At 44.6% G+C, this 144,179-nt stretch overlaps 6 protein-coding genes across 14 annotated transcripts; 4 read left to right on the top strand and 2 right to left on the bottom strand.

The window, feature by feature from the left end:
• Window positions 1–19,766: 19,766 nt before the first annotated feature.
• On the top strand, window positions 19,767–30,560 carry LOC136466918 (serine/threonine protein phosphatase 2A 55 kDa regulatory subunit B beta isoform-like). Its single transcript, XM_066465439.1, is given in 15 exon segments — window positions 19,767–20,244; window positions 23,399–23,502; window positions 23,580–23,675; window positions 24,884–25,003; window positions 25,393–25,596; window positions 25,775–25,866; window positions 27,243–27,361; window positions 28,111–28,234; window positions 28,382–28,505; window positions 29,021–29,089; window positions 29,179–29,212; window positions 29,215–29,269; window positions 29,373–29,450; window positions 29,887–29,954; window positions 30,077–30,560. Coding segments are annotated over 15 exon segments (1,569 nt in total). The 5' UTR covers window positions 19,767–20,099; the 3' UTR covers window positions 30,214–30,560.
• Window positions 30,561–42,033: 11,473 nt separating this feature from the next.
• Window positions 42,034–53,018, top strand: LOC136466919 (serine/threonine protein phosphatase 2A 55 kDa regulatory subunit B beta isoform-like). Its single transcript, XM_066465440.1, has 14 exons — window positions 42,034–42,318; window positions 45,508–45,611; window positions 45,680–45,775; window positions 46,969–47,088; window positions 47,487–47,690; window positions 47,872–47,963; window positions 49,318–49,436; window positions 50,210–50,333; window positions 50,481–50,604; window positions 51,115–51,183; window positions 51,273–51,364; window positions 51,469–51,546; window positions 51,983–52,050; window positions 52,176–53,018. The coding sequence occupies exons 1-14, from the start codon at window positions 42,177–42,179 to the stop codon at window positions 52,310–52,312; spliced, it is 1,569 nt and encodes a 522-aa protein (XP_066321537.1). The 5' UTR covers window positions 42,034–42,176; the 3' UTR covers window positions 52,313–53,018.
• Window positions 53,019–57,118: 4,100 nt separating this feature from the next.
• LOC136465413 (uncharacterized) lies at window positions 57,119–60,160 on the top strand. Its single transcript, XM_066464157.1, has 3 exons — window positions 57,119–57,241; window positions 58,483–59,159; window positions 60,040–60,160. Exons 1-3 carry the CDS (start codon window positions 57,119–57,121, stop codon window positions 60,158–60,160), a joined length of 921 nt encoding a protein of 306 aa, XP_066320254.1.
• Window positions 60,161–71,800: 11,640 nt separating this feature from the next.
• LOC136466917 (probable protein phosphatase 2C 12) lies at window positions 71,801–125,694 on the bottom strand. 4 transcript variants are annotated; one of them, XM_066465436.1, is made up of 5 exons: window positions 125,220–125,694; window positions 125,064–125,135; window positions 75,266–75,587; window positions 72,741–73,212; window positions 71,801–72,619 (listed from the first exon to the last, which is right to left on the bottom strand). In XM_066465436.1, the coding sequence occupies exons 4-5, from the start codon at window positions 73,201–73,203 to the stop codon at window positions 72,216–72,218; spliced, it is 867 nt and encodes a 288-aa protein (XP_066321533.1). In that variant the 5' UTR covers window positions 73,204–73,212; window positions 75,266–75,587; window positions 125,064–125,135; window positions 125,220–125,694; the 3' UTR covers window positions 71,801–72,215. The 4 variants fall into 4 exon arrangements, with proteins under 4 accessions (XP_066321533.1, XP_066321532.1, XP_066321531.1 ...); XM_066465435.1 differs by having other exon boundaries at window positions 125,064–125,127; XM_066465434.1 differs by lacking the exons at window positions 75,266–75,587; window positions 125,064–125,135; window positions 125,220–125,694 and adding an exon at window positions 74,255–74,440.
• On the top strand, window positions 80,496–85,298 carry LOC136465412 (uncharacterized). Its single transcript, XM_066464156.1, has 6 exons — window positions 80,496–82,814; window positions 83,077–83,214; window positions 83,323–83,385; window positions 83,653–83,887; window positions 84,386–85,241; window positions 85,295–85,298. Exons 1-6 carry the CDS (start codon window positions 80,496–80,498, stop codon window positions 85,296–85,298), a joined length of 3,615 nt encoding a protein of 1,204 aa, XP_066320253.1.
• On the bottom strand, window positions 99,995–122,044 carry LOC136466915 (uncharacterized). 6 transcript variants are annotated; one of them, XM_066465431.1, is made up of 12 exons: window positions 117,844–122,044; window positions 117,652–117,745; window positions 117,439–117,570; window positions 117,295–117,364; window positions 117,073–117,222; window positions 116,788–116,983; window positions 113,592–113,744; window positions 102,772–102,924; window positions 101,083–101,273; window positions 100,755–100,998; window positions 100,593–100,678; window positions 99,995–100,517 (listed from the first exon to the last, which is right to left on the bottom strand). In XM_066465431.1, exons 1-7 carry the CDS (start codon window positions 117,910–117,912, stop codon window positions 113,727–113,729), a joined length of 729 nt encoding a protein of 242 aa, XP_066321528.1. In that variant the 5' UTR covers window positions 117,913–122,044; the 3' UTR covers window positions 99,995–100,517; window positions 100,593–100,678; window positions 100,755–100,998; window positions 101,083–101,273; window positions 102,772–102,924; window positions 113,592–113,726. The 6 variants fall into 6 exon arrangements, with proteins under 6 accessions (XP_066321528.1, XP_066321529.1, XP_066321530.1 ...); XM_066465432.1 differs by having other exon boundaries at window positions 117,454–117,570; window positions 117,844–118,048; XM_066465433.1 differs by having other exon boundaries at window positions 99,998–100,517; window positions 117,469–117,570; window positions 117,844–118,048.
• Window positions 125,695–144,179: the final 18,485 nt, after the last annotated feature.

The raw sequence follows: 144,179 nt of genomic DNA, 5'->3' as shown, positions 1-144,179 counted from the left end.
ACGACTCCAGTAGTACAGCCCAGTGGGCTCCAGAGTCTGGGACAGCCTCCAGCTCAGTTTGCTTCACCTCTTGTATAGGTGTCCCAATGGTTAGTGTTAACACTGGATTTTGGTCAATTCTGGAAGATGACAGGTAGGTCCACATGCGGGAAGAAGGGTGTTCGGCAAACAACGCAAGCGGTCGGCTAAATGCTTGTGCGGTCGGTTATTCTGGAAGGCGGTAACTCTATTCGGGAAAAATAGAAGATGGCAGGCAAGACCGATCGGAAAGATGAGAGTTGTGTCAATAAAGGAATCTATAAGTTTAGGGTAAGGAATCGTAAGTTTCCAAGTTTGTTTAGAAGTTCCTTTGTAAATCATAGTCCTCTGGGACTCACATTTTGTCTAGGGTATAAATATTGACCCTCGACCATTGTAATAAGGGTTCACAACCAAATCAATACAACCGGCCCCGTGCCAACTTTCAAGTCCTTTTGTCGTGTCGTCGAGTTCTTCGAGAGGAGTCATCGATCCGTCGACCTCCGTAAGTTCCGACAACCTTGTTATCATGTTTAGTATCATGCGGTGGATTTAGACGTGATGCAAGTAGTCTTGTTTGTTTTCAATGGTCGTGCGGCGGATCTTTGTTTGACAATCAAGAAGTCTTTGCTTATGCTTTGTTTATGAGTAGATACCGTGCGGCAGGCGTTTGCTCAATATGCTTAGTGAAAGCAAGATAGTTATCGGCTCTTTTAGATATGGCAAATCTAAATAGATTCATTAAGTTATCTAGTGTTGCATGTTACGGAATATTTTATATATATATTTGTAACACACTTTTGCCCAATCTAGATTGATATTATTCGGCCTTCTATCTCTTGTGGTTTCATTCACGTTTCAACGATCATGGCTTCCCATAATACCTTTGCAACTAGATAGCGTGCATACAATGGCTGAATTATTTTAATCTAGATTGTCACGTGTCGCGGGTTCATGCATGTTAATCACGTTTAAGCTTTAACAAAACCAGGTGTCGTGTGGCAGATGCAGGTTTTAGATTAGTTTAATCGTTCTTTATTTGCACGTTCCTTCTTCATGGACCCCAATTCGGCTGAGCTGCCGAGCTTGGTTATGCGTTAATTCATAATTACTTTCACTTGTTCAAACGTGTCTTCCCATGCACGTGTATTCGGCAATCAGGTCTCCACGTGTATTTATCTTACTATTAGCTGAATGGTTTACGAACTCATTGGCAGACAGTTCTCTATAGCTGTATGTCATCGTAAGTGGCTTCTGGGCCGTATATGTGGAACTGTCTGGTATTACCCGACATGTTCCGGTTTGACATTTAATTGCTTTATCCCTTGTTAGTTTTCAGGTCAAACTGACTGGCACGCTTCCGGATAACGAAGCACCCGGGAACCCGATTGAAGCTAAGCTTTTCGGCTTGCTGTGTGTGAGGCACAGTGCGTCACATTTTGTGTCAACACACTTTTTGGCACGCCCGGTGGGACAATCTGCTAGTTCAAGATGGCATCTGAGATCAACAATGATCATGTTCTGGATGTAAGCATGGCAGAATTGCCAGATAATTACAAGGAGTTAGTACTACAAGCATGTGAGCAATACCAACGGAAGTGCTTGATGTCTTTTTCCAAAAACAAGAGCAATAAAGTATTTCAAAAGCAGTCAATGCTAAGAGTTCTTCTTCCGCATCAAACTGATTATACTGAAGAGGAGGATGCTCAGAAGATGGCCGCCCTGGTTTATAAAGCTATGGGAGAAACCATGACAAATCATCACACAGCTTTTCTGAATACCTTTCGGGCAATCATGATCAGTACTTTTGGCCCAATGGTTGATAAATACTTCGAGGAAAATGTTGGACCACTCAGTGGGCCGACGCTTTTCAATGTTCCAAAGCATCAAGAGAAGCCTGTTGGAAAAGAAGTAGCGTCGCCTTCAAATATAGGTGGATTGACTCACACTGAAAAACAATCACATCCCACCTATGGCCAGGTGACATTTGGTACTACAGGAGAAGTGCCACTTTCAGCTTATAGAGTTTCTCCAGCATCAAACAGATTGCAGAAGAATATGTATGGAGATGGATATCAAGAATTTACTGATTACAGTGCTATCAATGCTGTGCCAAATCCAGGGTATAGAAGTGTTTCAGGATTGCCTTCTGGAGTGCAAGTACAAGGAAATCAGGATCCAGGCATTGATGTTTTGATGCACAGGATGGCTGATATGATGCAAAATCAGTTCGGTTTGAAGCCAAAGAATCAATCCTATTCATACAAATCTCCTTATCCAGAATGGTACAACAGAGTGGCATTGCCTCTAAGGGTGAAGCCTCCAACAGATTTGACCAAGTTTTCTGGTCAAGATGATACTAGTACCATAGAGCATGTCAGTCGGTACTTAATGCAGCTTGGAGAAGCTGCTTCAGATGAAGCATGGAGGATTCGATATTTTCCTTTGTCTCTTACAGGACCGGCTTTCACGTGGTTCACGTCTCTACCAGCTCATTCCATTGGTACGTGGGCAGAACTAGAGCAGAAGTTTCATTCATATTTCTATACGGGTACTAATGAGAAGAAATTGGTTGATCTAATGAGTCTGAGGATGAGAACAAATGAAACACCATTGGAGTATCTTCGCAGATTTAGAGAGACCAAGAATATGTGTTATTCTCTAAATTTACCAGATGATCAACTACCTGGAATTGCTATAGCAGGAATGTTGCCGAATATCAGAGAGAAGTTGTTCGGTTTGGAGTTTGATGATCTCGGTCAACTTGCACAGCGTTTAGCAGCTATGAGTAATCAAGCCCAAGGGTTCAGAAGAGATAATCGCTTTCAGAAGAACAATGCCACTAATGAGGTGTATCAAGGCTTTCTGGATGAAGCGACTGAGTATATTGATGAAGATGAGATAGCTGCAGCTGAGTTAAATTGGGCAAAAGAACCCACTCAAGTTAGTCAACGCTAGTTGAAACAACAAAAGGGAACCTATGATTTTGATGTTACTAAGGCAGATAGACTTTTTGCATTGTTGATAAAGGAAGGACGCATCAAGCTACCAGAAGGACATCCTATGTTACGTCCTGAAGGAGTGAAAGACAAAAAATATTGTGGCTTTCATAACACTAATTCTCATTCTATCAATGATTGCCGAGTGTTCAGAATGCGAATCCAGAAAGCTATCCAAGAGGGACATTTGAGGTTTGATGGCAAGATGAAAATTGATGATCAGCCTTTTCCACAAAATATGATTTCTTTCTCTGTGAATATGGTATCTGCCAATGATCTCAAAGGTAAAGGCAAGGTAAAAGTGCTGACTTCCGATAGAGCAAAGGAGAGTGGTGCTGTTGACCCGGATCGGCAAATCACCAGTAGAGAGCTGCAGCATCGAGTTCGGTTTCAGAATAGTCGAACCGAGAAAGGTCAAACTTCCAAACCCAGAGTTACATCACGTATTTTACTAAACAAGTGGCAGAGGGAACAAGAGAAGGAATACTGTAAGAAACAATGGTTTATGGAAGAATGCCGAAGGTATGAGGAAGAAGTATACCGAAGGGAGCAAGAAGAATACATGACAGAACAGGAGCAGTCTCATTGGGGTTGTTCGTTCTTTAGGCATTGTTGGAATGAAGGTTTGAGGTTGCCTGCAAGAAATAATTGTCCGGAGTGTAGTGCTCAGTACTCCGAGTATAGGCAATCTCAAGTCAACCGCCGTCCCGTCTATGAAAGACTTGGAACGAAGGTTCCTGAAGATGATCGACACTTAAAAATAGGTGGCTTTGAGGGTCAGCAAAGGAAAAGAGTTGCAGGTTCAGGTTGGATTCATGATAGAGTGCATGATGAAGAAGCTGACTTCTGTAAATACGTATGGCAAAAAGGACAGTGGTGTCCTCCAGGCCTGAGGAAAAGCCAGAAAAGAAGAGTACAACGATTGAGGAATAGGGAGTTGGAACAAGAAGTTGCCGAAACAAAGCAAATTTGGCGTCCTAAAAAGAAGCCTGATGGATGTGGTCCTTCGGCTAATGCTTGCATGGCTTTCTTCCTCCCATCAGAGTTTATAGCTCCCGAAAGCCAAGATGTCCAAGAAGAGGTGTACTCCGATTTTGATGAAAGTGAATGTCAGGATTTGATGGCTCAGCTTGTATTAACACAGCAGGCTGTTTTTGATAAACCAATCAAGAATCGTCACTTGAGGCCACTCTATTTAAAGGGATATGTCAATGGCAAGCCTTTAACTAAGATGTTTGTCGATGGAGGGGCTGCTATCAATATCATGCCTTATACTACCTTCAGGAAACTTGGGATGGCTAATGAAGAATTATTGAAAACTGACATGGTGCTTAGGGACTTTGCTGGCAATCCTTCCGATACCCGAGGTGCTATCCATGTCGAGCTGACTATTGGGTCAAAAACTCTGATTACTACCTTTTTTGTCATTGATGGCAAGGGGGCATATAGTCTACTCTTGGGCAGAGATTGGATCCATGCTAATTGTTGCATTCCTTCAACTATGCATCAAATTCTCATTCAATGGATTGGAGATGATGTTGAAGTTGTACAGGCTGATAATTCGGTAAGTGTTGCTGCCACAGAATCTACCTATTGGGAATATGAGGGCGTCGATTGTTTCTCTGGAAAAGTGTGGAAAGAAGGTCCTGTAAATGTTTTCAGCGAAGGCCAACAGCCGATCCAAGCAGTCGGCTCTCATAGCAATTTTTAATGGGAAATCCCGTCGATGGCAACAAAGGAAAGTTGGGGCGTGGTTTTATGTCGGCTGATAAGTTGGAAGAAATCAATGTTGGTGATGGTTCTAAGCCAAGGCCGATGTATATTAGTGCAAAGTTAGACCTAGAATATAAGTCAAAGTTGATAGATTTGTTGAAAGAGTTTAAAGACTGTTTTGCTTGGGATTACACGGAAATGCCTGGATTGGATCGTTCCATTGTTGAGCATCGATTACCCATTAAACCTGGATTTCGTCCTTACAAACAACCTCCACGGAAGATATACAAAGAGGAGGTATTGGCCGATGTAAAGAAGGAAGTTGAAAGATTAATAGAAGCAAACTTTATTCGGCCATGCAAATATGCAGAATGGATTTCAAATATAGTACCGGTATACAAGAAAAATGGAAAAATGAGAGTTTGTATAGATTTCAGAAATCTTAATAAGGCAACTCCCATGGATGGTTACCCAATGCCAGTTGCCGATTTACTAGTAGATGCATCGGCAGGATATGAAGTCATTAGTTTTATGGATGGTAATGCTGGCTATAATCAAATTTTTATGGCAATAGAGGATATTTCTAAAACAGCTTTCAGATGTCCTGGTCATATTGGTTTGTTTGAATGGATAGTCATGACGTTTGGATTAAAGAATGCCGGTGCAACTTATCAAAGAGCTATGAATTATATTTTTCATGAGCTGATCGGCAAGATTGTAGAAATATACATCGATGATGTAGTAATCAAATCTAGAGATCATGAAAGACATTTAGCCGATTTAAGAAAAACTCTGGAGTGCACAAGAAAGCATGGTTTGAAGATGAATCCAAACAAATGTGCCTTTGGAGTTTCGGCTGGTGAGTTTTTGGGATTTTTAGTTCATAAAGGGGGAATTGAAGTTGGAAAAAAGAGCATGGACGCAATAGACAAAGTTGTGCCGCCAACTAATCTCACAGAATTACAATCATTGTTAGGCAAAATCAACTTTGTAAGAAGATTCATATCCAATCTATCAGAGAGAGTTTTACCCTTTTCTCCGCTGTTAAAGCTCAAGAAAGATCAAAAATTTGTATGGGGCGACGTGCAACAAAAGGCTTTTGATGAGATCAAGCAATATATGAAAGCACCACCTGTGCTGGTACCTCCACAACTTAACAAGCCTTTTAAGTTGTATGTGGCGGCCGACAGCCTAACAATAGGATCGGCCCTTATGCAAGAGTTTGAAGGAAAAGAAAGAGTCATAGCTTATCTTAGCCGAAAACTGCTAGACCCGGAAACCAGGTATTCGGCTATAGAAAAACTTTGCTTGTGCGTGTATTATTCGTGTATCAAATCTCGGCACTATTTGTTGAATGCCGAATGCGTGGTAGTTTCTGGTTTTGATGTGATCAAACATATGCTATCAATGCCAATTTTGAATGGAAGAATTGGCAAATGGATTTTAGCACTGTCAGAATTCAATTTGAGATACGAATCGGCTAAGGCGGTAAAGGGTCAAATTATTGCCGATTTTATTACCCAACATCGGGATCTTTCTGTTGAGGCGATAAGCATTGTGCCTTGGGCCTTGTTCTTCGATGGATCATCTTGTAACAAAGGTGGTGGTGCTGGTATTCTCTTGATTTCCCCACAAGGAAAGACTTTTGAGTATGCGGTTCCTATTGACTTTCATGTTACTAATAATCAGGCAGAGTATGAAGCGTTGCTTAGAGGGCTTCGGCTTCTTATAGAAGTAAAGGCCGATGCTATTGAAATCTTTGGAGATTCTGAGTTGGTGATTAATCAACTGAATGGTCAGTATGAATGCAAGAACAATGTATTAAGAGAATATTATGAGGAGTGTAGAGAACTTTTGAAGAATTTTCTGGTAGTGACCTTGCATCATATCCCTAGAGAGTGCAATGAAGAAGCAAATAAGTTAGCTCAAGCTGCTTCTGGATATCGAGAGAGTCGGGAAATTTTTGCTATAGAAGAAGGTGTTTTAAGTACTGATCAAGTAGATAGTGATTGGAGATACGAAGTTACCAATTATCTGAAAGATCCATCTCAAAAGGTTTCCCGAAAACTCAGGTATAAAGCTCTCAAATTTGTGTTTCTTGATGATCAGTTATATTACAAGTCCATCGATGGAGTGTTGCTCAAATGTTTAAGTCAAGAAGAGGCCAAGAAAGTGATGTATGAGATTCATGAAGGATTGTGTGGTGCACATTAGTCGGCTTATCGGATAAAGTGGATAATTAGGAGAACTGGTTATTTTTGGCCAACTATGCTGGAAGATTGTTTTGAATATTACAAAGGGTGTCACAATTGTCAAAAATTCGGCAATATTCAAAAAGTTCCAACGTCTGCTATGAATCCTATAATCAAGCCTTGGCCGTTCAGAGGATGGGGTATGGATTTAATTGGTCAGATCAATCCTCCTTCTAGTAAGGGACACAAATTTGTACTCTTGGCCACGGATTATTTCACCAAGTGGGTTGAAGCTATCCCTTTGAAGAAGGTAACGTCAGAGAATATGATCAGTTTTGTTAAGGAACATATAGTTCATAGATTCGGGATTCCTCAGACTATAACAACTGATCAAGGAACTCAATTTACTTCTTCAGAATTTTGTGACTTTGCCAAAAGTTTGGGGATTAAGTTATATAATTCTTCTCCTTATTATGCACAAGCTAATGGTCAGGCAGAGGCATCAAATAAGATTATGATTAAAATTATCCAGAAGAAGATTGATGAAAAACCAAGGAAATGGCACTTGGTTCTTAATGAAGCACTGTGGGCTTACCGAATGGCTTGTCATGGGTCCACTCAAACATCTCCCTATGAACTGGTTTATGGACATCATGCTGTGTTACCATGGGAATTACGGTCAGGATCAAGGCGAGTTATTTTACAGAAAGAATTGGCAGAAGAAGACTATAAGAATCTGATGATGGATGAATTGGAAGATTTACATTTGATTCGTCTTAAGGCATTAGAAAATATTGAGAAAAATAAATTACGCGTCGCCAAGTATTATAACAAAAGAGTTAGGCTGAAGCAATTCGCAGAAGGAGATTTGGTTTGGAAAACTGTATTGCCGGTTGGAACAAAGGATAGAGCGTTCGGCAAATGGTCTCCAAATTGGGAAGGTCCTTTCCGAATAGTAGAATGTGTACCTGGCAATGCATATATATTGAAGACTTTATTTGGGGAGGAGTTTACCAGAGCTATTAATGGAAGATTTCTTAAGAAATACTACCCCAGTGTTGAGGTTGGTTCGTGAGTGTAGATCAGAAAAACCGACAGAAAGAAAATCGCCTTTGACCTAAAAGATCGGATACAAGACTGAAAAATAGCCGATATTGTTCATATCGCCTTTAGCCTAAAAATAAGATACGAGATTGGAAATAGCCGATATCGTTTATATCGCCTTTAGCACAAAATAGCCGATGCAGTTTGCATCGCCTCTAGCACAACAATGTTTATCTGAAACTGGGTTGTTTTCAGCATTTTTTCTGACAGTCGCAAGTGGAATTTTACCGAAAAGAATCAAAGAAGTAAATATTATTCCAAAGGACGAGATTATTTGTAAAAGTTCATCCTAATACAAACTACTCCTCAAACAACTTGTTGAGGACGGATTGGGGGTTTGTGATTTCGGCAAGGGCAGCAGCATGATCGTCGTAGGCCTCCAGACGCTCATCGATGTCGTCGACTTCATCCGGGCATCCTCCGACGAAGCCAACTGGCTGGGAGGAGTAGTCCTCGTTGGTTTGGGAGGTCATTGCCGCCAGCCCGAGAGAAGCGCCGAGGTGCACACCTTGGATGACGGCCTGATCAATGCGGCCGTCCACAGCATCAAGGCGTGCCTCGGATGTCTCCCCCTGAGCATTCACCTTGTCGGCAATCTTGTTCGCCGCCATCTTCAAGCGGTCATTCTCCGCGGAAAGAGCTGAGCAGAAAAGAAGAAATGGGTCGGCAGGCAAAGGAAGTCAGGATGACAAAACTAAATGAAGATATCAAACCGGTGATGGCGTCGCAGAATTGTTTCCGCTGGTCCTCCCATTCGGCTTGATCAATGCCGAACTTCTTGGAGACGTCGCCTAGCTCCTCCCGGGCTTCATCCCTCTCCTGGCGAAACTTGAGCGCCTCCTCATGAGAGTATGGATGGTGTGCGTCTGCTGGCTCTGCCGAACCCCAAGGATTGGAGTGGTAAGAGCTTGAAGAGCTGGAAGACCCGGAGGAGCTGGATGATGGAGTTCCCGGTTGAGCTGCCGTTATTGGAGGAAGGAGATGGTATTGGCTGGAGCTGATGACCCTTATCCTGATGAATGAGGAAGAGGAAATCGAAATTAAGAAATGAACAAGGAAGTTGCAAAGGGGGCAAAAAGCCAAATCATACCCACGACGCCGGCAGCGCGATGCCCTGCTTCCTTCAGCTTCTCCGTCGGCAGGACGCTTGCCACGGTTGCCACTGTTCGTCATTTGCTTTGATGGAGGTTAGGGTTTCCTTCTGGGGTGAATCGGATGAAAGAAGTGGAAGAGGCGGATGTGAGAACGCTGAGGCAAAGATAGTGATGAAGGCCAGTGGAAAGGTCTATTTATAAGCCGAAGCGAAAGATCATGGCGAATTCCACGGGGTTGTGGGGCGAGAATCCCGAACGGTGGGGTAGGTTTTCTCCCTTTCGGCTGGACCGTTACTGGACTGGGCCAGGCCTGAGTTAAGTCGAACGTCGCTTGAATATCTCCATGATTTATTGGAGCCAACATTGTTCGGCTATACCCTCACAGTATTTGGATTGGATTCGTTCGGCTATCGGAAGAGTGGAGACAATCGGCTACATTCTAATCGAGTAATTTAAGGGAAAATGGCCGATTGCTTTTTTCCGAACGAATGAAAATAAGTGAACATAAAATTGTTTAAATCAAGGAAAAAAGGGTATCACACTTAAAGTTTATTACAAGCCTAATGTCTACTGGTTCAGAAGATGATTGATTGCTTCTATGGCCTCAGTCCTGATTCGGCTAACATTATCTAGCACTTTTTGATCTTCATCTTCAGAACTCTGGATGCTGAACAACTTATTTTTGATCTGCTGGTCTTCTTTGATGGTCGAAGCTATCTTTAGTGAAGTTGCTTCTATGTTCTTCGGCAGATTGGCTATATGGGCCCTGTGAGACTGAATTTTGGCATTCAGTTCGGCTAGTTGAGCTTCTAGTCTGATTTTTTCATCCTCCATGGATCTCAGTTCAGGCTCCAAGGTTGCCAAAGAATTTCTCGTGGTCTGGATATGAGAGTGAAGATCTTTAATCTCTAGCTTTTTCAAAGATCTATCCTTCTGCAGAGCGGCCCTCGAAGATATGTTCTTGGTTGCCCTTCTCACCATAGCAAAGTGATCATCAAGATGGGCTGCAGATTCTAGGGGAGCCTTGAGAGCAGAAGGGATATCTTGATCAATGAGTTCAAGGAGGTCTTTTATCTGGTCTGCATCCTGAACCAGACTAATGGTATCCTTATTCAGCAGAATAATCACTTCTTTTAGCCGAGCCTGATTCTCCAGTGACAAGGTTTGATGAGAAGTGATCTCTTCACCTTTCTCAGTAATGTAGTCCTCAATAGAGAAGGAGTAACTGGTGGTCGGTTTAGTGATGTTCTTCTAGACAAAGAGGAAGAAAGAAGGTGTTAGCCGATTGGGTAATTTTGCTAAAATATAGTGTGAGACAAGGCATTACCTGTTGGGCTGATTGGTCATCAGGATGGGTTATACCCTGGCTTGCTGGAGGACTTGATTGAAGGTTCAGAGGAGACGGATCTGGAGATTGATCAGGAGAAGTTTCCCTTGCCAGTTCATCTAAGATCTCATCTATTCTCAGTAAAGTAAATGATAATGAGCATAAGAGATAGATGTTGTTAAAGAGAAAGGAGAAGAGAATTGGTTGAACAATGTTACCTATAGTCTCATCAGGTTTATGAGCCTTTGAACCTTCAGCTTCATGGGTCTCTGAAATTTCGCTATCATGGATTTCTTCATCTTCAGTAGAGACTTCAGGGGTTGGTTCTGCAGGTGCTGAGGTATTGCCCAGTGTGGGAATTTCAACTTGTGGCTGCAATGGAAGTAATGGATATAAAGGTAGTCAGGCTTACTGCTAAGTGAAATTGTTGACCTGATAAGAAAAATAAAAGATTCATACCTTAGGAGGTAATCTGGCTTTCTTGGTCCTTGGTTTCTTGGGTAAGAGGAAACTTTCAGGTGTTTTCCTTTTGCTTTTTCCTCTTGAAGATGCAGCAGCTGAAGTAGTAGGAGTTTTCATGAATGCCTTTAAAGGTGCTGAATCCAAAGTTACAGGAGTTTTCATGAATTCCTTTAAGTCTGGAGCATCAAACCCCAGAGCGGGTTTGGGACCAGCCGGATAGTACTGAATTGCTTTGGCAGGGGGAGTAAACTCGAGATCCTGTGCATGACCAGATGTTAAAATAAGAAGTGAATTCAAGAGCAAAAAATGATAAGTATAATAAAATTACCTCACTGTTAGAGGCAAAATCGGGTTGCAAGTTTTTGCATAAAGAATGAACTGATATATTGAAGATATGAGCATGCCATTCTTGCCACCAAGAGACAAAGAAGGGATGAGCAGCATCTATTAGCCCAAATGGAGATGGTTCATATATTGGTAATTCCCATCCTAATTCAAAGACCTTCTTGGCTTCCATTCCTTCTGTTATTACTTCCCTTGATTTTATGATTGTTGAGAAGAGGAATTTTGGAGGCAGTTGACCGCATCCTAATTGTCTGGCCACCATGTTTGGATAATAGAATTCATAGGTGGACTGTACTAATCTCCCATGATGAAATTCGGCTGGCAAAGTGCAAGGTTTGATAAAAGAGTTGAAAATCTCTGTGGATTCTTGGCCTGAGCAACCAATTTCATAGCTAAACTTGCAGGGTAGAGTCAGATCTTCATTTTCTCTGTAAGGAAACCAGAGCACATTGCCGAATCCTTTGAAAAATAGCTTGAAGAGATGACCAATGTCTATATCAATGCTTATAGATGCTGCTGCTTCCCCATAAGTCTGGCAAGCCTTAACCTTTGCTGTGCTGCCTTCAGCATAGTTAACTGAGGGGAAACTTAGGTTGAGGAGGCTCACAGGGGTTATCTGATGCATATATAGTTGGAGCCACATTTGAATTAGCCACCAGGGACCATTCACACAAGAAATTTCTCCACTTTGGCGCATCTGAAGGGTGATCTGATGCATCATATGATAAGCCGACCCTAAAAGATATTTGCCTAATGGGATCTGGGTGCCTGCAGCTAAGTCTTCAGCCATTACCATGTGATTCAGGGTTGGTTCATTGGATTTTCCACAGAAGATGAATCTGCATAACCACATATTCATGAAAGCTTTCAACTCTTTGTCAGAAACGGTGCCGGATGCATTCATATAGTTCTGGATATGTTTGACCCATCCACATCTAGAACTGATGGCTCTTTGATTACTCTTGCTCTTGTACTTATGAGGATATACTGGCAATGACACATTCAAGCCAGTCATCATGAATACGTCGGCTAGAGTGATGGTCATAATACCATGACCAAAGATAAAGGCATTGGTAGCGTCAGACCAAAAATGAGAAGCTGCTATCAGAAGGGAATCATTCCTGGGTGTCTCAGCTAAAGATAACTCCAGACAATGACTGATGTCCTGACTTTCCCAGTGGCTGCTGCTCTTATCCAACATTCTCCTGTACCAGTTGCGCCATCCAGTAATTGGGGGAAATGGCCAATTTTTGAATGTGTTTGGCCATCGGTTTGGTGAAGTAATCCCAGACTTGAAAAGAATTCTTTGGGTTTCCTTCTCAATGATTTCAGAAGGGTCAGGATTTCCCATTGGGCCGAGGAAATAGGAATCGGGGTTGGCAGCATGAGGGATCAAAATCTGGCTCTTGTACTCCTTTAGAAGATGATTGAAATCAGAGGGGAGTAAATCAAGAGAGAAGCGGAAGAATGAAATGAAAGTTGCCGAATATAAATAAAGTTTACCTCTGGGATTTCATCCTGGGTCGCCATTGAAGATTTGAAGGAGGTCCGAGGTTGCGCTGAAAACTTTTCTTGGGCAGCGGCTGCGGTTTTGAACGGTGATGACCTAGGAGGATGAAAGAGCTTGTGGTCAATTTCAGAATAAAACAACTTTTATCCCGAAATTGAGGGGGCATGTGTTAACACTGGATTTTGGTCAATTCTGGAAGATGACAGGTAGGTCCACATGCGGGAAGAAGGGTGTTCGGCAAACAACACAAGCGGTCGGCTAAATGCTTGTGCGGTCGGTTATTCTGGAAGGCGGTAACTCTATTCGGGAAAAACAGAAGATGGCAGGCAAGACCGATCGGAAAGATGAGAGTTGTGTCAATAAAGGAATCTATAAGTTTAGGGTAAGGAATCGTAAGTTTCCAAGTTTGTTTAGAAGTTCCTTTGTAAATCGTAGTCCTCTGGGACTCACATTTTGTCTAGGGTATAAATATTGACCCTCGACCATTGTAATAAGGGTTCACAACCAAATCAATACAACCGGCCCCGTGCCAACTTTCGAGTCCTTTTGTCGTGTCGTCGAGTTCTTCGAGAGGAGTCATCGATCCGTCGACCTCCGTAAGTTCCGACAACCTTGTTATCATGTTTAGTATCATGCGGTGGATTTAGACGTGATGCAAGTAGTCTTGTTTGTTTTCAATGGTCGTGCGGCGGATCTTTGTTTGACAATCAAGAAGTCTTTGCTTATGCTTTGTTTATGAGTAGATACCGTGCGGCAGGCGTTTGCTCAATATGCTTAGTGAAAGCAAGATAGTTATCGGCTCTTTTAGATATGACAAATCTAAATAGATTCATTAAGTTATCTAGTGTTGCATGTTACGGAATATTTTATATATATATTTGTAACACACTTTTGCCCAATCTAGATTGATATTATTCGGCCTTCTATCTCTTGTGGTTTCATTCATGTTTCAACGATCATGGCTTCCCATAATACCTTTGCAACTAGATAGCGTGCATACAATGGCTGAATTATTTTAATCTAGATTGTCACGTGTCGCGGGTTCATGCATGTTAATCACGTTTAAGCTTTAACAAAACCAGGTGTCGTGCGGCAGATGCAGGTTTTAGATTAGTTTAATCGTTCTTTATTTGCACGTTCCTTCTTCATGGACCCCAATTCGGCTGAGCTGCCGAGCTTGGTTATGCGTTAATTCATAATTACTTTCACTTGTTCAAACGTGTCTTCCCATGCACGTGTATTCGGCAATCAGGTCTCCACGTGTATTTATCTTACTATTAGCTGAATGGTTTACGAACTCATTGGCAGACAGTTCTCTATAGCTGTATGTCGTCGTAAGTGGCTTCTGGGCCGTATATGTGGAACTGTCTGGTATTACCCGACATGTTCCGGTTTGACATTTAATTGCTTTATCCCTTGTTAGTTTTCAGGTCAAACTGACTGGCACGCTTCCGGATAACGAAGCACCCGGGAACCCGATTGAAGCTAAGCTTTTCGGCTTGCTGTGTGTGAGGCACAGTGCGTCACATTTTGTATCAACAGTTAGCTTCACCCATGTTAGCTCCGTAGTTCACTCCACTTCAGACGGGCTTCACACCAGAGCAGTCACCCTCGCTATTTGTGTCTGACACGTCAGTCTCTAGGAGTCTTGGAGCATCTTTCAGTGAGCTGACTGGCATGCCCACACCACCTCATATGCATGCCGCCGGTCCTTCTACAGCAGCCCCAGTTGTAGTGACTACTCAAAGGCTTCCTAGCTTAGTCGCATCATTAGATCCTATAGATGTACCAGCAGCTTCACAGGCAACACCTATCCCAGCTCAGACCCAGACCGCTTTAGCGACACTTCCTGCCATCGAGGGTCAGTCAGTTCAGAGCTCGAGGTCAGATGATGATGGTGCCCAGTTCCAGCTTGCTCCACACACTTCAGCGCCTGGCTCGTCCACTGCAGCCCCACCGACCGATCCTTAGGTTTTGGTGTTTGACGCCAAAGGGGGAGAGGGAGTTCGAGTATATAGTCTCAGGGGGAGCGACTTTTAGGGGGAGCTAGTTATCTAGTATTAGCTTATTATATACATTTGGAGTTCTATTTGTGTGATACACTATTACTTATGCATTCATGTGTTTACTTTCATACATACTATTATATATATGTGATAGTGCTATTTACGTGATTGTGATATATGACATGTGTGCTCTCTACTTTACATTATTTATATGTCATATCACTTATGTTATTGCTCATTTGCCTTTGCTTCCGTGTTTATACTCCGAAGCAAATGAGCTTTGTTACTCGTACTCATGCTTAATTCATTTTTTAGTACATTGTGATGGCTTGGGTCATATAAGCTTGACTAACACTTTTGTTCTTACCGACAAAAGCTTATATGAATCAAGCCCGTCAAAAACCTCACTCTTTCACATACTCGAGGTGGTATTGTCATCAATCACCAAAAAGGAGGAGATTGAAAGCATCTAGGCCCCTAGTTGGGTTTCGGTAATTAACGACAATACAAGATTACTATAACTAACGTGTGTTTTGCAGAGGCAATTAAGTTAGGTCATGGTAATGGAGATTAATCGGGCAATCAAAGTTGTCATGCCCCTACGATGGAAATCATTTCATTTTTCAAAGGATGGACGACAAGGTTGAAGATGACTAGTTCTAAGTGTCGATTGGAGTTGGAGTGACACTTAGAGTAGTTTAGGACTTTGTTTTTCCTTTGGCCGTACTATTAAGGGGGGTATGGACGGGTAGCTTGACCTAGTTGAGTTTAGTGAGTTAGGTGTGGTGCACACTTGTTAAAACTAGCTCTAGGTAGCTCCTACGAAGCCCTTTGATCCCATGGAGCAAACTTCATTCACAAATGATCGAGAGTTGGAAGTGAATAGAGGGTCAAATACTGACCGGACGCTGGCTCCGGTGCGACCGGACGCTGGCCACAGGGTCCAGTCAGTTCATTTGACCGAGGAGAACAAGTCTGGTGTGACTGGACGCTGGAAGGTCAATGTGACCGGACGCTGAGGGCCAGCATCTGATCGACTCCATTAAGGGTCCAGACTTGAGAAAGTGTGACCGGACACGTCCGGTCAATACTGACCGGACCCTGAGTATCCAGCGTCCGGTCGAGTCCTGTAAGGTTTCAGTAAGGGTTTTATGCGACCGGACACGTCCGGTCAGTGCTGACCGGACCCTGCCAGCATCCGGTCAACTCATTACTACTGGTTCGTGGGTTGAACTGATCGGAGCGTCCGGTCAACATGATCGGAGCGTCTGGTCACCCCGCGAAGCTCATAACGGTTCGTTTTTCAGGCTGCCTTATAAATAGAAGCTCCACTCGTGTGTGGAGTGACTTTTGCTCATTCCAACAGCTGAGAAACAAGTTTGTGAGTGTCAAGAAGAGCAAGGTCCTAGTGAGGTGTTTGTGATTTGAGAATCTAAGAGTGAAACCTTATTAGTGAATCAAGAGTAGACAAGTGTGCATCCATCTTCTTATTAGACTTCGCGTGGTCAAGTGAGAGTTTGTGCTTGTTACTTTTGGTGATCGCCATCACCTAGACGGCTTGGTGGTGATTCGGAGCTTAGTGTTCACCCGGCGGAGCTTGTGGGTGACCCAACTCAAGTTGTGAGCGGCTTTGGGTGATTCGCCGCGATGGAGTGTCGAAGAATCAACCCGTAGAGAGCACTTGATCCTTGCACGGATCAAGGGGGAGCTACACCCTTGCGCGGGTGCTCCAACGAGGACTAGTGGGGAGTGGCGACTCTCCAATACCTCGGCAAAACATCACCGTGTTCCTCTCTCTATTTACTTTGAGCAATTTAATACTTGTCTTTACATTCATAGAATTACCATGCTAGAGTAAGTTTGGAACATAGATTGCAAGTATTTTGTGCGTTAATTTGATAGAAACACTTTTCTAGGCACAAGGAGTTAATTGGGCTATCCGTAGGATTTGATTATTGCAAAAAAATTTAGAATTAGCCCAATTCACCCCCCCTCTTGGGCATCTTAATCCTTTTAGTGAAGCACGCAAGAAGCTTGTACGGTGCTCCGAAGAAGTTATTGTGAGGGATACCGTGCTCATCCCGCGAGAGCCGCGAAGAGCAACACTAGTAGAGCATGTCATTGAGCTACCCTTACTTGTGGGTAGGCTCTTGCGGTGCCCAATATGTGGGCTTGGCGGGTGATGCCAATTAGCTGCCGAACCACCAAGTGAGCAGTCGACACAATGGGAACTAGCGTGTTGGTAAACACATGAACCTCAGGAGAAAAATCATCGTGTCATCCTTGTCTCCCCGTTGGTTTGCATTTCCCGTTACACAAGCTTGTATTTATATTTCATATATTGCGCTTGTATAGTTGCTCTTGTAATTAGTTAGCTTGTGTAGCTTGCTAGTTACTTTTTGCTTGTGTAGCATAAAAGTAGCTCCCTTTGCAAGACTAATTTAGTTTGAGTAACTTTATTAGTCACATTGCTTAGTTTATGTAGCTAAGTAATTTGAGCTATATAACTTGACTTTGTGTAGCCTTGTTATTGAGTATTGCTAGTGAGCTTAGGCGGCTTTGTGCTTTTGCTTACTAGCATGTGTAAGAGCTCCCCCGTTGCTTGAAGTACTAGCAGCATATGTTTGTGTGATCTTGCTCCTAGATTTAGTTAGTTGAGCTCTAGCTATGTCGACACCTTTGTTGTCTAATTAGAATCTTTGTAAGGTGCTTGATAACTTAGATAGAGGAATGTAGTCTTAGCTAGACTGATAGTTTTAAATCCATATTTGTTTCGGTTAGTTGGCGCAATTAATTTTAGAAAGGACTATTTACCCCCTTCTAGTCCGCCATCTCGACCCTACAGTATGTTCATAGATTAAGCACAATGCGTACGCTATAGCTTGCCCATGTTTACGGCTAGGCCTCCAGACAGTTCTGATAGATGACTGGTGGTGACAACCCTGTCCATTTTTTGTATTCCACCATGATAAGTTTAGTTTTTTAATGCGCATGGCTCGTCACATAACCGTGGCATCAATCTCAGTTGGTATTGCGGCTGCGCACAAAAGTGCTATTGATTCCCTCTATTTCTTAGTTTAACTAAGTTGCTACAGTTACGGATATGTTGTTCTTAGTAGTAGAAGTAACTTATGACTCTTTTACTCACTCAATGCTCTCCCACTAGCCACGACTTTTACCTGTTACCTAGCTACCTTATCGCTTATTCTTTACCTTAAAGCAACGTGTGCCTTTGTTGTTTACTCGTGTCTAGAGTCGTGCGATTGCTTGAGAATTTAATCATAATAAATCCCATTTATCAGTCATCTTAACCATACGTTTTTCCAACAATAAAATATAAATACAACCTCGATATACTCCCAAGTGAAGTGCTACATAGATATCTTATGTGATCTTGCAGAATATCTTATAGACCATATGGAATGCCAACACTGAGGTCATATGATGTGCAAGTGTATGTGCTCCAGCGGTCAAATTTACTGATGCCATTGAAGTTTAACAAGTTAACTTTGAGTTCCCAATATTCGTGATACGCTTTGTGCCTTGTGAATTTAGCTAAATGGATTTTTTTGAGCATCGAGATAGATATTCAATTCTTAACATTGCTACACTTGAAGCGAAAACAAAGTCTACTAGTTTCCCAGAAATACTAACACTTTGATCAGACAACCTTTCACCTTTACAAGATATAATAATCTCTTTATAAATTTATCGAACACACACCATTTTCTTAATTGTTTATCATATCGGAACTATCACTTTTGATGTTTGTCAATGTTTATATAACCTTTGACTTTTTGATGTGATATTTATCTCTTCATACATTTACTGAACACATTCTTTAGTCATTCATGGGAAACGTTCAATGCTCCTAGAGCCTACAAGCGCTTTCCATTCTCTTGTTTTTATCGATGACACCATGAATAGTTACATATGGGCCATAGACAAGACATCCTATTTTCCTTCTAGTACCGACATGACATACTAAATTTGTGATAAATTGGAGTTTGCTTGATTTTTAGTTCAAGGTCATGTTTGGTTTTTAGCCATAACTTAGACTGCACCATATATTCCTAAGCGGCTAAGCCTAACGTCACAATTGTGGCTTAACAAACTTTCTTAGCCGTCTGTTCCACGCATCATATGCTAATTTTCTCTTGTCAAAATTTATCATATTTATGATGTTATTTATGAACCATATTTTTTACAGCAACATTTATGTAAGGACTTATTTGGTAGAGCTATTCTCTAACTCTGGGCTTAGGAGGAGGTGAGAATTGATTGTGGAGTGGTTCTATTGGGAATTGAATATGGAGCACTTGAGGAGCATGCTTTTTTGGCACCTAGCTCCTTGTATAAATGGAGAAGTGATTTTTGTTTGCTTTATATCAAAATCTATTTCTATGTACACTTTGGCTATTTGATTTAACTAATTGAGAAAAAGTAATTTTAAGAAGAATTTTAACAAACTCTGGGCTATCTTTTTACAACAACACTTGTCTAAGGGCTTGTTTGCTCTGTAAACTCTATGCTATTTACCACCTAAGAGCCTCTTTGGCAGGGACTTCCTACAGGAGCTGTGCCAAACGTCTGTTTTGGAAAGGGTTTTGTATGGGGAGCCGGTCAAGAGCTGGAGCCATTTTTTGCCTGCACAGGAGAAGCCTCAAAAACGAGCTTCGCGCGGCTCCTTGCTGTGGGTTCACGTCGTCTAATGCGAAGGAGCCGTTTTGCCAAACGTTTTCCAAAACGGCTTCAGCTCCTCCAGAGGAGCTGCTCCTTCAGAGGAGCCAGAGCCGGAGCTATTTTCAGAGGAGCCAAAGCCCTGCCAAACAGGCCCCTAAGCCACGTTGAACACTTCCATAATCTTGGGCTCTTATTTGCAAAAAAAATGACTGCAAAAACAAATTCATACATTTCTTGAGGGTCCAACATGGAAAATGTCCCCATCTCTCGGACAGGAACGGAAGAGGAAAAAAAAGGGCGCAAACAAAACAGCACACGGGGGGCGCAAAAACGCCTGTCGACCGGCACGAACGGGATCGTCGACTCCCCTCCCTCTGACGCCCCCGCTCGCACGCTCGCTCGCTCCCCACGTCATCCCCGCCCGCAGGCCGCAGCAGCACGCGCTCCGCTCCCCACGCCGGCACCCCCGAGCCCCGAGCCCCGAGCCCCGAGCCCCATCGATCCCCGCCGCCCGCCGCCCGCCGCCCGCCTTTCCCTGCCATTCTTCTAGAACCTCCCCAGTTCTCGGGAACCTTCTCTTCCAGCCCGAGATCCCTCCCCACCGAGATCCCGCGCCGCCATGGTGTCGTGACGGCGAGGCGGCGCCATGGAGCGGGAGCCCATGTCCCCCGACGACCGCCCCGAGTCGTCTGCGGCTGCGGCGGCGCAGCCGCAGCCGCAGCCGCAGCCGCTGGAGTGGCGGTTCGCGCAGGTCTTCGGCGAGCGCGCCGCGGGAGAGGATGTGCAGGAAGGTAATAAATACAACCCGCCGAGAGCCTCTGCGGCTTGGCCCAGTTCCGTCGCACCCTCGCGAGATCTGGTCCGTCCGGTGGCAGTGGCGGAGCCAGGATTTCACATCAGGGTATTCCGTGTTAAAAAAAATTCCAATGCAAATATGAGTAATAAGCAAAGTACAATATGCAATAGTAATAAGCAAAGTGCAAATATGCTGGCACCCTTCTTCTTCATCTAATTACAAATACAATGCAAAAAAAAAAGAAAACAAAATCTTTATTCACGATTCTTCGAGCCGAAGCTGGGATGGGGACAGAGGGGAGGGCTGATCAGTCAGGAGCCCGAAGGGGAGATGCTCCTCTGCTGCAGGCCGCCGCAGGCTCCTTTCCCGGCGGGCTTCGACACCGTCCGCTGGGGCCGGATAGGCGCAGTTGAGCAGAGCTAGGAGAGGCGAGGGGGGCTGAGGGAGAGAGCCAGAGAGGTGCTGCCGTGCCGCCAGTTTGTGCCGCCGGCTGCTTCCGGTCGATGGCTCGATGCGAGCGACGGGAGCACAGAGCGTCGGGAGATGTCAATGGGTTTTTTCTGGAGTCTATGACTTTGTGGGCTGCTACTGCTAGTTGCTCTATTGGGCTTGTGGGCCATATTTGCAACATCCAGTATACCAACATGCTATACCATTATACATTTGTATATGTATTTGTTTTTGTTCCCAAAACATGGGTATTCCATGGCATACAGGTGCATACCCCTGGCGCCGCCCATGTCCGGTGGGTTCCCGAGAGGTTTAGCGGCGCCATGCGTTTCGTCGCCACGGGTGTCTGGGGATCGCCGGGGTTCCATGGGCTGGGCAGGCGGCGGCGAGCCAATGGGTCGTGGCAGGCTTTTACGGTGGCTTGGGTGTTGAAGCGTTTGGCTTGTTCGAGTTGGAGGAAGTGCTATGCGCAGTGTCTTAACTGCGATTTAGGACTGTTTACTGCCTACACCTTGACCTGGCAGGTTTCTCTACTGGGGCAAACTTTATCTGGTTCGAGTAACTACTTCGTGTGGTGGTCTTTGTCGTGTAATTTAGCTCCAACAGATTGGCACTCTGGTAGTTGTGCTTTGTATTTGGCAAATGTCTATATGCGTTGGGAGTTGCATTGAAGCTAGAATGCAGAATGGATTTGTTGAAAATATTCCCGGTGTTATATATGTATGCCAGTGGAGGGTCCGAAAGTTAAACCTTTTTTCATAATTTGTTGAGGACTTGGGGTAGTGGATTTTCATTTCCTCGAGATTTTCCTTAGCTCTTGGGATTTTCTGGCAGATAATTTATGAGCTTCTGGCATCTGTCTACAGTAGTTCAATCTTTTGAAAACTCATGTTTGTAGCTGGGGGCTGTCATTGCTTCTATGCTGTATGCCTTGGAGGGTCCGAAACTTAAACCTTTTTTCATAATTTGTTGAGGACTTGGGGTTGTTGATTTTTGTTTCCTCGAGATTTTCGTTAGCTCCTGGGCATATCCTGGAAGATAATTTATGAGCTCCTGGCTTCTGTCTACAGTAGTTCAATCTTTTGAAAACTCTTGGGCTGTCATTACTTCTGAGCTGTATGCCTTCTGTAGTTTCCTTTCAAGATTAAGCTGTACCGTAACATTCTGAGCATTTCATATCTGGTATGGTTCAGAAGTGTGCCAAGTGCACAAACAATCTGTCAGTTTATCAGACTTCCCCTAGGTCATTTACTATATAGGTGTGTAGGATCGTGCAATATATAGCTTTTCATATGGATTTTCAGTTTCTCTGTGGTTTTGTGTTGAAATGGTGTTTGTTTGATTAGTACTCATTTAGGAATAGTGATTCTCTTAGATCTTCGATTAGTGCTTGTTGCGGAATAGTGAGGTATATTTGTTTATATGCCCCTTAGATCTTTGCACTTTGTCCTGTAAACATTTTTATGATTATGAAAAAGGTTGATCAAGGTGTTTGATATCCCCTTTCCTACATACATAAAGCTTATTTAGTTTGAGGGTAGATACATGTCACATAATTTCTGTTCCAGTCTTGCTCTCTGTTTACATTGCCTCATCATGATCTTGTTTCAAAAATTCAACTGCTATTTCCATGTGCAACCTCCTACCAGGAGCATAGGGCACGCTTGGTTGTTTCCCAGGCTAAGCCAGCCGGGCAAGAAAGGGTGGGGGTGCTTGGTTTCCCTTTCTGGCATTGATGTTAAACTTGCTTCTTCTTTCCTCCTTTTCTTTCCCATCCTGATCAACTCATCGATGTGCTGCGTTACAGGCTTGCAATGGAAACAGAAACATCAGTAGCAACCAATTAGAAGGTGGACTTGGTGCCATAGCCAATCTCTATTCATGAAACAGAGAAAGAAAAGCAAAGGAAAAGAGAGAGAGAGAACAAGTGATTCAATCCCATGCCTACCAATCCAGTTTGCTGCTTGCTCCTGAGCACGCACTGGAGCTACAAGGCCATGGGTACTCCTTGCTGTGTGTGAACCAACCGGCGGTCGGTGGACTATCTCACCCTCCTCTGCCTCCTTCCCCACTCAGTGACAAGCTCGATTTTGATGGCCTGTGGCTCCAATTCGCTGTGTCTGAACTCTGAACTAGATTTTGTTGGCGCTGGTCTTCGATCTGGCCACCAAGGTGCTTGATTATGGTGTCTAATGAAGACACAAGGAGGAGATCAGCAAGGGATGGGAGAAAGAGGTTGTTTGGAAAGCTTGCCTGTGTGGGTGAGCCGATTTGGTTCGCCTGGGCTAGATTGCATCAACTAGTCTAGCTACACATTATGATGTGTTTCCAAAGACTACCAATATAAAGGCAGTACCCTCTTCGAGATGCTTTCCCCTACTGTGTTTCCAAAATTGACGTTAATGAGATTAATCTTAGGACCCCCCATATTCCATTGTTTGGATACATAGTCCCAGCACGACCATTTTCCATATAAAATTAGCACAAAGTTGACTATTTGGGCAGACAAGATTAGACATTATTGAAGTTTATGACGATAATTAGTCATGGGCAAGAGTTGAGGGAGTGTCTTTTTCTATGCTAACAAACCCACTTCTATTTATTGTCTTGTTCATTTCACTTGATATTTGTTGTGACGGCTTGATTTGTTTGCCAGCCAAATCAGTTTGTATCTTGATCAGATATGCTACTTGTTTCAGTGGACATAATCTCTGCAATTGAGTTTGACAAATCTGGCAGTCATCTTGCCACTGGAGATAGAGGTGGACGTGTGGTTTTGTTCGAAAGAACAGACATCAGTGATGTAAGTTCTACACTATGTAAGTTCTGTAATTTTTCTTGCTTAAATCTCTCATTCCCATAGTGCTAATGTATGTGCAGAATGCTAGTCGAAGAGAACTTGAGAGGCAAGAATATCCGGTTGCTAGGCATCCTGAGTTCCGTTACAAGACTGAATTTCAGAGTCATGAACCTGAGGTACGTGGGTCTTAAAGTGGAGATATTAACAATTTGTTCATGAATGTCAATTGACTTCTTGTGTCTGAGCCATATCTAGCTTGGATTATTTTCGCAGGAGTTGTGATGGAAAAGAAACTTCAAATATTTCTGCATGCTTTATTATGTGTCAAATTTATATGAAAATCATTGTTCATGTGTGCAAATTTAAAAGGATCGATGAACTTGAATACATAATAAAGTTGGAGGAAATTGCATCATGAATTCATGTCCATTCACTATGTTCTCTTCCATGGATTACTTGCTACTAAGAAATGGCAACTTTTCCTTTTCCAGTTTTACATTCTAATTGCCAAGTCTAATTTATCAAATGACCTATTTGTTGCTTAGCGGTAAACTCTAGTTCACTTGTGCCATTTAAAGGCAAACAGTTGCATTGTTAATTATGAAATATAGATGGTAGTCTAGAAAAACATGGCTTCCATGCAAGTTTTTCAATACATTATCCAGGAATAAGTGCCATTTTTAGAATGCTTGCATCAATCTATTTAACTTTTGACTACTAATTTGCACAGTAATAGTTCAGCCACATAAGATTAGTAAATGGAAGTAATACTTTTTTTTTTTGCGAGAAGCAATATCTTCAATTTTTCCTTTTACATATTAGCATGTCATCGATGACCAGTTTAGTGTATTACACAGAGACGGCAACAATCTCTGTAACAACACTTTTGTAGATCATTAATCTTATACTCCCTCCGTTCCAAATTATAGGTTACCTTAGCTTTGTCCTAAGTCAAACTTCTCTAACTCTGACCGAGTTTGTAGGAAAAATATATACTAACATCTACAATACCAAATAAATGCACTATCAAGTGTCAAGACATATTTCATGGTGGATTTAATGAAACTAATTTGATTTTGTATGTTTTGGTGCATTTTTCAATAAACTTGGTCAAAGTTAGAGAAGTTTGACTTATGACAGAGCTAAAGTGACTTATAATTTGGAATGGAGGGGGTAGTTTGGAGTTTGATATCCAAGGTTTTTAATGACACTTTGGGGGAGAGAGTACAAACTCCAAAAAATAGAGTGCAGATTAGCTTACCAGAAAAGACAATATAAAACCATACATAGTCCAAATGACACTCCAAGTGAAGCTATAGTCATCATATACTGGAATATGTCAAATTGTGAATATTTTATTCTGACTTCTGGGCAATTCATGTAGTTTGACTACCTAAAAAGTTTGGAAATAGAAGAGAAGATTAACAAGATCAAGTGGTGCCACACATTCAACAACGCACTCTTTCTCTTGTCTACAAATGACAAAACAATCAAGTATTGGAAGGTATGCATAAAAGAGGTTGCTCATTGGTTTACTTTCGTATGTTTACAACTTCATAGCTCATTTATTGTTTATCTAGACTAGACCTGTTATACCTCGGTGTTCAGGTGTTGTATCCATTATGTAGTCCAAAACATATTCATAGCACCTTAATGTGGGTTAGGGTTTACGTATTTTTGCCAGTCTTATTACTCCTGAGAAGGGATATATGTTCTTACTGCTTTGATCAAGAAGCAAGTGTTTTGTATCCTTATCTTTACAAACACAATCAAATTATGCTTTATCTTCTTTACAGCTTGTGCAATGGTATTGCTTGTCTTTTTAGACTTTCTCATCATTTGCAAGTGAGCATGATTACGTAATGGTGTGCATGGTGCTTTGGTGTTCTATAGGTTCAAGAGAAAAAAGTGAAACGGGTTTCAGTGATGAATTTGGATACCTCCCAAAGTTCAGACAATGGCTCAACTTCAAGTCCGGGTACCAGTAGTTGCAGAGCTCTTCTTCCAAATGGTGGATGTTCAGAAAAGATGTACAGTCCAAACAACAATATATCATTTCCTCCAGGAGGATGTGCTTCGCTGCGTTTGCCTGTGGTGGTAGTACTTAAACACACTTCTTCCATCATCTCTAGTGTTGTACAACATGATGAATTAGCATTGCTTGCATGTACAATACAATAGTTTTTTTTTCTCATGACAGAGGAGTAGATATTCTTCTAACAGACTAGATAATATCAGTGACAATTCTGAATAGTTTCCTTTACTATTTATGCAGGTTACGGGCCAAGAATTTAATCATGTCGCGAGATGCCGACGTGTATATGCACATGCTCATGACTACCATATTAATTCCATTTCAAATAATAGGTTAGCTTCCTTCATGATATTACGGATGTCTAATCAAATCTGAAAAAAGATATGCTCTTGTTGTACTGGAACAAATGTTCAGTTTCCTTGTCTCATCTTCCTTCGTATCGTTTATGTTATCTTACAATATTGTCTTATTGGATCTGTTTTTAAGTGCATACTCTTTTTTTGACATATTTGCCTTGACCTCTCAGTTCGAACATACTTATACAAATTAAAACACAATATCTTACCAGTGGTAAACCGGGAAAAATGGAATCAGTGATCTCCAAAGGTTGGTTTGCTTAAAAGACTCCTGACACAATTGAACCTGGATGGCTCAGTTAGGCATTTTTTTTCCATGAAATTAGTGGTTTGTAGGATTTGGAAAAATACTACTCCCTCCGTCCTAATATATAAGGCGTAACCACTTTTTATTCAAGTCCCATAGTACAAGGTGTGCTCTCTCTAGACGTGCCACGTGCGTACATCGATGTAGTAGTACTAGACTACTAGTGTTGAGAGAGAATTAAATAAGTTCCTTGGTCTTTGAACCAGAGGTGGTTACGCCTTATATACTAGGATGGATGGAGTAGCGAAGTATAGAGCAAACGTAGGTGGAGTTTCCTAGCTTTTTGGGTCCAGCACTGTCTGGTGGCCACCTGCTTCAAAACAATGATTCAGTGAAGAGCTAATCCTTAGATCCCCATTGCCCCTAATCTGTAGCAGCTGATTCACATCTTCCCCTTTCATCTAGTGTTCCCAGTGTCTGCTGCAAACTCCAATGTAAATAGTAACAACGGTTGCTTGAGCTGCATATCCACTTCACGGTTCATCTCTTTCCATCTAGTCATCCCCATTTCATGATTTAGCTCCTTTTATTTCATATTTTGTGTATTTCCCAAAATATTCTTTTACTGCCCGGAAGATATCATGGTTTATCCCGGTTTCATAGGAGGTACCCTGCATGTGCAGTGTGCATGGTTTTTGAGGCATTGTGGCGTCCAGTGGCGCTGGGGGTATGCCTGGATGTTAGGCGATATGGCATAAATAAAACCTTGTGGCGTCCTGTGGCACCTGGGGTACGCCTCAACTCCTTGGTGACAACTCAAAAAGCATGATAGTGTGTAAAACCTGTACGGTGGCAACATTGTTTTTCACCTTCTGTAGTAGGAAATATGGTCTATGACTTTATGTAACATAAAGGCTTTGAATTAGATCAAACCAAAGATGCTTATTTTTTTCATTATAAATAAGAAGTTGCTCTTAAGGGTATCACAAATTACTATACGCTTTTTGTTTGAATGAGTTAATGTGGCTGAGTTTTTTGGAACTATTTTTACTGCTTGGGTTTGTTATTATGGTGATACCGTGTCCTCACTTTGTTTTGTTTACAGCGATGGAGAAACATTCATATCAGCAGATGATCTGCGAATAAACCTTTGGAATTTAGAAATTAGCAATCAGAGCTTTAACATTGTTGATGTGAAACCTGCAAACATGGAGGATCTAACTGGTAAACTTTTTCAGTCTGATGACCTGTTTCTTGTAAACATTATACATGCAAATGTTATCAGACTAGGTCGATTCATGGTTCAGTAGCTTGATGCTGTGGAGTTCTTGAATAGTGGAGTTGGATGCATTGCAAGATATAGGCAGGGTTTGTGCTTTTTACCCTGCAAAGTGTCATGTGTAGGTGTTACATGGTATGCATGTTCTGGCGCCGATCATGCAAAACATCTTCATTTTTCATCACTGCGGCCTTCCAATATGGTTGGAATAGCAACTTGCATCACATCTACCTACTTTAACTCCTATTTGGGTCTGGAGCAAATGATGGACAGTGTTGAATGGAGTTGCTTCAGGAACGCAGTTCCTATTCTCTGAACCTACCAACTTTGTACCTATCAGTCAATTACCTCTCTGCAGCTGTATGTTAGTATGCTACCCAACAATTCCTTCTCAGAAGTGTAGGTTTTGTAGCTGTCAACAGGTGAGAAATTCATAAACATAGTAGTTGCTTTATGGAAAAAACAAGATTAGATGACACAAGATAACCTGCATCAGGTTTTACTGTGCAAAAACGAAACTAATACAATTTGCATATGTGACTGCAAAATTTTTTTGTCGACTGGTTGTGAGACACCTTTGGCTGTTGGCTAATAGATCTTTTTGAAGGCGTTCATTTATTCTCATGCAATTCCTGTTGGTTCCATACTTGTTATGTGGCAACACCTATCACATTATAATTCTGTGAAATTTCAGAGGTGATTACTTGTGCGGAGTTCCATCCAACTCACTGTAATACACTAGCATATAGTAGCTCAAAGGGTACTATCCGGCTTATTGATCTGCGGCAGTCAGCACTGTGTGACAACCATGCTAAACTGTTAGTAATTCCCCTTGAACTTCTTCAGTAACATTATTGTTGATTAGAAGGCAATGCTTAGATTTTATCATTTCTAATGGCTACAAACATTTTAAGTTTATCTAGTGGTCATGGTATGATCTGATTTAACTAGGGCATCTTGTTCAGATTTGAGGAACATGAAGCACCTGGATCAAGATCCTTTTTTACAGAGATAATAGCATCAGTTTCAGATATAAAGTTTGCAAGGGGCGGAAGGCACATTCTTAGTCGTGATTATATGACACTCAAGGTTTGCAACATACCTATCTGTCCCGTTTGCTGAATTTCTACTTTTTTTTTACTGTATGATTTATGCACGGGTGGCTAAAAACATCAATTTTATTACCCCGAAAAACACATGTCAAAATGTTCATCTTGTCTATCCAGGTATTGAGGCATTGAGTTCATCTTTCAATGTTATAAATAAGCTGTGTGTGACATCATTGAGTTCTGTAATGACATGTTGTGGTTCTAATTTTCTTGAAGCACACTTAATATCAATATAGTTTTGCTCCACTGGTCCAAATGACATTTGTGTTTTTTTTTCAATGTTGACCAATTCACTGGCAAGAAAGTAATATACATCTTACTCAGACCCCTAGTCATTAAAATTCGGACGCTCCTCCCATGTTATTGATCCGTCAGATATTTAAATATTTTTTACCTTGGAATTTGAGGATCAAGGAACATTTTGTGCCCTGCCTTTCGTGATAAAGATGTTTGTCTGCTAGAAATATTTTTATTTAACCATTTTTGTTTCTTCAGTTGTGGGATCTAAACATGGATTCGGGCCCAGTTGCAACTTTTCAGGTTCATGAATACTTACGTCCTAAGGTGAAGTTTCTTATCATCTGAATGAGAATGAAAGAGCCATATCAATATCTGCTGTAATCTGATACTGTGGTTAACATCATGTTTTGCAGCTTTGTGATTTATACGAGAATGATTCAATTTTTGACAATTTGAATGTTGTCTCAGCGGTGATGGACTTCGTGTTGCAACTGGTTCTTATAGGTATATCCTTATCCTCCTCGCATTATGAGCTGTAAGAATTGCTAGCTGTTGGTTTATCTAACACTTCTGTATGTTAACTCTTCTTGTGGCATCGTAATTGCAGTAATTTGTTTCGTGTTTTTGGTTGTTCTCCTGAAAGTACGGAGGCATCAACTTTGGAAGCCAGCAGAAATCCCATGAGGTCTGTCAAACGCTGGGATTATCATTAATGTGTATGTTGTTAAGTGGGTTTAGGTTATACTCTACCTGAATATAGACTATTTCAATATAATTCATAAGGCCCTTGCTCCTCAATTAACTAATTTGCCGCTCCAAGTGAGTTCAATATTTAATGCAATAACAACAACAACAAAGCCTTTTACGTTTTTTTCCTACTTCGGAGTTACGTACCAAAAAAAGAGCACGGTCACTTATGATGAGAATCTTATGTCAAAGTTGGTGGGGCCACCAAACATTCAAGATTCAATTCAATATAGGTGACCCATGACCATGTAGTTGTATAGGTAACAAAATATGATATTGACACCAATCCAGCATGCACTCTACTTGCAAATTATTTTTCCATGCCCAGCTAAACTTCTATTATTTGATTATTGGAATTGTGGAAACCCATACAGGCGACAGGTTGCTAATCCATCCAGGCCTGCACGGACTCTGACTTCTTTGACCCGTGCTGTGAGGAGAGGTCAGTGGCTCTCTTGCGCTGCCAGTCTTGAATTGATTTTTTCTGTACATGGACCAGACCATGCTCTCGTAGTGAAAAGTTTTAACTGCCTTTGGTTCTGATCAATTAAGCTCGTGGTGCAGGTGGAGAAAATACAAGCATTGACGCTAATGGAAATTCTTATGATGTCTCAACAAAACTGCTCCATCTTGCGTGGCACCCAACTGAGAACTCCATCGCTTGTGCTGCTGCAAATAGCTTGTACATGTATTATGCATAGGGGAACGTGCTAGAGAAAATCGGTACAGTAGTTTTTTGTTTGCTTGCTTGTTTGAAGTGAAAGGGCGGCCTTTCAAATGTTCAAGGATCCAGGTGCAGGAAACTGGTTAATTAGATGGCTGGGGCCGAAAAGCAGCAGTCAGTGATGGTCCACAAGATTAGTCCTGGTACAAGTACTTCCATACTTGATTACGGACTTCCTCCTTTGGGATTCCTTGGTAAATGTTAAGTATGTGTTCTGATAATACCGAAGCTTCTGGCCCCCAAGAAGATATGGTGACGACTGTAGCTGCCTTGTAGCAAAACTGGCAGCCGAAGATAAAGCAAGCAGTAAGAAGATAGACGACGACAGCAAGGCTGATGCTATTTCACCAAGTTCACAGGAATTTATCTGCTCACATATCACAAAAAAGCTTGTTAAGTTTTTCCTTTTTTTTTTTTCTTTTACGACTGTAATGCAACCCTAGTCGGGGCTAACCATCAGTTGTCATCAACTCTGACCAATTGAACATATTTTTTTTCCTTTTTGTCATAGCTATTGTAGTTTTTCTACGCAGCTGCTGTTGTATCATTAGATTAGATGTTTTGGATAAGTCTTATACCAGTGCACTGGTTGTGATTCGCTGTGGCCTTGATGTAGCGCCGCTCTCGTTACCGTTCAATTGAACCTGACTCTGTGTGCACAGATGGTGCGATGATTGACTGCTTGCTGGTATCCCAGCGTGCTTAGGCGCGTTTAGATGCAAATTTTTTTGTTTCGCTACTGTAGTACTTCGTTTGTATTGGTAATTAGGTCTAATTATAGACTAATTAGGTTCGAAAGTTTCGTCTCGTGATTTTTTATCCAACTGTGCAATTAGTTATTTTTTCGTCTATATTTAGTATTTCATGTATGTGCCGTAAGACTTCGATGTGATGGGTAGTGCGCAAAATTTGCCCTAGTAGTCTAGGTGTGAGGCGCGTCATGCAGTTGACCAAGATATGGCCTGTGGTCTTGAATGCCGTGGCATGAAATGGGTCCGTTGTATGTACTTGTGTAGCTGACCACAAGAAGCAAAGGAATGTGGACTGACGAGGACGACGAGGTGCGCATGAGTTGATTGAATTCTAAACATCTGGGCTTTCCAGAAACAAGGTTAATTATTCAAATGTCCTGTCCAGTTCAGGCCAGTCCAGGAGACTGCAAGCTCTCATCTGAGGAAGGTAACAGGCGTAGTATTGGGCACAAGACTGCACGTCTCGTCTGCACCATGTCCATTACTTACGCTTAGTAGCCCCCCTTACCGGTCTCATGCCTCTCCGTCTCACGTACCGGGACCAATTCCTCATTTATCCGCTTATTTTCAGTTCAGCTACCCCGCTTCGTCGACGGAACCGGTCGTGGGGGTATAACCTCCAGCCGTCAGGAAAGGCCTAGCCCACAAGGCTGGTATGGGTCAGCTACTAGTGGAGGCATAGCTTACAAGACGACGCCGCGTGAAGCACGGCGGGCCTCGCAAGATTGCGTGAAGATCCCTCAGTGATTTAGGAAACCCGCTTGGATATGCTAGATCCCGTAATATCTGTAACTTCCTATATTGTAAATCGATCAGGATAGAAACAACCGATCTGTAATCATACCTCGGCTATATAAGACGGGTAGGGACCTCCTCGTTTTTCATCTGATCATACACAATACAACCCATCGAAAGACACAGGACATAGGGTATTACGCCAAGTCGGCGGCCCGAACCTGCTTAATTGTTGTCTCTTACGTTCTGTGTCACTGTCCGTCCGGTTCCTTCATGCGCACCTCCACCGATTCATCTACTACCGTGGGCATACCCCTCGGTAGACTGCCAGCCTTATTTCGTCGACAGTGGCGTGCCAAGTAGGGGGTGTACGTGCTGAATTCATAGCGAACCAGATGGTCACCTTTCCGAGCTCCATGGCCCTCCTCGAGCCGGGCCAGATCTTCACGGTCGGATCCATGACCTGGATCATCGGCCCCGACGGCAACAGGGAGATCGTGGAGGCGATGCAGGATCACCCTGCGCCGACCGCGCCAACGGCTGCAACGACATCTCCGATCCCGGCCCCCCGCCACTGGGTTAGAAGATCTATCAGCAATGATGATCTGATCGCATCCATCGATCGGGTCAAGAGACCGCTTAACGAAATGCCAGCTCCCCGTGGATTCGGTCCTAATCAATCTAGCGAGTGCTGATTTTTCTACGCTCCACGTTCCACCAAGCCGCTGCGACCGAGCGACATGCTCGGCCACACGTTTGAGGCGACCACAATTCTGATCTGGTGATCACGACTGCTCCAGACGGGCGCACGGCGCGACGCCGACCACTTCTCGCTACCGGCCTGTGCTTGGTCTGACTACGAGGCCCTGATGGAGAAACCGCCGAAGGCCCCTATCCTTTTGGGCTGGAGGGTGCGAGATCTGCGTACCAGAACACCGTCCACCACCTCTCGTCAACCACGTCGAGCGCGATCACGCCATCGATCTCTACATGATCGACCCGACTGGACTCTGGTCAGCCTGCGCCCGTGGTCAACATGGTGGCTATTCGCCAGCTTTCGGATGATTCCCCTCTTTCGACCGAATCTCTCCACAACATTCTGAACGAGAGCCTCGACGATTATTCCGAGGGCTCAACCAAGACCGTGCCAAGCTACCCTACTTTCCCTCCGGGGTTCGGGGGGCATGATTTTCCACGTCAGCCATGACAACGTCACCAAGGACGGCGAAACCGCTGAAGAGCGCGAAGCTCGTCTTGCTAAAAACGTCGATCGCCAACGTCGTCAAGATGCAGAAGTAGCCCAAGTGGTCGACAAGGATGGTCGCGGCCCGCCCCACCATCAATGTAATCTGGAAGAGGCATTTGACATGGTGGGCGACCAGCCAGTCTACCAGACTCCAAGTGCCAATCTAGCCATCGCTTTCAATGAGCTTGACAAACTCCCTCACACTCTAGAGGTCGAGAAGGTCCGAGCACATCATAGCCGCGCAAGTCCAAGTCAACGAGTTCCGAAATGACACCCCATCTTATTCCACCGCGTCAGCTCGTAGCCGCCGCTCTCACCGTGATGAAGGAGGCCAGCATCACGATGCTGAGGGCCCCCAACCTCAGGCTGGAGGTCCCTACCTCTATAGAGGATCCAGAGGCAACTATGAAGCTCATTCACGTCACGACACCCGCCCTCCATGTCCCCAGGGAGGTTGGGGTGGCAACCGCAACCAAGAGGTCAATCAACCCCCCCCCCGCGACCTTCGTGACCACATCAACGCCGGCACAGATGTCCGTGTTCACATCGAAAATAGCAGGTCCGCACGCTACGAAGCAGAGATGGAACGTCGCCGGCAATTCGACGTCTAACATGAGGGATTTGCTGCCCATCAAGTACCACTCCCTGCCGACGCATTAGGATTTCGCCCCTTCACGGAAAGGCTCTGAGCCGTCCGGTGGCCTGTGGGTTTCAAGGTCATTGGTGTTAACACCTATGATAGAAAGGCCAACCCCGCTTAGTGACTAACTCTATATGAGATCACCGTGAAAGCCGTGGGCGGAGACGAAGACGTCATGGCGAACTATCTTCCTATCATGCTTAACTAGTCTGCAAATAACTGGCTCCTTAGCCTGTGGTAGAACTCCATCTGATCTTGGGACGACCTCAAGAAAGTCTTCACCGACAATTACATGGCTACGTGCGAGCATCCTAGCACCAAGTATGACCTAGAGAAGCTTTATCAGTCCTCCCAAGGAGTCCCTGCGTGACTTCATCAGGCTCTTCTCGGAGACAAGAAACTTCGTTCCCAACATCACTGACGCCGAGGCCATCACCGCTTTCACCAAAGGGCTCCAGCATGAGCAGTTCCGTGGAAAGCTGTACCACAAGAGGCCCACAACCATCGGTGAACTGATACAAATAGCAAACGGATATGCCGACACTGAAGAAGCCGAACGGGCCGCCCGCTCCGCTCACTACCAGCGCCGTGACGATGACCGTCGTGAAGACAGACGCTATGATGACCCTCGATCGCCATCATGACGATCAAGACCGCCGCGTGACCGCCGCCAAGATGACCGTGAGCCCTAGTGTGACGACCGCCCGGAGAGCTCGAGAGGTAGACAAGGCCACCGTCGTCGGCCTAATAACTCGATCAACACCATCAATACCCGTGCCAAGCGCACCTACGACGCTTACTTGGGCAAGTTGCTGGATGACCCATGCCCTATCCACAAGGATGCCAAGCACACCATGCGAGAGTGTAGAGGCCTAAAGACAGCGCTCAGTGGTGAATCATCGAAGAAGCCACGGCATGACGACAATGAGACCGAGGACGGTCAGGGCGGGCGGAGAACGAGGAAAGAACAAGGGCCCCACCTTCCAGGACACCACCAAGACCATCGCCACCATCTTTGGTGGGACAACTATCTCCGAAGACAAGCAGGAGCAGAAGCTTGTAGCCCAACGTGTCGTGTTGGTCACTACATATGACGTCCTCGTCGTTGATCCCAAGTACCTCGACTAGTCAGAGCACCCGATCACCTTCTCTAGGTTCGATCAGTGGTCGAACATCCCATGCCCAGGGCATTTCCCATTCATCCTAGATCCCATAATCAAGGACGTGCGCTTCCAGAAGGTCCTCATCGACAGAGGGAGCGCCCTCAACATCCTCTTCGCCGGATCTCTAGAGGAGCTAGGGCTCAAGAAGGAAGACCTCACCCCCATGTACTCTTTGTTTTGGGAAATCGTTCTCGAGAAGGCATCCCTACCCTTGGGATAGATTACACTGCCGGTTCAGTTCGGCACCGCCAAGCATTTTTGCGCCGATTACGTCAACTTCCTCATCGCCGATTTCAACACGGTGTACCATGCCATCCTTGGCCGACTAGCTCTTGCTAAGTTCATGGCCGTGCCACACTATACATACCTGGTGTGTTGAAGATGCCAATGGAGCAGGGGTCCTCCCCTACGCGCCAACCACGACATCGCCTACAACTGTGAGAAGAAAAGCTTCACGCTCATCAAGGCAACTGACATCTCCATCCACATATAGGACTACATCGTGACTTCGTAGCTGATCTCTTTGGAGGACCTAGAGATCCCAATCATGGAGGCCGCCCGAGCATCAACCAAGTCCAAAGAGGTGAAGGAAGTGGCCCTCATCCCAGCGACCAGTCTAAGACTACTTGGAACAGGGCCAGCCTTGAACCTAAATAGGAAGACATGCTCGTTAGCTTCCTAAGGGAGCATGTTGACGTGTTCACGTGGAAACTTGCGGACATGCTCGACGTGCCTTGGGAGTGGATCGAGCACTCCTTAAATGTCTCGGTGACCGCCAAGCCGATCAAGCAGAAGCTTCAACGATTCACGCAGGACAAAAAGGAGGCCATTAGGGTAGAGATAACCTGGCTCTTAGTTGCTGGTTTTATTAAAGAGGTGTATCATCCGAGTGGTTAGACAACCCAATTCTTGTAAGAAAAAAAAAAAATGGAGAATGTGCGTTGATTGCACCGATCTCAACAAACACTGCCCTAAAGACCCCTTCGGCCTACCTCGCATTGACGAGGTCATAGACTCCACGGCCGGTTGTGAGCTCCTGTGCTTTTTAGATTGCTACTCTGGTTATCACCATATCACGTTAAAGGAAGAAGACCAGATCAAGACATCGTTTATCACACCCTTCGGTGCCTATTGCTACACAACGATGTCCTTTGAGCTCAAGAACATGGGTGCGACCTATCAAAGAGCCATCCAGTGCTGCCTCAAGGACCAGATCGGGAAGAACATCAAGGCTTATGTCTATGACATGGTGGTCAAGTCTAGGATTGCTGACACCCTCATCGCCGATCTCACCGAAGTTTTCAAAGCCCAAAAAGTATACCGATGGAAGCTGAATCCCACTAAGTGCATTTTATGCATTCCATCCGGTACCCTGCTAGGCAACATCGTCAGTTGTCGTGGCATCGAAGCCAACCTAGAGAAAATAGCGGTGGTGACCAACATGAAGCCACCGACCTAAGTCAAGGACATCCAGAAGCTAACGGGGTGCATGGCGGCTTAAAGTCATTTCATATCTCGTCTGGGCGAAAAGGGACTCCCCTTCTTCAAGCTACTCAAGGCTCAAGAGAAATTTATTTGGTCGGAGGATGCTAATAAGGCATTCACCGAGCTCAAGCGGTTCCTCACCACATCTCTGATCATGACCGCCCCCAAAAGGATGAAACCCTGCTAATCTCATCGCAATGACCAACTAGGTAGTTAGCACCACCATCGTTGTTGAACGAGAAGAGGCCGGACATGCATACAAAGTACAACGCTCAGTCTACTTCATCAGCGAGGTCCTAAATGAGTCTAAGACTCGCTACCCACAAGTCCAAAAGCTGTTGTACGCCATCTTGATCATATCCCGGAAGCTCCGCCACTACTTTGATGCCTACCACATAGCAGTAGTCGTTGAGTACCCGCTCGCGACATCCTCCGCAACAAGGAAGCCAGTGGCCATATCATTAAATGGGCGGTCAAGCTCGGCACCTATACCATTGACTTCAGGCCTCGCCACATGATCAAGTCACAGGCGCTCACCGATTTCATCACCGAGTGGACGGATATGCAGACTCCTGTCCCTGTCAACCACCCTAAGCACTGGACCATGTACTTCGATGGGTCTCTCAACCTCAACGGTGCTGGGGCAGGCGTATATTTCATCTCGCCATTGGGGGATAAGCTTCGCTATGTCCTCCGCTTAAACTTCCGAGCATCTAATAATACAGCTGAATACCAGGCGGCACTTCATGGTCTCCATATAGCTATCGAGCTCGACGTTAAATGCCTCCAGGTGTATGGTGACTCCGCACTCATGATCAATCAGCTCAACAAGGATTGGAATTGCACCAACAAGAAGATGCTTACTACGCTGTGATAAGAAAGTTAGAAGACAAATTCTATGGCATCGAATACCACCACGTGGTCCGGGCCAATAATCAAGCAGCTGATGAGCTATCAAAGATAGGATCAGCCCGGGCTAAAGTTCTAGCTAGGGTGTTCGTCTAGGACCTTGTGGCCCCGTCCATAAAGTAGGGACAAGATTGCGTTGAAGAAAAACCACCTGCCGAGCAGATAGTCGCAGCGGTCCCTGGGCCGAGCAGTGATTGGAGGGAACCTTTCATCAAATACCTCACCACTGCAGACGTCTCGGCTAACAACACAGAGAGAGAACGCCTTACCCGCCATAGTAAGCATTAAATCCTAGTTGAAGGGAAGTTGTACCGTAAAAACGCCAAAGGGGAGCTACTCTAGAAGTGCATCTCCATGGAAGAAGGCGAGAAGATACTCATGGAGATCCATGCTGGCACCTGCGGCAACCATGCGGTGGTCAAAAAGGCTTTCCAAGCTAGTTTCTATTGGCTCTCAGCCATAGCTAATGCTGAAGCACTCGTTCACCGATGTAAGAACTGCCAGTTTTTCGCTAAACGAGCAAACTTCATTCACAAATGATCGAGAGTTGGAAGTGAATAGAGGGTCAAATACTGACCGGACGCGGCTCCGGTGCTACCGGACGCTGGCCACAGGGCCAGTCAGTCATTGACCGTAGGAGAAACAAGTTCATGGTGTGACTGGGACCGCTGGAAGGTCAATGTGACCGGACGCTGAGGGCCAGCAGCTGATTCGACTCCATTAAGGTCCCAGACTGGAGAAAAGTGTGACCGGACACGTCCGGTCAATACTGACCGGACAACCCTGAGTATCCAGCGTCCGGTCGAGTCCTGTACGGTTTCAAGTAAGGGTTTTATATGGGCCGGGACCACGTCCGGTCAGTGCTGACCGGAACCCTGCCAGCATCCGGTCAACTCATTACCTACTGGTTCGGGTTGAACTGATCGGACGGTCCGGTCAACATGATCGAGCGTTCTGGTCCCACCCCGCGAAGCTCATAACGGTTCGTTTTTCAGGCTGCCTTATAAATAGAAGCTCCACTCGTGTGTTGGAGTGACTTTTGCTCATTCCAACAGCTGAGAAACAAGTTTGTGAGTGTCAAGAAGAGCAAGGTCCTAGTGAGGTGTTTGTGATTTGAGAATCTAAGAGTGAAACCTTATTAGTGAATCAAGAGTAGACAAGTGTGCATCCATCTTCTTATTAGACTTCGCGTGGTCAAGTGAGAGTTTGTGCTTGTTACTTTTGGTGATCGCCATCACCTAGACGGCTTGGTGGTGATTCGGAGCTTAGTGTTCACCCGGCGGAGCTTGTGGGTGACCCAACTCAAGTTGTGAGCGGCTTTGGGTGATTCGCCGCGATGGAGTGTCGAAGAATCAACCCGTAGAGAGCACTTGATCCTTGCACGGATCAAGGGGGAGCTACACCCTTGCGCGGGTGCTCCAACGAGGACTAGTGGGGAGTGGCGACTCTCCAATACCTCGGCAAAACATCACCGTGTTCCTCTCTCTATTTACTTTGAGCAATTTAATACTTGTCTTTACATTCATAGAATTACCATGCTAGAGTAAGTTTGGAACATAGATTGCAAGTATTTTGTGCGTTAATTTGATAGAAACACTTTTCTAGGCACAAGGAGTTAATTGGGCTATCCGTAGGATTTGATTATTGCAAAAAAATTTAGAATTAGCCCAATTCACCCCCCCTCTTGGGCATCTTAATCCTTTTAGTGAAGCACGCAAGAAGCTTGTACGGTGCTCCGAAGAAGTTATTGTGAGGGATACCGTGCTCATCCCGCGAGAGCCGCGAAGAGCAACACTAGTAGAGCATGTCATTGAGCTACCCTTACTTGTGGGTAGGCTCTTGCGGTGCCTAATATGTGGGCTTGGCGGGTGATGCCAATTAGCTGCCGAACCACCAAGTGAGCAGTCGACACAATGGGAACTAGCGTGTTGGTAAACACATGAACCTCAGGAGAAAAATCATCGTGTCATCCTTGTCTCCCCGTTGGTTTGCATTTCCCGTTACACAAGCTTGTATTTATATTTCATATATTGCGCTTGTATAGTTGCTCTTGTAATTAGTTAGCTTGTGTAGCTTGCTAGTTACTTTTTTGCTTGTGTAGCATAAAAGTAGCTCCCTTTGCAAGACTAATTTAGTTTGAGTAACTTTATTAGTCACATTGCTTAGTTTATGTAGCTAAGTAATTTGAGCTATATAACTTGACTTTGTGTAGCCTTGTTATTGAGTATTGCTAGTGAGCTTAGGCGGCTTTGTGCTTTTGCTTACTAGCATGTGTAAGAGCTCCCCCGTTGCTTGAAGTACTAGCAGCATATGTTTGTGTGATCTTGCTCCTAGATTTAGTTAGTTGAGCTCTAGCTATGTCGACACCTTTGTTGTCTAATTAGAATCTTTGTAAGGTGCTTGATAACTTAGATAGAGGAATGTAGTCTTAGCTAGACTGATAGTTTTAAATCCATATTTGTTTCGGTTAGTTGGCGCAATTAATTTTAGAAAGGACTATTTACCCCCTTCTAGTCCGCCATCTCGACCCTACAGTATGTTCATAGATTAAGCACAATGCGTACGCTATAGCTTGCCCATGTTTACGGCTAGGCCTCCAGACAGTTCTGATAGATGACTGGTGGTGACAACCCTGTCCATTTTTTGTATTCCACCATGATAAGTTTAGTTTTTTAATGCGCATGGCTCGTCACATAACCGTGGCATCAATCTCAGTTGGTATTGCGGCTGCGCACAAAAGTGCTATTGATTCCCTCTATTTCTTAGTTTAACTAAGTTGCTACAGTTACGGATATGTTGTTCTTAGTAGTAGAAGTAACTTATGACTCTTTTACTCACTCAATGCTCTCCCACTAGCCACGACTTTTACCTGTTACCTAGCTACCTTATCGCTTATTCTTTACCTTAAAGCAACGTGTGCCTTTGTTGTTTACTCGTGTCTAGAGTCGTGCGATTGCTTGAGAATTTAATCATAATAAATCCCATTTATCAGTCATCTTAACCATACGTTTTTCCAACAATAAAATATAAATACAACCTCGATATACTCCCAAGTGAAGTGCTACATAGATATCTTATGTGATCCTTGCAGAATATCTTATAGACCATATGGAATGCCAACACTGAGGTCATATGATGTGCAAGTGTATGTGCTCCAGCGGTCAAATTTACTGATGCCATTGAAGTTTAACAAGTTAACTTTGAGTTCCCAATATTCGTGATACGCTTTGTGCCTTGTGAATTTAGCTAAATGGATTTTTTTGAGCATCGAGATAGATATTCAATTCTTAACATTGCTACACTTGAAGCGAAAACAAAGTCTACTAGTTTCCCAGAAATACTAACACTTTGATCAGACAACCTTTCACCTTTACAAGATATAATAATCTCTTTATAAATTTATCGAACACACACCATTTTCTTAATTGTTTATCATATCGGAACTATCACTTTTGATGTTTGTCAATGTTTATATAACCTTTGACTTTTTGATGTGATATTTATCTCTTCATACATTTACTGAACACATTCTTTAGTCATTCATGGGAAACGTTCAATGCTCCTAGAGCCTACAAGCGCTTTCCATTCTCTTGTTTTTATCGATGACACCATGAATAGTTACATATGGGCCATAGACAAGACATCCTATTTTCCTTCTAGTACCGACATGACATACTAAATTTGTGATAAATTGGAGTTTGCTTGATTTTTAGTTCAAGGTCATGTTTGGTTTTTAGCCATAACTTAGACGCACCATATATTCCTAAGCGGCTAAGCCTAACGTCACAATTGTGGCTTAACAAACTTTCTTAGCCGTCTGTTCCACGCATCATATGCTAATTTTCTCTTGTCAAAATTTATCATATTTATGATGTTATTTATGAACCATATTTTTTACAGCAACATTTATGTAAGGACTTATTTGGTAGAGCTATTCTCTGACTCTGGGCTTAGGAGGAGGTGAGAATTGATTGTGGAGTGGTTCTATTGGGAATTGAATATGGAGCATTGAGGAGCATGCTTTTTTGGCACCTAGCTCCTTGTATAAATGGAGAAGTGATTTTTGTTTGCTTTATATCAAAATCTATTTCTATGTACACTTTGGCTATTTGATTTAACTAATTGAGAAAAAGTAATTTTAAGAAGAATTTTAACAAACTCTGGGCTATCTTTTTACAGCAACACTTGTCTAAGGGCTTGTTTGCTCCGTAAACTCTATGCTATTTACCACCTAAGAGCCTATTTGGCAGGACTTCTACAGGAGCTGTGCCAAACGTCTGTTTTGGAAAGGATTTTGTATGGGGAGCCGGTCAAGAGCTGGAGCCATTTTTTGCCTGCACAGGAGAAGCCTCAAAAACGAGCTTCGCGCGGCTCCTTGCTGTGGGTTCACGTCGTCTAATGCGAAGGAGCCGTTTTGCCAAACGTTTTCCAAAACGGCTTCAGCTCCTCCAGAGGAGCTGCTCCTTTAGAGGAGCCAGAGCCGGAGCCATTTTCAGAGGAGCCAAAGCCCTGCCAAACAGGCCCCAAGCCACGTTGAACACTTCCATAATCTTGGGCTCTTATTTGCAAAATACGTATTACTGCGAAAACAAATTCATACATTTCTTGAGGGTCCAGCATGGAAAATGTCCCCATCTCTCGGACAGGAACGGAAGAGGAAAAAAAGGGCGCAAACAAAACAGCACACGGGGGGCGCAAAAACGCCGGGTCGACCGGCACGAACGGGATCGTCGACTCCCCTCCCCTCCCCTCCCCTCCCCTCTGACGCCCCCGCTCGCACGCTCGCTCACTCCCCACATCATCCCCGCCCGCAGGCCGCAGCAGGCACGCGCTCCGCTCCCCACGCCGGCACGCCCGAGCCCCCCACCCCATCGATCGCCGCCGCCCGCCTTTCCCCGCCATTCTTCCAGAACCTCCCCAGCTCTCGGGAGCCTTCTCTCCCAGCCCGAGATCCCTCCCCTCCGAGATCCCGCGCCGCCATGGTGTCGTGACGGCGGCGGAGGTGGCGCCATGGAGCGGGAGCCCATGTCCCCCGACGACCGCCCCGAGTCGTCTGCGGCTGCGGCGGCGGCGCAGCAGCAGCCGCAGCCGCTGGAGTGGCGGTTCGCGCAGGTCTTCGGCGAGCGCGCCGCGGGAGAGGATGTGCAGGAAGGTAATAAATACAACCCGCCGAGAGCCTCTGCGGCTTGGCCCAGTTCCGTCGCACCCTCGCGAGATCTGGTCCGTCCGGTGGCAGTGGCGGAGCCAGGATTTCACATCAGGGTATTCCGTGTTAAAAAAAATTCCAATGCAAATATGAGTAATAAGCAAAGTACAATATGCAATAGTAATAAGCAAAGTGCAAATATGCTGGCACCCTTCTTCTTCATCTAATTACAAATACAATGCAAAAAAAAAAGAAAACAAAATCTTTATTCACGATTCTTCGAGCCGAAGCTGGGATGGGGACAGAGGGGAGGGCTGATCAGTCGGAGCCCGAAGGGGAGATGCTCCTCTGCTGCAGGCCGCCGCAGGCTCCTTTCCCGGCGGGCTTCGACACCGTCCGCTGGGGCCGGATAGGCGCAGTTGAGCAGAGCTAGGAGAGGCGAGGGGGGCTGAGGGAGAGAGCCAGAGAGGTGCTGCCGTGCCGCCAGTTTGTGCCGCCGGCTGCTTCCGGTCGATGGCTCGATGCGAGCGACGGGAGCACAGAGCGTCGGGAGATGTCAATGGGTTTTTTCTGGAGTCTATGACTTTGTGGGCTGCTACTGCTAGTTGTTCTATTGGGCTTGTGGGCCATATTTGCAACATCCAGTATACCAACATGCTATACCATTATACATTTGTATATGTATTTGTTTTTGTTCCCAAAACATGGGTATTCCATGGCATACAGGTGCATACCCCTGGCGCCGCCCATGTCCGGTGGGTTCCCGAGAGGTTTAGCGGCGCCATGCGTTTCGTCGCCACGGGTGTCCTGGGGATCGCCGGGGTTCCATGGGCTGGGCAGGGCGGCGGCGAGCCAATGGGTCGTGGCAGGCTTTTACGGTGGCTTGGGTGTTGAAGCGTTTGGCTTGTTCGAGTTGGAGGAAGTGCTATGCGCAGTGTCTTAACTGCGATTTAGGACTGTTTACTGCCTACACTTTGACGTGGCAGGTTTCTCTACCGGGGCAAACTTTATCTGGTTCGAGTAACTACTTCGTGTGGTGGTCTTTGTCGTGTAATTTAGCTCCAACAGATTGGCACTTTGGTAGTTGTGGTTTGTATTTGGCAAATGTCTATATGCGTTGGGAGTTGCATTGAAGCTAGAATGCAGAATGGATTTGTTGAAAATATTCCCGGTGTTATATATGTATGCCAGTGGAGGGTCCGAAAGTTAAATCTTTTTTCATAATTTGTTGAGGACTTGGGGTAGTGGATTTTCATTTCCTCGAGATTTTCCTTAGCTCTTGGGATTTTCTGGCAGATAATTTATGAGCTTCTGGCATCTGTCTACAGTAGTTCAATCTTTTGAAAACTCTTGTTTTTAGCTGGGGGCTGTCATTGCTTCTATGCTGTATGCCTTGGAGGGTCCGAAACTTAAACCTTTTTTCATAATTTGTTGAGGACTTGGGGTTGTTGATTTTTGTTTCCTCGAGATTTTCGTTAGCTCCTGGGCATATCCTGGAAGATAATTTATGACCTCCTGGCTTCTGTCTACAGTAGTTCAATCTTTTGAAAACTCTTGGGCTGTCATTACTTCTGAGCTGTATGCCTTCTGTAGTTTCCTTTCAAGATTAAGCTGTACCATAACATTCTGAGCATTTCATATCTGGTAGGGTTCAGAAGTGTGCCAAGTGCACAAACAATCTGTCAGTTTATCTGACTTCCCCTAGGTCATTTACTATATAGGTGTGTAGGATCGTGCAATATATCGCTTTTCATGTGGATTTTCAGTTTCTATGTGGTTTTGTGTTGAAATGGTATTTGTTTGATTAGTACTCATTTAGGAATAGTGATTCTCTTAGATCTTCGATTAGTGCTTGTTGCGGAATAGTGAGGTATATTTGTTTATATGCCCCTTAGATCTTTGCACTTTGTCCCGTAAACATTTTTATGATTATGAAAAGGTTGATCAAGGTGTTTGATATCCCCTTTCCTACATACATAAAGCTTATTTAGTTTGAGGGTAGATACATGTCACATAATTTCTGTTCCAGTCTTGCTCTCTGTTTACATTGCTTCATCATGATCTTGTTTCAAAAATTCAACTGCTATTTCCATGTGCAACCTCCTACCAGGAGCATAGGGCACGCTTGGTTGTTTCCCAGGCTAAGCCAGCTGGGCAAGAAAGGGTGGGGGTGCTTGGTTTCCCTTTCTGGCATTGATGTTAAACTTGCTTCTTCTTTCCTCCTTTTCTTTCCCATCCTGATCAACTCATCGATGTGCTGCGTTACAGGCTTGCAATGGAAACAGAAACATCAGTAACAACCAATTAGGTGGACTTGAGGCCATAGCCAATCTCTATTCATGAAACAAAGAAAGAAAAGCAAAGGAAAAAGAGAGAGAGAGAGAGAACAAGTGACTCAATCCCATGCCTACCAATCCAGTTTGCTGCTTGCTCCTGAGCACGCACTGGAGCTACAAGGCCACGGGTACTCCTTGCTGTGTGTGAACCAACCGGCGGCCGGTGGACTATCTCACCCTTCTCTGCCTCCTTCCCACTCAGTGACAAGCTCGATTTTGATGGCCTGTGGCTCCAATTCGCTGTGTCTGAACTCTGAACTAGATTTTGTTGGCGCTGGTCTTTGATCTGGCCACCAAGGTGCTTGATTTGGTGTCTAATGAAGACACAGGGAGGAGATCAGCAAGGGATGGGAGAAAGAGGTTGTTTGGAAAGCTTGCCTGTGTGGGTGAGCCGATTTGGTTCGCCTGGGCTAGATTGCATCAACTAGTCTAGCTACACATTACGATGTGTTTCCAAAGACTACCAATGTAAAGGCAGTACCCTCTTCGAGATGCTTTCCCCTACTGTGTTTCCAAAATTGATCAATTATTGCAGGCAATTCACAAAATAAATTGACGTTAATGAGATTAGATCTTAGGACCCCCCATATTCCATTGTTTGGATACATAGTCCCAGCACGACCATTTTCCATATAAAATTAGCACAAAGTTGACTATTTGGGCAGACAAGATTAGACAGTATTGAGGTTTATGACGATAATTAGTCATGGGCAAGAGTTGAGGGAGTGTCTTTTTCTATGCTAATAAACCCACTTCTATTTATTGTCTTGTTCATTTCACTTGATATTTGTTGTGACGGCTTGATTTGTTTGCCAGCCATATCAGTTTGTATCTTGATCAGATATGCTACTTGTTTCAGTGGACATAATCTCTGCAATTGAGTTTGACAAATCTGGCAATCATCTTGCCACTGGAGATAGAGGTGGACGTGTGGTTTTGTTCGAAAGAACAGACATCAGTGATGTAAGTTCTACACTACGTAAGTTCTGTAATTTTTCTTGCTTAAATCTTTCATGCTAATGTATGTGCAGAATGCTAGTCGAAGAGAACTTGAGAGGCAAGAATATCCGGTTGCTAGGCATCCTGAGTTCCGTTACAAGACTGAATTTCAGAGTCATGAACCTGAGGTACGTGGGTCTTAAAGTGGAGATATTAACAATTTGTTCATGAATGTCAATTGACTTCTTGTGTCTGAGCCATATCTAGCCTGGATTATTTTCGCAGGAGTTGTGATGGAAAAGAAACTTCAAATATTTCTGCATGCTTTATTATGTGTCAAATTTATTTGAAAATCATTGGTCATGTGTGCAAATTTAAAAGGATTGATGAACTTGAATACATAATAAAGTTGGAGGAAATTGCATCATGAATTCATGTCCATTCACTATGTTCTCTTCCATGGATTACTTGCTACTAAGAAATGGCAACTTTTCCTTTTCCAGTTTTTACATTCTAATTGCCAAGTCTTATTTATCAAATGACCTATTTGTTGCTTAGCGGTAAACTCTAGTTCACTTGTGCCATTTAAAGGCAAACAGTTGCATTGTTAATTATGAAATATAGATGGTAGTCTAGAAAAACATGGTTTCCATGCAAGTTTTTCAATACATTATCCAGGAATAAGTGCCATTTTTAGAATGCTTGCATCAATCTATTTAACTTTTGACTACTAATTTGCACAGTAATAGTTCAGCCACATAAGATTAGTAAATGGAAGTAATACTTTTTTTTTGTGCGAGAAGCAATATCTTCAATTTTTCCTTTTACATATTAGCATGACATCGATGACCAGTTTAGTGTATTACACAGAGACGGCAACAATCTCTGTAACAACACTTTTGTAGATCATTAATCTTATACTCCCTCCGTTCCAAATTATAGGTTACCTTAGCTTTGTCCTAAGTCAAACTTCTCTAACTCTGACAATATATACTAACATCTACAATACCAAATAAATGCACTATCAAGAGTCAAGACATATTTCATGGTGGATTTAATGAAACTAATTTGATTTTGTATGTTTTGGTGCATTTTTCAATAAACTTGGTCAAAGTTAGAGAAGTTTGACTTATGACAGAGCTAAAGTGACTTATAATTTGGAATGGAGGGGGTAGTTTGGAGTTTGTATCCAAGGTTTTTAATGACACTTTGGGGGAGAGAGTACAAACTCCGAAAAATAGAGTGCAGATTAGCTTACCAGAAAAGGCAATATAAAACCATACATAGTCCAAATGACACTCCAAGTGAAGCTATAGTCATCATATACTGGAATATGTTAAATTGTGAATCTTTTATTCTGACTTCTGGGCAATTCATGTAGTTTGACTACCTAAAAAGTTTGGAAATAGAAGAGAAGATTAACAAGATCAAGTGGTGCCAAACAGCCAACAACGCACTCTTTCTCTTGTCTACAAATGACAAAACAATCAAGTATTGGAAGGTATGCATAAAAGAGGTTGCTCATTGGTTTACTTTCATATGTTTACAACTTCATAGATCATTTATTGTTTATCTAGACTAGACCTGTTATACCTCGGTGTTCAGGTGTTGTATCCATTATGTAGTCCAAAACATATTCATAGCACCTTAATGTGGGTTAGGGTTTACATATTTTTGCCAGTCTTATTACTCCTGAGAAGGGATATATATTCTTGCTGCTTTGATCAAGAAGCAAGTGTTTTGTATCCTTATCTTTACAAACACAATCAAATTATGCTTTATCTTCTTTACAGCTTCGTGCAATGGTATTACTTGTCTTTTTAGACTTTCTCATCATTTGCAAGTGAGCATGATTACGTAATAGGTGTCCATGGTGCTTTGGTGTTCCGTGTTCTATAGGTTCAAGAGAAAAAAGTGAAACGGGTTTCAGTGATGAATTTGGATACCTCCCAAAGTTCAGACAATGGTTCAACTTCAAGTCCGGGTACCAGTAGTTGCAGAGCTCTTCTTCCAAATGGTGGATGTTCAGAAATGATGTACAGTACGAACAACAATATATCATTTCCTCCAGGAGGATGTGCATCGCTGCGTTTGCCTGTGGTGGTAGTACTTAAACACACTTCTTCCATCATCTCTAGTGTTGTACAACATGATGAATTAGCATTGCTTGCATGTACAATACAATAGTTTTTTTTTCTCTATGACAGAGAAGTAGATATTCTTCTAACAGACTATAGATAATATCAGTGACAATTCTGAATAGTTTCCTTTACTATTTATGCAGGTTACGGGCCAAGAATTTAATCATGTCGTGAGATGCCGACGTGTATATGCACATGCTCATGACTACCATATTAATTCCATTTCAAATAATAGGTTAGCTGTCTAATCAAATCTGAAAAAAGATATGCTCTTGTTGTACTGGAACAAATGTTCAGTTTCCTTGTCTCATCTTCCTTCGTATCGTTTATGTTATCTTACAATATTGTCTTATTGAATCTGTTTTTAAGTGCATACTCTTTTTTTGACATATTTGCCTTGACCTCTCAGTTCGAACATATTTATACAAATTAAAACACAATATCTTACCAGTGTTAAACTGGGAAAAATGGAATCAGTGACCTCCGAAGGTTGGTTTGCTTAAAAGACTCCTGACACAATTGAACCTGGATGGCTCAGTTAGGCAATTTTTTTCCCATGAAATTAGTGGATTGTAGGATTTGGAAAAATACTACTTCCCTCCGTCCTAATATATAAGGCGTAACCACTTTTTATTCAAGTCCCATAATACAAGGTGTGCTCTCTCTAGACTATGTGCGTACGTCGATGTAGTAGTACTAGACTACTAGTGTTGAGAGAGAATTAAATAAGTTCCTTGGTCTTTGAACCAGAGGTGGTTACGCCTTATATACTAGGACGGAGGGAGTAGCGAAGTATAGAGCAAACGTAGGTGGAGTTTCCTAGCTTTTTGGGTCCAGCACTGTCTGGTGGCCACCTGCTTCAAAACAATGATTCAGTGAAGAGCTAATCCTTAGATCCCCATGCCCCTAATCTGTAGCAGCTGATTCACATCTTCCCCTTTCATCTAGTGTTCCCAGTGTCTGCTGCAGACTCCAATGTAAATAGTAACAACGGTTGCTTGAGCTGCATATCCACTTCACGGTTCATCTCTTTCCATCTAGTCATCCCCACTTCATGATTTAGCTCCTTTTATTTCATATTTTGTGTATTTCCCAAAATATTCTTTTACTGCCCGAAAGATATCATGGTTTATCCCGGTTTCATAGGAGGTACCCTGCATGTGCAGTGTGCATGGTTTTTGAGGCATTGTGGTGTCCAGTGGCGCTGGGGGTACGCCTGGATGTTAGGCGATATGGCATAAATAAAACCTTGTGGCGTCCTGTGGCACCTGGGGTATGCCTCAACTCCTTGGTGACAACTCAAAAAGCATGATAGTGTGTAAAACCTGTACGGTGGCAACAGTGTTTTTCACCTTCTGTAGTAGGAAATGTGGTCTATGACTTTATGTAACATAAAGGCTTTGAATTAGATCAAACCAAAGATGCTTATTTTTTTCATTATAAATAAGAAGTTGCTCTTAAGGGTATCACAAATTACTATACGCTTTTTGTTTGAATGAGTTAATGTGGCTGAGTTTTTTTGGAACTATTTTTACTGCTTGGGTTTGTTATTATGGTGATACCGTGTCCTCACTTTGTTTTGTTTACAGCGATGGAGAAACATTCATATCAGCAGATGATCTGCGAATAAACCTTTGGAATTTAGAAATTAGCAATCAGAGCTTTAACATTGTTGATGTGAAACCTGCAAACATGGAGGATCTAACTGGTAAACTTTTTCAGTCTGATGACTACTTATGTTGTGCAGTGAACTTCCTGTTTCTTGTAAACATTATACATGCAAATGTTATCAGACTAGGTAGATTCACGGTTCAGTAGCTTGATGCTGTGGAGTTCTTGAATAGTGGAGTTGGATGCATTGCAAGATATAGGCAGGGTTTGTGCTTTTTACCCTGCAAACTGCCATGTGTAGATGTTACATGGTATGCATGTTCTGGCGCCGATCATGCAAAACATCTTCATTTTTCATCCCTGCGGCCTTCCAATATGGTTGGAATAGCAACTTGCATCACATCTACCTACTTTAACTCCTATTTGGGTCTGGAGCAAATGATGGACAGTGTTGAATGGAGTTGCTTCAGGAACGCAGTTCCTATTCTCTGAACCTACCAACTTTGTACCTATCAGTCAATTACCTCTCTGCAGCTGTATGTTAGTATGCTACCTAACAATTCCTTCTCAGAAGTGTAGGTTTTGTAGCTATCAACAGGTGAGAAATTCATAAACATAGTAGTTGCTTTATGGAAAAAACAAGATTAGATGACACAAGATAACCTGCATCAGGTTTTACTGTGCAAAAACGAAACTAATACAATTTGCATATGTGACTGCAAAATTTTTTTGTCGACTGGTTGTGAGACACCTTTGGCTGTTGGCTAATAGATCTTTTTGAAGGTGTTCATTTATTCTCATGCAATTCCTGTTGGTTCCATACTTGTTATGTGGCAACACCTATCACATTATAATTCTGTGAAATTTCAGAGGTGATTACTTGTGCGGAGTTCCATCCAACTCACTGTAATACACTAGCATATAGTAGCTCAAAGGGTACTATCCGGCTTATTGATCTGCGGCAGTCAGCACTGTGTGACAACCATGCTAAACTGTTAGTAATTCCCCTTGAACTTCTTCAGTAACATTATTGTTGATTAGAAGGCAATGCTTAGATTTTATCATTTCTAATGGCTACAAACATTTTAAGTTTATCTATTGGTCATGGTATTATCTGATTTAACTAGGGCATCTTGTTCAGATTTGAGGAACATGAAGCACCTGGATCAAGATCCTTTTTTACAGAGATAATAGCATCAGTTTCAGATATAAAGTTTGCAAGGGACGGAAGGCACATTCTTAGTCGTGATTATATGACACTCAAGGTTTGCAACAGACCTATCTGTCCCGTTTGCTGAATTTCTACTTTTTTTACTGTATGATTTATGCGCGGGTGGCTAATTTTATTACCCGAAAAACACATGTCAAAATGTTCATCTTTCTCTATCCAGGTACTGAGGCATTGAGTTCATCTTTCAATGTTATAAATAAGCTGTGTGTGACATCATTGAGTTCTGTAATGACATGTTGTGGTTCTAATTTTCTTGAAGCACACTTAATATCAATATAGTTTTGCTCCACTGGTCCAAATGACATTTTGTGTTTTTTTTTCAATGTTGACCAATTCACTGGCTAAGAAAGTAGGAATATACATCTTACTCAGACCCCTAGTCATTAAAATTCGGACGCTCCTCCCATGTTATTGATCCGTCAGATATTTAAATATTTTTTACCTTGGACTTTGAGGATCAAGGAACATTTTGTGCCCTGCCTTTCGTGATAAAGATGTTTGTCTGCTAGAAATATTTTTATTTAACCTATTTTTGTTTCTTCAGTTGTGGGATCTAAACATGGATTCGGGCCCAGTTGCAACTTTTCAGGTTCATGAATACTTACGTCCTAAGGTGAAGTTTCTTATCATCTGATTGAGAATGAAAGAGCCATATCAATATCTGCTGTAATCTGATACTGTGGTTAACATCATGTTTCGCAGCTTTGTGATTTATACGAGAATGATTCAATTTTTGACAAATTTGAATGTTGTCTCAGCGGTGATGGACTCCGTGTTGCAACTGGTTCTTATAGGTATATCCTTATCCTCCTCGCATTATGAAGCTGTAAGAATTGCTAGCTGTTGGTTTATTTAACACTTCTGTATGTTAACTCTTCTTGTGGCATCGTAATTGCAGTAATTTGTTTCGTGTTTTTGGTGGTTCTCCTGAAAGTACGGAGGCATCAACTTTGGAAGCCAGCAGAAATCCCATGAGGTCTGTCAAACGCTGGGATTATCATTAATGTGTATGTTGTTAAGTGGGTTTAGGTTATACTCTACCTGAATATAGACTATTTCAATATAATTCATAAGGCCCTTGCTCCTCAATTAACTAATTTGCCGCTCCAAGTGAGCTCAATATTTAATGCAATAACAACAACAACAAAGCCTTTTACGTTTTTTTCCTACTTCGGAGTTACGTACCAAAAAAAGAGCACGGTCACTTATGATGAGCATCTTATGTCAAAGTTGGTGGGGCCACCAAACATTCAAGATTCAATTCAATATAGGTGACCCATGACCATGTCGTTGTATAGGTAACAAAATATGATATTGACACCAATCCAGCATGCACTCTACTTGCAAATTATTTTTCCATGCCCAGCTAAACTTCTATTATTTGATTATTGGAATTGTGGAAACCCATACAGGCGACAGGTTGTTAATCCAGCAAGGCCTGCACGGACTCTGACTTCTTTGACCCGTGCTGTGAGGAGAGGTCAGTGGCCCTCTTGTGCTGCCAGCCTTTGAATTTATTTTTTCTGTATGTACATGGACCAGACCATGCTCTCCTGGTAAAAAATTCAACTGCCTTGGTTCTGATCAATTAAGTTGATGGCGCAGGTGGAGAAAATACAAGTATTGACGCCAATGGAAATTCTTATGATCTCTCAACAAAACTGCTCCATCTTGCGTGGCACCCAACTGAGAACTCCATCGCGTGTGCTGCCGCAAATAGTTTGTACATGTATTATGCATAGGGGAACGTGCTAGAGAAAATTGGTAGTTTTTTTGTTTGCTTGCTCGAAGTGAAAGGCTTGGCCTTTCACATGTTCAAGGATTCAGGCGCAGGAAATCGTTGTCAATTCGATGGCTGGGGCGGAAAAGCGGCAGTCGGTGATGGTCCACAAGATTAAGTCCTGGTAAGTTACTGCCATACTTGACTGCGGACTGCCTCTCCCCGGGATTCTTTAGTAAATGTGAAGTATGGATTCTGATAATACCGAAGCTTCTGGCCCCAAAGATATGACGTCAGACTATAGCTGCCTTGTAGCGAAATTGGCAGCCGAAGCCGAAGGATAAAGCAAGCAGTAAGAAGAAGATAGACGACAGCAGCTGATGCTAATTTCACCAAAGTTCACAGGAATTTATCTGCTCACATATCACAAAGGCTGTAAGAGTTTCCTTTTTTTTCCCCTTTTACGACATGTAATGCAACCTAGTCAGGGCTAACCATCATCAGCTGTCATGAACTCTGACCATTGAACATATTTTTTTTTCCTTTCGTCATAGCTATTGTAGTTTTTCTACGCAGCTGCTGTTGTATTCATTAGATTAGATTGTTTGGATAAGTCTATACCAGTGCACTGGTTGTGATTCGCTGTGGCCTTGATGTAGCGCCGCTCTCTGTACCGTTCAATTGAACCTGACTCTGTGTGCACAGATGGTGCGATGATGACTGCTTGCTGGTATCCCAGCGTGCTTAGGGCGCGTTTAGATGCAAATTTTTTTTTGTTTCGCTACTGTAGTACTTTCGTTTGTATTTGGTAATTAGTGCCGCAAGATTCGATGTGATGGGTAGTGCGCAAAAATTTTGCCCTTAGTAGTCTAGCTGTGAGGCGCGTCATGCAGTTGACCAAGATATGGCCTGTGGTCTTGAATGCCGTGCATGAACTGGGATCCGTGTATGTACTTGTGTAGCTGACCACAAGAAGCAAAGGCATGTGACTGACGAGGACGACGAGGTGCGCATGAGTTGATTGAATTCTAAACATCTGGGCTTTCCAGAAACAAGGTTAATTATTCAAATTGTCCTGTCCAGTTCAGGCCAGTCCAGGAGACTGCAAGCTCTCATCTGAGGAAGGTAACAGGCGTATGTATTGGGCAACAAGACTGCACGTCTCGTCTGCACCATGTCCATTACTTACGCTTAGTAGCCCCCTTACCGGTCTCATGCCTCTCCGTCTCACGTACCGGGACCAATTCCTCATTTATCCGCTTATTTTCAGTTCAGCTACCCCGCTTCGTCGACGGAACCGGTGTGGGGGTATAACCTCCAGCCGTCAGGAAAGGCCTAGCCCACAAGGCTGTGTATGGGTCATGCTACTAGTGGAGGCATAGCTTACAAGACGACGCCGCGTGAAGCACGGCGGGCCTCGCAAGACTTGCGTGAAGATCCTCAGTGATTTAGGAAACCCGCTTGGATATGCTAGATCCCGTAATATCTGTAACTTCCTATATTGTAAATCGATCAGGATAGAAACAACCGATCTGTAATCATACCTCGGCTATATAAGACGGGTAGGGACCTCCTCGTTTTTCATCTGATCATACACAATACAACCCATCGAAAGACACAGGACATAGGGTATTACGCCAAGTCGGCGGCCCGAACCTGCTTAATTGTTGTCTCTTACGTTCTGTGTCACTGTCCGTCCGGTTCCTTCATGCGCACCTCCACCGATTCATCTACTACCGTGGGCATACCCCTCGGTAGACTGCCAGCCTTATTTCGTCGACAGTGGCGTGCCAAGTAGGGGGTGTACGTGCTGAATTCATAGCGAACCAGATGGTCACCTTTCCGAGCTCCATGGCCCTCCTCGAGCCGGGCCAGATCTTCACGGTCGGATCCATGACCTGGATCATCGGCCCCGACGGCAACAGGGAGATCGTGGAGGCGATGCAGGATCACCCTGCGCCGACCGCGCCAACGGCTGCAACGACATCTCCGATCCCTGGCCCCCCGCCACTGGGTTAGAAGATCTATCAGCAATGATGATCTGATCGCATCCATCGATCGGGTCACAGACCGCTTAACGAAATGCCAGCTCCTCGTGGATTCGGTCCTAAATCAATCTAGCGAGTGATGATTTTTCTACGCTCCAAGTTCACCAAGCCGCTGCGACCGAGCGACATGCTCGGCCACACCGTTTGAGGCGACCAAATTCTGATCTGGTGATCACGACTGCTCCAGACGGGCGCACGGCGCGACGCCGACCACTTCTCGCTACCGGCCTGTGCTTGGTCGACTACGAGGCCCTGATGGAGAACCCGCCGAGGCCCTATCCTTTTGGGCTGGAGGGTGCGAGATCTGCGTACCAGAACACCGTCCACCACCTCTTCGTCAACCACGTCGAGCGCGATCACGCCATCGATCTCTACATGATCGACCCGACTGACTCTGGTCAGCCTGCGCCCGTGGTCAACATGGTGGCTATTCGCCAGCTTTCGGATGATTCCCCTCTTTCGACCGAATCTCTCCACAACATTCTGAACGAGAGCCTCGACGATTATTCCTGAGGGCTCAACCAAGACCGTGCCAAGCTACCCTACTTTCCCTCCGGGGTTCGGGGGGCATGATTTTCCACGTCAGCCATGACAACGTCACCAAGGACGGCGAAACCGCTGAAGAGCGCGAAGCTCAGTCTTGCTAAGAACGTCGATCGCCAACAGTCGTCAAGATGCAGAAGTAGCCCAAGTGGTCGACAAGGATGGTCGCGGCCCGCCCCACCATCAATGTAATCTGGAAGAGGCATTTGACATGGTGGGCGACCAGCCAGTCTACCAGACTCCAAGTGCCAATCTAGCCATCGCTTTCAATGAGCTTGACAAACTCCCTCACACTCTAGAGGTCGAGAAGGTCCGAGCACATATCATAGCCGCGCAAGTCCAAGTCAACGAGTTCCGAAATGACACCCCATCTTATTCCACCGCGTCAGCTCGTAGCCGCCGCTCTCACCGTGATGAAGGAGGCCAGCATCACGATGCTGAGGGCCCCCAACCTCAGGCTAGGAGGTCCCTACCTCTATAGAGGATCCAGAGGCAACTATGAAGCTCATTCACGTCACGACACCCGCCCTCCATGTCCCCAGGGAGGTTGGGGTGGCAACCGCAACCAAGAGGTCAATCAACCCCTCCCCCGCGACCTTCGTGACCACATCAACGCCGGCACAGATGTCCGTGTTCACATCGAAAATAGCAGGTCCGCACGCTACGAAGCAGAGATGGAACGTCGCCGGCAATTCGACGTCTAACATGAGGGATTTGCTGCCCATCAAGTACCACTCCCTGCCGACGCATTAGGATTTCGCCCCTTCACGGAAAGGCTCTGAGCCGTCCGGTGGCCTGTGGGTTTCAAGGTCATTGGTGTTAACACCTATGATAGAAAGGCCAACCCCGCTTAGTGACTAACTCTATATGAGATCACCGTGAAAGCCGTGGGCGGAGACGAAGACTGTCATGGCGAACTATCTTCCTATCATGCTTAACTAGTCTGCAAATAACTGGCTCCTTAGCCTGTGGTAGAACTCCATCTGATCTTGGGACGACCTCAAGAAAGTCTTCACCGACAATTACATGGCTACGTGCGAGCATCCTAGCACCAAGTATGACCTAGAGAAGCTTTATCAGTCCTCCCAAGGAGTCCCTGCGTGACTTCATCAGGCTCTTCTCGGAGACAAGAAACTTCGTTCCCAACATCACTGACGCCGAGGCCATCACCGCTTTCACCAAAGGGCTCCAGCATGAGCAGTTCCGTGGAAAGCTGTACCACAAGAGGCCCACAACCATCGGTGAACTGATACAAATAGCAAACGGATATGCCGACACTGAAGAAGCCGAACGGGCCGCCCGCTCCGCTCACTACCAGCGCCGTGACGATGACCGTCGTGAAGACAGACGCTATGATGACCCTCGATCGCCATCATGACGATCAAGACCGCCGCGTGACCGCCGCCAAGATGACCGTGAGCCCTAGTGTGACGACCGCCCGGAGAGCTCGAGAGGTAGACAAGGCCACCGTCGTCGGCCTAATAACTCGATCAACACCATCAATACCCGTGCCAAGCGCACCTACGACGCTTACTTGGGCAAGTTGCTGGATGACCCATGCCCTATCCACAAGGATGCCAAGCACACCATGCGAGAGTGTAGAGGCCTAAAGACAGCGCTCAGTGGTGAATCATCGAAGAAGCCACGGCATGACGACAATGAGACCGAGGACGGTCAGGGCGGAGAACGAGGAAAGAACAAGGGCCCCACCTTCCAGGACACCACCAAGACCATCGCCACCATCTTTGGTGGGACAACTATCTCCGAAGACAAGCAGGAGCAGAAGCTTGTAGCCCAACGTGTCGTGTTGGTCACTACATATGACGTCCTCGTCGTTGATCCCAAGTACCTCGACTAGTCAGAGCACCCGATCACCTTCTCTAGGTTCGATCAGTGGTCGAACATCCCATGCCCTAGGGCATTTCCCATTCATCCTAGATCCCATAATCAAGGACGTGCGCTTCCAGAAGGTCCTCATCGACAGAGGGAGCGCCCTCAACATCCTCTTCGCCGGATCTCTAGAGGAGCTAGGGCTCAAGAAGGAAGACCTCACCCCCATGTACTCTTTGTTTTGGGAAATCGTTCTCGAGAAGGCATCCCTACCCTTGGGATAGATTACACTGCCGGTTCAGTTCGGCACCGCCAAGCATTTTTGCGCCGATTACGTCAACTTCCTCATCGCCGATTTCAACACGGTGTACCATGCCATCCTTGGCCGACTAGCTCTTGCTAAGTTCATGGCCGTGCCACACTATACATACCTGGTGTTGAAGATGCCAATGGAGCAGGGGGTCCTCTCCCTACGCGCCAACCACGACATCGCCTACAACTGTGAGAAGAAAAGCTTCACGCTCATCAAGGCAACTGACATCTCCATCCACATATAGGACTACATCGTGACTTCGTAGCTGATCTCTTTGGAGGACCTAGAGATCCCAATCATGGAGGCCGCCCGAGCATCAACCAAGTCCAAGGAGGTGAAGGAAGTGGCCCTCATCCCAGCGACCAGTCTAAGACTACTCGGAACAGGGCCAGCCTTGAACCTAAATAGGAAGACATGCTCGTTAGCTTCCTAAGGGAGCATGTTGACGTGTTCACGTGGAAACTTGCGGACATGCTCGACGTGCCTTGGGAGTGGATCGAGCACTCCTTAAATGTCTCGGCTGACCGCCAAGCCGATCAAGCAGAAGCTTCAACGATTCACGCAGGACAAAAAGGAGGCCATTAGGGTAGAGATAACCTGGCTCTTAGTTGCTGGTTTTATTAAAGAGGTGTATCATCCGGAGTGGTTAGACAACCCAATTCTTGTAAGAAAAAAGAATAAAGAATGGAGAATGTGCGTTGATTGCACCGATCTCAACAAACACTGCCCTAAAGACCCCTTCGGCCTACCTCGCATTGACGAGGTCATAGACTCCACTGGCCGGTTGCGAGCTCCTGTGCTTTTTAGATTGCTACTCTGGTTATCACCATATCACGTTAAAGGAAGAAGACCAGATCAAGACATCGTTTATCACACCCTTCGGTGCCTATTGCTACACAACGATGTCCTTTGAGCTCAAGAACATGGGTGCGACCTATCAAAGAGCCATCCTAGTGCTGCCTCAAGGACCAGATCGGGAAGAACATCAAGGCTTATGTCTATGACATGGTGGTCAAGTCTAGGATTGCTGACACCCTCATCGCCGATCTCACCTGAAGTTTTCAAAGCCCAAAAAGTATACCTAATGGAAGCTGAATCCCACTAAGTGCATTTTATGCATTCCATCCGGTACCCTGCTAGGCAACATCGTCAGTTGTCGTGGCATCGAAGCCAACCTAGAGAAAATAGCGGTGGTGACCAACATGAAGCCACCGACCTAAGTCAAGGACATGTCCAGAAGCTAACGGGGTGCATGGCGGCTTAAAGTCATTTCATATCTCGTCTGGGCGAAAAGGGACTCCCCTTCTTCAAGCTACTCAAGGCTCAAGAGAAATTTATTTGGTCGGAGGATGCTAATAAGGCATTCACCGAGCTCAAGCGGTTCCTCACCACATCTCTGATCATGACCGCCCCCAAAAGGATGAAACCCTGCTAATCTACATCGCAATGACCAACTAGGTAGTTAGCACCACCATCGTTGTTGAACGAGAAGAGGCCGGACATGCATACAAAGTACAACGCTCAGTCTACTTCATCAGCGAGGTCCTAAATGAGTCTAAGACTCGCTACCCACAAGTCCAAAAGCTGTTGTACGCCATCTTGATCATATCCCGGAAGCTCCGCCACTACTTTGATGCCTACCACATAGCAGTAGTCGTTGAGTACCCGCTCGGCGACATCCTCCGCAACAAGGAAGCCAGTGGCCATATCATTAAATGGGCGGTCAAGCTCGGCACCTATACCATTGACTTCAGGCCTCGCCACATGATCAAGTCACAGGCGCTCACCGATTTCATCACCGAGTGGACGGATATGCAGACTCCTGTCCCTGTCAACCACCCTAAGCACTGGACCATGTACTTCGATGGGTCTCTCAACCTCAACGGTGCTGGGGCAGGCGTATATTTCATCTCGCCATTGGGGGATAAGCTTCGCTATGTCCTCCGCTTAAACTTCCGAGCATCTAATAATACAGCTGAATACCAGGCGGCACTTCATGGTCTCCATATAGCTATCGAGCTCGACGTTAAATGCCTCCAGGTGTATGGTGACTCCGCACTCATGATCAATCAGCTCAACAAGGATTGGAATTGCACCAACAAGAAGATGGATGCTTACTACGCTGTGATAAGAAAGTTAGAAGACAAATTCTATGGCATCGAATACCACCACGTGGTCCGGGCCAATAATCAAGCAGCTGATGAGCTATCAAAGATAGGATCAGCCCGGGCTAAAGTTCTAGCTAGGGTGTTCGTCTAGGACCTTGTGGCCCCGTCCATAAAGTAGGGACAAGATTGCGTTGAAGAAAAACCACCTGCCGAGCAGATAGTCGCAGCGGTCCCTGGGCCGAGCAGTGATTGGAGGGAACCTTTCATCAAATACCTCACCACTGCAGACGTCTCGGCTAACAACACAGAGAGAGAACGCCTTACCCGCCATAGTAAGCATTAAATCCTAGTTGAAGGGAAGTTGTACCGTAAAAACGCCAAAGGGGAGCTACTCTAGAAGTGCATCTCCATGGAAGAAGGCGAGAAGATACTCATGGAGATCCATGCTGGCACCTGCGGCAACCATGCGGTGGTCAAAAAGGCTTTCCAAGCTAGTTTCTATTGGCTCTCAGCCATAGCTAATGCTGAAGCACTCGTTCACCGATGTAAGAACTGCCAGTTTTTCGCTAAACAAATCCACGTCCGGCTCAGGCCCTGCAAATGATTCCTACATCGTGGCCCTTTGCATGCTGGGGACTAGATATGATCAGGTCGATCAAACCCATGCCAGTAGGTTTTCGCTAGGTCTACGTCGGCATCGACAAATTCTCCAAGTGGATCGAATACAAACCCCTGGTCCAAGCTACAGCAAAGAAAGCAACTGAGCTGCTTGACGACATCATTCACCGATTCGGCCTGCCGAACAACAGCATCATTGACCTAGGGTCCACGTTCACTGGTAGCAACTTTTGGGATTTCTGTGATGAGAAATGCATCTTAGTCAAGTATGTCTCTGTGGCACACCAAGGGCCAATGACCAAGTCGAGCGCATCAACGGTATGATCCTGGACGCATTGAAGAAGCATCTCTACGAGAAGGAACAGAAACACCTGGGCAAATGGCTTAAGGAACTAACACCTATGGTCTAGGGACTAAGGACCCAGCCCAGTCGTAACACCGATGTCTCCCCGTACTTCATGGTTTTTGGCTCTGAGGCCGTATTGCTTGCCGACATCGTCTTCCGAGCACCTAGGGTGGAGAATTACAACGAGGAGAACTCTGACCAAGTTTGGCATCTTGAAGTGGACAGCTTAGAAGTGGAACATTTGGTCACCTATGTTTGGACGGCAAAATATCTCGATGGCTTACAAAGATACTACAACCGTAATGTTAACGATCGATTCTTTGTGGTCAGAGACTTAGTACTCCGTAGGAAACAGAAGACAGATGGGATGCACAAGCTCTCCTCATCTTGGGAGGGACCCTTCATTGTCAAGGCGGTCACCCGACCAGGGTCCTACAGACTATGCGACATGGATGAAAGAGATGTCCCAAACTCTTGGCACATCAATCTGCTTAGACGTTTCTACCCTTGAAGCGTTCATTTCAAAGATATGTACCTTTCATATTTGAGTATTCAATAAAGTTTTTTACATTGATGTTTCTCCATATCGTTTTCTCCATGCTTTTCTACTGAGCGATTCTGATTTTGCGTACAACATCTTAAAGATGACACGCCAACTACACCTAAGGCAAATACCCAAACAAACACGTTGATGCTCGAACGCCTCTAGAGACGACCCTGTCTCCGACTTCTCCCTGCATGCGCATGAGCGTCCGCCCTCTACGTCATGGGTGGTCGACATCGGTTCCTTAGCAACGCCCTATTCTTCCCACACACACACAGCCCCTGCGCCTCGTGTTACGGTTAATAGGCTAGCTAGGGTTGGAGACTCAGCTATACACTACTGATCAGATGGTTTATATCAAATATAAACACAAACATACCATAACAACAAGCGTTCAACAAAAGTTGCTTTTGTACAACGATTCAATATGAGTTTTTTCTAATCTACGGAGCACCGCTCCCCCTTCGCCGAATAGGTCGATGTCACTGGCTAATTTCTTCCCTGGTTCTTTGGCTTCGTCCACCATTTTGGTGATCTTGGCCGCATTCGTCCCCTGAGCATAGCCGGTCACCACCCACTCGAGATTTATCGAGGGGTAGTGTGATCGCAGCATGACTAGCGCGTGGACGATAGCCCCATGAGCAGCGCTATGTGTGAACTCCTTAAAGTCTGCCCATGCCGTCTAGCAATGGTCCACGATTGACCGATGCGGCAAGTCACCAGACAGTTGTGATGATGCTTTGGGTGGTGCAAAGTTGATGTAGTCAAGCATGGGCTTGATCCCCACAATTACTGCCTCTAGCTTGTCATCCCGAGCCTTCACCTGCTCACCTAGCACCTTGCGCATGCACCTGGTATCAATATTCTGTAATACACCAACATCAATAGATGGAGCACGCTCCTATTAACGTCAACAACCAAGATAAAGGAAGGTGCACTTACGTTCAAGATCTACGATGGCCTTCTCGGTCTTCTCCTCTGCTGCCTCCTTCCCTGCAATGAGCTGCCTGACGTTCTCGTAGGAAAGGCTGAGCACCATCTCTAGTGCTGCATGTCATAGTCAGATATCTTAAAACATTGAACACCAACAAAGCAAGACCCAGAGTCATACCTTTCTGCTGGTCACCACTATAGTCGAGCTGTTCCCTTAGTGAATGGTTCTTCGCCTCTAGCAGTTGCTTATCCTTCTCCAACGCTAGCACCTTCACCTCCAAGTCCTCCTTATGATGGCGCTCTCGGGTGAAACGCACCTGGAGGTCAATCACCGATGCCTAGAGCTCTTTGTTCTCCTCTAGCACTGGGGCTATCTCTTCCAACTATCGCTGGCACTGTTCAGATACTTTCATCACATTCTGCAAAAGTACAAGGGTCTAATGAAGGAACAAAACACAAAATTTTCTATGGCTTACCTCGATCTGGCCGATCATCGCTGATAGGTTGGCCTTAAGCTTCTTCGTCTCCGCGCTCGCCTCCCCCTCCTCCAGTATTTCAAACTCATCACCGTGCTAGATAATTGTATGGAGGAGCTAGGTGGGCTGAGTGGGCTCTCGCTCAATCTCTTTGATCTCTTCATTAGTTGCCCGAGGAGGTGATCTCCTCGGTCGCCGCACGTTCTGACAGGGCGTTCAAGCCCCCACCTTCGCTATTGCCGCCGTTGCGGATGTCATTGGCTTAACAACCATGGGTGGGTTCTGCATCACGCCGCTCGGCACCCTCCCGTGGTCTCCACTCCTGCCTGGGCAGCATCTCCGGATGCTGTCATCGTAGTCCATGCTTCCTCAGTGCCTGGGGCACCTTCATCATGTGCCCACTGCCAGGAGAGGTTGGCCCAGCGATTGGCGGCTCCTCGACGACATGAGCAGTTGGCACTGAAGCCGCTAGCCCCCCTCGACGAGAATGGTCGGGCCACCCCCCGTTCCCTCAAGCGGTGTGGTTAGAGATTCTTGTCTCAATGCCTACTGCCTATCATCGATGATCGATAGCTACAGATCTTTAGTCGCCTCCGCACTATCGCAAAGAAACAACTCTTCAAAACCAAGACTATGTACTGATGGAATACCACAAATGACGAAGGAACTTATAATTGGGACTCCCACCATGTGGTCCTAAACTGACATGTCCTCCCTGAGCCCCCTGACCTATGGTAGAGCCGCCTGGCATGTCTACCGTCTTCGGACTTCCCATCTCTGCTGCTGCTGGCGTTGCCACTCGAGTAGGCTCGAGGGTCATGGTCGGAATCTCCCATGTCATCTCAGGGACTCACCCGCCGTCCCTAGTCACAGCCGTCATGATCCTTCGAGTGCTCTTGGGGACTGTTGTTGCCGCCTCCCAAGCTTGCCTCCTCTCTCGCATCTCTGCCCTGACTAGGGCTATCGGTGGAGGTCTCGCCGCGCTCGAAGGTGACTAAGTCGCCGGTTCATCTTTAGAAGAAGTGTCCGATAGAACTACCTATCACCTCCAAGGGTGATTCGAGGCCCCGATGTTCACCGGGCCCTCCTCACCTCAAGAGGGCCTAGCTATTTTTCTCCATTTCGTAGATGGATCCTCGTCAGCCGGTCACTTCCCGTGAAGCTTTTCATGGACATATTCCATCCGTGTGTTATTACCCCTAGCTTCTTGGCTCTCTGATCCCCCCTCGTCCACATCAGTGCTCGACTGATGCTGGGGACTGCTCGACCGAGCGTCCACAGCCCTTGGCCACTCCTATGACGGGATTGTCGAAAAGTAAACCGCCCGGTCCTATCCATGAATCTTCAACAACAAAAATGAATACATTGCAAAGTAAGGACAATCAAGCAAAACACCGTAGAAAAGCCTCTCATTGCCAGGGGGAGATTTCCGACGCTGAAGGCCCGTTGCTGGTCTTTAATGGACACCTGACCCGTGAGATTGAACAACATCCCGATCCGCCGCATGACTTCATCTCAAGCAATTTCCTCGGGCACCTCACGGGTCCCATTAGTATCTCCCCAATACTCAAACACTGGGTGCGCCCTCTCCTTGCAAGGCTAGATCTGGCTAAATGTGAAGTTCATCGCCACAATGACTTCATCAAACCTTCTACAATCTATCAACCGTAGGAGCTCCCTTACTTGCTCCATTCCATTCAGGCCGGGCCTCTCCAACCACCTTGTGTTCACCACTAGCACCTGATCAATGTCACACTAGACATATGGTTCACCTACCTGATGTAGAACCATCTGCAGGCCCAGTACTTCACATTTGTGTTAAGTGGACGACAATGTACTGACTCGTCATCCTGTCCCGTAGCTGTAGAGAAGCACTACCGACTACCTTAGATCTAGCTCCCCCTCGCATCTTGAGACAAAAGAAATGGAGGAATAGATCGAAGTGGGGCAAGATCCCCAGATGTGCCTCACAAACATTGATGAAAACAACAACATGAAGGATGAAATTCGGACTAAGGTTGCAGAGACTGATGCCATAGTGGTCAATCAGCCCATGGAGAAAAGGATGAATTGGGATGCCGAATCCACGGATGAAGTAATCTTCAAAAACAACAAGTTCATCGGAATAGGGCGTGTGGAAATTCTCACCAACCGCTGGGTGCCATCCCGCTGTCACCCTGTTCGGTAGAATCCTGAGCACCACCAAGTTGTTGAGTGCCCTCTCATCATTGATGGACTGTCGGACTGCACCCACTCCTCAACACAGTTGACCTCGCGCGACGCCGGCCTCGAGCCACTGTGATTCCTCTTGGGTGCCATCAAGCAGATCTAGAAACAGTGGTTGCTCGCTGCTTCGATCTACTCCAGCGGTGGAGCGGTTATAGATGGAAAGGTGTATGTGCGCAAGAGTGCGAGGAAGACGATGTTGCGTGCGGGAAATGATAAGTGCGCCTCGGAGCCACGGCGGACTTATAACAGAATGACCCCTGACCCTCCGCCTTCTAGGGTTTTTGGGAAACCTTGCCTGCCACGCCGCGTTTCCTCTGATTTCTCTGCGCATCATTGGGCTGTTAGCTAGGCTTAACGTATCCGTAGGCGAAGCTGCGTTTCACGCGGGTCGCGAAGACAAAATGTGTGTCAAGCGGTATTTCAAAGGAATTTTTGGATTTTCATGGCAAGATTTTTTTTCTGACCATGATACAAGATATCTTTGTAATCTTCCAGTAGGCTCGGAGACTACGTGTGTACACGTCATCTAGCGATGACTGTACTATTTTTCTTAGCAAAGCTAGGAACGAGTTTAGCACTAGAAGATTACTACTTTGGACCCTGGCACCATGAGACTACTTCACTTAGTGCCAGTCTCGGGGACTAAGTGGGCACACTTCACCTTGCGGTGAATGTGCTTATTTCTTTGACTTAGATTTCTTCAAAATGGCTAAGTTCCTCCACGGTAACTAAGTCAATGATGCCACGCGACCAACTTCGACGTCTAGAACCTAAGTGGGCACACTTGGTCCAAGTTGGAAATTTAATTTTTTTAACTTAAGCTCCTTACATCCTTCTAACAAACCTCGGCTTCGCATGAGTCTAAGCTCGGCTCCTGGTTGAACAGCTCGAGCATTGATTCTAACAGCTCGGACGCTCGCTCCAACAGCCCGGACGTCTAACTAATTTCTCGGACATCTTTTTAAACAGCTCGGCTCCCAGTTAGACAGGTCGGAAGCCTCTTCCTGACAATTAGCGGCGTGTTGATCAGCTCGAACAAGCTCAGGATGGTGTTGCTCAAAGGATGCAATGTACTCGGGGACTAGCTATGGGGGTATGACCCCTAGTACCCATAGGATTGTACATGGGCCGAGCCGCCAGGAGAGGCCAGCCCACAAGGGTGCGCATGGGTCACGCTACTAGTGGAGGCCCAACTTACAAGACGACGCGTGAAGCATAGCGTTGAAAGGATCAAGATGCCCAAGAGGGGGGGGTGAAAGGTCCTAATATGGCTAGAGGGGGGGGGGGAGTGAATAGCCTATTTAAAAATCTACAAATCAACTAGAGCAATTTGATTAGTATGACAAATAGCGTAATGCAAACTTGCTCTAGCTCTACAAGGGTTGCAAGCCACCTATCCAACAATTCTAGTTGCAATGATTACTTAGGCACACAAACTTGCTATGTAATTACTCACTAAGAGCTCTCAACCTTGCTACTCTAAAGAGCTCAACTAGATGAATGTAAATAATAAAGCAAGCTCTCAATTCTAATTACACTAAAGAGCTTGTATCAACTAGTTTGCAAGAATGTAAACAAGTGAGTAGGGTGATTATACCGATGTGTAGGGGATGAATCAATCACAAGAAGAATATATAGCCAATCACCGGGAGAATGCCGAAGACAAGAGACAATCGATTTTCTCCCGAGGTTCACGTGCTTGCCAACACGCTACGTCCCTGTTGTGTCGACCAACACTTGGTGGTTCGGCGGCTAAGAGGTGTTTCACAAACCTCGTCCACACGATTGGACACCATAAGAACCGATCCACAAGTGAGGTAACTCAATGACACGAGCAATTTACTAGAGTTACCTTTCGGCGCTCCGCCGGGGAAGGTACAACTCCCCTTACAATCACCGAAGATGGCCACAAACAATCACCAACTCGTGCCGATCCTCCACCGCTGCACCGAGCCATCTAGGTGGTGGAAACCACCAAGAGTAACAAGCGAAATCCGTAGCGCAACACAAATACCAAGTGCCTCTAGATGCAATCACTCAAGCAATGCACTTGGATTATCTCCCAATCTCACAAAGATGATGAATAAATGATGAAGATGAGTGGGAGGACTTTGGCTAAGCTCACAAGGTTGCTATGTCAATGAAAATGTGCAAGAGAGTGAGCTTGAGCCGGCCATGGGGCTTAAATAGAAGCCCCCACGAAATAGAGCCGTTGTACCCCTTCACTAGGCACACTGCGGGCTGACCGGACGCTCCGGTCAGACTTGACCGGACGCTGGCCCCCAGCGTCCGGTCGCCCGATGGACGCCACACGTCACTAGCTTCAAACGCTGTTCGTCAGATTTCAACGGCTATGAAACTGACCGGACGCTCCGGCAAAACTAACCGGACGCTGAAGCCCCAGCGTTCGGTCGTTTACAGTAAGCTCCCCGAGGCATATTTTTTTGATCGGACACGTCCGGTTCACCTTGACTGGACACAGACCAGCGTCCGATGTAATACCCTAGGTACTGTGCAGACCTGTCAGTTTGACCGGACGCAGCCTATCAGCGTCCGGTCGCTGAGTGACCCAGCGTCCGGTCAATAGACCGACGCGCGCACCCTCTGCTGCCACTGACCGGACGCACCGGTCCAGCCGAGGCCAGCGTCCGGTCACTTGCAGTGACCTCCAACTTTTCTGTCTAGGGCACCGGTGGCACCGTCGGACTGTCCGCACTCTACGGGCGGACACTCCGCTGGTCGAGTTTCTTACCCTGACACCTAAACTTCACCACCCTTGATCAAATATGCCAACCACCAAGTGTATCACCTTGTGCACATGTGTTAGCGTATTTTCACAAACATTTTCAAGGGTGTTAGCACTCCACTAGATCCTAAATGCATATGCAATGAGTTAGAGCATCTAGTGGCACTTTGATAACCGCATTCCGATACGAGTTTCACCCCTCTTAATAGTATGACTATCAATCCTAAATGTGATCACACTCGCTAAGTGTCTTGATCACCAAAACAAAATGGCTCCTACATTTTATACCTTTGCCTTGAGCCTTTTGTTTTTCTCTTTCTTCTTTTCCAAGTTTAAGCATTTGACCATCACCATGCCATCACCATTGTCATGATCTTCGCCATTGCTTCATCACTTGGAGTAGTGCTACCTATCTCATGATCATCTTGATAAACTAGGTTAGCACTTAGGGTTTCATCAATTAACCAAAACCAAACTAGAGCTTTCAGGGGGGTGAATTGGGTTAATTCTAAATTTCTTTGCAATAATTAAGTCCTATGGTTAGCCCAATTAACCCCTTGTGACTAGAAAGTGTATCTATTGATCTACCGCATAAAAGTTTAGCAACCTATATTCCAATCCTACTCTAGCATGACAGTTCTATGAATGTAAATGACAAGAATTGAATTGCTCAAAGTAAATGTTCAAAGTAAATAGAGGAGGAACGCAGTGATGTTTTGCCGAGGTATCGGAGAGTTGCCACTCCCCACTAGTCCTCATTGGAGCACCCGCGTAAGGGTGTAGCTCCCTCTTGATCCGCGCAAGGATCAAGTGTTCTCTATGGGTTGATTCTTCGACACTCCGTCGTGGTGAATCACCCACAACCGCTCACAACTTGAGTTGGGTCATCCACAAGCTCCGCCGGATGATCACCAAACTCCCAATCACCACTATGCCGTCTAGGTGATGGCGATCACCAAGAGTAACAAGCATGAACTCTCACTTGATCACGACAAGCCTAATGAGAAGGGTGAATGCACACTTTACTACTCTTGATCTCACTAATGAGGGCTCTCTTTGGGATTCTCAAATCTCAATCACCTCACTAGGACCTTGCTCTTCTTGGCACCCACAAATGTGTTTCTCAGCTGTTGGAATGAGCAAAAGTACCCCCACATACGAATAGAGGAAGTATTTATAAGCATGGCTGAAAAACGAACCGTTATGTGCCTCTGCGGGGTGACCGGACGCACCGGTCAGTTCACCCCGAATTCCAGTGATCAAGTGGTGACCGGACGCTGGACAGCGTCCGGTCGTGATTTTTCTTCTCTGGAATCTTACTGGAGTCGACCGAACGCTGGGACTCAGTGTCCGGTCAACACTGACCGGATGTGTCCGGTCGTGATTTTTCCTCTCTGGAACTTTACTGTAGTCGACTGGACGCTGGGACTCAGCGTCCGGTCACTTCACCTCTCAGCGTCCGGTCACTTCCAGACGACTTCACCTTGATCAAATGAACTGACCGGACTCCGCGCCAGCGTCCGGTCACACCGAAGCCAGCGTCCGGTCAGCATTTGACCCTCCATTCACTTCTAACTTTCGATCATACGTGAATGAAGTTTGCTTCAATAGATCTAAGGGCTTTTTAGGAGTTACCTAGTGCTAGATTTAGCAAACGTGCACCACACCTAACCCACTAGACTCATCTAGGTCAAGCTACCCGTCCATACCTCCCTTAATAGTACGGCCAAAGGAAAAACAAAGTCCTAAACTACTCTAAGTGTCTCTTCAACTCCAATCGACACTTAGAACTAGTCCCTCCTTAACCTTGTCGTTCATCCTTTGAAAACCGAAACGATTTCCATCGTAGAGGCATGACCACCATGATAGCCCAATCGATCTCCATTACCATGACCTAGCTTAATTGCCTCTGCAAAACACATGTTAGTCATAGTAATCACGTATTGTCATTAATCACCGAAACCCACTTAGGGGCCTAGATGCTTTTAGGCGTGCCTCGCAAGACTACGTGAAAATCATCGGTGATCGAGGAAACCCGATCAGATATGCTAGATCTCGTAATATCTGTAACTTTCTATCTTGTAAATCGATCAGGATAGAAACAACCGATCTGTAACCCTACCTCCGGGCTATATAAAGCGGGTAGGGACCCCTCGTTTTTTATCTGATCATACACAATACAACGCACCGAAAGACATAGGACGTAGGGTATTACGCCAAGTTGGCGGTCCGAACTTGCCTAATCGTTGTCTCTTGCGTTCTGTGTCACCGTCCGGTTTCTTCATGTGTATTTCTACCGATTCATCTACTATCATAGACATATTTCTTGATAGACTGCTGTCCGTATTTCGTCGACCGAACCCTCTCCCGCGGTGCAAGTTGATGCGCGTCTACACGGCACGCGCAGGCGAATTGGGGATTTTTTCCTCTCCCGCGGTGCAAGTTGATGCGCGTCTACACGGCACGCGCAGGCGAATTGGGGATTTTTTTTGAGCTCCAGTTCTGCCAGTTGCCATCTCGTTTAGGCCTGCCTGTGCCGGCCAGCAATTGACCCCTGAGGGATGAGGGCTGATGAGGAGGCGATAAACTTGTTTTGACCGTGTGGTGTGGTGGCCCCGGCCCCGGGCCCGGAGTGTGGGATGGGAGCAGACGAAATGACGCTGCGTGCTCGCGCTGCTGACCTTGACATGCATGCGGGAATCGTTTTTTTTTTCAATCAGTGCTTATCGCCTAGTGGCGGTGGACAGGTGGGACTCTGGTAAATACTACTAATGGATCCGTGAACTAAGTGTGGTTTAGTTTTCTTATGGTGAAACATATCTGTCGCGGTCACCTAATCAAAGGGACGCTGATGATAAATGACGTGCCCATTAACAAATAGAGGTAGAAACTTTGCCAATCTTAAAATCTGCCTGCTCAATTTTTTCAGAGAGCTAGAATGTGCATGTATGTTCACAATAATATTCACAATGAATAATGGACCCCGATGGCATCTTTTCTGAATTTACAACAAGCCTACCCCGTCAGGCGGCAGCAAAGATGGGTTGCTGCAGACCGCAGAACCACGGTTTGTAACCAAACTGCGTGCTTCTAGAAGCTAGGCGCCCCTCGGTTGATAGAAAGACCCGGCAGACCGGCAACACCTACCACAGCATCGTGCCGCCAGCCAGCCATCGTGTCCCTAGGGGGGTTGGGTGATTGTGATTTCCCTACCATTCAGCTCAAATGAACAAAAGTGACATTTTGGGTTGACTCAATTGAACCATTGGTTTCTGTGTGCTTGAGTTTAGAGAATTTTCATTTCAAACGATATGGACTAGATCTTTACGATGATTAGCTTTTAGACATTGAATTTTTTTCTATGTATTATGAATATTATAAAAAGAAAAAAATAGATATACTTGTGCTTTCAAGACCACATCGGTGCCCAAATGTCAGTTATTTGGCTAGATTCAAGATCAGAAGCCGCGTTCCCCCTCCTCTCGAGGGACAAGGCATATTGTATTTTGATCAGATCTTCAAAGTTACGACAGTGCTACCGTCCGGATAGACGTCCACACATGCACTCCGTTTCACACGCTCTACACAGGGCCCGCGTCGCCCGAGCAAGAAGAGGGAGAGGGGGCGGCGCCTTTGGTTTGGAAGGATCCGACCGCAGTGTCGTATGGATGTCCAGCTGGCGTTGGGAGGAGGACACACCGAGGTGAGGCGGCAAAAGGCGAGGAAGAAGATGCAACACTTGATCTACTTTTAAAACATTCAGATGTAACACTTGCAACATACGTGTAAAAACAGATGAAACGCTTGAAACATGCGTTTAAAACACTTGCAAAACACACATGAAAAACACTTAAAACCATTGTAAACATACGCAACATCTAGATAAAAGCACCGGCAAACATATGTGTGAAACATATGCAACATCCAGATAAACACACTTGCAACATATTGTATGTCTGAAAAAGACAGATAAAACATTGGGAACATAAGCTTGTAACATACGTGTACAACTATTGCAACATATGCATCATCCCGTTCTACTTTTGCAACACTGTATGAAACACTTGCAACATACCTATGAAACATCTAAAACACTTAAAAATATACGCTTGCAACATGCGCTTCAAGCGCAACATCTACTTACTGCTTGGACGTACAAAATGGAGGCTCGTCGACGCGGATCTCGATGCCGTGGAGGGGATGCCAGCGGGCAGGCAGCTGCGTGGCTCCAGCGATACGACAGGCGCGTGCGGTCCCCCGTGGCGAGGCGCCCTTGCAGTGGAGGCAGCAGCGCTGCCCGCGGCGAGCACATGTGCCACCTGCGGGGACCGTGGCGAGGCACCCCTGAGGTGGAGGCGGCAGCGCTGCCCCCGGCGAGCGACCTTGCGCTGGAGAAGGTTAGCAGTGGGCGGGCAGCGCTATGGAGTCGGACACAGAGGTTTAATAGCACGGTGGATAAGGCCTTCTAAACGAGCGAACAGAAGTGGGTGAACGGGTGCGTCCGGACGGACAGACGTCCTATTCTAATCGTTATCGTTATACTTTCAACATAATTTTCGCAGAATATCTCATCATTCATAGTTACAAAACCAATAGAGTGTGCAAGCATGTCGAAATATGAATCAGATTGTGTAATTTTATATACCTGTAGGAGTACTTGTTATTTCACCAAATGGCAATCAAAATATACCAAATTTGACTTTTGAAAAACAAAATACGCGGTGTACTTTTAATTTTATACGTAGGGAGTAACATTTATGTCTACAAAAAAGGCACTTCGACTGGTAACTCTTCTTTAACTGGAAACTTTTTACATGCCACACGGAGTACACGGCGTTCCTGCCAGCCATTCGCTTCCTCCGACACCATACCATTACCATGCAGGGTCAGCCGATCACCGATCAACAGTCAAAACTGAGAAATTACCCGCCTTTTTCTCTCCTCATCTCCTTGTCGCAAAAACATTAGACCTTAATTAACACTATGTTACAGCACTTAATTACACTCCCGGCACACCAGTAGAGCAAGAACGCCGGACACGGACGGACGCGACGAAGCTACGCCGGCGGGCTTGTTCGCCGGAGCGAGCTTCGTCCGCCGTCTTCCCCGGCTAGCTAGCAGGTAGCGGTTAGCGGGCGTGAGGCGGTCTCGCGGCGGCCGCCTTGGCCTTGTCGGCGGCGACGCTGCTGGCTCAGTCCTGCTGGTCCCTTAGGAAGAGGCAGACGGCGGAGCAGTCGTCGACGCGTGACGCCGGGTACCTGGTCCGCCACCGCTGCGCCGCGGCCTCGGCGACGGCCTTGGACGCGTGCTGCTTCCGCGGGGTGGCGCAGACGATGGACACCACCTCCTCGTTGCTCAGTACGTCCCACACGCCGTCCGTGGCCAGGATGATGAACAGGTCCCCCGGCGCGACGCGGCGGTGCGTCACCTCGGGCTCCGACACCACGCCGTGCCGCTTCACGCGGTAGTCGCCCAGCGAGCGCGCCATGGCCAGGCCGGGGCAGTCCTCGTCGGGCAGCCACACGCGCAGCACGGACGGCTCGTCCTTGAGCGCGAACACGCGCCCGTTGCAGCGCTTGATCCGCTCCGCCTCCTCTGCGACCAACCACGTACAATTCAGTTGTCCATGCATGATGCATCGACAAGGATAGATAGGAGTTTGTGATCCATCGATGGATGATGGATCGATTAGGAGTTAATTAGGACAGACACTCACGAGGCACGTTGGGCTTCTGGTCGGTGGTGAGCTGCACGGCCTTGAGGTATCCGGTCTCTGACATGGTCGCCAGCACGGCCCTGGAGTCACCGAGGTTGGCGATGATGAGGTCCTTGCCCTGCTTGATGGCGCACACGGCGGTGGTGCCGCTGAAGTTGCAGTCCACGTTGGCCTGCAGCTTGAGCTCCTTGTCCATGGCCTGGAACGCGTTGGCGCAGGCCTCCCGCCACTCCTCCAGCAGCTGCGCGGGCGCCAGCGCATTCGGCGACGACCGCCCGCTGCCGTCCGTGGACGACGCGTCGCTGAAGACCGGGTCATCGTCGTCGTCGTCCGAGCCCCCCAGGAGGAGCGCGTTCCGGTGGCTCAGGATCATGAAGGGGAGGTAGTCCCTCACCAGCTTGCTGATGAACTGCCCGCACCGCCCGTGGCCGTCGAACACGCCGCAGAACACGCCGTCCTCCATGCCGAATCCCTGAGGAGAAGAAGTGCATGACGAGCATCAGAATCGTCCGTTCGGATTGATTACATGCATTCAGACTGCATTGACTGTAGCAAGCAACAAGCTGGTGATGATTATCAAATGATAACATGAGATATTATCGTTGACAATTGAGACCAAACGGTAGGTGAGATTGTTGGTTTCTTGGGGGAAAACAGAGAATAAAGCATCATTGTGACACTCAAACATATTCAGAGACAGAACCGGCGGTGTGCCTATGACGTTGACGGAATGGAAATTCCGGGTTGTTTCGCTGTCGTACTAGCAAATCAAAACAGCGGGGAAATCCGTACGCGGAAGAAACTCGTTTCCGTGGTTTGAAACAGGAATCATCACGTTTTTTTTTCCCTGCTGTGCGGTGAATTTGTTGGGGCTGCTGTGTATGTATGTATGTACTGGTGGACGGTGGTGGTAATACAGAGGACAGTTCCTGGAATTTCTTGACCTCCCTCCCAGGTCAAGCGCCTCGCAAGGACCGCGGCATGCCCAAGAGGAAAAGACCAGAAGAAAACCAGGGGTTTTCCTTTGCAAAAGATGGCACTACTCCCGTACAATTAATCCATGATTATACGGAACAGTGAGCTACAGTCGGTGGAGTAAATCTTTTGTAACCAGAGAAAACAAATATCTGTAGCAGTACAGATCTACCAGAGCTCCGTGGCTAAAAAAACAGAGAGATAAACGAATGAATACAAGGGAGAAAAAGCTGAGAAATCCAAAGAATTGTTGAGACAGCATCAAGATCTCCTTTTTCATGAAGAAGAAGAAGCAGTTGTCATCCAAATTGTGGCTAATTCGCAAAAGAAATAACAAAATCCTTTTTTTTGGGTACTCTGACAATGATGAAATGAAACCTGAAGTCAATTATGCGAACTGGTTCTGCATGCGTGCAGAGGAACAGAAAACAGCCGTGCAAGCAGCAACTGGAAGAGGGTGGGACCGACGGAGCAGCCGAGGCACGGCGGCGGCAAGCAGGGCGATGAGTGGAGGGTGGTGCAACCGTGCAAGCGCGAACCTTGCAGAGGATGACGGCGTCCTGGTTGGGCCCTTTCTTGCCCTTGCGCGAGAAGAGGGAGGCCACCTTCCGGCCATGGCCGTCCCCGTCCGCTCCCCCGCCGCCCTGCTCGTCCATCACGTACACCACGTTCTCGTCGGAGTCCTCCTCCTGCTGCACGCGCCTCGACGAGGCGCAGATCCCCATGTCAACCGACCGAGACCGCCGAACGACCGGCTCAACGTACCCGCCTCTTCTTTCTCCCTTCCCTCCTTTGCCTTGGCGGGAGAACAGAACAGAGCAACAGAAGCTGTGGTTGTGGCAGGCAGAGGCAGCAGACGCGCTCAAGCTCAACGATGGCGGGCGGCGAAGCGCAGTCGCAGGGATACTAGAGCCATAGAGGGGTGGGTGGGTGGAAGTGGGGAGGCCGGTCGGCACTGAGCCACACCCGGATGCGCCGCGGCGTTTTAAAGGGTGGAGTAACAAACAGTGGATGGATTCCGGCATTCCGCGGTGGTTTTGTGGGTGCGCGAGTGTGCTGACCAAGTTTTTGGCGCGTTTATTATGTTTGCCCCGCCGGCCGCCGGTGAAGTGGTGAACCCGTCCCACGGGGCCGCCCGGGAGCCGTGCTCTGACTCTTTTTTTTTTTTTTGCTTGCTTCCATGTTTTAATTAATCAATACAGGAAAATGAAAATCTCTCTGAAGTTTCAACCCTTGCTTGATTAATGGGGACAGGAAGAAACAAACAAACAAAAAAATAAAGAAAGAATTGCTGTACGGGTCGGCTCGCTTGGATTACCATTGGGAGGCCGGCGTCGGCAGACGTATTGTTTTTTTGCAGGTTTCGCTATATCAGCGGGGCCGGTGCTTGGCAGTTAAGCCACGCGTAGCCAACTAGACGTACATATGGCCTACGGGTATCATCAGCATGTAGGCACGTTGACTTTGTTTCATTTTTTTACTATATATTGTATAATAATAGGCGGGGTTGATCTACTCCTACAGGAGTAGTTTTATACTGGATTGATTACCGTGACGAAAACAAATCGTTTCACCGCTTCCCACTACAGCTTCGACGTATCACGGATGATTTGGTGTTTAGTGTTTGTAATGAGCTAGCTGACCTCTCACCCCACCCCCTCTGACCTCTGTAGGCCTTGTTCGCTTCGCTGAAAAAATGAGCTGAAACATTGAGAGAAAAACACGATTCCAACTGAAAAAACAAGTTGAAAAATACGGATTATAAGACAAGTGAACATGACCATAATCTCCACGAGGCATGACCCTGAAAAACATCACCGGGCTATGGATTCAGGATTCAGGTACATCGAGCCTCTCACCTCCTCCGGTGTTCTATAAAAAACAGAACCAATCGTTTACAATAAGATTTAATTGGTCAGTCAAATTAATATTTGGTTTCAAAATATGCAAGTATCTATTTGCATACAGTTGTAATTGAACAACACTTCAAAATATCAAAAAGGATTTGAGAGATATATAATGTTAAACAAATTATTGGTAAAAAGATATTGCACCAAGATCGCGTAAGTTAAATGCGACATCGAGGGAGAGTACATTTGTCGCACCACGAGACACGTACAACTCAAAGTGTGAGGTCACAGTACGTGACCGTCACCTCAGTCCTAGTCATGCTATGCAATTGTTGGTACATAGTTATTTTAGGCCACCTTTGGAGCAATGGGAAATGCTGGATTACAATCCTATATAAAACTTCGGAAGTTGGAACTAACAAGAGAGTGGATTTCTACAAATCCAATAAGATTCTTATGAAGTATCTTGTTCCATAGAAATTTTGGAGAAATTCTATCCAGATGTATAATCTTATTATAAAAAAGTATTCTTTGTATCACTAATTAATACCACGCCTTATATAAAACATCATAAAACAGAAGGGTTTAGTGATGAATTGATTCATCATCACAAGAAAATCGTCATAGAACATCATATTTGTTGTACTGACTCTCTAATTGAATTCTTGTATTTTTTCTGTGCTTCACCAAAACAGTTGATCTTTCATTTTTATGTATTTTTTAAAGTTAAGCATTATATTTTCGTGCTTTTCCCAACCTCAGGTTCAAAGAGGTCCTTAGTAACTTATGTTCCTCTAAATAATAGAGTTCCCTCCTATATATATATATATATATATATATATATATATATATATATATATATATATATATATATATATATATATATATATATATATATATATATATTCCACCCCTGATTCTTAGAGCATCTCCAAGAGTCTTTCTGAAACCCACTCTCTAAATTATTATTTGAAGAGTCATTTTCACAATAAATATTTTCTATATCTTTTCAGTCTCCAACAACTTTTTTATATCTTATGTGCACTCTAGAGAGCCATTGTCGTTATCTATCTCTGGCTAGCGAGAAATCCGAAATAAAGGATGATTATATTTGGATAACCAATTTAAAAAGTTATTGGTGGGTGTTTTTTTCCCCAAAATATCTATTACTAACAATTAGGAAGGATCGGATATAGAGAGTCTTGGAGTTGCTCTTAAGATGCTTTTAAGTGATCATCATTGTCTATGTTGAATAATTAGGCAATTTTCTGATTAATTTCTAGATTAATAGCAGAATACAAATCATGACAATCTCGTAAACTAGCATGAAGATCTCTAACATACTAGTTAAATAAGACAACATTAATAGCAATATAGCCGTAACACCTTAAAAATTGCTCTTTTCGAAAAAAAGATATAAATTGATTTAATTTTGTATTTTGTGCTCATGAAATATAAGAAAAAGAATATTTTTCATTATAATTCATCATAAGGAGTAGCAACATGGATGTGCATACATACCAGTGCATTTGATTCATTGTGATGAGTGGTTTGATCTAAAATTCAAATTTATCAAAAATGTTTTTGAAAATAGAATTTAGAATAAAAGAAGAAAAGTAATTTACCTCTCTCTTCCTCTCTCTCAGTTCTGGCCCGCTCGGCCTCACTCGCACCACTGGGCCGCTTCCTTTCTTTCCCGTGGCCCGCCTCTCTTTTTCTCCCCGCGTGGAGCGCCTTGGGCTAGCTCAGCAAGGCCAGCAGAGCCACAACGCCCCTTTTTTCTTCGCGGCCCAGCAAGCCCAACCGCTCCCCTTGCTTCCTCGCGCGGCCCAGCAAAGTTAGCCACAGCCCAACCGAGCCGCTTCTCTTCCTCTATCTCTGGCAGCCGGCCCCGCGTCTCCTATCCCGCCGACAGCCCGGGCCCACATGTTAGAACCTCCCCGTTCCTCCTGCTTGTGTCCGAGCCAGACACTTCCCCGCTGCTGGAGTCCACAGCCGCCCCGTTCTCTCCCCAATTGGCGTGCCACACAAGCTGCTCCCCCCTTAAATAGCTACCGACGCTGCGCCGTTCTCCCTATCTCGCCCCAACACAGCCTTCATCTCGCCAAGAGCCGCCGCGAAGTCGTCGCTACCATAGGAGATCCACCACTGCTACGTTCGTCGTTCCGCTGCTCCTCCGCCATCGCAACTCCCTTACTGAGCTTTTACGGGAGTTAAGAGAGGTTTGGGTACCCTTCTTGTCCTCTCCCTTGCTTTCTACCGCTGGTGCCGTGCCGTCGATGTTTCTCCAGCGAGCTCGAGCCACCCCGTCGAGCACCGCGTCACCCCCGAGCCATCGTCGCCGCCCTAGCCCCCTCCATCATGTTCACCTCAGTCTTCTCTTGCTCCCCGCTATTTTCCCAAGCCAAACAGTGTCCGGAGCATCGATATCGATGAACTCCGGCGAGGTCTGCCGTTATCCGGCCATGGCGCCGCCGCAGTCCAGCTCGCCGCTGGCCACTTCCCCCTACCGAACCAATCCTGGTCGCCTGAGTCTAATCTGATGTCCTACAATTGATGACACCGGTTCGGCCAGAATATTTACAAAAGAGACCCCCTCCTATTCCCTAATCTAACCCGCAGTCCATGGCGCACTTCCAGAATATGTTTTCCTATTCCGAAAACATAGTTTCTTTCTAGTAGATTCAGAATACGTTTTCTCTTTCAGAAAGCGTAAAGTCTCTCTGTTAGATTTAGAATACGTTTTCTTCTTTTGAAAACGTAGTTTCTTCGGTTAGATCCAAAATACGCTTTTATCTATTTACAGTTTTGCCACTAGTCTTATTTAGGCCATAAAATCTTCGTTTTAACTCCGTTTTGACCCATTCAAGTTGCGTTAGATTCATAATTGAGTAATCTACATGTTCATCCTACTGTTAAATATATTTTTAACTTTTAAAATTCGAGGTTAGATTTAATCTATTATTTTATTAAAGGGAATTTTTGTTTAACTCATAACTTTTTTGTTATAGCTCCGAATAGAGTGTTTTTCATGTCTATGTGTTCGTAGTAACATGTAGAACATCTTTAAAACTTTTTTTACCTGTTGTTTATTATGTTTGGTATATTGTTCTAATTTATTTCTATTGTTTGCTTCGTGTATGATTGCATGGATGCTTGTGTGGTGTTTTATGATCATGTCCAGTCGGTGAGCTATACGCGGTGAATCCAGAAACAATTCATTGAAGGTTTGGACTAGAAGAAGGATCTAAGTTTAAGGCAAGTATAGCATGTGATCTTCCTTGTTGTCCTATTCACTTTAATAATTTAATCATATGCATGTGTCTACCTTGGCAACCGTAGTAAGTTTCCTAGCTATTTAATATCTTGGATTCCTTATTACCTATGGGGAATTACATTGGGTAGTATGATGCTAGTGCTCAAACTAAAGCATGATCTTATAACTTGACTAATGGATTATGCAGTAAACACTAAAAGATGCTTTTTAGCAATATGGAACAAGGGGGCTAAAGCATTGGGATATTTTATGGTGCTCTAGATTCCTCTGCCTAAGGACTTATCTGTAAGCGAACATCCGGAACTTACAGTACAACTATAAGGGCCACATGGCTCTGGCTTTAACTCAGTATGAGGACCTTTTCTAGCTTGTTAGTGGTTACCTTTATGGCGTAAGAGGGGCTCCGACAGGTATGACCTTTGCCTGCCAGGTTAAGTGCATTTTGGTTTCTTGGTCTTTTGTCAGTCACTCCTTGGAGGGGAGTTCATGCTTATTGATGGGGAAATCTAGCGACCCTAACTTGTTAGACGAACCTTTGAAAGGCTTCATAGTGAACCCTACCAACCTTCCTTGGTAGTGGGTCAAGAGGTTGGCCGCCTCGGACGAAAGGGTAAATCACGACTTACAGTGAAAGTGTACAACCTCTATGGACAGGTGATCGTGCGGTGTACGTCTACTGTACCTGGCTACATGGTGGGAGGACGTCGAGGGAGGTTTCCGGATTATGCCACAAAATCCGGGGTTCGCTGGTTGAGCCACAAAGCCATGCATCGTACCGGGACGCCCGTGCGGCAGGCGTTGGCCGAAGATGGAAAATTCTAGCGATCATGATACGATTTCGGATGGTCGTGCGGCGACATCGCGAGGATCATATCGCGGAGATGGAGGGATCGCGGACATCGCGGAATTTGCCATGGAGGACGTAATTGGAATTTACGCCCCTACGTTGGATTTATTTAGCGTAGGGGGTTATGTGAAAATAGGTCGTGCCACCATTTAGAGATATAAATATGTGGCACCTAGGGTTGAGAAGGAGGAACGTTTTGGACTCTCGGTGAGTTACTGTTCACACGTGAACAGTACCCATGAACAGTACTCATGCCCCGGGTTCTACGGTTCAGTTTTCCTCTCTCCGGTCTAGCCTAGGGTTTGAATTCTAGTGAGAGGTTTTTGTTGATCTCTCCGATTAAGAGAGGGAGGATGTTCGGGCGGAGGCTAGATGCACTTTTGTAAGTTCAATTACTCAATTTAATCTTTCATCTATAATGATTGATCTTGTGCATCTCGATTGGTTCTTTATAATTCTCGTCAGCATCTGACATAGTCTGCTTGTTTTATTTTTATCTCAAGATCCGTAAGTCCGATTGACGTGATTCCAGTTGGGTTAGTTTCGTAATTTCATCTAGTTTAATCTGAAAAATTTTTAGGTCGATCGGAGTTACGGATTTTCGTCCACATCAGGTTTACTAGGTACATAGAGTTCTGGCCAGATTTGAAAAACGTGATTTAATCAGGTTTTGTGTTTAGGGGAAGGGTTAGAAATTATTTTTGGCTTCCGCGACCATTCACCTCCCCTCTGGTCGCCCGTTTCGATCCTTCAATTGGTACCAGAGCCGGTTTAGGTTTTCTATACCTTAATCGGTGCTGAAAGCTATGGCGACCAATGAAAAGTTTGATGTTCGCGCTCTGTTTTTTGATGGGACTGATTATGATTACTGGAAGGCACGTATGACCAACTATCTCAAAGGCAAGTCGCTGAAGCTATGGAAAATCACACAAAATGCCACATATGTGATTCCAGCTGAGGAACCGACTGACGCCGCTGAGATCGGGCTTCTTGAAACAAATCATCGCGCTGTTGCTATTTTACAGGCTTCTATTTGTAAAACTGAATATGATCGGGTTTCTAGTGAAGATCTCGCTTATCAGATCTGGGAGAAACTTAGAAAATATCATGAAGGCTCAAACACTGTGAAAAACCAAAAATTTGAGATTCACCGAAAAGAGTTTGATGCTTTTTGCCAATTGCCTAGTGAGTCTATTGATGACATGTTTGCACGTTTTCAAGTGATTGTTAATAAGATGAAGGCCATGAATAGCAATATGCCTTATGATGATCATGCTAGGGCTCTCAGATTATTACATTCACTTAATGATGAATGGGATATGAAAGTTGAGGCGATCGTTGAATCTGTAGGTTATGAGACTCTCACCACTGATGAGCTTTACAGTAAGCTCAAATCAAAAGAGATCGAAATTGTTTCTAAGCGTAAATTGAAAAATCCCACAGCTGCTTCTTCTTCTGACGTTCCAATGGCTTTGGTTTCTAGAAATAAGACTAACACTAATGCTGATCCAAATGTTTCCAGTTTTGCTTTGTCTTCTTTGTGTCATGTTGCAGATGAGGAGTTGGAGGTGCTAGATGATGATCAGCTTGTACTGCTCTCCAACAAGTTTAAGCGTGTGTATGACAACAGGCGTAATAGAAGATGTTCAGATGGCTGCTTCAACTGTGGTGAGCGAGGACACTTTGCTGCTGATTGCCCAAACAAGCAGAGATCTTTTGAGCAGGGCAATAACTCCTCCAGGCGCCAGGAGAAGTTCAGGGAGAGGAAGAAGAAGAAGGATAAGCAATGGAAGAAAGGCGGACAAAAATACTCTGACAAGCAAGTCGCTAAGGCTGCAAATGTTTTGTTATCTTCTCTTGGACAGTATGTTTTAGGTGGCTCGTTAGACTCCAGCGATTCAGATTTCGAGGATGAGACACCCAAGAAGAAGACAGACGGACTTTGCTTCATCACTGACACCGGCATCAATGGTGGGATATGTACTATGGCCTTGGAGGGTGATGCATCAACCGACAACAACGATGAAACTTCTGATGATGAGGTAGACACTTCTGTAGAACAAAGAATATCTAATTTAACTAAAATTGTTCATAAGCAAAATAAAGTGTTGGCTAAACTTAAAACTGATTATGATAAAACTTGTGCTGAACTAGCTACTCTAAAAAATGCTGCATCTAATCCTACTGAACCTGATGAATGTGAAGAATGCTCTATTCATATGATTTCACTTTCTAAATTGCAAACCAAGTATTCTTCCATTGTTGATGATCGAGATAAACTCTATGCTGAACTAAATGAACTTCGTTCTCGGTCGAATTTGCTTGGTACTTGTGTTTCTTGCCCGCTTCTGAAAGTTGACTTGGATAATGCTTTATGTCGGGTAAAAAATTTTGAAGAACACACTTGTCCTGATTTGCCGGTTTGTTTAATTTGTCCAACTTTACGATCTGAATTAAATGTTGCTAAATCACATATTGTTGAGTTGGAAAAACACACTTGTCCGGTTCTTCCTTCATGCCTAACTTGTCCTAATTTTGTTGTTGAAAATAATGATTTAAGGGCCAAACTTGCTGATTTGGAAGAAGAAAATAAGCATTTGAGAACTATTCTTGGTTGGTGTTCTATTCGTGAGCCTCAAATTGGTATGGCTATTGCTCAAATTAAACGGGGTGAGCGTTTTGGTCCCGGTTATGACTTGAAACATGTTTTTGGTGAAAAAAGTGGACCGCCTGTTGATGAGAAGAATCCACCTTTGGCTAAATATACTGGACCACCTCCTAGGAAGGGTTCAGGTGTCACCTCTGATGGGTTGCTGGTTGAGACATCTAGATCTGCTCCTAAAAAGCAGGTTTGGGTGCCTAAGCCAAAACACTTCAAGGGTGTACAAAATACTAAGCCAAATGGTTCTTCTTGTGATCATTTTGCTAAGCCTGTTTTTGTTGCTTCTAGTTCTAATGCTGAGGCTTCTTTCGCTCCTGCACGCAAGCTTTATCATTGTGATTTTTGCAGTCATGATGGTCATCTTTATGAGTTCTGTTATCGGAGGATGCGTGCTGAACGACGTGAGCAGTACCCCACACGTGGTACTCATGATCGTCGTGTTTTTAGATGTGAGCAGTACCCTGTACGTGGTACTCATGATCGTCCTGTTTTGAGACGTGAGCCATTTGTTCGCTCTTCTGGTTTTCGCTCACGTACTCATGCTCTTGCACAACATCGGGATGACAGACCATGTTTTCCCCCTCGTGGTTCTCATCGTTTTTTTTGAGAACTTTGATTTTGCTAACGCTTCTTTTGAGCAAGTGGCTCAGCACTGGTTTTCATTACATTATCCTAACCCCAGTGTTGAGTCATTAGCTCACCCTTGCTCTCGTTGTTGATTGCAGGTTGGAGGCGAGGAGGACATATGGATAATGGACTCCGGCTGTTCGCGCCACATGACCAGAGATGATAAATGGTTCTCCAGCCTCACCCCCACGAGCGTAAAGGAAAACATCACTTTTGGGGATAAAAGTCAAGGTAAGGTAATGGCGCATGGCTGCATCAAGGTAACAGATAAATACATGTTAAAGGACGTCGCATTGGTAAAGAATTTGCATTATAATTTGCTGTCTGTTTCGCAACTTCTTGAGGATGATTTTGAGGTTCATTTTAAGAAAGGAAATTCACGTGTTCTTGATTCTGCTGGTAACCTTGTTTGCAAGATTTCTCCTTTTAGACGGATTTTTATAGCTGATTTTTCTAAATCTTTTGGTGAAACTCGCTGTTTAGTTGCTCATGGTTCCCCCCTGATTTGGAAGTGGCATCGTCGGTTGGGCCACTTGAGCTTTGATTTGCTTTGTCGTTTGAGTTCATTGGATTTAATTGATGGTTTACCGAAACTCAAGTTTGAAAAGGATTTGATTTGTGCTCCCTGCAAACATGGAAAAATGGTTGCTGCTTCTCATGCACCTGTGACTCAGGTGATGACGAGACGACCGGGTGAACTGTTACATATGGACACTGTTGGTCCAGCCCGTGTTCGGTCTGCTGGTGGGAAGTGGTATGTGCTCGTCGTTGTGGACGATTTTTCTCGATATTCATGGGTGTTCTTTTTGGAATCTAAGGATGAGGCTTTCTCATATGTTCATGATCTTGTTCTGAAGCTGAAAAACGAGTTGTCAAATAATGCCGTTAGAGCAATTCGCAGTGACAACGGTACGGAATTTAAGAATTCTCGCATGAAGGCTTTTTGTTCAGAACAAGGTTTAGATCATCAGTTTTCCTCACCTTACGTTCCTCCCCAGAACGGTGTTGTTGAGCGTAAAAATCGTACGCTTGTTGAGATGGCTAGGACAATGCTTGATGAACATAAAACTCCTAGACGTTTTTGGGCTGAGGCTATCAACACCGCTTGCTATGTTGCTAATCGCATTTTTCTGAGAGCTTTTCTAGGAAAAACATCTTATGAGTTGAGATTTGGTCGACCTCCCAAAGTTTTCCACTTTTGAGTTTTTGGCTGCAAGTGTTTTATATTAAAAAAGGGAAATTTGGATAAATTTGAATCGCGTTCTTCCGATGGGTTATTTTTGGGGTATGCCTTGCAAGGGCGAGCGTACCGTGTGCTTAATCTTGATACTAACCGCATCGATGAGACATGTGAGGTCACCTTCGACGAGACAATGCCTTGTTTTTCTTCTGCTTTTGAGTGTGCAGGTGATGACAAGATCGGGCAGGATATTTTTGAGGATGAGAAAGAGGAAGATGGATGTGACGACGACGATGACGATGATGCCCAGCCTGTGATGCAGGGGGAGCCTAGCGCCCAGCCTGAGCAGGCGCCCTCCACCACTTTGGAGGATGGACCATCGCTGACACGTACATCTACAGCAAAGCCTGCAGCTTCATCGACTGTTGATCATGTACCGGCTGCAGTTGAGGGGGAGGCGATTTCAGAACGTACAGCACCACGACACATTCAGAATCGTCATCCTACCAAGAACATAATAGGTAATTTGGATGAACGCACGACAAGGAACAGAGGTATGAAAAATAAAAATTATTGTGTCTTTGCGCATACTGCCTTTGTTGCCTCTTTTGAACCCCGAGATGTTGGACATGCTTTATCTGATTCTAACTGGGTCAATGCCATGCATGAGGAGTTAGAAAATTTTGCACGGAATCAGGTTTGGGTTTTGGTTGATCCTCCTCCTTCTTGTAAACCAATTGGAACTAAATGGGTCTTTAAGAACAAACAAGGGGAAGATGGTCATGTTGTTAGAAATAAAGCTAGGCTGGTTGCTCAGGGCTTTTCTCAAAAAGAGGGTATTGATTATGGTGAAACTTTTGCTCCTGTTGCTCGTTTAGAAGCCATTCGTATTTTGCTTGCATTTGCTGCTTCACGTGGATATAAGCTTTATCAAATGGATGTGAAAAGTGCTTTTCTGAATGGTTTTATAGAAGAAGAAGTTTATGTTAAACAACCACCTGGTTTTGAACATCCTAATTTTCCTGATCGTGTTTTTAAGTTGCAAAAGGCTTTATATTTTTTGAAGCAAGCACCTCGTGCTTGGTATGCTAGATTGAAAACTTTTCTGCTTAAAAACGGGTTCAAAATGGGTTCAGTTGATAAAACTCTTTTTCTCCTCAGGCAAGGAAATGACACTTTAATAGTTCAGATTTATGTGGATGATATCATTTTCGGTGGTTCCTCTCATGCTCTTGTGAAAAAGTTTGCAGATGTGATGAGTAAAGAATTTGAGATGTCTATGATGGGCGAGCTGAATTTCTTTCTTGGCTTACAAATAAAACAAACTTCAGAAGGTACATTTGTGCATCAGGGAAAGTACACGAAGGATGTCCTGAAGAAGTTTGCGATGGATGATGCGAAGCCAATTTCTACGCCCATGCCGACTAGCGCTGCTTTGGATGCTGATGAGGATGGAGAGCCTGTGGATCAGAAGGAATATCGAAGCATGATTGGGTCGCTGCTGTACTTGACTGCTACGAGGCCAGATATACACTTTGCTGTGTGTATGTGTGCTCGTTTTCAGGCGTCCCCCAGGACTTCTCACCGTCAGGCGGTGAAGCGCATAATGAGGTATCTTCGATTTACTCCTGCATTTGGCCTTTGGTACTCTGCTGCTTCAACTCTCAGTTTGTGTGGTTATTCGGATGCTGATTTTGCTGGGTGTCGTTTGGATAGAAAGTCTACATCGGGTACTTGCCAATTTTTGGGTTCTTCGCTTGTTTCTTGGTCCTCTAGAAAACAATCTAATGTTGCTCAATCTACTACAGAGGCTGAGTATGTTGCTGCTGCTAGTTGTTGTTCTAAGCTTTTATGGATGATAGCTACCCTTCGCGATTTTGGTTTGTCGTTTTCTCGCGTTCCTCTCTTGTGTGACAACACTAGCGCTATAAGTGTTGCAAAGAATCCTATGCTTCACTCTAAGACGAAACACATTGAGGTTCGTCATCATTTTCTGAGGGATCATGCTGAGAAGGGTGATATTAAGCTTAAATACATTGATACTAGTCAGCAACTTGCTGATATTCTGACTAAACCACTCGATCAAACCACGTTTGCACGTTTGCGTGGTGAGTTCGGGGTGTGTTACCCATTCTAGTATCATTGTAAGTTGCTTCAGTTACATATGCCTTATACTTGTTTTGGCTAGTTTGCGATTGATGCTTTTGGAGAGGTTTGAATGCTTTGCTTGACCAATTTTTATTTTGAAAACAGCACAGATATATACTTAAAAAATTATGTTGGGCTATGCTTGCTTTTCTGGATCTAGTGACTTGTTGAATACTTGACATATATCTTGCTCACGGTTTGGTAGTCAGCTTCTTTTAATGGGTTTTCACTGCAAATGTAACTCACAATACAAGTTTTAACTCGGGAGTGCATAGTATGGTTGTGAGCAAAAACTCTGAATTCCCATATCTCTGCTATTTAGCTCATGATCTGCTTGCCTTACTGAAAATTTAAATATGGGCGCAACTCTGTTTTTCCCATGTCCCTGCTGGTTCTCGCTCATAAACAAAATTAAACAAACTGGCTGGGCACAACTCTTGCTTCCCATATCCCTGCTTATCATGCTCACAAAAGTCAGAATTAAATATGACAAGTGAATGCATTTGTGGGCGTTGCAGTGAACTTTGACTGAAGCTGTGTATCTGTCGTGTGAGCTCGCTATACGTTTTGTCTTCAGCTTTGCATTGAGTTTGGAATGTGCATGTTTTTGCCTGGCACATTAGTTTTCAAACAGATTTCAGTTCTAAATTTTTATTGGTCATAGCATTGTATTGTTCCTTCTCTGGATAGCTAGTGTTGTTGGTTAGCTTTTATAAGTATTTGGCATATGTCTCAGAAGCTTCAACTTGTGCTTTCTCACATGCTTTTCTCTAAATTGGTTCCTTGCATTTTATCTTGATAGAGTGCTTTGTCAACAAGGGGGAGAGTGAGTAGCGCACAAATTCATTCTTGCAGGGGGAGTTCGTTCATTCTTGCAGGGGGAGTTTGAATTCGTTTTTGCTGAGACTTGGCATGCTTGTTTTGAGGGGTTGAGGGGGAGTTTTGCTGAAATTTGTGAGTTTTGCTGCTGAGATTGCTTTTGGGAGATTGATATGGCTTTTGATTCACTTTGGGGAGAGTGAATTTCTGTCTTGATTGTGTCGAGCCTAGCTTTTTCGCTAGCCCATGTCTTTGGGGATTAAGATCGTTTCTTTTTCTTTCTTTTTATTTTTCTTTTTCAGTACGAATAAATTTGTGCGGTGTGGTGTTGTCAATGCACTCATCAAGGGGGAGATTGAGATGCCAGTGGGCTAGCACCTTGGTGATGAGCGATTGACAACACGGTGTGCGTGTGACGTGTCTCTTGGCAGGTTGTGGTTGCAGGTGACAGGTGGAGACAAGGTACATGCGGCGACGAGTGAAGAACGAAGATAGGATGCCGCGTCGAAAAACCGCGGGGGCGGAGAAGGGCGGATCGAGGCTTGCGTTCGAGGGACAGGTGATCGTGCGGTGTACGTCTACTGTACCTGGCTACATGGCGGGAGGACGTCGAGGGAGGTTTCCGGATTATGCCACAAAATCCGGGGTTCGCTGGTTGAGCCACAAAGCCATGCATCGTACCGGGACGCCCGTGCGGCAGGCGTTGGCCGAAGATGGAAAATTCTGGCGATCGCGATACGATTTCGGATGGTCGTGCGGCGACATCGCGAGGATCACATCGCGGAGATGGAGGGATCGCGGACATCGTGGAATTTGCCATGGAGGACGTAATTGGAATTTACGCCCCTACGTTGGATTTATTTAGCGTAGGGGGTTATGTGAAAATAGGTCGTGCCACTCTTTGGAGATATAAATATGTGGCACCTAGGGTTGAGAAGGAGGAACGTTTTAGACTCTCGGCGAGTTACTATTCACACATGAACAGTACCCCATGAACAGTACTCGTGCCCCGGGTTCCACGGTTCAGTTTTCCTCTCTCCGGTCTAGCCTAGGGTTTGAATTCTAGTGAGAGGTTTTTGTTGATCTCTCCGATTAAGAGAGGGAGGATGTTCGGGCGGAGGCTAGATGCACTTTTGTAAGTTCAATTACTCAATTTAATCTTTCATCTATAATGATTGATCTTGTGAATCTCGATTGGTTCTTTACAATTCTCGTCAGCATCTGACATAGTCTGCTTGTTTTATTTTTATCTCAAGATCCGTAAGTCCGATTGACGTGATTTCAGTTGGGTTAGTTTTGTAATTTCATCTAGTTTAATCTGACAAATTTTTAGGTCGATCAGAGTTACGGATTTTCGTCCACATCAGGTTTACTAGGTACATAGAGTTCTGGCCAGATTTGAAAAACGTGATTTAATCAGGTTTTGTGTTTAGGGGAAGGGTTAGAAATTATTTTTGGCTTCCGTGACCATTCACCCCCCCTCTGGTCGCCCGTTTCGATCCTTCAGAAGATGAGTCTTAGGATTGTTACCCCTAGTGCAATGAGGACGATGTATCGTAAGTTGAGTCAATTGTGCACCTTTAGTGCTTTATTGAATTGTCATTATGCTCATGATTGTTTTGCATCTTTCTAATGATAGCAATAATCTTGTTGGGTATGCCCACAATTTCATTTAGTTTATAGGCCTAAGGTATAAGGATCAGTGGAATAAATAGTTGGGTTATGGTTTTCTTCTATTTTCCTATCCTGTCTTTTTGAAGCAGCCTACCCTCTTCAGCTCTTATCTCTGTTTTTGGAAGACCAAAACTCATAGAAAAATTATGTACAATAGTAGATTTCAACATCTTTCTCTAAACATAAGAATCACCCTGATATCTATGTTGGTTATGGAATTATGAAAATCACAAGATGATGCACCTATGTTGTCTGAAACCTAGAACAATTTCTGTTGTGCACTGTTTTTGGCTACATGAACTGCAGAATTTGGAAAAGTGTTCTATAAAGAAGTTGTGTAGGATTTGATAATCTTTCCAACGGTGTAATCTACAACTTCATTGGATTAATAGAATGAGAGTTACAACTATTTTACTGCACTGCTATTTTTCTGCTCGTGAGAAATTTTAGATTTCTTATTCTTGCCCATACACAAGAGTATCACTGGGATGTCAGAATGTCTTGATACTAATTACCTCATCTAGAAGAAGGTGCAAGCTACCCATTTTGTGTTCCCTAGCTGATCTTTTCTTAAGGGAGATAGTAAAGTTAAAGAATTTGCAAGATGAAGTATCATATGTTCTAGTTTGCGCCCCGGAAGCATGGTGGGCCCATAACCCATAGGTCCGCTGGATCGAAACCTTTGGAAGGAGATATGGGACATCTATAATTGGTTATATGTGGGCTCAGAAAACATCAATGTGACATCAAGCCTGACAAGGTGGCCTAGTGATTGGAGTTACCTGAGTATTGTTTGGAGTATCTCTTAGAATCTTGGAATTAGTTCAACAAGTTACTTGGAGTAAGATTAATAGGTATGCAAGGTAAAGTGGAATACTTATCAAGACGATGGAGCTACACGAGAAAGCAAAGAGGAATCCAAAGACGAAGTATTCCTATCTTCTAGTCGACGTCTTCTGAATCTTGAGGACGAGATTCATCTTAAGGGGTAGAATTATAACACCCTAAAATTGCTCTTTTCGAAAAAGATATAAATTGATTTAATTTTATATTTTGTGATCATGAAATATAGGAAAAATAATATTTTTCATTATAATTCATCATAAGGAGTAGAAACATGGATGTGCATACATGCCGGTGCATTTGATTTATTGTGATGAGTGGTTTCATCCAAAATTAAAATTTATCTAAAACGTTTTTGAAAATGGATTTGAAAATAAAATTCAGAAAAAATAAGAAAATGAATTTACCTCTCTTTTCCTCTTTCTCTCTCAGTTATGGCCCGCTCGGCCTCACTCGCACCACTGGGCCGCTTCCTTTCTTTCCCTGTGGCCCGCCTCTCTTTTCCTCCCCGCGTGGAGCGCCTTGGGCTTGCTCAGCAAGGCCAGCAGAGCCGCAACGCCCCTTTTTTCTTCGCGGCACAGCAAGCCCACCGCTCCCCTTGCTTCCTCGCGTGGCCCATCAAAGCTAGCCACAGCCTAGCCGAGCCGCTCCTCTTCCTCTGTCTCTAGCAACTGGCCCCGCATCACCTAGCCCGCCAACAGCCGGGGCCCACATGTCAGGACCTCCCCCTTCCTCCGGCTCATGTTCGAGATGGACACTTCCCCACCACTGGAGTCCACAGCCACCCCGTTCTCTCCCCAATTGGTGTGCCACGCAAGCTGCTCCTCCCTTTAAATAGCTACCGACACTACACCGTTCTCCCTATCTCGACCCAACGCAACCATCGTCTTTCCTAGAGCCGCCGCGAAGTCGCCGCCGCCATAGGAGATCTGCCACTGCTACGTTCACTGTTCCGCTGCTCCTCCACCGTCGCAACTCCCTTGCCGAGCTTTTACAGGAGGTAAGAGAAATTTGAGTACCCTTCTTGTTCTCTCCCTCGCTTTCTACCGCTGGTGCCGCGCCACCGATGTTTCTCCGGCGAGCTCGAGCCGCCCCGTCGAGCACCGCGTCACGCCCGAGCCATCACCGCTGCACTAGCCCCTCCATCGTGTTTGCCTCATTCTCCTCTTGCTCCCCGTTATTTTCCTGAGCCAAACGGTGTCCGCAGCATCGACATCGATGAACTCCGGCGAGGTCTGCCGTTATTCGGCCATGGCGCCGCCGCAGTCCAGCTCGCCGCCGACCACTTCCCCCTCCCGAACCAATCCCAGCCGCCCGAGTCTAATCCGATGGCCTACAAATGATGATACCGGTTCAGCTAAAATATTTGCAAAAGAGACCCCCTCCTATTCGCTAATCTAACCCGCAGTCTATGGCGCACTTCTAGAATACGTTTTCCTAATCTGAAAACGTAGTTTCTTTCTAGTAGATTCAGAATACGTTTTCTCTTTCAGAAAGCATAAAATCCCTCTGTTAGATTCAGAATACGTTTTCTTCTTTTGAAAACGTAGTTTCTTCGGTTAGATCCAAAATACGCTTCCATCTATTTACAGTTTTGCCACTAGTCTTATTTATGCCATAAAATCTTTATTTTAACTCTGTTTTGATCCATTCAAGTTGCATTAGATTCGTAATTGAGTAATCTATATGTTCATCCTACTGTTAAATATATTTTTAACTTTTGAAATTCAAGGTTAGATTTAATCTATTATTTTATTAGAGGAAATCTTGTTTAATTCATAACTTTTTGTTATAGCTCCGATTAGAGTGATTTTCACGTCTGTGTGTTCGCAGTAACGTGTAGAACATCTTTAAAACCTTTTTAGCTGTTGTTTATTATGTTTGGTATATTGTTCTAATTTATTTCTATTATTTGCTTCATGTATGATTGCATGGATGCTTGTGTGGTGTTTTATGATCATGTCCAGTTGATGAGCTATACGCGGTGAATCCAGAAACAATTCATTGAAGGTTTGGACTAGAAGAAGGATCTAAGTTTAAGGAAAGTATAGCATATGATCTTTCTTGTTGTCCTATTCACTTTAATAATTTAATCATATGCATGTGTCTACCTTAGCAACCGTAGTAAGTTTCCTAGCTATTTAATATCCTGGATTCCTTGTTACATATGAGGTATTGCATTGGGTAGTATGATGCTAGTGCTCAAACTAAAGCATGATCTTATAACTTGACTAATGGATTATGCAATAAACACTAAAAGATGCTTTTTAGCAACATGAAACAAGGGGGCTAGAGCATTGGGATATTTTATGGTGCTCTAGATTCCTCTGCCTAAGGACTTATCTGTAAGCGAACATCTAGAACTTACAGTACAGCTATGAGGGCCACATGGTTGTGGCTTTAACTCAGTATGAGGACCTTTTGTAGCTTGTTAGTGGTTACCTTTATGGCGCAAGAGGGGCTCCAACAGGTATGACCTTTGCCTACCAGGTTGAGTGCATTTTGGTTTCTTGGTCTTTTGTCAGTCACTCCTTGGAGGGGAGTTTGTCAGTAGAGGACCCACGGGATACTACACAAGGAAGGGAGAAGATCTAATCTAATTAGGACTTCTTTCCCTATAATTTTAGTAGTAGTATTATTCTATGATCCTACTAGGAACCTCATTGTAAACCGACTAGAACTCTGGCCTCCTGACTATATAAAGGAGGGTGGAGTTCCTGGAGAGACAACACACACATAACGTAACACAACACTTTACAATCAATCCAACGCAAAGGCTAACGCCGACTGGACGTAGGGCTATTACTCGATCACGGTCGAGGGCCCGAACTAGGATAAATCGACTGTCTCTTGCGTCTACCATCGAGTTCTGCATACGCTGAAGCCCGAACAAACTGCCATGGGTACCCCCGTGGCAGGCTATCGGTGGTGAAACATCGACAGCTGGCGCGCCAGGTAGGGGCTTTCGGCGAAACTGCATCCGAGAGCTCGATGGACCTCGACAACATGATCTTCTCGATAGGATCAACCTTCATCTTCGGTTCATGGATCTACGAGGCAGATGACGATGGCAAGCTCCAAAGCCATCTCCTTGAAGATTCGGATCACCATGAAGACCTTTCTATTTCGACAACTACGATGGATCAACTCGCTGGAAGATTCGCGTAGCTCGTGATGTCCGATCCAACTCAGATTTCGCAGCTTTGCGCATCCAACTCAAACTCAAGCTCCGCATCCGAGACGGAGCCCTACCCAAGTTCTTTTAAGGGGCCAAGTTCTTTTCCGGCAGGGTTCTAGAAAGCGGTTTCGGCCTATCAAGAACACAACTCGAAGTACACTCAGAATCCTTTCAAGAAGTCAAGTCCTTTTCTGTTCGAACTCCACAAAATGGCAAAATCTTATCAGGCATGGCCTGAAGGATCCCTCGATCCAGTGCTTAGAATGCAACTGAAGGGAGCTTAGGAAGGCCTGGTATTAACTATAACATCTCAAAACTGCATTGTCCACTGGCCAGGTTCTATTCCTGAGGATAGCGGAACCCGACTAGTCGGCACAACGACGACAGTGATTCTACCCTACTAAGAAGGAGACTCGATCTATGACCTTGAAGCCTCTACTAAAGTTGTCAGCGACTCTGACAGTATGGAAACCAACACCGATAATAGAACAATTCACGCACAAGAAGTATTCATGGTTCGCCGTCCTCGATCACCATTGGTCCCCCCAGAAGCACCCGACATCAAGTCATCAGATGAATCTGAGTCCAACATATCACCCTTTATCTAGGGGCACGATGGTGAGACCAAGAATCAGAAGCAAGCCAGAGAAAGAAGAAACAAATTGAAACAAGGACACCAACGTCGTGCTAGGCAGCGCAAGGAAGCTTAGATCAAATATGAGTCAGATCTAGCTGAGTACAATAGAAGAAAATCAGAACAAGAAGTCGAAGAAAGACGCGCGGTGAATACACCCTACAATAGGATCCGAGAAGCACTAGAAGAACTCGGAGCGACTTCACTTCTCGGTGAAAAACAGGAACAGCTTCGGGACCTTCTTTGGTCAACAGCTCTAAGGGTACACGACGAAGAGACCCGCTCAAGACTACTGGCCAGGTCAACATCTCATAGATAGGAAGATCAAAATTAAAGGAAGTCTACTTTCGAGAGACTCGGACCAAGTGGAAGTCACAACAGAGAAAGTAGAAGGGACCATAGTCAAAACTACCGAGTCGAACAACCAAGAAAGAACAAAAGCAAAGTACCAATTCAGATAGCCCTGTATTACTACTCTCATCAAGACAATAGTTGGCTAGAAGGAGGTGCTGAATCAGAATACACAGAAGCCAGAACACATGATAGATTCTCCTGTTTTGTGAATAGACTTGCTTCAATACGACTACCTCACAAGTTCATGCCATCCAACCACTCTAAATATGATGGCAATTCCAAACCAAGGCAGTGGCTCAGAATTTACTCGCAGTCGATTGAACTAGCTAGAGGAGATGACGATATCAAGACCTTATTTTTCCCATGGCACTGGAAACCATGCCCCTCCAATGATTCGACAAATTAAATCTAGGGTCAATCAGAAATTGGGCGGACTTGCAAAGAGTTTTCTGTGGAAATTTCGTGGGTATCATTACGCACCCCATCACCCATGCAGAATTAAAAGGACTCAAGCAGAAAGGAGGTGAAACTCTCAAAAATTACTATCGATGATTTGGCGAACTACGTGCTCAAGTACATGACATCACCGAACGAGAAGTAATCGAAGCTTTCTCTCATGGAATTATGGCTAGGTGGCAATTTCAGGACTTCTGCAAAGAAAACTCAAGAAACAATGAAGAATTCTGATGCACAGTAGAAAAGATGATTACTACAGAGGAGAAGACACGAGAAAGGTTCCCGAATAGAAACAACCAAGACAACCCGGACAAGCGAAATCATCGAAACATCAGACATCAGGAAGGAAAACATGGACCAGACAACACCGTAACAGTGGCTGATAAATCAAGGAAGTTTTCCAAACCCAAAGGGTATGATGACATTGAAAACATGCGTTGCATCTTGCATCCTAAAGGAAATCACACCACCGGAAATTGCTACACCTTCAACGAGCGCTACACAAGAAAAGATAATAAGGTAAACACTAAAGAAGACAATAAAAAAAAGATGAAGACAACCATAAAGACAAGGGATTCCAAAAATCCAGGGGGACAGTAGCAGTGATCTTTGCTGGGGCATCAGATTCCAGAAGCAAACATCAAGAAAAGCTAGCTCTATGAACTATCATGGCAGCAGAGCCGGCTACTCCAAGATATCTCAATTAGTCACAGTATCCAATCCAGTTTTCAAGAGAAGACCAATGGACTAGCATAGGAAATGCTGGCCATTACCCACTGGTTCTAGATCCAACTATCGCCGGTATGACTGTCACAAAAGTACTAATCGATGGGGGAGCCGGACTCAACATCATTTTTTTAGAAACGCTAAGGAAGATGGGACTACAACTCACCGAGATGATTACACCAACAAGCACCCCTTTTTATGGGATAGTACCCGGCAAGGCAGCCATGCCACTTAGACAAATCACTCTATCGGTTACTTTTGGAACTCCCTCAAACTACCAAATAGAATTCATCAAGTTTGAAGTTGTAGACTTCGATTCATCATATCACGCAATCCTCGGGCGCCCAGCACTAGCAAAATTCATGGCGATACCGCATTACCCATACCTATTGCTTAAGATGCCAGGGCCTAATGGAGTCCTTTCCCTTCGAAGTGATTTGAAGCGCGCTTTTGACTGCGATGTTCAGGCAATTCAAATTGCAGCAAAAGCACAAACCGCCAATGGTAGAAAAGAAATAGCCACCATTGCCGCAGAAATAAGCCCAGAAGAACTAGAGATACCAGCTAAAAAGCCCAGCATCCTCGTACCACCAAAAGAAGCCAACGTCAAGCAAATCGACCTAGGCACCGGGGATCCCTCCAAGACGGCAACCATCAGCGCCCACCTCTCGGCAAAATAGGAACTCGTGCTCACCAGCTTCCTTTGGGACAATAAAGATATCTTCGCTTAGAAGCCGGCCGACATGCCAGGTGTCCCAAGAGAGTTGGCTGAGCACAGAATTGATATCAATGGAGGCTCCAAGCCTGTGAAGCAACGGCTACGACGATTCTCACCCGACAAGAAGGCAGCAATTAAAAAAGAAATCACAAAGTTAATGGCAGCCGGATTCATCAGAGAAATCATTCATCTAGATTGGCTAGCAAATACAGTTCTAGTACAAAAAAAGAATGCGAACGAGTGGCGCATGTGCGTCGATTACACAGATCTCAATAAACACTGCCCGAAAGATCCGTTCGGGCTACCACGCATTGATCAAATAGTTGATTCAATAGTAGGATCTGCCCTATTATCCTTTCTTGATTGCTATTTAGGATATCACTAGATCGCATTAAAGGAACAAGACCAGAGCAAGACATCTTTCATCACTCCATTCGGTGCCTATTGCTACAAGACCATGTCGTTTGGACTCAAGAATGCTGGTGCCACATACCAAAGAGCTATCCAAACGTGCCTTGGTGATTAGATCGGCAAAAATGTAGAGGCATACGTGGATGACATAGTAGTAAAAATAAAGAACCCGGACACACTAATTGAAGACTTAAAGCAAACCTTCGAAAACCTAAAAAGGTGGAGGTGGAAATTGAACCCAAACAAGTGTGTATTCGGAGTTCCTTCAGGACAACTACTTGGATTCTTGGTTAGTCATCGTGGAATCGAAGCCAGCGCCAAGCAAATTCGAGACATAACAGAATTGGGCCCTCCTCAAAGTGTCAAAGATGTGCAGAAACTAATAGGCTACATGGCGGCCCTCAATCGTTTCATATCAAGACTCTACAAAAAAGGGTTACCTTTCTTTAAACTACTAAAGAAGACAGACAAGTTCGAGTGGATAGAAGAAGCCAACGAAGCTTTCAGAAGACTTAAGGCATACCTCACCTCCTTGCCCGTTCTCACACCTCCAAAGAAAAATGAAGACATGATGCTGTACATTGCGGCAACTTCTACTGTGATCAGCACAGCAATAGTCATGGAAAGAGAAGAAGAAGGGCATGTATATAAAATACAACACCTTGTATACTACATCAGCGAAGTACTGTCAGAATAAAAAATCCGGTACCCGCATGTGCAAAAACTACTCTACGCCCTCCTGATCACTTCACGCAAGCTTCGCCACTATTTTGAAAGCCACAAGATTACCGTGGTGATAGATTTCCCACTCGGAGACATCCTACACAATAGAGATGCAACAGGGCACATATCTAAGTGGGCGGTTGAACTTGGTGCTCTCAATATCGATTTCACCCCATGAAAGGCAATTAAATCTCAAGCCCTTGCCGATTTTGTTGCCGAGTGGACAAAAATTCAACAACCTATGTCAAACACCATCCTTGACCATTGGAAGATGTACTTTGATGGATCACTCAAGCTAGGCAGAGCCGGTGCAGGCGTTCTCTTCATCTCTCCAGATGGAAAGCAACTCAAGTATGTCCTTAAGATATTATGGCAAGCTACAAACAATGAAGCAGAATACGAAGCCCTCATCCACGGGCTCCGAGTGACAATTACCCTTGGAATCAAGCGATTACTCATATATGGCGATTCGGTGGTAGTTGTTAACCAAGTCAACAAAGATTGGGACTGCACCAAAGAAAACATGGGCGCTTACTGTGCTGAAATACGAAAACTCGAAAAACATTTTCAAGGATTGGAAATTCTACATGTCTTGCGTGATTCTAATATTGCGGCAGACATCCTCGCCAAGCTTGGATCGGACAGGGCGAAGGTACCACCCAGCGTATTCATAGAGGAGTTATCTGCTCCCTCTATCAAACAACCTGGTGAGATAACCCCTAAACTCCCAGCTAAAGGTACCCAGATTTTGGTAATCACCACCTCATGGACCCAGATTTTTATCGATTACATCAAAGAGAATAAGTTGCCAGCAGATAAAGCAGAGACTACCCGAGTTGTTCGCAGAAGCAAGAACTACGTCCTAGTAGGGAACAAGCTGTACAGAAGAGCCGCATCTTCAGGAGTACTCCTAAAATGTGTCTCATTTGAAAAAGACAAAGAGATCTTAGAGGAAATACACTCAGGTTGCTGTGGAAATCATGCCGCTTCAAGAACACTAGTCGGCATGGCATTCCACACTGGATTCTACTGGCCAACCACTTTGAAAGACGCAGAAGAACTCGTCAGAAAATGCAAAGGTTGTCAAATGTTCGCAAGACAAGCTCATGTACCAGCTCACAATCTCATTTGCATCCCACCCGCTTAGCCTTTCTCCTGCTGGGGGCTAGATCAAGTAGGACCTCTCAAGAAAGCAAAGGGCGGTTTTGAGTACATCTTTGTAGCAATTGACAAGTTCACCAAGTGGATTGAATACAAACCACTCGCAAAATACAGCGCAACCAAAGCAGTCGAGTTCATCCAAGACATTATGCACCGCTTTGGCATGCCCAATCGAATCTCACAGATTTGGGTTCTCCCTTTACAGCTATAGAATTCCAAAGTTGGACACGGGATTGTGGTTTCGGCATAGATTACGCATCGGTCGCACATCCAAAAGCCAACGGACAGGTAGAAAGGGCCAATGGACTCATACTAGCCAGATTAAAACCAAGATTGTACGAAGAACTAGTGGACTATGGATCCAAATAGATTGAAGAATTACCCAAAGTTTTAGGGGGCTATAGACTCAAATAAGCAGAGTCACCGGATACTCATCTTTCTTCCTAGTTTATGGATCAGAAGCAGTACTACCTACCGACTTGATCTGGACGTCACCAAGGATAGAACAATATGATGAAGGAGAAGCAGAACACACCCAGAGATTAGAACTCGACAGTACAGAAGAAGTCAGAGTAAATGCTACCCTTCAATCAGCCAGATACCTCCAAGGTTTAAGACGCCACTACAACAAGAATACCCAACCTCGATCACTCCAAATCGGAGACCTAGTGCTAAGAAGAATACAAAAAACTAACGGACACCATAAACTACTCAGTCCATGGGAAGGTCCTTTTATTGTCACAAAAGTCACCGGACCAGGCATGTACAAGTTGATAACTGAAGATGGAAAAGAAGTCAACAATACATGGCACATCAGCCAACTAAGAAGATTCTACACATGAAAACAACACAAGGAAGAACATGTACACAAGCCACAAGAGATCAACGTTCATGATCAATAAAGATAGTGTTCCTCGACAATATATGTCTTATTATGGCTTTCCCCCAATTGTTTTCACTAAGCATGTAAACGTTCATGATCAATAAAGATGGTGTTCCTCGGCAAACAGATGTCTTATTACGACTTTTCCTGAGTTGTTTTCACTAAACACACCGGCTGAGAGCAAAAGAGCTGAAAAGATGCTTAAGCCCGCCGATGAGGGTAGCTAATAAGCTAACGCCTGAATAAAAAAAGCAAAATAGCTGAAATTATGCCTGAGCATACCGGCTGAGAGCAAAAAAGCTGAAAAGATGCTTGAGCCCGCCGATGAGGGTAGCTAATAAGCTAACACCCGATCCAAAAAGCAAAATGGCTGAAATTACGCCTGAGCATACCAGCTGAGAGCAAAAAAGCTGAAATGATGCTTGAGCCCGCCGATGAGGGTAGCTAATAAGCTAACACCCAAACCAAAAAGCAAAATGGCTGAAATAATGCCTAAGCATACCGGCTGAGAGCAAAAGAGCTGAAAAGATGCTTGAGCCCGCCTATGAGGGTAGCTAATAAAGCTAACACCCAATCCAAAAAGCAAAATGGCTGAAATTACGCCTGAGCATACCGACTAAGAGCAAAAGAGCTGAAAAGATGCTTGAGCCCGCCGATAAGGGTAGCTAATAAGCTAACACCCAAACCGATCCTAAGATGTTTTTACAACTAGGTAAAGAGCCAGAAGCTGGCCACATCTTGAGTTAAGCAAAAAGCTAAAAAGAAGAAGCTGAAGATGCTTGAGATCGTTGGTCCTAAGTCTTTTCAGTACTAACAAGAACAGAAAGGTTGTAAAGACAAAGATCTACTTACCCCGAGTTGTTTACACGGTAGCCAGACAAGCACTCATCAAATCAAGAAAGTTTGTCAAGACAATGATCCACAAATACCGAGTTGTTTACACGGCGCAGACGAAATCTAGACAAGCACTCGTCAAATCAAGAAAGTTTGTCAAGACAACGATCTACAAATACCGAGTTGTTTACATGGTGCAGACGAAAGCCAGACAAGCACTCAACAAATCAAGAAAGTTTGTCAAGACAATGATCTACAAATATCGAGTTGTTTACACGGCGTAGACGAAAGCATGACAAGCACTTGACAAAATCAAAGACATCCAGGAAGACATCAACGAAAAATAAAGGATCTTCATTCAAAAAGAAGTATAATATCCTATTACAGAGGCTGGAGTACAAAGGTCAAATACATCAAACATCGTCATCAGGAGAAGAAATATCAATATTAAGATTATCTATAATCCTCCTGGCCAAATCTTCGACCTCAGGCTCTATCTTTTCAATGGCATCCAGATATTCTTGACTCTCGGCTTCCTCTGCAATCTTGGATAAAAGCATCTCCGAAGCAAGAACCTTGACCTGGGCAAGAACATTTCTGGTACATAGTTGGGCACACCTCTTCATGAACTCCTAGAAACGGGTCGAAACTTCTGGAATAAACTGAGCCCAAGATTGACCATCATCTGCTGGAGTCCGGAGAAGATCGGCTATTGACCGAAATGATTTCCACAAATCATTCCAGTTCTCAGTAGCCGTCGCCAACTTGCCATTCAAGATTTCAACATTTTTTTGGACCTGCACAAGATCCCTGTCAGCTCCATGCCTAATCAACTTGGCAAGCACGAGTTCTTCTTTAGCACGAGTAATTACCTCCTCAGCCCTGTTGTGACTATTGCGAGCAAGTGTCTTCATTTCCTCAATACCCTCCGAGAGCTTCTGCTTTTCAACTCAGAGAGCTAGACCAGACACCAAAAACAAGTCAGCATAAAGGAAAATTTGAATATAAGAGGAAACAAAAAGAACCCACAATACCATTGCACTCATTCTTCATGGCCTCCATATTCTTCAAGGCCTCCTGGACAGCAGCATGCCTCCGCTTTTCTGCCTCAACCACCTGGGCATGGAGGGCCTTTTCCTCCTTTTGGTGTGTTTGGCGCTCGGTCTCCATCTCAGCCCGATAGAGGTCAAGCTCTATTTTTAGGGCACTAACCTCAGAAGATAACTTTTTCTCGGTTTCAGATGAGAAAAAGAAGCCGGTATGATCCCGAGAAAAAGACTGGGCAAAAGAGAGAAAGAAAAACAAGACATAAGAACAGAAGAAAGACGAACATCCAAAGAAAGAACTTCAGAAAAAACTTACCTGGAGTTTTCCCCCAAAAGAAGTCACGAAGGTCCCCCAAGCAGCGGTCAGCTCTGACAACCGATGAGTGGCATCAAATTGTTGCACCACATCATCATCCAAACGCTGAACGCCACTAGGAAGAGGAGCAGAGGGAGAAGCCGTCCGAGGCAAAGAAGACAAGACCAGGGCCGTACCCTAGAATGCCCCGGCTGTAACAGAACCGACCAAATCATAAGAACGTAAGTACAAAAACAATCACCGAAGCGATCAAATTCCTGTACTTAAGCTCCCATAATCCCGGTAGTCCGGAAATCACGAAGGATTTCAACCAACTCTCGACATACAAACCAAGATCGTAATGATTCAACACAACACATCATCTGTTACAACATTTCATAAGTAGCATTCGGATTACATCCATCAGAGTTCAAATAAATATTACAAACCAAGTTTGAGTGAGCGGAAGCAACATAGTTTAGTACAAAACATCATAGTTTTCAAATACATTGCCAAGATCAGAGTCATGTCCCACAAAAGCATTAACAGATACGAGAACTAGTAGAGACCGTGCCCCACGGTCTAGTCTTCATCCCCAGCAGGGAGAAGGCAGTACTTGCAGCAACCAAAGTAGAACTGGTCATCTGCAACAGGTGGGAAATAAACCCTGAGTACGAGAAGGTACTCAGCTAGACTTACCCGACGAAAATTAGAAATAAAGACACCAAGGATCATGCAAGGCTTTTCAGGTGGGCTAGCTTGACACAGTTGCATAAAAGAGCTTAAGATTATAGTAACCCATTTAAACTTAGCATCAAGCTTATCATTATTTACCTGTCCGCTAGATTAGCACCTGTACTAGAGCACTCACTTATTAGGAGCAAACAATATTAACCATAGCAGGTATAATAAGGCTGTCATCATCATATCATCATTTCGAACCATTAAGATATTAAGTGTATCTACATTGGAGATAAGCCCGTCAAGTTCTCACTAACCGGGAGAGACGGCGATTCGAATCGAATTACAACTCAGCTGAGGGGGTATTCCTAACTCTCACCCTGGCATACTTTGCAAGGGTAGCCGTGGGTCACCTTTGGAACATCTCAGGAACCAAATTCGCGGGTTCGATCAGCGCCAGCACTCTCAGGGATTACCCTTCTGCCAGGACGACCAGGACTTTTAAATCACCTGCCCTTGGACTCACGCCTACGGCTCCCTTCCGAGGCGCACTTTATACTTATCGACTCCCGGCCTGAGGTGAGCTACTCGGCTTCGTGGTCGGTCTCCAGACCCGGCCAACTAAGAGAGAGGCATGCGTTCAACATGAACAGGAAAGGCTCCAAGATCCAGTCCTTAATCGACACAGACGGAGTCACTGCAAACCGGCAAGCCTCCGTCCGGTCTTCATTTCAAATTAAGACTGGTTCTTTTCCACGATAGCAAATATAGCCAACCGTGCCACATGTATCTTCCTATATCTCGCAGGTGACAGGAAATCACCCGACTTCTACCGAGTTAAAGCAGGGCTAAGCACTACTCGAGCCTGAGCTACATAGGATTCAGGGTAACAATATCTGGACAAGGAATGGGTAACCAATGCAGCAAGTGTTTGCATCCAACACCTAAACTTAATGCAACAATATATGTAATAATAATACTGTAACTGCAGTTCGGAAAATAGGAGGCTTAATATGCTCCGGGGCTTGCCTTTCACAAAGTTGCAAGGACGGTGGTCAGGGCACTCAACGGCGACCTCGTCTGGCACTTCTCCTGAAGGCTGCTCCTCCTGAATTTCCGGTGTCGGCTGCTGCTGCTCGTTCAGTTCCTCGAATTCCAGCAGGGTCACTCCTTCCGGTACACCTATTGCATGCCGATGCAAAAGATAAATACCATGGATGCATAAGGTATGACATGATGCTCATGAAGAATGGATCGTAGTAAGTGTTTACGAAGGTATTACTGGACACTCGTTTACCGAGTACTTCGCTCTATTCAAATCACTTTAAGCATGTATCCAACTTAATTTAAATAACAAGAGCAACTTACCTAGCTTGCATAACCTAAGATAAAGATGCTCATCTTCAGTTAAAGGCCTAACACCTAGGAACAGTACCATGAACTTAGGATAGTAAAGACATACTTAAAATAACAGTTAAAGCTTCATATGCAACAAGTAGCAACTTAAATCTATCATAACCCGAGTTCTATAACTCCAAATGACGTACAAGAGGACATTCTGGAAAGCTTATGAAATTCTCTACAATTTATTTGTAAACATCAAAGCATGATTCTAAAGTTGACCAACTCCAATTTCAGTAGACCTAGAATCTGTCCCGCAATGACAGGGTTGCTAACTTAATTATTTAATGATGGTGCAAAAGCCTAATTTGACCAAACCAAGTTAACCAACTTGTTTTTCATACCTAAGCAACATCAGAAAGTACAGTGCTAACTTCTAAATAAATTCTTTAATATCCTTTTCTAATTTATCTAGTTAATTAGGTGATTAAAGCAATATATAGTAAACCTGTTCAGAAAAATCTACAAAAATTACAGTAGCTATTTCATGCTTCACATAGACTACTATAAAAATTTCAAAGCCATTGAGTAAGTAGAACAGTTTACACAAAAATGATAAGGCATACTAGCTTAAAATGGCATAATTAAGAAATCCTAATGAAAAGTGTCAAGCAACAGATTTCACATTTTTCCTAGCATCATTATAGCATAATAATAGTACCCATAAAATTTCACCTTCACTGGATCTATAGAAAAATTATGAAAATTCACACAAGATCCACCTATTAATAAAAGGAAATTCTATAACTTAAAAACTACACATGCACTAGCTCTGAAATTTTTACCAGAGCTTCTAATAAACCTAAATAGAGGACCCACAAAATTTCATAATTTTTGGACCACAGAAACTCAAGATAAAATTCAAACAAGTTTGCATGCTCCTAAAAACACATTTCAAAGTCCTATTTAAATCATCAAAAATTTCTAAAACAAGTGCCCATATAATATTTTTGTTAAATACTAGACATGATCAGGAACCCAACAAAATTAGAACCATAGCATTTGGATCTATATACTAGGAGCTACATATTTTTCAAGATGTACATAAATCTGTGGAATAAATAAACGAAATAAAATGGGAAAACAACACTCAGCCCTACACGGGCCAGCCCAAGAACGGCGGCCCAAGACTACGGCGCTGGCGCGGCCCAACGCGACGCGGCCCACGCTGGGCTCCCGCCTCAGCCGCGGCGGCTGACAAGAAGGGCCCGCGCGTCAGCGAGAGGAGCAGGGGAGGCGGCCTCGGCGACGGTGGAACTCGCCGACGGCGAACCCTCCGGTGAATCGAACAGCACCGGCGTGCTTCCCAAGTCCCCGCGCTTTCGATTTCCCTACAAAGCCAAAGCTCTAGGGGTCCCTAAGCGCTCCGACCACGGCGCACGGCGAATCGGCCATGGCGCACGGCGGCGCTCGGCCGTGTCCCGGCGCGGCTGGACCGGCACTGGTGATGGCATCTACACCCAAGCAGCTACTCGTGATGGAGAAGGCTAAACGTGAGCTAAGAGTGGAGGAGGGGAACGGTGCCGTGCTGGCCACGGTGAGGTCACCGGCGCGGCCATGGCTGCGGTGGGAAGAACGGCGAATACGCCCTTACCAAAGCACGATCGACCTGGCTGAGGGGTGGGGGTGGCAGAGGAGATCACGGCGAGGCTACAGGCGGACGGGGCAACGCGTTTTTGCCAAGACGCGGGCGCTAGGCGAGAGCGAAGCTCCGGCGACAATGGCGGGCGGCTCGGTGCTGCGCTGCGGGAGGCGAAGAAATGTGAACTGGAGTGGTGAAGGCGTCGACAGGCGCTGGCTTGAAGTGGAGGGCAACGGCAGCGGCGTCAGGCCAGCCTCGGCGCGTGGCCAGCGTGACAGCAAGCCGGCGACGAGTGGCGGACACGCGGCGTCGAGTCTCTGCGTCGGTCGGCCACATCGTTACTGAAGGTTTTCTGAAAACCGCGATTCAGTTAACCCTTGTCCCGACTGACAGAGCATGTTCGACGATAAATATCTCCTAAACCGTGGCGAGTTAGTGGAAGACATGAACATAAAAGCTATAGACTTATCTTCCCTCTACAATTTCTTTTCAATGATCCCCACCTAAAACTTCATGGATCAGAAGTTACATGAAGCTAAAGTCGGCCTGATGCAACTGGAAAACACTATGACTTAGAATATTTTTCTAAGTGTTGAAAACAGCATGTATCACAGACTTGTGGGCCATGTTTGACCATGTTCCACACATTTTCATGACTTGGCTAGAAAACAACTTTTGTTCCTTGATAAATTAGCCACAACTTTTGTAAAGAGTGCACAGCCATGCAAAGTCTCTAAGTTGCACTTTTCAAACAGTCAAACAATGAGACTCCTATGGTCAATTCTAGTCAAACTTGCACTTAAGGGCATTTTGGTCATTTTGATCTACATGAACAATGTTCCAACAAGTAAACTAAATGTAGTTAAGGTGTATTAGACCATGATCAACCACTTTACAAACTTGTTATACCACTTCTAATGATCACATGGAATAAGACAATTAAAATAAACAATTCAATCATATGTTGCAATGAAATGTTTCATATGTTTCATGGCTTGGTTGTTATTTTACACTTGTCATATTTCTACCATGTTGCCATGTTTCAAGGTATGAGAAATTTATGTTGCATTCATAGGTTGCAATACTATCATTCATGAGCACTCAACTACGAAACACATACAATTTCAAATGTTGCATACGTATGTTTCAATGATAATGACATGGTGATATAGATAATGCACATGATTATGAAATGACATGCAATTAGTGGAAGCCAAACACCTAGGGTGTTACAGCCCTCCCCCCTTAGAAAAATCTCGTCCCGAGATTTGGAAAGCGTACCATTTAGTATAGAAAGTTGGATGATTTTCCTTTAAATAATCTTCCCGCTCCCAAGTTGCATCCCGTTCACTATGGTTACTCCAAACTACCTTGTATAACTTAACCACTCGTGTACGAGTCACTCTTTCTTGAGTATCCAGAACTTGCACGGGCTTTTCCTCATAAGAAAGATCAGATTTCAAGTTGACTTTCCTTGTTGCTATTCTTTCTTCGGGAATACGAAGACACTTCTTCAGCTGGGACACATGGAATACCGGGAATATAGCGCCCATTCAGGGTGGTAATCGAGTTTATAGGCTACTCTTCCACTTTTCTCGATAATGCGGTAAGGTCCAACGTATCGAGGCTCAAGCTTCCTTTTAATTCCAAAACGCTTGACTCCTTTCATAGGGGATACCTTCAAATAAACATGATCACCTACTTCAAACTCAATAGGTTTCCTTCTCTTATCAGCATAGCTCTTTTGTCTAGCCTGAGCGGCAGTCATATTCTTTTGTATAGTCCGGACTTGCTCTTCGGCTTCTTTTACAAAGTCAATACCATAGAATCTTCTTTCCCCGGGTTCTACCCAGTTCAAAGGAGTTCTACACTTTCGGCCATAAAGAGCTTCAAAAGGAGCCATTTTGATACTCTCTTGATAACTGTTGTTATAAGAGAATTCAGCGAGAGGTAACCAGTCTTCCCAAGAGCCTTTGCAAGAGATAAGACAAGCTCTAAGCATGTCCTCAAGAATTTGATTAACACGCTCAGTCTGTCCTGATGTTTGCGGATGATAGGCAGAACTGCGGATTAGATGAGTGCCAAGATTCTGATGTAAGCACTCCCAAAAGCGAGCCGTGAACTGAGGTCCTCTATCAGAAACAATGGATTTGGGTACACCATGGAGACGTACTACTTGTTGAAAATAGATCTCAGCATAATTGTGAGGATGATAGGTAGACTTGACCGGAATAAAGTGAGCAGATTTAGTTAGACGATCTACGATAACCCAGATGGAATCACAACCCTTTTTGGTAGTGGGTAATCCAACAATAAAATCCATACTAATTTCTTCCCACTTCCAGCCAGGAATAGATAGTGGCTGCAATAGTCCGGGCCTTATGTGAATAGCCTTGACTCTGCAACAGTTATCACACCTTGCCACATAAGCTGCGATTTCTTTCTTCATCTTGGTCCACCAATAATACAGCTTGAGATCTTGATACATTTTACTGCTACCAGGATGGATGGACAATTTTGAAGAATGGGCTTCCTCCATAATTTGATTTCTAAGTTCTTTATCTTTGGGTACCACCAACCTATCATTAAACCAGAGAATTCCCTTGTCATCGACTTTAAAGTGCTTGGTCTCTTTCTCTTTCATTTTCCTTTTGATATGAAACACACCCACATCAGTCTTCTGGAGTTCGATAATTCGACCTCTAAGAGAGCAATCCACAGTGATATTGTGGAGTACTATAGGATGAAGGAGGTGTGACAGATGAAAGTCTTCACTAACTAAGGAATTGCAATGGGCCTTTCTGCTTAAAGCATCAGCAACAACATTTGCCTTACCAGGATGGTAGTGCACTTGAAGGTTGTAGTCCTTGATCAATTCTAACCATCGTCGTTGACGCATGTTCAACTCAGGTTGAGTAAAGATGTACTTGAGGCTCTTATGGTCAGTATAGATGTTGCACACATTACCCAGCAAGTAATGTCTCCAAATCTTCAGGGCATGAACAACTGCGGCTAGTTCTAAGTCATGGGTAGGATAGTTGACTTCATGCTTTCGAAGCTGACGCGAAGCATAAGCAATTACTCGGCCCTCCTGCATAAGAACACACCCCAAACCGGTGCCACATGCGTCACAGAAGACATCAAAAGGCTTCTCGATATCAGGTTGTGCCAATACAGGAGCAGAGGTGAGTAAGGTCCGCAAAGTGTGGAAAGCCTCTTCACACTTCGGAGTCCACACAAACTTCTCATCCTTTTGCAGTAGTCGAGTCATGGGCTTGGCGATTTTTGAGAAATCCGGGATAAAGCGACGATAATAGCCAGCCAGACCCAGAAAGCTTCGGACTTCTGTGACCGTAGTAGGTGCCTTCCACTCAAGGACTTCTTGCACCTTAGTAGGGTCAACCGAAATTCCATCACCAGATAACACATGACCCAGAAAAGGTATCTTGTTCAACCAGAACTCGCACTTGCTGAACTTAGCATAAAGCTGGTTGTCTCGTAACCGAGTTAAAACAATTCTCAGATGTTCAGCATGCTCTTCTTCATTCTGAGAATATACCAGAATATCATCAATGAACACGACGACAAATTTGTCCAATTCCGGCATGAATACAGAATTCATCAGGTACATAAAGTGTGCCGGAGCATTTGTCAACCCAAATGACATGACGAGGTATTCGAACAAGCCATATCGAGTAGAGAAAGCTGTCTTAGGTATATCTTCAGGACGAATTTTGATCTGATGGTAGCCAGACCTCAAATCGATCTTGGAGAATACCTTAGCTTTAGAGAGCTGATCAAACAGAATATCGATGCGAGGAAGAGGGTACTTGTTCTTGATAGTAACAGCATTTAGGGGACGATAATCCACACACATGCGTAGAGACTCGTCCTTCTTCTTCACAAATATAGCTGGACAACCCCAAGGAGATGAACTAGGCCGAATCAATCCTTTCTTCAATAGCTCATTCAACTGACTCTTCAGCTCAGCCAACTCATTGGGCGGCATTCGATAAGGCCTTCGAGAAATGGGAGCCGTACCCGGAATGAGTTCTATTTTGAATTCTACATCGCGGTCCGGAGGTAATCCAGGCAAGTCATCAGGAAAGACATCTGGAAACTCACAGACAACCGGTAGATCCTTAATGGCCTTGGCTAGGGTAGCATTGGCTGTATTGTGAATAGAGATATCACGAGGTAACTGCACGAGAAAACCTTTCTTATCCACAGGATCCCTCAACATTACTACACGGGTTGACGTGTCGATCAACACTCCATTCCCGCTCATCCACTTCATTCCTAGGATGACATCGATTCCTACCCCCGGTAGAACTACAAGATCCGTACGGAACTCTCGATCCCCAATCTCAAGCTTTACATCTTTAACTACTCGGTTAGTCAGGATGTTATTTCCAGCAGCACTAATACAATACCCACCCTTGACAATTGTAATCACATTCATATTATGCTCAGATGCAAAAGTAGAACTCACAAAGGAGTGCGAAGCACCCGAATCAAAGAGCACAACTGCAGGGTGATCATTAACAAGAAACTTACCAGCGGTGACCACTTCACCAGCAGGAATTTCCTCCACTGTAGTATAGTGAACACGCCCCTGACGGACGTTTCCTTGAGCATTCTTGGGAGGATGGGGACATCTGTTTGCCCAATGACCAGGTTGGTTACAGTTCCAGCATGGCCTGTTTGATGGTGGAACATTGGAGCTACTCTGCCCAGATGTATTCTTCGGCAAGGAAATGGTATACCCCTTGCGGAAACCGGTTTTAGCTTGGTTCTTCTTCTGCGGTGGGCGGTACCGGACATTAGCATGGGGCGGACGGTATGGGGCCTTAGATACCATTGGAGCCTTGGACTGGGAAGCACCAGCCTCAAAGTTCCTTTTTCGGTTCTTGGAAGCAGCATAAATCTTGTCATTGTTCTCCTGGGTCAGAGTGTCACTGATAAATTCATTGAAGGTGACACACTTGCAGTTGCCCATTGACTTCATCAGTTTTGGGGAAAGTCCCCTCTTGAAACTAGCTATTCTTTTGGCGTCAGTATCGACGAACTCAGGAGCATATCTTGCCAGGTTGTTGAATGCCTGGAGGTACTCATTGAGACTCTTATTGCCTTGGGTGAGCTTCATAAACTCAGTATGCTTGATGGCCATGAGACCAGGAGGAATAAAGTGTCCCCTGAAGGCTGCCTGGAACTGGTTCCAGACGATCTCAACGTTAGCAGGGAAGGTGGTCCTGTGATGGGTCCACCAAATACCTGCAGGGCCTTGGAGCTGGTGTCCTGCATACGTAGCCTTCAGGCTTTCGGTCAAACGGAGCAATCCAAATCGTTGCTCTATCGTGCTCAACCATTCATCCGCTTGTAAGGGTTCTTCTGCCTCACGAAAGACAGGAGGCTTTGTGTCCATGAAGTCCTTAAAAGTGCTATACTGGTTCGGCTCAGGTCCCTGGCGGACATGCCGATCCTCACGGTTAGCCATCTGGCGCATAGCCTCAGCTAGCATGCGCTGACTTTCCACAACAGTCTGCATTAGCTCAGCTGGTGTGGGTGGTGGCGGAGGTGGTTGTTCCTCATTTCCCATGCCACGACCGCGACGAAGGTTATGAGCCATCTGCAAAATGTATAGCCAATGAGCACTGACGATGTGGAAATTTTTTTGCAGATGAAATGTATAATTATGCCGAACTGACTCCAATGGAGAAAATGAATTCGTACTATCAACAGAGGCACAATCATCCATCACAATCACACAACTCATCAAGTGCATCAATTGACACATTAATGCGATGAACTTAACCAACAACGAGATCCATAGACCGCAAGGGCGAAATTCATCAAAAGCTCTCATACGTGGAGCATAATACGTTCGATAGGTTACACCCAAGCCATAGTGGTTTCAACTTACATCAAAGGTAACATAGGGTTCGAGATTACATCCCAACGATTAACTTGTCCATGCATGAGGGTTAACAAAAGACTAGATCTAGCGCATTAGCTAAGTAGTAAGCTAAACTACGCATCGTCCTCGGAGTCGGTGTCGAAGATTTCTCCTCCATCTTCATCACTAGGAGGCTCTAACTCCTCATCTTCCTCCTCATCAGGTGGAGCGTCCTCAGGTCCATTGACTTCCATGTCATCATCACCTTCGGCCATGATGACGCCAGATCCCATCTCATTTTCATCCTCAGGTGGCAGGATAGGGTGAAGTTGGTTGTGCAGTAGGTGAACCTCCTCATGGAGATTGTCATTGTACTCTTCTGCAGCCGCCAACTGCTGCTCTAGCTCCACCTGCCTCGCCCTCAACACATTCTCCTCGTGCCAGGCTTCATTCCGTTGGTTCAGCATGTGAACCAACATACGCTCACAGTTACGATGAGCAATTGTCAACCTCTGAACCTCAAGGGTTTCTTGGTCCCTCTCTTGCGTGACTTGCTCCAAACGCTGCTGAACTGCAGTCCTTTCAGCAGTCACCTGGGCCAGCTCTGCCCTTAGCCTTTCCGCCTCAGTAGGCTCAGGACGGGGCTCACGAGGAGCTAAACGGTGACGAGGCGCCCTACCTCCAGCGGACTTGCGAGCAGTGCGTTTCGTGCGCGCCATCTGTAGCAAAAGTTACAACGTAAGGGGAGAATCATTTAAGGGACGCGAAATTTAATTATTCGGGACCATCAATTTTAAAGGAGGGAGTAATGCAAGAAATGCCATGTATGCTTGAACATGATGCATGCACGATCCGTACGTCCTCACAAACCTAGAAAAATTTAAAGGCTAGCGAAATATACGGTGGCATACATACGTTCTCTCGTATACGGTAGCTAGTCGATCTACAACGATACGTTGTTAGTGTACCTGCAGAAGATTTCATTTCAGCCCAATACTTTCCCCAAAAAGCATAGAAAACAAACAGTAAACTAAATACTTTCATACATACATCCCCTGATGTATATACTCTAGTATCACAGCTACCCGTCAGAGATACCCACAATTAAGTACTCTCATAAATACATGATTAAACACGTAAGTATGCGAGCAACCACAACTACTCTCCCCTAGACCGACGATTGGACGGTCATGCTCTCACAACTCACACTTACCAGAGCGTAGAGGTATTTTGATCCATACATTACCACCCAAGCGGATGGCATCCATACAATAGCACGCCGTATGGACGACGAAATAGAAACAAGCAGGAACCCCCAAGTTAGTACTTTAATAAGCCACCTAAGAGTCCTTATTTGGGCATAAGGGATATGACCACTGGCAATACTTAGTATTTAATTTAGGATTTTCACAAATACTTTTGTTTTAAATACACAAATGACGTGTTTAGTGTCAAATCTTGCTCTGATGCCAGCTGTAACAGAACCGACCAAATCATAAGAACGTAAGTACAAAAACAATCACCGAAGCGATCAAATTCCTGTACTTAAGCTCCCATAATCCCGGTAGTCCGGAAATCACGAAGGATTTCAACCAACTCTCGACATACAAACCAAGATCGTAATGATTCAACACAACACATCATCTGTTACAACATTTCATAAGTAGCATTCGGATTACATCCATCAGAGTTCAAATAAATATTACAAACCAAGTTTGAGTGTGCGGAAGCAACATAGTTTAGTACAAAACATCATAGTTTTCAAATACATTGCCAAGATCAGAGTCATGTCCCACAAAAGCATTAACAGATACGAGAACTAGTAGAGACCGTGCCCCACGGTCTAGTCTTCATCCCCAGCAGGGAGAAGGCAGTACTTGCAGCAACCAAAGTAGAACTGGTCATCTGCAACAGGTGGGAAATAAACCCTGAGTACGAGAAGGTACTCAGCTAGACTTACCCGACGAAAATTAGAAATAAAGACACCAAGGATCATGCAAGGCTTTTCAGGTGGGCTAGCTTGACACAGTTGCATAAAAGAGCTTAAGATTATAGTAACCCATTTAAACTTAGCATCAAGCTTATCATTATTTACCTGTCCGCTAGATTAGCACCTGTACTAGAGCACTCACTTATTAGGAGCAAACAATATTAACCATAGCAGGTATAATAAGGCTGTCATCATCATATCATCATTTCGAACCATTAAGATATTAAGTGTATCTACATTGGAGATAAGCCCGTCAAGTTCTCACTAACCGGGAGAGACGGCGATTCGAATCGAATTACAACTCAGCTGAGGGGGTATTCCTAACTCTCACCCTGGCATACTTTGCAAGGGTAGCCGTGGGTCACCTTTGGAACATCTCAGGAACCAAATTCGCGGGTTCGATCAGCGCCAGCACTCTCAGGGATTACCCTTCTGCCAGGACGACCAGGACTTTTAAATCACCTGCCCTTGGACTCACGCCTACGGCTCCCTTCCGAGGCGCACTTTATACTTATCGACTCCCGGCCTGAGGTGAGCTACTCGGCTTCGTGGTCGGTCTCCAGACCCGGCCAACTAAGAGAGAGGCATGCGTTCAACATGAACAGGAAAGGCTCCAAGATCCAGTCCTTAATCGACACAGACGGAGTCACTGCAAACCGGCAAGCCTCCGTCCGGTCTTCATTTCAATTAAGACTGGTTCTTTTCCACGATAGCAAATATAGCCAACCGTGCCACATGTATCTTCCTATATCTCGCAGGTGACAGGAAATCACCCGACTTCTACCGAGTTTAAGCAGGGCTAAGCACTACTCGAGCCTGAGCTACATAGGGTTCAGGGTGACAATATCTGGACAAGGAATGGGTAACCAATGCAGCAAGTGTTTGCATCCAACACCTAAACTTAATGCAACAATATATGTAATAATAATACTGTAACTGCAGTTCGGAAAATAGGAGGCTTAATATGCTCCGGGGCTTGCCTTTCACAAAGTTGCAAGGACGGTGGTCAGGGCACTCAACGGCGACCTCGTCTGGCACTTCTCCTGAAGGCTGCTCCTCCTGAATTTCCGGTGTCGGCTGCTGCTGCTCGTTCAGTTCCTCGAATTCCAGCAGGGTCACTCCTTCCGGTACACCTATTGCATGCCGATGCAAAAGATAAATACCATGGATGCATAAGGTATGACATGATGCTCATGAAGAATGGATCGTAGTAAGTGTTTACGAAGGTATTACTGGACACTCGTTTACCGAGTACTTCGCTCTATTCAAATCACTTTAAGCATGTATCCAACTTAACTTAAATAACAAGAGCAACTTACCTAGCTTGCATAACCTAAGATAAAGATGCTCATCTTCAGTTAAAGGCCTAACACCTAGGAACAGTACCATGAACTTAGGATAGTAAAGACATACTTAAAATAACAGTTAAAGCTTCATATGCAACAAGTAGCAACTTAAATCTATCATAACCCGAGTTCTATAACTCCAAATGACGTACAAGAGGACATTCTGGAAAGCTTATGAAATTCTCTACAATTTATTTGTAAACATCAAAGCATGATTCTAAAGTTGACCAACTCCAATTTCAGTAGACCTAGAATCTGTCCCGCAATGACAGGGTTGCTAACTTAATTATTTAATGATGGTGCAAAAGCCTAATTTGACCAAACCAAGTTAACCAACTTGTTTTTCATACCTAAGCAACATCAGAAAGTACAGTGCTAACTTCTAAATAAATTCTTTAATATCCTTTTCTAATTTATCTAGTTAATTAGGTGATTAAAGCAATATATAGTAAACCTGTTCAGAAAAATCTACAAAAATTACAGTAGCTATTTCATGCTTCACATAGACTACTATAAAAATTTCAAAGCCATTGAGTAAGTAGAACAGTTTACACAAAAATGATAAGGCATACTAGCTTAAAATGGCATAATTAAGAAATCCTAATGAAAAGTGTCAAGCAACAGATTTCACATTTTTCCTAGCATCATTATAGCATAATAATAGTACCCATAAAATTTCACCTTCACTGGATCTATAGAAAAATTATGAAAATTCACACAAGATCCACCTATTAATAAAAGGAAATTCTATAACTTAAAAACTACACATGCACTAGCTCTGAAATTTTTACCAGAGCTTCTAATAAACCTAAATAGAGGACCCACAAAATTTCATAATTTTTGGACCACAGAAACTCAAGATAAAATTCAAACAAGTTTGCATGCTCCTAAAAACACATTTCAAAGTCCTATTTAAATCATCAAAAATTTCTAAAACAAGTGCCCATATAATATTTTTGTTAAATACTAGACATGATCAGGAACCCAACAAAATTAGAACCATAGCATTTGGATCTATATACTAGGAGCTACATATTTTTCAAGATGTACATAAATCTGTGGAATAAATAAACGAAATAAAATGGGAAAACAACACTCAGCCCTACACGGGCCAGCCCAAGAACGGCGGCCCAAGACTACGGCGCTGGCGCGGCCCAACGCGACGCGGCCCACGCTGGGCTCCCGCCTCAGCCGCGGCGGCTGACAAGAAGGGCCCGCGCGTCAGCGAGAGGAGCAGGGGAGGCGGCCTCGGCGACGGTGGAACTCGCCGACGGCGAACCCTCCGGTGAATCGAACAGCACCGGCGTGCTTCCCAAGTCCCCGCGTTTCGATTTCCCTACAAAGCCAAAGCTCTAGGGGTCCCTAAGCGCTCCGACCACGGCGCACGGCGAATCGGCCATGGCGCACGGCGGCGCTCGGCCGTGTCCCGGCGCGGCTGGACCGGCACTGGTGATGGCATCTACACCCAAGCAGCTACTCGTGATGGAGAAGGCTAAACGTGAGCTAAGAGTGGAGGAGGGGAACGGTGCCGTGCTGGCCACGGTGAGGTCACCGGCGCGGCCATGGCTGCGGTGGGAAGAACGGCGAATACGCCCTTACCAAAGCACGATCGACCTGGCTGAGGGGTGGGGGTGGCAGAGGAGATCACGGCGAGGCTACAGGCGGACGGGGCAACGCGTTTTTGCCAAGACGCGGGCGCTAGGCGAGAGCGAAGCTCCGGCGACAATGGCGGGCGGCTCGGTGCTGCGCTGCGGGAGGCGAAGAAATGTGAACTGGAGTGGTGAAGGCGTCGACAGGCGCTGGCTTGAAGTGGAGGGCAACGGCAGCGGCGTCAGGCCAGCCTCGGCGCGTGGCCAGCGTGACAGCAAGCCGGCGACGAGTGGCGGACACGCGGCGTCGAGTCTCTGCGTCGGTCGGCCACATCGTTACTGAAGGTTTTCTGAAAACCGCGATTCAGTTAACCCTTGTCCCGACTGACAGAGCATGTTCGACGATAAATATCTCCTAAACCGTGGCGAGTTAGTGGAAGACATGAACATAAAAGCTATAGACTTATCTTCCCTCTACAATTTCTTTTCAATGATCCCCACCTAAAACTTCATGGATCAGAAGTTACATGAAGCTAAAGTCGGCCTGATGCAACTGGAAAACACTATGACTTAGAATATTTTTCTAAGTGTTGAAAACAGCATGTATCACAGACTTGTGGGCCATGTTTGACCATGTTCCACACATTTTCATGACTTGGCTAGAAAACAACTTTTGTTCCTTGATAAATTAGCCACAACTTTTGTAAAGAGTGCACAGCCATGCAAAGTCTCTAAGTTGCACTTTTCAAACAGTCAAACAATGAGACTCCTATGGTCAATTCTAGTCAAACTTGCACTTAAGGGCATTTTGGTCATTTTGATCTACATGAACAATGTTCCAACAAGTAAACTAAATGTAGTTAAGGTGTATTAGACCATGATCAACCACTTTACAAACTTGTTATACCACTTCTAATGATCACATGGAATAAGACAATTAAAATAAACAATTCAATCATATGTTGCAATGAAATGTTTCATATGTTTCATGGCTTGGTTGTTATTTTACACTTGTCATATTTCTACCATGTTGCCATGTTTCAAGGTATGAGAAATTTATGTTGCATTCATAGGTTGCAATACTATCATTCATGAGCACTCAACTACGAAACACATACAATTTCAAATGTTGCATACGTATGTTTCAATGATAATGACATGGTGATATAGATAATGCACATGATTATGAAATGACATGCAATTAGTGGAAGCCAAACACCTAGGGTGTTTACACCGGCTACCTCCTCAGATGGCTCCACCGCCACGACCACGGTCACCTCCAGAGCCATCAAATCAGCTACTACAGGATCACCAGAGAACCCTGTCCCCCTAACAGCCACCTCGCCGACCGCACATTCCGAGTCCCGAGACTCAGAACGTAGGGGCACACCAGAGGACTGACAAGAAGTCGACTGAGGGTTAAGGGAAGGCGAGGGCCTGCAAGATGATAAGGAAACTCGACGATAAGAATATGAATCAGAGAAGAGGAAAATAGAAGCAAAGAAACATAACCAGGATTCACTCACTTAGCTATCTTCTTCTTTATAAAACTGCCAAGACCAACATAAGACCTTAGAGGGGGAACTATAGCAACAAAAATATCACCACCACCTTGCAACAGGAGTGGTGTGGTCGGTACCGGAGCTCTAGAGGAACTCAGGGTCGACGACCACTTACTACAAGAGAACAAGGTCAAAGTCAGAACAAAAAGAAGTGTTCAACAGCAGAAAAACAAGAAAACAACTCACCGACGCGTAACAAGGGCCGCATCATCATCCTCATCTTCCTCACTCTCAAACATGGCAACCACAGCGCCATCTGAAAAAGAAGAAAAGTACTCGGTTAGAGGCAAAAACAAACAACAAAAAGACAAAACATATTAATATGCTCACCTAGGAGCACACTACCTATAACTTGAGTACCTGGGTGAGTACTCGATGGGCGAGACTTCTTGGTGGCAGACAAACCAGAAGAAGAATAATCCGCTTGCCCCCTTTTTCTGACACTGCGAGGAGCTCGAGGAACTGGACGAGGAACATACTCTACATATGTGTCAAGAACCGTGGAAGAAATACCAGGAAACATCGTGGTGGTTTGAAACTTACTGCTTAAAGATGCCCCAGCAAGATTCTCCCCAAGCTCCACAATGGTAGGGCAGTCATCAAGGGGGATCAGATCAACAAAGTTACGCCTCAATTCCTATAAAAAAGCAAAACAACCAGGCAAGAAAGATTAAGCGAAAAGGGGAGACAACAAAGGAAATACGAAAAGTACCAGCATAAGAAAAAACAACTCACAGCAGGAGGTGGGTTGTTAGCACAATACTCAGGGACAGTATGCGGGACAACGCTTACTCCCTTCAACATCTTCTAAAGGCGCTCGAGCACCTCCTCACTAGTCAACTCAAGGGTAGGGACCATATGAGAAGGGTCCTTCGCTCTAGAGTATTTAAAACCGTAGTTCTCTCGCTCCTTCAGAGGTTGAACACGGCGGCGAAGAAAACTGGAAATGATACCGAAGCCGATCAAGCCTTGCTGTTTTAGAGCACATATCCTCTCAAGAAACGGCTTGATCGCCTGGAGCTCATCCACCGTCAGGGGATTCTTTTCCCATCGGTCATTAACCATAGGACCAGAACCAGAATGAACAGCAAGAGGAGGAATCATATTGGCGGCATAAAACCAGTCAGCACGCCAATCCCTCACAGAATCAACCAAGTCATAATCAAAGAATCTACTCTTACGACCCTGACGAAACTGAATCCCATAGGCACCAAGAACATGGGTGTCATCGCTGCGGGGTTGGGGCTTCAGACGGAAGAAGTAATGAAAGAGAGAAAGAGAAGGAGGAATTCCAAGAAAAGTTTCACAAAGATGAACAAAAACAGAAAGATGAAGGATAGCATTGGGAGTAAGATGGTTCAAGCTAATCCCAAAATAATTGAGAAAGCAATGAAGAAAAGCAGAGGTAGGAAGGCAGAGTCCAGCACGGATAAAGGAGACAAAAAAAACAATCTCACCAGAGCCTAGAGTTGGGACCCGATGCTGGCCTGGAGCTCTCCACTCAGCAATCTCCTTGTCCTGGACCAGGCAATCACTGACAAGCTCGTGCAACTAATCCTCAGTCGTAGTCGGAGCTGGCCAGACCTTCTGAGCAGCCCTCATGGCCATGAATTCTTGATTTTCAATCACAAAAAGTGATGCCTCCTCATCTACAAAGGTTGCCTGGGACTTGCTCGCTGATTTCTTCCTACCCATATACTAGCAAAAGCAATAAGGCACTAAGAAATGATGACAATCAGGCGGCGGCGCTTAGATGACGGCGACAATGGCGATGACGGAGTGAGGACTAGGGTTTCAAGGTAAAAGCAGGGCAGTAAAGAAAAAGAAGAAAGAAGGCCTTTAAATAGATTTTTACAGCAATAAAAATATGGCCCATTAGGCTCATTTAAACACGGCATGAGAACGCAACGGTTCATTTCCCAACACAACTGACAAAGCTAAAATGATGGACGACACACTTCTACACAAAGGTACAGTTCAACGGGCAGATTTCAGACTTATCCATCCAGCACCAAGGCTGAGTTAACATATTGCTACAAAAAGAACTCATCAGCAATGAAGCAACGAAGGGTTACCTCACAAGGAACACAAGAACTCGTTTCTTATAGAAAGAACTCGGGAATCTCACAAACAACCAGGACATCAGCAGAAAAAAGAATGACAACCTAGAAGACAAGATTCTTTCCATTATAAATGGCTTCAAAAAAATACAAGATTACACATCTTACAAGACCCAATGAACTCGGTACTATGACGAGCAAGGTAGCAAAAAGGAACCCGGACACAACTAGGCTCTGGAACGACTACGTGTCCCAAATTGCTACTCGGTAGAACAAACCGCACTCAGCTACACTGTTTTCTTCAAAGGATGAACGTAGTACATCCGAGGCAGAAGTCAGCAGCACGGTGGGACAACATGGAATAGGGAAGCCCAGCAGGCATCTGTCTACCCAAGTCCGATGTGACACCAGATCTGGCGTTGATCTGCACAGGACAGTCGTAGGGCAGTCAAGGGGGATCTACCCAGAACTGCTGGATGAAGGAACATATCCCACATCACAAGACTTCCTCCAACTACCGCCATGTACCTCCTGGTACAATGCCGCTGCGAGATTAGTCTACCTCTAATCTCTATCACAAGACTCCCTCTAGCTATGACAAGATATACAAGAACTACAAGACATGCCGGGGCTGCTCTACTTCAGAAACTATCATATTCATGACTACAGAGATTTCAGACCACGCAACAAAATGCTTGATGAATCAAAACAACACACCAGGAGGGTATTTATAGACCAAAGGAGCGGCGCACATGGACCGGGAGCACCAACGGAACAAATCTAATAAAGGACAAAGTGAAAAGACAGAATTCAATGAAAGAGGACTCCGACATGAAGGAACAGTACTCAAGGACAAGCATATTCGAAAGGATATACCAACACTGTACAACTCATGAACAAACAACATTTACACTCAACCACCACCATACAACCACATCTGAGAGCAGCAGACTACTAGAGAATATGCCAAGACCCTGCATCCGAGTTCTTTCTGAACAAAAGAACCCGGATATATGCTCGGGGGTTGCAACAGGAGAGGTTTTTAGTTCTTTGAACAACTCAGATTCAAGACCCTCCAACTCTTTGTTCCAAATAGCAAGAGGCTCGGGGGCTACACTCAGTGAGTGCACTTTTTTTTTTGAAAAAAGCGCACATCACTCAGAAGACTTCTTCAAGATAGCAATTTTCAAACAACACAAGATTCAAGACCCTCCAACTTTTTGTTCCAAATAGCAAGAGGCTCGGGGGCTACACTCAGTGAGTGCACTTTTTTCTTTGAAAAAGCGCACGTCACCAAGAAGACTTCTTCAAGACAAACCACTTCAAGGACTCACAACAAAAAGAACCCAAACCAAGCTATATCCGAGTTCTTTTTGATAAAAAACCCGGGTATATGCTCGGGAGCCCTTCGATGAAGAATTAGAACAATTTCAAGGTAAGACCCTCTAGCTCCTTGTTCCAAATAGCAAGAGGTTCGGGAGCTACACCCAGATGGATGTACTTTTTCTTCAAAAAAGCACATACCACTCGAAGATCCCAAGAAGCGCTACATGGTTTCACTCAAGAAAGTACTCGGACGATGCTTGATCCTACTTGGCAAGACCTGAAGGAACAAGATGAGGCTTCCAGAGCTTAACCATGAAGTGCTCGGGGGCTTGTCGATACAGGACCCACGGGATACTCCACAAGGAAGGGAGAAGATATAATCTAACTAGGACTTCTTTCCCTGTAATCTTAGTAGTAGTATTATTCTATGATTCTACTAGGAACCTCATTGTAAACCGACTAGGACTCTGACCTCCTGACTATATAAAGGAGGGCGGAGTTCCTGGAGAGACAACACACACACATAACGCAACACAACACTTTACAATCAATCCAACGCAAAGGGTAACGTCGATTGGATGTAGGGCTATTACTCGATCATGGTTGAGGGCCCGAACCAGGATAAATCGACTGCCTCTTGCGTTTACCGTCGAGTTCTGCATACGCTGAAGCCCGAACAAACTGCCCCGGGTACTCCCGTGGCAGGCTATCGGTGGTGAAACATCGACAGAGTTCATGCTTATTGATGGAGAAACCTAGCGGCCCTAACTTGTTAGACGAACATTTGAAAGGCTTCATACTGAACCCTACCGACCTTCCTCGGTAGTGGGTCAAGAGGTTGGCCGCCTCGGGCGAAAGGATAAATCACGACTCACAGTGAAAGTGTACAACCTCTACAGAGTGTAAAACTGGTATATCAGCCATGCTCACGGTCATGAGCGGCCTTGGACCCTTACGGAATAGATGATGAACACTGATGATATTGATGATAAAGATGCTCATTAATGATTACTGTTTATGCTATTCATTATTCATGTTTACCTGATCATGTGTTTATGTGGGCTTGTGGATAAACTTGTTGCTACCCAATTGCTAAAAGATGACTTATTAAAAGCTAATTTCAGTTAAATCAGTGTCAGTCCTTTGAGCTTCATGAACCCCATGTTATATTTGTTGAGTACGACATGTACTTACGCTTGCTTTACTTTTTAAATCTTTGGAAAAATCCTGGATGGGTACCAGATTGCTAGAGTTTGAAGGAATTAGGCTTGTGATCAACCATTTAGTTGTCCCAATGGAATTGGAGTCTTCACCCGAAGATCAGAGTTGTCTTTCCGCTGTTTGCTATCTAAGGTTATATCCTTTATACTAAGTATATTATATATTAAGCATTGTCTATTGATATTTTCTTTATTTGTAGCTATATATGAGCTTTGACTTCCTGGGCTCACTTATGGTGTGTATATGATTTTTTCCTTAAAATCGGATGCTACAATAGCTAAGATCATCATGATCAACACAGTAGACTAATGACACTAATAGATTGGTCACGTGGTGTGTACCTTTTGTTTGTAGGAGAAAATGGTGTCGCTGGTGAAGATGATGTAGAGGGAGACGCTGCTGGTGGTGGTACTAAGTCATCGATGAGTGGTGAAGGAAGAGCTCAGAGCAGCTGACGACAAATACGCCGAGACGTAGCGCCGCTTGACTTGGATGGAAGACCGTCGTGAAAGTCGGGAGCAGTCGCGCAACGGGCGCTTCCCAAAAACCTTATTCGTCCTCTCTCGGTGCAGGATCACAAGGACGAGGGTTCCGGAGACCTGCTCTCCCAAATGTCGGTGCATGCAGACGCCGGGATTGAGAGACTACGGCGACAGCGAGAAGAGGAAAATATTAATTTACTACATTTGGATTTTCCAAACTAGAACTCCCAATAGTAGTTTTTTGTGTCTTTTCCTAGGAGGATTGGTACATATATATATAGGGATGAGAACTCATATCTCCACATCAACTAGCAATATGATACTAATTGATGTTGTACTTCCCACCTCTACTCATGGGCTTAAACATTAAAGCCCATTAGGAAACACAAGTATTTGGCCTTTGAGATTTATTAGAATTTTTTTCATATGAATTTAGGGGAACTATCCATATAAATTCTAACCGTCTAAGCACGTTGACTCATTGAACTGTTTTCTTTTCAAATCTCTTCTGATTCGTCAGGGTTCGGTTTACCAGCTCTGACAAAAAAAAACTAGATATAAAACTGATAGAAACAAAAATCACCAAAAAATTAGCACAAAATTTTGAAGCTTCGAAAAAGTTTGACTTGATTTTGAAAATCTAAGCAACACACGCATAGGGAGAGAGAGACCCACCCACCCGAAGTCACTAGTAGATCGAAAATCGTGAAATTTCGACTGAGATTTATAACCCTACTACTAGCTGGGGGACCAGGAGTAATTACATCTGCAGAACCTGTGCAACATCGTCCCACTTAAATTACATGCGCGCCCACAAAACGTCGTGGCAAGCTTAGTTTATTCCTGGTCAAGCTGCTATTGAGTTCCATTTTTAATGAAGGAGTTGAGTCGAGCTTCATCCCTTAGAACTAAAGGAATCATACCACTTATTATAGAAGATATTTAGGGCCCCTTTGGATTGCAAGATAGGAAAAGTATAGGAAAAAGAAAAACTCAGGAATTGAGATGGCATACTTCTCTAATTCTATGGAAATGAAAACAAAGGAACGTAAATGAGATGGCCTTTGAGGCTTTGATAGGAGCTCAGGTGAAACACAAGAATTTTCATCGTAATAAGTTGTTTACTTTATTTGCTTAATCGCTCCTTGGGTAAGAATTTGTTTCAGTACTCATAGACAAGTGGGTCCATCGACAAGAAGCAAAGATTAGTATACTAGCCGTGGGAGAAGGCTTTCTTGTTCTTCGTGCATAGGATTTGTAGCAAGAGGTTTCAATGGATGCTAAAATTCCTATGAAATCCGTGTGCATAGGGTAGATTTCCTATGGAATGCCAAGCATGAATCCTACAAACCAAAGGCTATGAAAGGAAAGAATCCTCCATAAACAGTATTTCTGTAAAATTCCTACAAAAATCTTTCAATCCAAAGGAGCCTGAGTTTATACAACCGTAGCATGCATCTAGTGAACAACATTAAAAAGATTTGGATATTCCATTTCTAGCGTACGTCTATCCACTGAGTATCTTCTCAAAACATGATTTGGGAACCACCACCTAATTTAAACTTTCCCAGGCTAAAAAATTGGTCCTTCACACCCATCAACAAAAGTGAGAATCTTTAGCGTTTTTTAATTAACATGTGTTAGAGTATTATTTTAATGTATTTATTCTTAGCAACTATTGCCATAAACCGTCTTTATTGCAAAGGTGAACAACCATTTACTTAATAAGCACTTGTTTTGTATGTCTAGATTTTGGATTCCTAAACCACCCTGTTCTTTTGGTTGGCAAAGAATACACTACTTTGCAAGTCTCTCTCTCTATATATTTTTTGTGTGTTGGTCATATTGCCAGAAAAACCTCGATCTATAGTACTCAATTTTCTTATGTACCCCTCTTGGTACTTAAAAAAACAGAGCATAAACACTGATAAACTGGACATAACATAATTAATCAACACTTGTCTTCCCCTAAAGATAACATTTTTCCTTTCCATCTAGACAACCTCTTCATTTCTTTCCTCAACTCATTTCCAATCTTTGTTATTAAGTTTTCTATAATGCATTAGCAACCCTAGGTACCGGAAGGGATACATGCGTACTTTGCAGCCAAATAAATGTGAGTATTGCAATTCACATTCTTTTGTTTTACTAAAGCTAGCAGAAAATTTTGCTTTTGTGAAATTTTATTTTTAGACTTGATAATTGCTCAAATGTGCAAAGTAGTAGCTTCATATACATTGCTTGTTGAATATCATGGTCTAGAAATAACACTATATCATCCGCATATTGAAGAATTGAGAGACCATCTTCCACCAAATGTGGAACAACACCTTTGACTTGCCCATGTTCTTTGGCCCTAGTAATGATATCCACTAACATGTCCACACCATAATATTAAACAAAATCGGGAACATAGAATCACCTTGTCTTAGGCCTTTTTGTGTTTGGCAATACGGGTCAATCTAGTCATTTACTTTTATACCAACATTACCTCTTTGAACAAATATTTGTATCTAGCTACGCCATGTTTGAGAAAAAAAATAAACCATCTTGTTTTTTCTTATGTTACTCATGTATCGTTTCATGTAAAATGATGCCACTTTCCATAATATTTGTACCAGGAAGAAAAGCTATTTGCAAGGGTCTAATTATCTTCTATGCAACTAAAGCAATCCAGTTAGTTTCTAATTTGGTGAAGATTTGAAACATATAGTAAACAAATTAACCTATATTGTTGTATTTGCTTTGCCTCATTAATTTAAAGTCGATGCAGGAACAAATGATGTTGCAGTCTTCGTGCTATTCCTCAGATCCACAAGAAAAAATATATGCAAATAATGAAAACAAAGCAGATCCTGATGCGCACCAACATTAATTAGGATGCAGATGTTGAAGCCTAGGCAGATTGCATCCTTCTTGCCCCCAATCATCTGCTCCCCTAAATCAAGCAGTAAAATCAATAACAGGGAGGAGTAGAGTTGGAGAGGATCTGAATCGTTAATCAGGAAATCAAATCCCTAACCTTTGGTCGTCATGGTGGACTGCACGCCGGCACTCGGACGCTGTGACGGTGCCGCTGCCACGCTGGCCGCTGGGCGCTCCACGGCGGCCCCTCCCGGCCTCCCTCAGTTGACCGCGCCAGGCCCTAGCAGTTGGATGCAGCAGCCATCGGCCGCTGCCGCCCTGTAGATCTGTGAGCCGCAAGGAGCCCTAGGGCTTCAGCAGGTCCACGCCGCCCCCACGTGGCCACCGGCTACGTCCTTTGCACCCCCCTGCCTCATCTCCCCGGGTGTGGAGCGCCGCCCCCTGCCGCCGTCGCTCGCCTGGGATGAAGAACGAAGACGCAAGATTTGGCATTGGGGAGCTGAGAGCAGCGAGCCTGCATGGATGCGCCGCCGCCTGAAACCTTCTTGTTCGTGCATGGGAGAACTAGAGGATAACGGAGCTGTGGTGGGACTATGGGAGAGGATAAGATTGAGAAATTTTTAGAGGCAGAGACGGTCTTGAGGTCTGTTGCCGCGCGGGCATGCGAAACTGAATGGCGCAGAGCGACCAAAATTTAGACACAAAGTGCACGGTGGATCTGTGACGTCAAACCATGACGATACGTTAACAAGTCGTCATAGAGTTAGCACCTTAGAAATAATCCATCACAAATTACAGCATTCTGTGATGATTTCTCAGAAGGTCACCGGTAAACCGTCACGTATAAGGGCATTTCTTGTAATGTTTTGAGTAGCAAAATGATGGTTCTAGAATTCAAACTATGTAGAGGGAGACAACCTTTATGGAAGTCTTCAAATAGGGCCATTAAGTCCCCTTTAATCGCATTCCAAAAGACTTTAAAACTTAGTTGGAAATCTATTTGCACTTGGAGCTGAGTTATGGTTCATTTGTAATATAGCACCCCTCACTTCAGACTCAGAAAAATTTTGCACTAGTATTTCATTTTCCTCAACCGAAACCTGAGGGAAGTCCCCTATTTGGGTTTCATATATTGACACAAAATATTTAGGGCGCTCTTGGACAGCGTCCAATGACCGCCACAGATCACCGCGCCGCACTCGCAGCACGCCACACTTGCCAAACACCCACGCCACACATCGGCAAGGCTTCGGCGGCGCTGGCACCGGCTAGTTCATTTTCGTCGCCCAACCTCGCCAACTGTGTGGCGGCCGAAACGTCTGCCGCGAATATGGCGCGGCTGCAGCTATGGCGCCTGCGATTGCGGCGGCAAGCAGACATGCCCTTAAACACACACAATATATTCCATGTTTTGACTAGTTTGAGATAATTTTTAAATATGGAAAACCAGTGGCGGACCTATAATTTTATTGCAGGATATGCCACGAAAAAAAAATTCTTATGCAATTCAGTAAAACCATGTTCTAATTTAGTAAAACCGCATGCATTAAATAACATAATAAGCATTAAATTCAAAGATTAAGCTAGAAACGATGATAAATAATTTAAATAATGAAATACAAATAGTTTAGTAACCAAAACAAAACTTCCATTGTTTCTAAAAGTGACTACATATATCTTTATGCCGAATATGAGATGACACTAGCTCAATTCGATCTTCACTAAATGTTACTCTTTATTATATTAGAGGAGTCGGTTTAGTTTAGTGACCGAACCAAAACTTCAATTGTTATATGAAGGAAAAATATTTGCTTTCGTTTTTTTAGTTTAGTTACCAAAACACAACTTCTGTATTAGCATGTGTGACATGCCTATATGTTTTCTAGATGCACGTCATATTGCAAGTGCGTTCCATATTTTTGGAGTTAAATTAAACTGCAGTTCAGTAATATACACACACGACTTAGTAAGCAAGAAAATAACTGCAGATCAACTGAGAAAACAGAAAAGTAAACGGCGTGTTCGCTGGTTGGTTTCTGGGCTGGTTTGAGCTGACTGGTGCTGGTTTGTTGTGAGAGGAAAATACTATTGGCTGGTTAAATAAGTCTGGCTGAAACCAATAAGCGAACATGGTGAAAAATTAAAGGACTTCCAAAACAAGAAAATGATCATGAATGACTGAGAAAACAGTTAATTAAAATTAATGCGCGGCACACCAGAAGTGAACACCCGCTAGTCTACTAGTTCGTCACCGTCTTAATTTTCAACTATTTAGTATAAGTATGTTGATTTATTTAGTGTATAAATAGACATTACCCGTCCCCATAGGGTATGCCGTGGTCCACCTGCCATAGCCTGTGGGTCTGCCCCTGTGGAAAACCTGTTTTTAAATCAGAAGTTCTAATAAACTTCAGGGAGAAGGAAAACATTACTATATACAGTACGCAGCTCGTTCTTGCGTGCTGTCGAGCTGATTGATACATGTTGAGTTTCGTGCTTGCGTATACCAGCATGCTCGCTGTCACTGTTGTCTCGCGCCTGCATTGCTTCTTGTTTCGCAGCGGTGACCACTCATGCTCGATAGCTGTGGCTCCAAAATGACTGGACACGATTGTTGCTCTGGCTTTGGGGGTGCGTAGTGTGGTCCTAGTGGCTATGACATGCATGATGCATGGTCGTCCTCATACGGCCTCCAACAACCGGGACTCAAAATATAAAAACTATTCATTTTTTGGTAGCACTATAGGTAAATGATTCAATATTTATTTATGATCTTCTCCAACAACAAGACCTAAAAGATAATTCTTTTTGCAAATAGGTCTCCAGGAGAGAGGATACTCAGATTTGGGTTATGCCTCTCCTGACACCTAAAATAGGTCTTTCATATACGTACTCTGTTGTAGGCTATAGATATTACGTTGGAAACCCATTGGGCCTATTCAGCTGTTCTTGTCTCGGCTTGTTTCAGCTTGTTTCAGCTTATTCTCTCTCACAGAATACTATTGAATTATTCGAAACCATCCGGTACACAATACTTTTATGTACCAGCCGAACACCCTGAGTGAGTCTTCTATTGAAAACAGCCATATGAATTGAGACATGGATAGACTCACTCAGTCACATATGAATGTCGTCATGATCACCATAGCAGTTTCTAGGCCGCACGGGAGGACCCAAGTCCGGAGGAGCTAGCACAGGGCATTTAGCGGCCTTGTTAGACTGTCTTCAACGACTGCGACCCAAAATATAAGATATATTCATCATTTAGTTAGCGCTACAAGTAAATGGTTCAATACATATTTTTGGCGTTCTCTAACAACAAGACCCAAAAGACTAATCCCTTTTCTGCAAAATGAGTCTCCAGGAGAGAGGATACTCAGATTTAGGTTATGGCTCTCCTGACATCCTAAAATGGGTCTTCTATATAGATACTCTGTTAGTAGGCTATATGTATTATGTTGGAGACCCATTTTGGATTTGGATTCCATAATGGGTCTCCTATTGGAGACAACCTTAATCAGCAAACATTCATTTTGTTGAAAACCAGTGAACAATCTGACTAGCTTGGCGACATTTCTTCTTTAGATTTAGAAACATTCATCTTCCCATTTTTTTTAGAAATTTACGAAGTGCCTATTTTTATAGAAATTTACAAAGTGACTAGTCCATTAACGAGGAAACTCCATTAGGGACATTTAGTTAGAATTTTTAGGATGTATCTTTTTAGCATGATATTTATTTAGTTAAAACCTAAGCTTATATAAGATCTTATTGCACCTATTACGTGTCATGAATCTATATTTTAACTTTAAACTTAGTTGTAGCAATTTTTCAAACATGTTAAGTTAAAATTCTAGTGCTTATCGTATCTTTAGTTCAAAATTTTATTTTTTGTTTCTAAAAAGAAGGTTCTAGGTCTGATACGCTCCCCTTTTAATTCTCACAATAGCATAAACACTCGTATCAGCTTGTGCCACAACACTCAAGATGTTGAATTTGTTTTATCAATAAATTATATGTGTAGTAGTATTGATTTATAAAACAAATATTTTTTAAAATTTAATTTCCCATAACAATATAACATAAATTTTCATTCAAATGCATAAACTAAACTCATTTGTAATAACAACTTAAGAAATTTATAATCATGGGGTATTAATTGAATTTAAAGTGATTTTTAGTATAATTGCTATGTAGTTTGTTAATGAACATTTTTCCAACTTGATAAGCTATCAAAAAAATATTTATCCTAAGGTATAGATGTTTACTTGGTGATGAGGACATCACTTCTTCATCACATACAAGCCAAGGAGAGGAGGAGGACCAGCATGGACGTCTAATTCATCTTTCTCATGGTGGAGGCCCAGTCCAACTGAAGTTAGAGCCCATCTCGGATTTCAGGACCAGTCTGCCTTAAACTGGTCACCCAGGACGCATCCAGACTCCGTTTTCGATGATCCACATATGGTTGGAAAGCTAATTTGATAAGAAAGTCAATCCAAGTGGTCTCACATCAAAATATCTTTGGAATCAATGGAAATCGTCGAAACAAGTTAGTGTCCAGAATCTGCCAGGGTGCTACGACATCGTCTTTTGGTCAGTGGGACCGTGTATCGTGTTTGGGCCCATTAGGGGGCGCGTCCAGGGAGGTGACGCCCAAGACTCTATAAATAGCAGCCGTCGCTCTCCTTAGGGTTTTGGTTTTATTTAGGTCTTGATTTCCTTGTGAAACAGATATCGTTTTGCTGCAACTGCGCCGCCAAGGCTGCTTGTTGTGAACCAGGGCCCCAGCTCTTGATCTTGTTCTCCTGTGGCGATTAGTCCTTTTGAATAAAGACTTGAACTCCTTCTCGTTATCATAAGCCTCATATTTATTTGTAATTTCAGATTGCGTTCATCCTGTTCTTGCTTATGTTCTCGATTTGCTTGCAGGAAAGCTTTCTCGGCGAGGTCAATCGCGTTTGTGTAGTTGATAACCAACGGATTAGTTGTGTAACGGTTGCGGGGGTCCGAATCAATCTTGGTTCGAAGCCTAGATCATGAACGTCGAGTCTCCACCAATCGACGCTATCATACCTTTCGGAAGATCAGGCCTAGTCTACATCAAGTGGTATTAGAGACCTTGTTGCCCGTTAGGTATAACTTTGTTTTCTCCTTTAGATTGTTACTGTTTTTGCATTACCTATAGTCCATATAAAGCCAAAAAAATATACACCGCCACATATTCCCTGTCCTATAGCCTCGTTGTGCCATTCAATTTTGTCTCTGTTTCGCGTTGTTGAGTTTGTGCCCTAGGTCAAGCTTTGGTTGCTGGTTTTAGATCGATTTTGAGTCTAGTTTGTGTTTTTCCTTTATTTTTCATCATAATCCGTGAACACCTTCAAGTCTTGCTGTGTTTCCTTTATATCCATCAAACTCTAGTCCACGCCATCTAATTTGTTATACTTGTCTTCACTGTTTCTATCAAATCCTTGCTACCGTGACCAATTTTGCGCGCATTATTCCTGTTTTGTCCTCTAATTCGGAGTCAGTTCGTAAAATTGGTCTAGTTTTCGCATACGAACTCGGATTTCGACGTTCCATATATCAAAATTGATCAGAATTTTTTTTGGATCCGTTCATCCTTGCCTTGTCAGGGTCAGAGATTTTTATTTTGGTCAAAAACTGGTCAGAAGATTCTCTTTTCGTGGTCACAAGTTTTTTATCGATTTTGAGCACGTCTTCTAAAATTTCCACAGGCCACGCCTTTCACTTGTTTAAGCTCATATTTTCTGTGGTTACTTCTTTTGTGCTCCTAAGTGAGGAAAAAATATAAAAAAATAAAAAGAAAAAGTTAAAGAATCCCAAAAAAACAACAACATCAAAAAAATAGAGAAAAAAGAGAGGGACAAAAGTGGAACAATATCTAGAGAGGCACATAGAGAGCGCCATTTGAGCTGTGTTTGCGTGTGCTAAATTCTACCTTATTCCTAATCATATTCCTGCTGTTCACGTCACTTGATATATTTGGTACTTGAAACATGAGTAGGCCAGCAACTAAGACAAGTACTTGGGATACTTATTCAGCTTTGCTATTTAGTTGCGAATTTTGCTATTCCTTGCTACTTATATTATGCCCGTCCAAGCTCTACTTTCTTCTAACCAAGTACAGGTTCGCCTTGCAACTGTTACACTCAAGTTACAACGGTATCACAGTCACCGACCGATTGCACCGCCTGTTGCTTTGGTAAGAACACTTGTAAGATAGTGGTAAGACACTTAAGAGTTAAGTGCCTTGTTTTTCCTTGTCCACAACCTAAGTAGTTGGTAGGGATAATTCTATTTGTGTTGTCTTTTTCTTTCTACTAACCATGTCTGGAAAAGCGGAAGGCAGCGGCAAAGGAAACGGGGACACACCTACAGATTTCAATGACTGTGTTTCTAAGAATGTGCTTCGTGCCGTTCTTGATGACAAGTTCAATGAGATCCTTCAACAAATCACCAACTTGGCCAAGAGGATTGAAGATGTTGAACAACGACATCCTAGACCATGTCTTGAAGAAGAAGATGATCTCTCTGAGGAGGATGATGGCGACGCGGAGGCTGAAGCCGAAGCTCAATGACGTGCTGAGGATGCACGTAACCATAATCGATTAAACTTTAACCGACACGGTATGGGAGGTAATAACCAAGGCAATAATGATCCTTTCTCTAAAACCAAGTTTAAGATACCTCCTTTTTCTGGTTCTGCTGATCCTGAAGCATATTTAGAGTGGAAGATAGCTGTAGATAAAAAATTTAGCTCTCATCAAGCCCCTGAAGAATATAGAGTTAGACTTGCTACTAGTGAGTTTACTAGTTTTGCTCTTTTTTGGTGGAATGATATTTGCAATAATGTTAATGCTAATGCTAATGCTCAAATACCTCAAACCTGGACTGTACTTAAGCAATGAATGAAATCGAGATTTGTTCCTCCATACTATCAGTGTGATCTGCGATTAAAACTGTAACGTTTAAATCAAGGTAGTAAGACTGTTGAGGAATATTATCAGGAGCCTTTAATTGGTCTAGCACGTAGTAACATATAAGAGGATGAAATGGATAAATGTTCTAGATTTTTTAGAGGTTTGCGTCGTGAAATACAGGATGTTCTTGACTATAAAGAATAGACTAGATTTTCCCAATTATATCATTATGCTCTTAAAGTTGAAAGGGGAGTACAGGGACGACAACCTAGGCGTTCCACGACTCCGTCCACTCCTTCACGTCCAACCAAGATGAGTAAATTTTCTGATGTGCAGACACCACCAGCGCCTGTAAAGAAGAGTTCTTCTATCACACCTTCTTCCAGTGAATCTGCTACACCTTCCTCTAGCAGCTCTTCTAAAATTATTTGCCACCGCTACAAGGGCATGGAACATATTGCTAAAGAATGCCCTAGCAAACGCACATATATTGCTACTGATGATGGTGGGTATGCTAGTGCTAGTGATGAAGAGAATGAATTTGCACTTGCAACTGATCTTTATACAGATAAATTTGCGGATAGTGCTAAAGATCCTGATGAGGTAATTGATAGTGTGACATGCACTGCAAACTACAAATCAATCCTTGTTCAGCGTGTTTTGAGTACACAAGTTGAGCCAGTAGACAAGCTACAACGCCACAATTTGTTTCAAATGTTCCTCATTATCAATAATTTCTGTGTTCGTGCTATAATTGATGGAGGGAGCAGCAATAATTTGGTAAGTTCTGAGCTTGTCAAGACCCTTTGTTTATCTACATGTGCTTTTTCACATTCATACCATGTTTAGTGGTTCAACAATAGTGGTAAGGCAAAGGTAACACAATCTGCTCGTGTGCATTTTTCTATCGGATCATACCATGATTATGCTGATTTTGATGTCGTGCCTATGCAAGCTTGTTCACTTTTGTTAGGTCACCCTTGGCAATATGATAATAATGTTCTACATCATGGTAGGCAAAATAGATATACTTTTATATTTAAGGGAAAGACCATTGCTTTACTTCCTTTAACTCCTGCTGAAATTGTGCAATATGAAAAGGAACTTGCTGAAAAGAAAAAGAAAGGCCATGATAAAGACTTTAGCAAACCAACAAATGAACCATCAAGTAACATGAAAGAAGTTTTATTTGCTCTTAAATCTGTTCTTACTGATCATGATGAACCTTGTTATACTTTAACTTGTACATCGCCTATATGTCCACTTGGTCCTGCTTCTAGTGCTATGCCTCTTGTTGGTACTAACCTTTTGCAGGAGGAGGATGAATTCCCAGCAGGGAAGCCACCATGGCAGCCGCCTTTGCGAAGGATTGGGCGCCAAGATGAACGTCTTCTTCCGAAGCCATCGTTGCTGTCATCCAATGGAGGAGACGATCTACTTCAGTCGAGGACGACTTCAATTCAAGAAAGGAAGGATGATAAGGACATCACTTCTTCATCACATACAAGACAAGAAGAGGAGGAGGACCAGCATGGGCGTTCAATTCATCTTTCTCATGGTGGAGGCCCAGTCCAACTGAAGTTGGAGCCCATCTTGGGTTCTAGGACTAGTCTGCCTTAAACTGGTCACCTAGGACACATCTGGACTCCGTTTTCGATGATCCACATATGGTTGGAAAGCTAATTTGATAAGGAAGCCAATCCAAGTGGTCTCACATCAAAATACCTTCGGAATCAACAGGAATTATCAAAACAAGTCAGCATCCAGAATCTGCCAGGGTGCTACGACACCGTCTTTTGGTCCGTTGGACCGTATATCGTGTTTGGGCCTATTAGGGGGCGCGTCCAGGGGGGTGACGCCCAAGACTCTATAAATAGCAGTCGTCGCTCTCCTTAGGGTTTGAGTTTTGTTTAGTTCTTGATTTCCTTGTGAAACAGACATCGTTTTACTGCAACTGTGCCGCCAAGGCTGTTTGCTGTGAACCAGGGCCCCAGTTCTTGACCTTGTTCTCCTATAGCGATTAGTCCTTTTGAATAAAGACTTGAACTCCTTCTCGTTATTATAAGACTTATATTTTTTTGCAATTTCAAATTGCGTTCATCCCGTTCTTGCTTATGTTCTCGATTCGCTTGCGGGAAAGCCTTCTCGGCGAGGTCAATTGTGTTCGCGTGGTTGATAACCAACGAAGCAGTTGTGTAATGGTTGTGGGGGTCCGAATCAATCTTGGTTCGAAGCCTAGATCGTGAACGTCGAGTCTCTACCAATCGACGCTATCATACCTTTTGAAAGATCGGGCCTAGTCTACATCACTTGGTCTACATGGTGGAATATAGCATTATTTTTACTTTTAATTTAATAGTGGTAGAAGTGTATAATTTAGAAATATATAGTGTACTTTATGGATATTGAATTAGTTTTTATAATATAAGTATTTACATGTGGATTTGAGAGATACTTTTGTTTTTTAACAGGTGATTGACATAATTTAGATACAAATTAAAAGATGTTACTTTATATTATCTTTCATAATAGCAGACATGGGTAATTTGAATGAAAGCTAAGGGGTAGTTTACATTATTTTTCATAATGGTATATGTGGGTAATGTAGATACAAATTTAGGGGTTATTTTGTATTATCTTTCACAATGACAGAGGTGGGTAACTTAGATGCAAAATTAGGAGTTATTTTGAATTATCTTTCATGGTGATAGTGGGTACTTTAGATACAAATTTAGGGGTTATTTTAAATTATCTTTCATAATGCTAGAGGTGGGTGAAAGGTCCCTTCGTTGGTTTTGGTAATTAAGTGACAACCTAGGTGGACTAATGTGTTTAAATGTGAGATACATAGGTGATTAGTCCATAGGTACACTTGTGTGAGCAACTCATGCCATGACGGAGAAGGTGGCTTGGATTTGTTGCAACGCTCACACATGTGATGAAGGAGCTCATTGCATATGAGACATGACATTGAGTCACGTGACTAGGGTGGAGAAGATCAAGACAATACTTGGCTTGATGGAGCATTTGCAAGCGTGAAGGGTAAGTTGGAGGTTTTGGAGCGATGGACCGTAAGGCGGTGAAGCTTGAGCAAGACTTGGCGCCGATGGACGAAGGCAACGACGAAAAGCAAGTGAGATCAAGATCGATGAACTAACAAGGTCATGTGATGATATAAAGTGGATCATATCATTTGTGATATGGTTGGTGCATGTGTTGCATCAACGACGGAGGAGATGGAATGGAATGGGCATGGTAAAGGTATACTTGTAATGCATTTCATTTTACCGGTCATAGGTGTGTAGAGAAGTTTATGACCGGGTTTAGGATAGATGGCCGTACTATCAAGAGGGGCAAACTTGTTTGTATATCGGTCATCTAGTGCCACTCGAGTGATCTAACTTTGTATCGTTGTTAGGATCGAGTGGTGTGATGAATTGAGTGACTAATCCTTTGAAAAATATTTGTGAAAATGCTAACACACTTGCACGTGATGGCGTACACTTGGTGGTGTTGGCATATTTGCAAAGGAGAAGAAGTTGGAGAAGTTTTGGAGAAACTTGAGTTGAAAAAGAGAAGTGATGGTTCTTGATTGGAATTCTGTGTTGATCCATTGTGCTTTGGATCAAATATGCATGTGGGATATACAGCCCTTTGCATAAGCTTTCCAAAGTGTCTAAGATCATCAAAATCAGACTTCGGAGGTAAGAGTTATAGTCATTCTAGCGATGAACACTATGTGACAGGATGCTGCGATCGGACGCTGACAGAGTCCGGTCGTTGTGACAGGACACGTCCAGTCACATCTGGAACCTCTCTGGAAGTGACAGGGCTCTGGGAGAGTCGAGTCCGTCGCAGGAGAAAGCAGAGTCCGGTTAGTACGTCGTGGTGCGTAGAAACGTGAGAGGGAGAGGACCGGACGCCGGGTGAGTCCGGTCACCATCGATAGGACGCGTCCGGTCAATGTTTTTTTTATCTCTAGGAGCTCTCTGTTCATGACTGGACCCTGGGGTGAGCGAGTCTGGTCAGTTCTTCCAGGCGCGTCCGGTCGAAAGGCTGAAGGCGCGCGTGGGAGATAGCTGTTGGTGTTCAACGGTCGACTTTGAACACAATGGACACATGGCGCAATCTTAGTGACCGGACCCTAGTACAGGCGAGTCCGCCAGTTCAACATGTGAGTCAGGTTAGTACGAAAAGTGCCCAATGAAAGGGTACACCGACTCTATTTTCTTGGGGGATATAAAACCAAGCATTGGCCAGCCTTGGGCTGGTTGCTTGGCACTCTTGGGACTTGTGTCCATGCATGGGGAGTGCTAGGAGAGCCTCTAACTCACTTGTGCACATAGTGGTTGCATCCGATTGCGAGTGAGTGAATCTAGTGCGATTGCATTGTGAGATTGCATCGTGTGGCACTAGGTGTTCGAGTTGCAAACTGGTGGTGCTTGTTACTCTTAGAGGTTGCTACCTCCTAAACGGCTTGGTGGCGTGATCTCTGTCGAAGCCCGCGAGAAGATTGTGCGGAGCTTCGGAGAAGTGATTGTGAGGGTTGTTGTGCTCACCCCGCGAGAGCCGCGAAGAACAATTATAGTTGAGCGTGTCATTGTGCTACCCTTACTTTTGGGGTAGGTTTTTGCGGCGTCCAACGTGTGGGCTTGGTGAGTGATGCCAATTAGCCACTAAACCACCGAGTGAACGGTTGACACTCCTGTGGGAGCCGGCCCTCTCCATTGGAGCCCCGCCCCTCCCCCGAGCCGTGACGCCCTTCCGGCACCCCATCGGAGCCATACTCCTCCCCGCATTCCTCGTCGGAGCCGTGCCCCTTCGTCGTCATAGTTGCGACCCTCCCCTGGTCGTGCCTCTCAATGTCAGCTGTGAGCATGGCCGTGTCAGTTAATGGGGAGAAGATAAGAAAAAAGATAGAAAAAAGGATGGCAAGTGGGTCATATATATATATATATATATATATATATATATATATATATATATATATATATATATATATATATGTTATTCTCATTTAAAATGAATTCAAGAACCCTATTTTGAGAGCTCTTGCTAGAGTGTAGTTTAGAAAACAGGGCCATAAAAAATAGGAGGGACTTAAAAAAACACTTGTGTGTAAGCGGCTGTTTTGACCTCACTATCGTTCATCCGCCACGCCTTCGACTTGGACCCATCTGTTAGCCGCAGCACACGCTCTCGAACAAGCACTGTGCACCTTTTCAACAGAAACATTGAAGCTGCGCTGTCCTATTCTTGAATTTTTCCAGGTTCCTAGGATGAGGCTTTGCTTGCAGGTGGATCATATCGGATGGTGGAGCGGAGGCACGGTCGAGCTTATTCATGTGACGAGCAATTAAGCCAGAATCGGTCGGCCGGCCTGGACACGATCGATCGAGATGGCAAAGCGCAGCGAAGGCGCACACACAGGAACCAGTGCAAGCTTCCTTTCCTTTGTGCTGCTCTACAGTGAGGTTTCTTTTAAATTTAGGGTGTAAAGTTTTAGGTGTCATATCAAATATCACGTGAGAGTATTGCATGAGATGTTCGGATACTAATAAAAAAAATAAATTACAGAATTCGTCAGTAATCCACGAAACGAATTTATGAAGCCTAATTAATCTATCATTAGCACATGTGTTACTGTGGTACCACATTGTCAAATTATGGACTAATTAGGCTTAAAAGATTCGTCTCATAAATTAGACGCAAACACTATAATTAGTTATTTTTTGTCTATATTTAATACTTTATACATACGTCAAACATTCGATGAATAGGAAGTAAACTAGAACTAAACACCGCAGCAAGCCACAACAATTAAGCATGAATGTGTCGGCCGGCCTCGACAGGACTGCGATCGATCGAGATGGCAAAAGCGGAGAAGATGCACAGGAGTTTCTTCCTTTGTGCCCAACAACCCAATATATATATATATATATATATATATATATATATATATATATATATATATATATATATATATATATATATATATATATATATATATAGATAGACACACACACGCTATTCTACACCTTCTACACCAAATTGCTATACTGAACAGAATTCAATATCATTTAGTAGTCGTGTTTCAGTATTATTCAGTATTTTGTTGTACTGGGTGTAGTACTGAGTGATACTGAACGCTGTTTAGTAGTACTCAGTATTTTTTCATATAGAACTATTATACTGTAGCTAGCAACAGAATAATTTATTTTGTAGCCCCATGACTCGAACCAGCGAAGGATACGGACATAAGCAGACAGCCTCCCCACGGCTAGGTTCGACCACATCCCACTGTGGCTCAGCTTGGCTAGTCATTTAGGTTGTGTTTGGTTCCAAGGACGGGATGGGACGGGGCGGGGCGATCCCAGTTTCTACGCTGTTTGGTTACGAGTCAGAGAGAATGAGGACATCCTACCCACCGAATATTCCTGGCATGTTCGTGAAAAATGTGAGCGACCCCGTCCCCAGAAAAAGCACGGACGGGGACATTCCACTTCGACGCCGTGGAGTCGCCGTCTCTGGCCGATTCGCCTTCCTCTCCTCCGGTGGGCGCCATGCTTCTTCTTCCTCTCCTCTAGTCGGCGCCATGCTTCTTCCTCTCCTCTGTTCTGACCGCGGACGGGCATAGCGACGCGAGCGGATGCGGTGGCGGCGGGCGGGGCGGATGTGGTGGCGGCTTCCGGATGCGGTGGCTGCGGCCGAATCCGGCGCCGGCGGTCAAGCTCCGCTCGGCTCCCGCACGGGCGAGCGAGCTCGACCTGACGAATAGGGGCGGGCGGTGCTGGGGGCCGCGGCAGCATGCTCCCGCTCGCTGGGCTTGGGGCCGCGGCGGCATGCTCCCGCATGCTGGCTTGGGGCGCGGTGGCGAGCTCGCCCGCTGAGCCCGGGAGCGGCGGCATGTGTGCGTCCGAGCGCTGAGGCGGGTGCGGCAGCATGCGCGAAGCCATGGAGGCTGCGATGCGATGCCGCTCAGCTCGTCGCCCGTGGGGAGTTGGGAGGATTTGAATTATTCCAAAAAAAATACAATAAAAAATTGACATGGAGGTCTCACTAAACAGAGCTAACGGCCTCAAATTGACTATCCAACCCATTCATATTTATTCTTTTAACCAAATATAAAATGGGTTGATCCTGTCCCATGTCAACTAAACAAAAAAAAATAGAACCGTCCCATCCCAGAAATCAGAGACGGAACCCTCCACTCCACCTGTACTCCCAACCAAAGGCTACCTTAATCATCTGATCCCCTAGCCACGTGGCTTTATTATATCCCTAAATCACGTGATTTCTTTTTTTTTTCTCTCTCTCTCTCTCTCTCTCTCATCCCATACGAATCAGAGGGCGGCGGCGGTGGCTACCCTGCCCACGGCGTGGACCTGCATCAGGCGGCCGCGCAGGCGCCTCCTCACCGACCGGCGGCCCTTGCCATTTCAAGACCGGTGAGCTACAGACATCGAGGAGGTGACAATCCCCATCCGTCCCGTGGCGGCAGCTCCGGCATCCCGGCGCCCCCTCGCCACCACGGCCTGCGGCGGCACCTCGGACATCCCGGCGCCCCCTCCTCACCATGGCCCGCGGCGGCAGCTCCGGCATCCCGGCGCCCCCTCTCCACCACGGCCCGCGGCGGCGCATCCTCCCGTCCCAACGGCGGCCGGAGCGCCCGTTCTCCTCCCGACCGCGGTCGCGGCGCCCTTCCCCATCCCGTCGGCAACCTTCCCCCGTGCGACCTCGCCTCGCGCAGATGGCGCCCCGGCGGTGGCGTGGCTCGCCCTGCGCCCCTCGGCAGCTCGGCGAGCCCTTCTTCCTCTGAGCTGCTCCTTCCCCGGCGGACGGTGCCCTCGGCGGTGATGCGTCTCGCCCGGTTCAGACGGCGCCCAGGGCGTCCCCATCGCCGGCTTCCCCAATCCCCACATTGAGCAGTGACGCCTCTCCTTGCGTCGACGGGGATCTCTGGTGGCGGTGAGCAGGTGAAGTGGGCACGGTCCTTGCTAGCTTCTTGATTCTTTTGGTCATGGATGTGCATGTGCTCCTCCGTGTGTTTCTATGTGTTTATTATTTTTTTTGACAACATGTGTTTATTATTTGAATGGTGCATTTGGATTCCTACAGCTAAACGCACTTTGCCTTGTTGTATGCCTAATTATTTTGTCTGATCCGAAGCACAGACTAGCACTTCCATGCACTCGGGGGATGCAGGCGGGATCAGTGGCGGAGCCGGGAATCTATGGCCGGGTATACCACATGTATAAAATTTTAAAGCAGCCGCAGCAGGCAAAAGGGCAAGGGCTGCAGCCCGCAGGGGGCGACCGGTCGAGCCGGCGAGGGGGGAGTGCAGGGGGCGAGTCGGCCGGAGTGGGGGACGTGGCGAGGTACTGCCCGGCGGTGCCGGTCGCCGGAGTAGGGGAGGAGTAGGGGACGTGGCGAGGTGCTGCCCGGCAGTGTCGATCGCCGGAGTAGGGGAGGTGCTGCGTGCTCGGGGCCGTCTCGAGAAATTTGGGGCTAGAGCGACGATAAATCGGGACCCTAAAGTTTATACAAGTTGTATTGCTAATAAAATTAAATCATAGCTTCAGTGAAATATATAACTTTAACATGCATTATACACATACTTTCACTTAAATTTATAACTTTAATATGTATTCTTTTGTACCATATGTAGAAATACAGTAAAAATATTACTAACCTCAAGAATCATATTTTCTATTTCCAGTAGACATGATGTGGATTGAATTAATTTAAATAAATTCATAGAGTGTATATATGTATTAAGTCAAGTCCCATGTCTAAATGTCTAATGTCTTCAGCTCTTCACTCTAATCAGAACAAAAGAAAACACAAACAAATCAAATCAGCCAACAACAGCATTAGTAAATTATTAAATTAAGAATTTGCTGGCACGCTAGGACTCTATAGGTCTAATTAACTTACCTGTTCCAGCTAGTCCAGGCACACATTCAGAGTCACAAGCAGGCCAAGATCGGAAGGCACTAGGCAGGAAGAGGACACTCGGTAGACAGGGTCGACGCTCAGTTCTTGCGATATTGCGGCAGATGAATCATCGAGTGTAATGCTTCGGCTTGTGGGGCGCGGCGGCAGATGAATCGTCAGCCAGTCAGGCACACGGCTGGCAGCAACGTGCCGTGAAGCCGCCCAAGAGCAGGGAAAGGGGCGCCGGGCAGGGGCGACCGAGCGATGGAGTCACGGAGATGTATTCCGGGACTTCGTTCGTGGGCTGCCAAAAACTTTTGTTGTATTGGACCTTCGAGTGACTCTTCCAAGATACGTATAAACCTGTGTATTAGTGCATATTGTACATATTTTTTTCCCAAATCATGGGTATGCCAAGGCATACAGGAGCATACCCCTGCCGCCGCCCATGGGCGGGATGCCGAAGATCCGTGTCCGTGCGGGGAGATGGCGGCGGGGTCGGCTCCCTGTCTGTGGCTGCGGCCACATCGTTGGCTGCCGGTGGCAACAGCAGTTGCTTGGGCGAGTTCGCGGAGGCAACAGGAGCAGCTCCGGCGACAGGACCACAGCTGAAGCTAGGGCCGGTTTAGTTCGCGAATTTTTTGGCGAAATGCTACGGTAGCATTTTCGTTGTTATTTGATAAACAGTGTCCAATCATAGTCTAATTAGGCTTAAAAGATTCGTCTCGTGGATTTCGTCTAAACTGTGTAATTAGTTTTATTTTTTATTTATATTTAATGCTTCATGCATGCGTCCAAAGATTCGATGTGACAGGGAATCTTGAAAAATTTGACGTTTTGGGTGGAACTAAACAGGGCCTTACCACAATGGCGTCACCAGTCTGTAGCCGAACCCAAACCACGCAGTCACCAGTCTGTAGCAGAACAGAGCCCGGATGCCCCAAATTGCTTCCTTGCCACTGGAAGATGCCCCAATCTGCCACCCGCGACGTCACGTCTCGGTCAGTTCCCATGGACGCCTGATGCAAATCGTCTACTTTTTGACAATACTAGTTGATCCTTCAGTTGTTTGTAAAAAAAAATCTAGATGCTTATTTGACTTATTAGTACTGGTCCTTGTTGCTGCAGAATTTTATTATTTTTCACCTTTCTTTCAGTCTGAAATTGATTTAGTCTTGCTAATCTATTCTCCAAAAGAGCTTGTAAAACCAAATATGTGAATGATATCAGAAGTTCAGAACTTAGTAAATGGCCATTTTCATATTAGTTAATTATCGTAAATTTGATTTTAGTAATCATACATGAAACTTGTGTGAAAAAGGCATGGTTATTCTTGTAAATTATAGTAATTTACTATAATGACTACAAATTATAGTGAAAGTTCATGTTGTAATTTACTATAATGAATATACAGATTATAGTAAAAGCATGGTCTCAAGCCATTTGAATATTGTGCAGTCCGCTGCTGTTCTTGGCTGCCGGAGAGGCACCAATCCTACATCGGTAGTGGCTGCTGGAGAGGCCCCAATCATCCACGCCGGGGAGCTGCATGCTTTGTGTCTCTGCTGGCTGCCGGGAAGCTGCCTGCTCGTCTGTTTCCTGCACATCTGAAAGCTCTAGTTTGGTTTTGGTGAATTGATGAAACCCTAAGTGTTAACTTAGTTTATGAAGTGATCATGAGATAGGTAGCGCACTTCAAGTAGAGAAGCTAATGAAGATCATAGCATGACAATGGTGATGGCATGGCGATGATCAAGGGCTTAAACTTGAAAAGAAGAAAGAGAAAAATAAAAAGCTCAAGGCAAAGGTATTATTTGTAGGAGCTATTTTATTTTGGTGATCAAGACACTTAGAGAGTGGGATCACATTTAGGTTTGATAGCCGTACTATTAAGAGGGGTGAAACTCGTATCGGAATACGGTTATCAAAGTGCCACTAGATGCTCTAACTCAATGCATATGCATTTAGGATCTAGTGGAGTGCTAACACCCTTCAAAATGTTTGTGAAAATATGCTAACACATGTGCACAAGGTGATACACTTGGTGGTTGGCACATTGGAGCAAGGGTGAAGAAGTTAGAAATGAAAACAGAAGAGATGCCAGCGTCGGTCAAGTGACCGGACGCTGGATCCAAAAGCACCGGACGCTGACTGCCTGCGTCCGGTCGCGCTGACTGGCGGTACAGTGGCTAGGGTTTACCACCGGACGCTGGGCTGTGTCCGGTCGAGGAAAACCGGTTTTCGACCCTTACTGTACTCGACCGGACGCTGAGGCTCCAGCGTCCGGTCAGTTTTGTCGGAGCGTCCGGTCAGCTTCGTAGCCGTTGAAATCTGACGATCAGCGTTTGAAGCTAGTGACGCGTGGCGTCCATCAGTGGACCGGACGCTGAGTCCAGGGTCTGGTCAGTATGACCAGAGCGTCCGGTCAGAGCGCATTGTATCCAGTGAAGGGGTACAACGGCTCTATTTCACGGGGGCATCTATTTAAGCCCCATGGCCGGCTGTGGCTCACATCTTTGGCCATTTCTATTGACATAGCAACCTTGTGAGCTTAGCCAAAGCCCTCCCACTTACTTCCATCATAGATTAAACATCTTTGTGAGATTGGGAGAGAATCCAAGTGCATTGCTTGAGTGATTGCATCTAGAGGCACTTGGTGTTCGTGTTTCGCTGCGGGATTCGCTTGTTACTCTTGGTGGTTGCCGCCACCTAGACGGCTTGGAGCAGCGAGGATCGTTGAGCGGAGGGTGGTGATTGTCTCCGGCTCCGATCATGGTGATTGTGAGGGGTTATTGACCTTTCCCCGGCGGAGAGCCAAAAGGTACTCTAGTGGATTGCTCGTGGCTTGTGTGATCCTCATCTTGTGTTGGTTGTGCGGCACCCTATTGAGGGTTTGGCGTGTGAAGCCAATTAGCGCGTGAACCTCCAAGTGAGTGAATCGCCACAACGAGGAGTAGCTTGCCGGCAAGCAAGTGAACCTCGGTAAAAATCATTGTGTTCATCATTGATTCCGAGGTGATTGGTCTTCATTATTATTCATCCTTGTGATTGATTGGTTCACTCCTCTACACGGCGGTATAACTATCTTGATCACTCTCTTTACTTTACCGCAAACTAGTTGTCAAACTCTTTAGTGTAGCTAGTTGTGAGAGCTTGGTTGGTTGGTTGGTGTGGCTCTTTAGTTAGCCTTTGAGAGCACACTAACATAGGATAGTGTCATAGCTCTAGTGTGAATC

The sequence above is a fragment of the Miscanthus floridulus genome, chromosome 7 (genome assembly GCF_019320115.1).
Source record: "Miscanthus floridulus cultivar M001 chromosome 7, ASM1932011v1, whole genome shotgun sequence".
NCBI lineage: Eukaryota > Viridiplantae > Streptophyta > Magnoliopsida > Poales > Poaceae > Miscanthus > Miscanthus floridulus.
Note: the sequence above shows the minus strand (reverse complement) of the source record. Positions and strands in the feature narration are given on the sequence as shown.

Bases quoted from the DNA above. Each gene is read 5' to 3' on its own strand.
- LOC136466919 (XM_066465440.1), top strand. From the start codon at position 42,177: ATGGAGCGGGAGCCCATGTCCCCCGACGACCGCCCCGAGTCGTCTGCG. The intron at 45,776-46,968 runs GTACGTGGGTCT...CAATTCATGTAG, and splicing joins TTCAGAGTCATGAACCTGAG to TTTGACTACCTAAAAAGTTT. The intron at 47,964-49,317 runs GTTAGCTGTCTA...TTTTGTTTACAG, and splicing joins AATTCCATTTCAAATAATAG to CGATGGAGAAACATTCATAT.
- LOC136465413 (XM_066464157.1), top strand. From the start codon at position 57,119: ATGGCCGTGCCACACTATACATACCTGGTGTTGAAGATGCCAATGGAG. The intron at 57,242-58,482 runs GCAACTGACATC...ATGACCAACTAG, and splicing joins AAAGCTTCACGCTCATCAAG to GTAGTTAGCACCACCATCGT. The intron at 59,160-60,039 runs GTTAGAAGACAA...TGGCACACCAAG, and splicing joins TACTACGCTGTGATAAGAAA to GGCCAATGACCAAGTCGAGC.
- LOC136466917 (XM_066465434.1), bottom strand. From the start codon at position 74,440: ATGGGGATCTGCGCCTCGTCGAGGCGCGTGCAGCAGGAGGAGGACTCC. The intron at 73,213-74,254 runs GTTCGCGCTTGC...TCTTCTCCTCAG, and splicing joins ACGCCGTCATCCTCTGCAAG to GGATTCGGCATGGAGGACGG. The intron at 72,620-72,740 runs GTGAGTGTCTGT...GGTTGGTCGCAG, and splicing joins CCAGAAGCCCAACGTGCCTC to AGGAGGCGGAGCGGATCAAG.
- LOC136465412 (XM_066464156.1), top strand. From the start codon at position 80,496: ATGGCGACCAATGAAAAGTTTGATGTTCGCGCTCTGTTTTTTGATGGG. The intron at 82,815-83,076 runs GTACGTGGTACT...TGTTGATTGCAG, and splicing joins TTAGATGTGAGCAGTACCCT to GTTGGAGGCGAGGAGGACAT. The intron at 83,386-83,652 runs GTTTGCAAGATT...CCTGTGACTCAG, and splicing joins TTGATTCTGCTGGTAACCTT to GTGATGACGAGACGACCGGG.
- LOC136466915 (XM_066465428.1), bottom strand. From the start codon at position 110,354: ATGGCTCATAACCTTCGTCGCGGTCGTGGCATGGGAAATGAGGAACAA. The intron at 102,925-109,282 runs GTAAGTTTCTTG...GGCATGCAATAG, and splicing joins TGGTGAAGTGGTCACCGCTG to GTGTACCGGAAGGAGTGACC. The intron at 101,706-102,771 runs GCAAGCCCCGGA...CACCTGTTGCAG, and splicing joins TCCTTGCAACTTTGTGAAAG to ATGACCAGTTCTACTTTGGT.